Source organism: Python bivittatus, unplaced genomic scaffold, assembly GCF_059951505.1.
Source record: "Python bivittatus isolate LINGU-HERP-01145 unplaced genomic scaffold, Pbiv_v1 ctg000410_np1212, whole genome shotgun sequence".
Taxonomy (NCBI): Eukaryota; Metazoa; Chordata; class Lepidosauria; order Squamata; family Pythonidae; genus Python; species Python bivittatus.
This window is the reverse complement of record NW_028277067.1, coordinates 6,558,530-6,680,305: the sequence shown is the minus strand read 5'-3', so window position 1 is coordinate 6,680,305 and position 121,776 is coordinate 6,558,530. Positions and strand designations below refer to the sequence as shown.

The 121,776-nt window shown below is 37.7% G+C and overlaps 4 protein-coding genes and 1 long non-coding RNA gene across 7 annotated transcripts; 4 read left to right on the top strand and 1 right to left on the bottom strand.

Annotated features, from left to right (window-relative positions):
- The first annotated feature begins 7,037 nt into the window (after window positions 1–7,037).
- LOC103062735 (keratin, type I cytoskeletal 12) lies at window positions 7,038–15,415 on the top strand. Its single transcript, XM_007440240.2, has 8 exons — window positions 7,038–7,550; window positions 8,393–8,475; window positions 8,999–9,155; window positions 11,373–11,534; window positions 11,886–12,011; window positions 12,566–12,780; window positions 13,989–14,026; window positions 15,312–15,415. The coding sequence occupies exons 1-8, from the start codon at window positions 7,038–7,040 to the stop codon at window positions 15,413–15,415; spliced, it is 1,398 nt and encodes a 465-aa protein (XP_007440302.1).
- An 8,526-nt stretch (window positions 15,416–23,941) lies between these two features.
- KRT222 (keratin 222) lies at window positions 23,942–39,658 on the top strand. 2 transcript variants are annotated; one of them, XM_025169387.2, is made up of 6 exons: window positions 23,942–24,105; window positions 31,871–31,999; window positions 33,721–33,941; window positions 35,873–35,952; window positions 37,397–37,505; window positions 38,562–39,658. In XM_025169387.2, the coding sequence occupies exons 1-6, from the start codon at window positions 24,010–24,012 to the stop codon at window positions 38,773–38,775; spliced, it is 849 nt and encodes a 282-aa protein (XP_025025155.1). In that variant the 5' UTR covers window positions 23,942–24,009; the 3' UTR covers window positions 38,776–39,658. The 2 variants fall into 2 exon arrangements, with proteins under 2 accessions (XP_025025155.1, XP_087999381.1); XM_088143255.1 differs by having other exon boundaries at window positions 24,057–24,188.
- A 6,678-nt stretch (window positions 39,659–46,336) lies between these two features.
- On the top strand, window positions 46,337–83,414 carry SMARCE1 (SWI/SNF related BAF chromatin remodeling complex subunit E1). Of its 2 annotated transcripts, none has more exons than XM_007432536.3 (11): window positions 46,337–46,487; window positions 52,214–52,257; window positions 53,585–53,628; window positions 62,516–62,683; window positions 67,962–68,042; window positions 69,066–69,197; window positions 69,843–70,014; window positions 76,080–76,252; window positions 78,485–78,586; window positions 81,967–82,177; window positions 83,093–83,414. In XM_007432536.3, the coding sequence occupies exons 2-11, from the start codon at window positions 52,251–52,253 to the stop codon at window positions 83,302–83,304; spliced, it is 1,302 nt and encodes a 433-aa protein (XP_007432598.1). In that variant the 5' UTR covers window positions 46,337–46,487; window positions 52,214–52,250; the 3' UTR covers window positions 83,305–83,414. The 2 variants fall into 2 exon arrangements, with proteins under 2 accessions (XP_007432598.1, XP_007432600.1); XM_007432538.3 differs by having other exon boundaries at window positions 46,338–46,487; window positions 62,516–62,620.
- A 4,205-nt stretch (window positions 83,415–87,619) lies between these two features.
- LOC112541155 (uncharacterized) lies at window positions 87,620–96,188 on the bottom strand. Its single transcript, XR_003085190.2, has 3 exons — window positions 95,889–96,188; window positions 88,631–88,758; window positions 87,620–87,741 (listed from the first exon to the last, which is right to left on the bottom strand). It is a non-coding gene; the product is annotated as an uncharacterized LOC112541155 (long non-coding RNA).
- Window positions 96,189–108,855: 12,667 nt separating this feature from the next.
- CCR7 (C-C motif chemokine receptor 7) lies at window positions 108,856–121,559 on the top strand. Its single transcript, XM_025169385.2, has 3 exons — window positions 108,856–108,975; window positions 110,684–110,733; window positions 119,213–121,559. The coding sequence occupies exons 1-3, from the start codon at window positions 108,966–108,968 to the stop codon at window positions 120,332–120,334; spliced, it is 1,182 nt and encodes a 393-aa protein (XP_025025153.1). The 5' UTR covers window positions 108,856–108,965; the 3' UTR covers window positions 120,335–121,559.
- Window positions 121,560–121,776: the final 217 nt, after the last annotated feature.

The window sequence follows — 121,776 nt, the reverse complement described above, 5'->3', positions numbered from 1 at the left end:
GCTTTGTTTTTACCTTACAACAGAGATGCATATTTTTTTCAGGACAATAATTTGAGCAGTAAATTAGGAGCCATCTCTTCCCCCCACACAAAGTAGGACTAGCTGGACAAAAAGTGGGCAGAGTCAGGAAACAAACTTTATTTGACTTAATGTATATTAATTGAGCATTAATTAAATTGAGTTGACATTATTACTCCCCACGTATCACCTTCTATCACAGAAAAGAAATACAACTTGGTGGCAACTTTTAGATGCGCTTCTATCCTATGAAGTGACATGCCCTAACTTTTGCTTGTGTAATCAAGTATGTGTTTAGTAATACTGCCATGTGATGTGTAATCTCAAGCTCAATTCACCTGTCTCTTTGCAGAAGAGAGAAGCAACTAGAGACTCTGCAACAAGATCAAACAATGCCATTTACGCCACTCTTGTATATCTTCCCATGCAACATCTTTCTTAAATGCCATTTAAGTTACCGTTGCATATCTTGCCATGCAACATCTTAATCTGGTATCTTCCATATGTGGTGAGAATCCTCAGAATTTGTATCTGCAGGGAACCTAGTTCGAAAAGTTGCCATACATTTTTTTCCACATGAGGTTAAGATCCAAGTTATTGCAATTGCTAGCATGAAACATTTATTAGAGTAGGACCTTACCTACTCTATTTGTGTAAATAAGGCAAAAAAGTACAAAGTCTAAAACACTAATTAAAATTTAACAGAAGGGCAGCACCACAATGAAATAAAACCCTACATTCATTAATCTCCAGATTACAGGAGGGAGTAGCTCATTGGAAGGATCGATAATGAAACTCAAGCTCAGATACTTTGGTCACCTAATGCGAAGAGAGGACTCTTTGGAGAAGACCCTGATGCTGGGAAAGACTGAAGGCAAAAGGAGAAGGGGACGGCAGAGGATGAGATGGTTAGATAGCATCACTGAAGCAATGACCATGAAACTGAGCAAACTCAGGGAGGCAGTGAAGGACCGGAAGGCCTGGCGCAATATGGTTCATGGGGTCACGAAGAGTCGGACACGACTTAACGACTAAACAACAACAACAACAAGCTCATAACATTCCCATCTCCAAGGCCTGTTGAAAAAGCCAGCTTTTGATGACCTTTCTGAAACCCAGAAGGTCCAGATCTCAGGGGAATATTATTCAAAGAAGGAGGGTAGCAATTGGGAAAAAAAACTTGCCTCTGAAGCCCCTGAAGTTAACAGTGTCTAAGTGAAGGGTCATGAAATGAACCTACAGAATCTTATTGGAAGGGCAGAACTAATTAGGAGAAGACAGTCCCAAATAAATCCAGATCCTCTGGAAGGAACAACTTCAAAAGGGACAACCAGCACCTTGAATTCTAGTCAGTGGGGCTCTCAAAGCAGTGCCACATGGGCAGACCGTGAAATGAGCATCACTATATGAGCTGCCACTTGCTAGACCAGCTGCGGCTTCAGGATAGTTTTAAATGGCAGCTCCACATGAAGCACGTTGCAATAGTCCAGAAGCAAGGTGACTAAGCCATGTGAAACTAAGAGAAGGGCATCTCCATTCCAAGAAGGGTTGTAACTGTTGCACCAGATTGACAGGCATCTCTGAAACCACATGCAAATATGCAACAGAGTCATGTTAGAGACCTCTAAATGATGTTTCTCACTGCTGTGCTAAATGCCAGTAAGCCCATGCTAATTGCTACCACATCATCTACAAATTACCCCTAATGTGCAATATTATGCATATAATGAGTAACAGTTTAACAAAGCCTTGTAGCTTTTTACAATATATGGCATTCATGTAATTGCTTAGCTCAATAATAGACATGGAACACAAATATTTCGGCTGCAAACCTACACATTCTTAACATAGAGCACCACAGAATTTAGTTTTGAATAGACACAAAATTGCATTGTCAAAGCTTAGTAATCAATAAAAATTCTGGCCTTCCAATAGTAATCTTTACAGCACAAGTCACACAACTATAGCACAGAAAGAAGAAATGACAACTGTTCCAAAGTTATCTTCACTTCAAACAGCCATGAAAACACTCTTGAAACATGGTTTGGTGGCACTGGGAACACATTTATAGAGCAAGATTACTATATTCTGAAGAAATATCTCATTGTCTGTTCAAGGAGGTAGGGTTACTAAGAATGATTTGCTCTCTGGGAGAAAGAAAGTCTGAAATAAGTATTCATATTTTGAGTATCATACTTTAAACAAGTGTAGTTAGCAAATTTGAAGTAATGATTAAAGAACCAGTTATCCTGCAATATGCTTAATTTGTTTTTGCCTGTCAAAACAAAAATGTATCTTGGAAACAAAATTCAGCATGCAGCTTAAAAATCAGAAGACTGGAAAAAAATTAAGACAAGTGTCTTTCTTGCTTCCTAGTTTCATCTATTTTTGTTTCTCTATATTTAAGCTTCTTTCAACGTCTATTGCAGCTAGCATTTGTCGGGACACTCACAGAGAAAGAAAAATAGATTTATGTAATTAATTAACTATGAACATGCTGCCTACTCACCAGACTCTAGATATTTCTCAGTGTTCCTAAAATGTGGGTGAACAGTACAAAAATGAGTTTGACATCCATATATGAATCTGTAACCTGTTTAATAATTACTATGTAAAGCATAGAATTCCTGGCAAGACTAGATCCCGTGGCATCAAATGATGAGCAGCTAAGATTATGAGACCTGGAAATGTATCCGGCCATGCTACTGGAGTGGATGAAAAGAACTCAGTACTGTACCAGGAGGAACAGAGTCTCCACTCATGGTATAGGATAGTGTTTCTCAATCTCAACAACTTTAAGATAAGTGGACTGGCTGGGGGGATTCTGGGAGTTGAAGTCCACACATCTTAAAGTCGCTGAGATTGAGAAACATTGGTATAAGGTGACCAGTTTCTAGTTTTGTATAGACTGAAAGCTAGCTGAATTTACACAGCACTGCTGAATTTCTGCAGCACTTATTAGTTAGCCATCAGATTTTTGTGGCAGCCACATTGTCTTCTACAGAGCAAAGTGGGTGCATGGGGATAGGGAATTGAATCTTCTCTTCCCAACAGTATCTTCCAATTTCTATTGTTAGAATCCTAATGAGAGAAAGTGACATTGTGAGAGAGACGGGGGGATATTGTACACACATGCCACACTCCTAAAAATGCCCTCCCCTCTTTCATATACTGTGAAACACAGGCAGTTTTAAATAAACAGATCTCTTATTGCTGTCACATGGAATTTAAACTCCTGAACTCATGCCATGCATGGAAACAAAAAAGATCTGCAAAACTTCATATAAAAGATGCAAAAATAAAGACAAATTCTGGAAAAACTCACATCTGACTTCAGGAAACTTGGATTTGGCTTTTATGTAAGGCACAGTGAAATGCTAGAGAGCAGTAGTAAGATCTTAGAAGGCAGAGCTGTGGGTAACCCTGCATTCAGTAACTTGTTGCTTTCAAATGCACAAGAAGATCCTGTCCCACAATGAAACTTGAAAAGATACAATGGCCCAGCCAGCCAGCATCTATTTGGGATGAAGCTGGGAGCAACTAGTATCTTAATTGCTTGAAGCAGCAAAACCTGTGGCAACTGAACATGTTTCTGGAGAAACAAGCAAATGTTGGCTTTGTATAAATTATTTTGCTCACCTAATTAAAAATACTTTGGTGCCAAATTGTTCAGTTAACTTTGTCATATTACAAGTTCTAAGGAAAGATTTGCAATTTCAGTAGCATGTATGTTTTAATGTGCCAATACCGCTCCCTAGTGAACCTACAGAAATGCAATAGCTAAAATTCTCTTCCCTCCCTTGCTCTAGGCTTTTTCCCACAGTACAGCCATCCACTTTAAAGAATTACGCTCTGGCTAGATGCCAAGCATTCAGCTTAATCTATAATGATTAAAGTATTATACTATCAACACTTGAGTCAGAACATGGCTTAGCTGCTCTTATCAAACAACCTTGCAAATAAAGTTACCAGGTATCTTTGATTACTGTTAATCTCTCTCTGTGAGTACACACGCACACACACAAACATATGTAAACACTGAATTCAGCAAAAGAGAACAATCTTAAAAAGAGATGGAATCCAACTATAGATCTATTCAATATATATTTAATAATGTGAGCTTACAACTGTCCAGTTTTTTGTTGTTGTTTTTTTGCCCAAAAAGCAGCCCCATCACTATGGATCCAACTGATTCAAGATGTGATCCAGATTTTCTGTCCAAAAATCACTCTTGACTAAAACAATTGTGAAGTGGCTATATACTGTAGTGATGGCGCTCAAAAACTGTTGGGTTTGAACATAATACAGGCATGCTTAATTTCTGGTGTGAATAAACATATATCCTGGATATTTTATACTGTCCTCCTCTGTCTATGATAACAAATTATTTAATTAAAAAAAAACAATGAACAGATATACTTGTACAGTATACAGTAGGTAGATCCCAGGTTAAGAACACCCAGTTTAAGGATGACACATTTACAAATGGAGCCTACTATAGCAAAATTTTAGTTACACACACAATGGTTCATGTTCATTACCCAATACTACTTATACAATATTATACAATAATACTGTTCTGGCTTACATACAAATTCGACTTAAGGACAGACCTTGGGAATGGAACTCATTCTCAAACTGGGGACTACCTGTATTCTATACTGGATAGTTTAATCATACTTCTCATTTGAAGAATTTTCTTTTCACAGCTGTGGTTGAGTATATAGAAAAGGGTGCGGATTGACATACTTAAAATTGAGAGATTTTTTCTGGAAATGGATACAACAAACAGGAAAAAGATTTCTATTACAGAATTCATTTTAAAGCTAGAAATAATTTTTGGATTCAGTTATCTGGTAAAGTAAAGCCAGGCAATTCCAAAGTCACACTTATACATATACATTAAGCAAACTTATTAAGGAAATACATTACCCTAATTAAAGTTTCCAGATGTGCTATGTTTTAACAAATATTCCTTACTTCACAGAATACTCCCATATGAAATGTGATACCCTATATGAAATAAAGACAAAGCAGATTTAACTCAAAAGTGCTATATGAAAATCTGTAAAGAAAATGGTGAATGTGCAGTATTATTTCATTGCACAGAAACATACTGATTTTGGAAAGTAGGTTTTGTCTACAGAATTCCTCCAAATAACATAAAATAATGATGTTTTGGGATTCCCAACTGTGGTTCCTCTGTTTCTGGAATTCTGACCTGGCACTTCTGAACTCAAGATACTAACTTGTGAGCTACTCAGGTTTCCACACCTGTTTATGGTGCCACAATGAACACATATGACTTCAGCAGCTTGAGACACAAGAAAAAATATATAGCCTATATTGCTTTTACAGATCCCAGTCAGCTATGTAGTTTGGGTAGAAAACTACTACAGCTGTCATGCCACCTCAGAGCAAGATCTAGAACTGCTTGAGAAAGAAGACTGTGAACACCCAGCTACTGAAGCAAACAGGATTTCTATTCTCTTGAGGAAAGTTCTTTCAGACTGATTTCATCAGGCTGCAAAGATTTTTCTTCTGATTCAGTTGATCCACCACCCAGCCTTAAGAAATAATTGGTTAACAGAAAGTGCAAACTCAGGTGACAGCCAGGTAAAGGACAGACTCTCAGAGAAACAGAACTTCATGTTCATGAGTAAGTCATTTAAATGAGCAGAAAAACTTGGCTACCTGATAATTGAGCCTTGAGTGGGGCTCTGGGAATTCAAGCTTTAAACAGCCTTCAATTACTGTCTCCTGGAGCAACATCTGCGTACTAGGTCTACTTGTTGCTCATACTTCACTCTCCACCTGTTACTCTGATGAATTCACTGTTTCATCTGTGACTTCACTTGGAGTCTGTTTCTAACTGCTTGTTACTTAATTCAGCATGACTGCTATTTTAGGCTTGGTTTCTGCTAAACCAGTCAACCTTCATCCTAAGCAGAATGTGGTATATTCTGGATATTTGAAGTGCAATCTTCAACTTCAACCTTTTATCCTACTTAACAAGCAATCTCAGGAAAAGTTTAGAGGCTCTTTTTGTCTCAGAGTGACAAAACCTTTCAATGCCAAACTTAAAAGGACCTCCATTGTGCAAAGCTTTCCAATTTCCCCCCAAAATGGAAGCAGAAACCTTCATTTTTAAAGGTTTATGCTTCCTGTTTAAAATTCCAAGATAGTGGAGCATATTACCTCAAGAACAACAAGAGAATGAAAATGCTGTAACATTTCATGTCTTTCCAAAATATTTTTCCAGCAGCAGGGAGAGTAAATGGCCAACTGACACAATGTCTTAAGCAAAAGAGAGTACAATCCTCTCCTGTGGTCCCATGAGGGCATGACTTTGGGGAAGTTCCCAAAACCCCACTCAACAGAATGAGTGGGAGGAAATGTGCCAACCAAGAAAGTTGATTACTACATTTTAAAATGAAGCAGCGCATAGCACCTATTGTACCACCTGTCAGGCCTTTACCCTACTGACCTCAGAAAAACAAATCCTCATATAAGAAAATGTGACTGTGAGGCAAACGCTGCAGTCCTCCACAATTCTACTATGTGAATGAGCAAAGGAAGCTCAGAAGGTAATATAACAAATTAATGTCACTTGAAGATTTGCTCTGGGAATAGGAAGAGTTATGCCTGGGGTCTGGTAGAAGATGAGGGAAAGAATTACTCACCTACAACTGCAATATCATAATTAATTTTTGACTTTGTTCCTCCCTACTCCACCCTCAGCATAACAAACACCCTCGGGGCACCAAACTGCAAATGGACACAGGTTGAATTAAATGCTAATGGGGAGGGGGGAGGAGGAGAAAACCAGTCGTAGTTTACATCTGCTGAGCAGACAAAAAAAAAAAAAATTTCACCAGAGGTAGGAGGAATTACAGAAGCAACACCCTAATGATGCTATACAGTATAAAAGACAGAGGAAACTGCCCCGTTAGCATACTCTCTGCCTGCCCTTTGACTCTGCCTGTTATATTTCAGCAATTTCACATCACTGAGCTGCAATGTCTCTTCGAATTTCTACTGCGTCTAGGAAAATTTCTTCCTATGACGGAGGTGCTAAGATGGCAGGCATTGGTGGAGGCAGTCTGTATGGCTTTGGTGGGGGCTCTATGACAGGGCTAGGCAGTGGCTATGGAGGGGGTATATGCAGTGGCTTCGGTGGATCTGGATTTGGTGGCGGCGGCGGCACCGGCTACTGCGGTGCTGGCTTTGGCAGTGCCTCTGCGGCAGGTGGTGCTTACGGAGCAAACTATCGCTCCAGCTCATCTGCTGCCATGAGTGGGGGCTACGGAGCTGGTGACAGTGTCTTTTTGGCTGGTGCTGAGAAGGAAACCATGCAGAACTTAAATAGCCGCCTGGCAAACTACCTGGAAAAGGTGCGCTCCCTGGAGGAGGCCAATACTGAGCTTGAGCGTAAAATTCGCCACTGGTATGAGAAAAACGGACCTGGGGCACCTGGAGTGTCCCGTGATTACAGCAAGTATTTTCATATAATTGACGATCTCCGCAACCAGGTAAGAAAGCAAACATTCTCTAAGATTCGGTCTATTCCCTGAATAGAAACATCTCTTAGAAAACCTCACTGAAATTATTGGAACCCACACAAGTTCCAATACTCCATAAAGTATGAGTTCTTGTATGTAGCTTCTTATTCTTGTGCAACTAACATTTTCTCTCATTTCTATAAGAATACAAAATAAATTAAGGATTCTACCTTTGCCAATACTGCAATGGGCGGCTCCCATGACAGCTAATATCTCTATCAATGTCTACTAAATATGTCTACTAAAGATATCCAGAAATATCTAACATAAATGGGAGTGGGGGAAGAATTCCAGTTCAACCGAAAAAAATTCTTATCTCAATGGAACCATTTAATTAATAGAATCCCATGTGAAATTGTTGATGCTTAATACACATGAAGGGAAGCACTTGAATTCAAACAGAATTGATAACATTATCATAAATATACAGATCATATGACAAAAATAATTTAAAATGCAATTATTTATGTAAAAATTGGTTTAAAAACAAACTTTGCCTATCTACACTTCGTATTTGAAGTAGGAAAAGGTTTTAAACAATGTATGGAATACAGTAATTTTGGAAAAAATAAGATACAATTCCATACTCACTTAGCTGTGGGTAAGCCTGTTGAAGGAATTGTTTCTATTCTGAGCAAATAAATAAAACTGCATTTCAAGGTATCATTTTTCTCCAGCACATTCTCTATTAGCAATCCCTCATTATATAAAATATCTTAGTAAAATAATAACTAGACAGTATTTTCTACTAGCACGTGCATTTACTATTGGTTTGTAAGTGGAAATGTATCAATAAATGATGTTCTTTTCAGATTATGAACATGACCACTGAGAATGCCAATATAGTCTTACAGATTGACAATGCCAGGCTTGCTGCTGATGATTTCCGACTGAAGTAAGTTGAATACATTTTTCAGTTTTGAAATTCCTGAGATGAGCTGGTTTACAAGTCTTACTTCTCAGACCCATTATCAACACCTTTACTGACTCCATCTATCTGCTCTAATAACTTGAACAACAACAAATCCCACCAAGCCAACCTCTTGAAAACCATGCTGTCCTTTCCTGAAGATCATTCAACCTTTATTTGGAAAGGACTTTTTTTCAAGATTGTAAGCAGCTTGTTCTGTTTCTAAACCACTAAGTATTGGGACAGAATTAGTGGAGGTGAAATGAAAAAAAATGAAGATGCAGAATAGGATGCAGTATATTAGTGACTTTTCAGGGGCACCAGAAGCTGTATTAGGAAGCAGCAAGAAGGAAATTTTCCTTCTTTGAACTTCCTTAAATTAGCTTAAATTAAGTTCCAAGTCAATACTTTGAATTTGCAAAGTGCTTTCCAGTTCTAATTTTGACTTTTAATTGGTAAATTGAGCTGTTTGCTTATATTTTTTGATAACTTAATGTGTTTCCCCCAGATTTGAAAATGAGCTCTTCCTTCGCCAGAGTGTTGAAAGCGACATCAATGGTCTGCGCAGAGTACTTGATGATCTCACCATGAATCGCTCTGACCTAGAAGCACAGCTTGAAAGTCTCACAGAGGAACTGGCATATCTTAAGAAGAATCATGATGAGGTAAAGGACTTCTTTGGTTTCCATCCTAATATACAGAACTGACTGCATGGATATCAAATGCAGCAAAAAGAGAACCTGAATTTTGTTGAGTCTTAACCTACTAAACCAACCCTTTTCAACTCATAGTTGTAACCTTCCAAATATGAGACTACAATTCTCAAACTCTTTGCCAGAGCTGGTTGGGAATTCTAGGAGTTGTAGTCTAAGACATCTCAAGAACCCCAAATTAGAGACAATGCAGGTAACTTACAATTTAGCATGATATCTGAATTAGGACACTGGGAGCCTGCAGAATGCAAGACAGGTGTCTAGTGCTATCCATAGAATGTTCAGTTGGGACATGGGAAGACTCCAGTTTGAATATCTTATCCATGACATTTACTTGGTAACCATAGCAGGTAATTTTCACTCAATCATCCTCAAACTTATCTCTCTGACTATTCAGCTTGAATGGTTCACCTAAACCCTCAACAACGTAATAATATTTAAACAGAATACTAGTGCTAACATAATTTGTTATCATCATTTATCAATTAGACTGGTTTATTTTAACAATCAGAGATTGTACCATTACATTTAGTAGCATCAATGAAAAGAGAGTAGTTCTATCATTTTCCTTCAGTCTTTAATCACATTTGTTATAACATTATGAAAAGCCCACCTGAGCAGGAAAAAAAAATCCATATTAAGGAATCCAGCTGAACTGTCAGCAGATAATACTCTTATCAAAATTACGGAGTTTAGTTGTGTCATCATTTAATTAGTAGTGTACTACCATCTTCTGCCTGTGTGATACAAAATTATTACGCAAGACAGATTGGGGCTGGGCTTTGTAGCTTGGATTGTAAATTCCTCCAAGTATCAATTAGCAAATCATTATCTAACACTTCCAGATAAAGCTGGAATATTTAGGCCATTCCCAGAGGACAAGCTCAGCCCTCATCAAAATCTGGCAAACACTGGGTTAAAGGCACTGAGATGAGTCTCCATATGTCTAACTTCAACAATTCATAGCAATTTTTGATTGGAGGGATAAGGCTGGGGTGTGTTGCTAAACAAACTAATGATTTAACACCTTTCCTCAATGTGCTCAAAGACAATTCTTTCTACCTTTTCACTGGTTTCTCTTCCCTGTACATTTGAGTATACATGGATCTGGAATTAATAAAAATCTTTCACATGCACCCCACCCAGAAAACAAATCTAAAAACTTCTCTCTCACTGTCCCTGATCCAGCTATTTGTTACTGTGAATAAAATACAGTAATACCCTTTTCAGCCTAGGCAGCCAGTTACTTGAAAGGTAAGTTAGGTGGTTTACTTCATACAAAGCAGCTTTGGCATGTAGAAACCCAAAGGAGCAGAAACTGGCGTGAATTCCCGTCACAAGCATTGCATGAGAAGCGTATGAAATGTCCCAAGGCTGAAATGATTATGAGCTGAGACAAGTTACTAAGGAAAAAACCAAACTGTCTTCAGTTCAAAAAAGCAACATTGATACTGAAAAAATTAGAATGATTCTCTTCTGATTACACTGAAGTATAACTGAGGTTGGGGAGTACCCCATGCCACTGCTAGAACAAAAAACAGGAAAAATTCCTAGTCTAGAACAAATATAAGTAACACTGGGTGTACACTCCACTTTTGGAACCCCCTACGTTAACTTAGTACCCCAATGCTTGATAGATGCTCCAAAGCCAGGCAAGAAGAATGGATCCATTCCAAAGCCCCAAGGCAAGACTCAAAGAGATACACATCATTTTCCATGTTGTTGTCCCGGGGATCCTTCCAACAAATATATTAAGAATAATTTATCAACATCTAGAAATGCCAAACCTTCACTTAGAGAGACGTGAAAAGATGCACCTTAAAATTATCTACATAATTGCAAACTCAAACTTGAGTTTGCAATTAAAATTGCACCTTAAAATTATCTACATAATTGCAAACCACTTGAGTTGATTTAGTCTGGTAGTGCTTGCACCGAAAGAGCTACATTTGTCTGCTTTTGCTCTCCACCTAATAAGACCTACAGTAGATACAAATCAACAGAGGGATGAACAGGGGTTCTGTGGCTCTTCCTATTCTTCATCTCTCAGCAAGAGGCACTGCTTTACAATGGCTTCATTCCTGTTTCTCAGGTAGATTTCAGAAAGCACCACAACATTTCACTGGTTCTGAAATGTACAAGTAATGTGCTTCCAATTTTCATATTCAGGAAATGACTTTACTGAGGAGCAGTTCTACAGGGGACGTCACAGTGGAAATGAATGCTGCTCCAGGAATAGACTTGACTAAGCTACTAAATGACATGAGAGCACAATATGAAGACCTTGCAGAACAAAACCGTAGAGAAGCGGAAGAACAATTCATCAAAATGGTAAGATGTCCTGCACCCCAACTAATTTTTTCAAACTCAAGTCTCTTCCAACTGCACCAAAAATGTCAGTTTGGTAATTCACAAAAACTATTGTATATGTTGAAATAGTTTAAAACTCAGCTCTTTAAAAGAATAAAATACCCTACTCCCAAGAAAGTCCCCTTAAACCCCAGAAAATTCTGATCCCACTCATGTATGTTATAGTCCACCTATATTACATTAATGCTGCAGGCACTATGGCTGTTGTGCACCCAAATTAAAAGCAGCCTCCCCCCTCCCCCCAGTATTGCCCACTCTCACTCTATATGCTGTTTCCAAGTTATATTTTATTGAACTTTTCCCTCCTTCCAGAGCCAACCGCTGCAGCAACAGATCCATGATGATGCCGGCGCTGCAAACACAGCCAGAAATGAATTAATAGAACTGAAACGAAGTCTTCAGTCCCTGGAAATTGAATTACAATCCCTTTTGGCAAAGGTTTGTTTTTGCTTCCTTTCCCTCCAAACAGCATGAAATCAAAAGAAATTTCTGCTTCTCTTGTCTGAAAAAGACTTACCTTTTGTTTTCAGAAAACTTGGTTTACAAATTCAAAGTGAAGGAGGAGTTACAGGCCTCTATCTGAAAGTACATTCCCAAGGCTGCACTGATCCAAATTCAGAATTCAGGCCTCAAATCACAATTTAGGATGCCCATAAATTATAGCAGCCTACATTTCCTTGCTGGCTTAAAAGGGGATGACTTTCACTGACCTGAGACTAGCATGGAAACAATGACAATTAGCTTCTAGCCAGGCTACCACAATTTTTTTTAATGGCTAGTAACTTCTGCGGGGTTGTTTATAAGGCTGAAAAAAGTTATAGGCACAATATAGATTGTATTTATGTTTGTTGTGCCAAAAACGAAACAAAAATCTGTACGTGGTTAGCAATCCCAGTCACAAAATGCAGAGAGATTTGGGGTGGAAGGTGGAGAAATAATGCTGAGAGATCATAATCATTTCGCCTCCATGTGTGTATGTCTCCAACTAACAGAAAGCCTCCCTGGAAGGAACCTTGGCAGAAACTGAAGGGAACTACAGCACTCAGCTTTCCCAGTTACAACTTCAAGTCAGTAGCCTAGAGGAACAGCTACAGCAGATCAGGTCTGAAACAGAGTGCCAAAATTCAGAGTATCAGCAATTGCTGGGCATCAAGATCAGACTGGAAATGGAAATTGAAACATATAGACGTCTGCTAGATGGGGAAAGGTAAGTAAATATCTCTTAAAACTGGATGAGGCAATGATTATACAATGAAACTGAATGGTGGTAGATTCAGGTTGAAGGTATTTATTAACACATATCTGCTACTGCATTCACCTTCTGTTGTGGATTTTTCACAATCATGTTCTTTGTCACTGCAAGAAGGAAAACACTGTACTAGATAGGTACCATATTGGATCAGACCAAAAGCCTATGTTTTTAGAAAGCAAGCTAGAAATAGGAGCTAAATATTCCCATCAGAGGAAAGGAATCTGTGTGTTCAACCATAAAGTCTCTTACTATACATTTGTTGATGTGTTGATAAGAAATGCAGGACAGAAGTTTGGTCTTCCTGATACGCAGATCAATCCTAGTGTATAAGAAAGAGCTTTATTTTAAAATAGAATGAAGGTATTTTCACACACCTACACTGACAGTGAATATGCAGACAGATAGTATGTTGCAAACTGAAGACACATTCTAGGAAATCTGCCCTCACTGGAATTTACTTCTGAATAAATGAACACTGGATTATGTTTTAAACCGTTTTCTACTTTCTTTTTCTGTTTGAATTTGATTATGCTTGCAAACCATTCCAATTTCATTTTCCCTCTAAGTTCTTCTTCTTATTTTTAGACAACAGAATCATGGAATATATTTATCATGTATCAGAAACACATGTAAAGCAAAATAAAATAATGCTTTCATTTAAAAAATATTAAAGCAAACTATTAAGCATCTCTTGGAGTTATTTTTATTTCCTTATTTATTGATTGCTCCTGCTATTTATTCTCTAATTTTACCAAATAACAAGTGACATTCACATTAGTGGTCTCTGGGGAACCAAGCAAGACTAATTTCAAAATCTCCACATTAAAAAAGTAAAATAGGAATCTAATTTGCATGTACAACATTCTCTTGCACTGTCTAGAAACTCATAGAGCATCCATAAATGATTAATTTACCGCATTTCCTTTTGAAAAAAAACCCCACATCTCAAAGGCTCTGATCTGCTGAACATCATTACCTAACTGATTTAGTTGACTTCAAATATTTTATACATAGGAATAACACACAATTAGAATTATAAGATGCATGACACAGAATATGGGTCTCTCTCTCTCTTTACTCAGATCTTTATTGCTCTCAATCTTTTTTTAAAAAAATTCAGATAAGCATTGCAATATTATTAATACTATGTTCTTTGTTAACAGTCTCCGTACCGCATACGAGACAAAAGTTCATATCAGAGGTAATTATAATCCTATTCTTTTAGAAATATACTGTTTTGTATTTGTATTTACACTTGGTATATTTAAAAATGTATCACACAAAATTGAATATAATTCTTTATGAACAATTTCAATTCATAAAATGAAATACATGGGTTTAATTATCTTTAACTCCTCCAGTGACCTAAATTCCACCTGATAGCTCAGACGCAGATCTGATGACCTCCAGATGTACTGGATTACATTTCTCAGAATATCCAGCTAGGATAATCAAAAGCTAGACTAGCCAGGAATTCTGAAAGTTGAATGTTAACATGTCTGAAGGACAGTAGACTAAGAAAAGTCATTTTAAATCCTTGGCTGTTCCATTCATATCCAAATTGTATGTTTGCCTGCTACTTTTAAAATCTGCTGGACCAGTATCACAGTCTAAGCTGCCATCAGGACTTTGAACTATGAAGCATCGACCAAAAGTAGCAGGTGCATAAGGCAGAGATTGATGATACCAATTTAAGGGGTGAGATGGCCCATTTCACAGCTGACTTGAGTAACATTGGTTTAGTCTCCAAACTCCCACCATTCCCAGCCAGCATGATTAAAATCCATGCTGAATGGAAAGTATGAGTTGAAAAGCAAAGTTGGACATTCTGTAGGGGAATGGTTTATTAGGCTTTTTTGGGGGGAGAAGGGGGATTTGCATTCATTCATGCAGGGCTGCTGAAGATATAGAAAGTGTTAATAGCCAGGAGAAAGAAAAATGTGCAGAATAAATTGGGACATTAAGAGGAAAGTATAAGGGACATTTGTTTTAATAATTTCCAATTATCAGCAGTTAGAAAGCTTGTCACCAAACATAAGTTCAAAAAAAGAGTATTAACCTGATCCATTTGATAGTTTGTATCTTGGAGTCAGTATGGCTATAAATATATTGCCAGTTCTATAAGGCCCATTGACTTACATAATACTGTAACTGGAAAGCAATAGCATATGTGTGTGTTTCGTCCCTAGAAGCTGTCTTTTGCCACTTCATATTGTATTACATTTAAGATCTAGGTGGCTGTTGGAATGATACCTAAAACCTTTGCTCATGTAACTAAAACAGAGTTTTGCAACATATAGCTTTTCAGATTTTCCATATTTGTGTTAATGTGTAATCCCCATGCATATATGGCTCTTCGTCAACTCATTTCAAGCAATTTTCCTCATATAATTATCATTTTATGGTTAAAAGTTTTACTGATTAAGGTGCTGCTTTTAAAAGTTATATTATTAATCAATAACGCTATCATAATTTTCTTTTGTCAGAACCCACCAAAACCAGGGTGGTTAAAACCATTGTGGAAGAATTGGTGGATGGCAAAGTCATCTCTTCCCAAGTGAAATCGGTTGAAGAAAAGACAGCTAAATAAACTGCAAGGAGGAAATCCTTCAAAGCTTGCTTTTAAGCGAAAGCACAGGCAGAAGAAAGCCATTGGAATCAGTTATCAATTTGCAGCTTAGCAGCTTCTTGCTAATAAGGGACAGGGGTTCAAATTTAGTCATACTTACTTAGAGAAGACTCACTGAAATCAAAGAATGATTAAGTATGGAACCAACCCAAGGAATCCGGAAAAATAAATCCTACACAATATGCTTTCTTCTAACTTCAAAATACTGTAGTGAAAACTACATTCTCTTTTCTGCTGCAATACAATAAATCTTCTGTTTGCAAGTTATACCTGCCTTAGATTCTTATGTACATACATTCTGGTTTTCATATTGAATGGATGATTTAAAACGTACTGAAGTTGTACAGTTCTGTAATTATATCAGCATCCCTATAGCTAGTGAATATAAATCACAAGTTTGATAGGGTTCACATTAACAATTTAGCTATCTGCCTGGAGATTTAGTTCAGCTTATTCCTGAAAAAATAAGTAAAGGTTGTGAATGTCATAGAAGAAAGCACTGTGAATATCAATCCAGATTACGCATACAAGAAGAATTGAATACAGTTATCAACAGGAGATTTACAGGCAGAGATGACATGGAACAAAACAGTATTTGAAAATGTGGGTTAATATCTTTGACAATCAGGAGCAAATCAGGGCACAGAAACAACAAAAGATGCAGGAAGTGGAGAATTCTGAAGAATGCGCACTGAGAAAGATGCATTTAAAATTGCTATAGGCTAAATTCCTTACCTATTATTTCCTCAGATGTTAATAACTTTAAGAAATAACAACCATTGTGATTGCTTCATTGCGGGGAACACAGATTTTTTTTTTCCTAAACCCTACCATGATCTGTTGGAACTTGATAGTCTATAGTTCTTTGATGTTCCACTGAACGTGCTTTCCTCTTTCAACTAGCTCTCTCATTCAATTATCAAAAGAACCAGTTGCCCAATGCTTGGGACACAAGGAAGACAGTTCTATCACCATATCAGCATAATTCAGTTTTTGAAAAGTTTTTTTTTTAAAAAAAAAATCCATACAAATTATATGGCCCAAAAGGTAAACATGAAAGATTACTGTATTGTATTTCAGCTCCTATGTTTTCATCAGTACAGTTCTTCCACTTGACCACCTTGATTACTGCATTAATTTTCTCTATGTGAGATTCAGTACCTGCTATGTGCATATCACACTTCTATGCTCTTAAATTCGTGAGAGCATATGTACATATGTGAATATACGTATGAAGGAGTTAGAGTGTAAATATCCTTTTCCTGATATTGAAGACTAAAATTTTTACACACCAGAGCACTTATTCATTAGTTATTAAAAACTGCTATATTTGTTGGTATATGTCAGTGTTGTCCAAACTTGGCCACTTTAAGATGAGTGGACTTCAATTCCCAGAATTCCCCAGCCAGCCATGCTGGCTGGGGAATTCTGGGAGTTGAAGTCCACTCATCTTAAAGTGGCCAAGTTTGGACAACACTGTTATATGTCCATTTCAGACTAACAGACTGAAAGGAGGAGTGTGGTTATGCCCATTGGCTGACTTGTACTTCTCTCACGCACCTCAAAGTAAAGGTGATTATTTTTTTTTTCTTTCCTTTTTTTCTTTTTGTTTGTTGCCTACTAATTTGGGAACTGAGGATAGGGAAATGATTGTCATGATTCACAGATATTATTCATACTTTTTTAAAAAACCACAGAATACTTAACATTTAGCAAAAAATTTAGATGGATTTTAAAGACAAGCACACACCAACACCATACCATAAGCAAAAAAAAAAAGGAAAAAGAAAATAGATGCCTTTGAATTATGGATTTGATCATTAAGAATACCAAAGGCTGCAAGGAGAAATAACAATTTAATCCTTGGCAAAATAAGATTGATTATTCCATTATGTCTCTGATCAGCAAGAAAAACTTAGTTGCTTTGGTTATGTGATATGAGCAAACTAGAAAATGATTATGTTCATGGAGCAACAAATTATTATGTTATAATGCTGGCAGATGGGATTAAGTGATTACTGTAATTTTCTTGAACAAGATCCAAGTTATTACTAAAAACAGGTCATGATAGGAGAGCATTTCTCCATACAATTACATTGAATCAGTGGTACCTAATTAGCTAATTATTAAATATGATGCATAGTTGTAAACCAGAAATAACCATGTAATAAACACAGTTGCCTCCACATCGGTAGCTTTTGAGCTCACATCCAGAAGGCTATGGTATCTCAATTTTATTTGATAACATCTAGTTTGAACAAGCAGTTCAATACCAAATACCATTTTAGCAACATTTACTCAAGAGAAGTTCTGATGAATCTGCATAAACTACGTCATTTTCCAACTTTATAACTTAGAAGTGTCAAATGGACTGATTTAATCTGGGACAATGGAGTTCACATAACAGATTCCCATTTTGGGCCTGAAGTGGCACAAACAGACTGGTCACAGCTTGAATGAATTGAGCACTGTGCTCCTTTTTCAATTTAAAGTGTACTACTACTAACACAGCGAATTTGCTAAGATGGTTTCAATAAAAATATTAAAGCCATCCAAACTAGAATTACATAATCAAAGAATTGGAGACCCATTTAGGCAATCAAATCCAGAAGGCTGTGCAGGACAGGAATCCAAATTAGACCAAGCAGATGACAGACTCGCCTCTGTTTGAACACACCCTAACTCTACCCTAATGATAGGAAGCCTGTCCCCTCTCTGGCTGATCAGTTGCACTATCAAACTGCACTTACTGCTAAAACGTTTCCTGTAAAACTCAGTCAAAAGCTGACTTTCAGTAGCTTAATCCATTATTCCATTCCATGCACTCTGGAACAAGAGAAAACAGGCCTTGGCAGTCTTGACATCCTTCTATGATAGCTACCATAACTCTTCCACCTATTTCTCTGGTTGTCTTTTTTCAAAGTTAAACACACCCAGCTCCTTGAATCTTTTTTTACAGGGCTTAATTTCTTTCCTTTCCTTTTCTTTTAATAAACCTTTTTAGTTAGTTAGTTAGTTATATTAACAAGTTTAAGGAATAAAATAAATGACTACAGAAAAAAGAAGATAGTGAGAAAGGACCTACTGGATGGAAAATAAAATAATAATATCAGTAATAATAATATTATTATGAATAATAATTAATAATAATAATAAGTAAATAATAATGTCAGTAAATAAACAGAGAATTTACAATTGTCATAAAACTTAAAATTCATTATTTCATTGATTTCTAATCCCTGGATCATCCTTGCTAGCCTTTTTTGAACCTGTTCCAATTTCTCTGAATTTTTCTTAAGTATGGTGCTTTGAGTTGGACACAGCTGTAGAAGCAGGATCTGACCAAAACAGAATAAAGGAGATAGAGTACTTGATTTGGAAATTATACTTCTGTTCACTCAGCCTAAAATTGCATTTGCTTTTTGTGTAACCACTCCACACTGCTGACTTATATTCTCACTGCAATCAACTACTATTTTGATCTCTCTTTCACAAGTGTCATTACCAAACCAGGTGTCCCCTACAGTATTTTACACCTGTGCATTTGACTTTTGCCTTCTAAGTGAAGAATTCTGCACTTGTCTGTTAAATTTCATTCTGTTACTTTCAGTCCATTTCTCTAACCTAGCCTATCTCAAATGGTGTTCTGCAGAACCCTAGAATTCTGCAAGAGGTCACTAGGAGTTCTGCAAGATATTGTGATTAAAAATAAATAAACTTTGTGCACCATGAAATTCTAACACTCACAGTGGTGGGAATTTTTAGAGGTCACAAGTCGGCTTACTGATCATGCTAATGTACTGTCAGCTATAGATATAATTATTTTTATGCAGGGGTTATCTGAGACCTGATAATTATTTCAAGAGGTCCTCCAGGATAAAAAGGTTGAGAAATGCTGCTCTAACCTATCAAGTTCATTTTGAATTGTATTTATCTTATAAGGTATCAGCTATCCCATCAAATTATGTGTCATCTACAAATTTTATATGCATTCCTTCCACCTCTTCATTCAAATCATTAATGAAAATATTGCAGTAGAAGACTCAGGACCAACCCTTGTAGCATCCTATACCTCTCCAGTTAGATTAAATTAGGTGAATACTCTTTGTATATGATTTTTGAGCCATCTTCATATCTACTTGTCACATCACAGAAGTACAGTTTACAAATAACAGAGTGCAAGAGATTCTACTGATAAAATTCTGAGTGATTGCATGGGATAAGCAAAGATGATCTGAATTATATTTTCAGAATGCAAACATACTATTTTGGAGGATTATTTGGGGGAACTCTCAGCCTAATGTTTCATTCAGAAAGCTCCAGTTGTTGATTATTGAAGGACATTTTAATTTTTCACATTAAATATGTCATAAGGCCTGTCTTTTGTCTCAGGTCATTTAATGGCAAGTTTTGCTGGAAACTTTCATTGGCTATATTGGAATTGGCATCTGACACCCCTTATAAATTGGAGGGACTTAGGGTCCAATTATTGTGGAAATATGATATACTTCCTCTCTTTATATTATCCACCAGAAAAATCTGGTGTTTACTAGCATGCCAGCTACAATTTGAATATTTTGATTATGCTAATTAGCAATAAGGGAAATCCAAATTTGAAAACAGTGAGGTGATCTTTTTGTTGAAGAACATGTATGGAATGTGGAGTGTACACTTAAAATGAACTAGTAAGAACAGATGATAATGCTACTTAAACTGCAATATAAATACCACTTACCAAAAAGTACTGAACAGTAATCAAAACAGTTTTCGTCATCTAGATATGGACTGCCTTACATACTTCAGAACCTCCTTTATTTATTGAGAATTTACAACAAATAAGCCTTTCACAATTATTTATCAACAGGTCTTGGATTATGCTAAGTTAGTTATTCAAGAAGAGAGGAAGGCATGGAAAAGTGAATGGGCACATCCAATACATACACAGAATTTTGGGAGGCATCTACAGTATATCTTATTTCTATAGATCTAATGTAGTGGACTGGCACCAGGGAAACCCAGGTTGAATCCACCCTTATCAACAACACAGCACAGCAGAGTGACTTTGGGCCACTCACTCTTGCTCAGCCTAACTCAACCTACAGCATAGGGTTGTGGTAAAGAAGAATGGGAGGAGAGAGTGCTATGTATGCTACTGAGCCCATGAACAAAATAAGGGATATAAATGTCATCAATAAATCAAATCAATAAATAAAAATCATGTTTCATTCAGCACAATTATTTCATTTATGGAGTCCTTAGGGTTCTCTGAGCTTGATTCTTTTCTTGCCAACGTTTCATTACCCAGCTAGGTAACATCTTTGATGCTCTCAGAGCACTGAAGATGTTACCTAGCCGGGTAATGAAACGTTGGCAAGAAAAGAACCAAGCTCAGAGAACCCCAAGGACTCCACAGTTCAACCCTGAGCTACACATATTTGCCTCTATTGGTACCACATATTTCATTTATCTTGGATACCTATTCATCTTTTCAGGAAATACTAGAAGGAATTAGCTAATAGCAGGAAACACAGTGTTCTGAACCCAACATTGATTCATATGATGTGGTCTTATGCCACAGTGGCTCCCTTTTGGCTAGAAGATATATGACATATTAATTTTGTTTTAAAAGTCTCATTTTTGTTTTCATAGATGCTCATGTTCTTTTGAACTGCACATCAATAGCATGGTAACTATTGAATTTTATTCCTTTGAGATTCACCAGAGAGGAAGAATACAACAACACACTACCCTTCCTGGATATCCTCATCAGCAGAGGAAACAACAGCAAATTAGAAACCCAAGTCTATCAGAAGACAACCCACACTAATCAAGTGCTCCATTACCAAAGTATCAACCCAACCTCCCACAAGAGGAGCTGTGTAAGAACATTATTCAAATGAGCACAACGCATTGCATCAACCCAGAACAGCAGAAAAAGGAAACAGACCACCTATACAACATCTTCCAACAAAATGGACATCCACACTTTATCAAAAAGTGCCTGACCACTCAACCTATTGCAACACAACCAACACAAGCTATGAAAAGGATCACACTGCCATACATTAGAATCGTCTCAGAAACTACCAAGAGACTATTACAACCACATGGCATCTCCATAGCACACAAACCAGCTAAAGCCCTCCAAAACATCTTAAGCAAACCAAAAGACCCAGTAGCCCAAGAAGAAAAACCAGGAGTCATCTACAACATACAGTGTAAGGACTGTAACAACCACTATGTAGGACAGACAGGCAGAAGGCTTGCAGAGCACATCCATGAACACTAACTAGCAGTCAGAAGACATGATGAAAACTCCTTAATCTCACAACACATGGACAGACTTAACCATAGTTTCAACTGGGAAACTGTCAGCATCTTAGATCAAACTAAATCCAAAAATGCGAGGGAATTCTTGGAAGCTTGGTATTCAGACAAGGCAGCCATCAACAGGCACACAGAAATAAACAACATCTTCACATTATTCAGAAGAGACAATAGAAAGGAAAACAAAAGACCAGAACATCTCCTCACCAGCAATCATCACCCAGATAAGAAATTAACACCAAGATTACCACCAGACGTACAATCAAGCAGTAAACAATACCCTAATCAAGGAACTACCAGAGGGAAAAAATAAATAAATAAAACAAAACCCACACCCCCACCAACACTGGCAAGGCATGCCACAGTATATAAACAGAGAGCAAACCCCACTCCATTCTAGCGCTGAAGATGTTACCTAGCCGGATAACAAAACATTTGCAAGAAAACAACCAAGCTCAGAGAACCCCAAGGACTCCACAATTAAAAAACAAAGTACCAAAGTGCAAACCCAGAAGTACCATTTATTTAAAATCTCCTTATTAGCAAATTATTTTATGTCTTATGCTTAAAATAATTAAGTTTTGTAGAAAGGAATCAGGAAGTTAGGGAAGTTAAGTAGGGGAGGCTATTAGAATAATTTTGTTAGTTTTTAAGGTTGTCAGAATAACTTCGTTAGTTTTGGAAGTGTCATAAGACTGTTGTTTTTGCTGCAACAGACTAATACAGCTACTCTTTCAGAAACTGGAGAGCTATAATATTACATTTGGATGTTGGAAGTTTGTAGAATGTCTAAACTTGTATACATTATTCTTTAGTACCTTTTAAATCAAAGAAATGTTAATGCCATTTAGCTGTATGAAAGCCCAGATGATTATACAATGATTCACAAAATTGTAATCCCGTATAAACAAATATTATAATTTATATGATTCATATAACTTGCTTATCATTTCTTTTTATCTTGCACTTAAGCCAAAAGGTAGTTTATAGATTAATTTTCAAAAAGAAAAATGAAAAACAATCCCTGCCCTTAGGCTTACATGCTAAAATAATGGCACAAAAGAAATATGGAGGCATCACATTTAATGTTACTCAGTTCTTAGCAGGTGCTACTCAGTGTATTCCTAATGTATGGTACAAAATAATAAATAATGAAACAGCTGATAAAGGTTCTTACTTTTCTTCCTCCCTCTTTGAAACTATGTTTTAAAATATTGAAACAAAAGAAACTTCCTTTTGAGCCTACTGTTTACTTTAAAAATGCACTTAAAAGGGCATAAGTGTTCACATCTTATCCTCCTTTATTTTATCAAGTTTTCAATAATGCACCTTTCATGAACAGCCATTCTTTTGATTGATCAGCATGCTGCTGGACTCATATAGTTTGCTTTTTGATCCCTCCTTTGAACCTAAAAAATCTTTCTAGGCTCCTCCTATTTTTTTCTGAATGTGCTTAAAAAGACTCTTTACTAAACAAAGTTATTGGTGTTTTTTTTTTTTTCTTGAGGGAAGAACCAATACTATAAGCCAATTTCCCGCTATTATGCAAAGAGCCAAAAGCTGGGTTTATTTTCCATTTGAATTACATTATCTTCTTGGTGAGTGGATTAGATCATTTGCAACACAGACTGACTGAATAACCGGTGAAAAAGTTAAGAAGTACATCAAGAATATTTACCCTCATGTTAGAAAATAGCTTGCAGAGGGGGCCATGTATATGCCATGAATAAGCAACTCATGTTTTATTGGTATTCCCCCAACCCTTTGCAAATGGTACTTAGGACTGAAATCTATGATGTCCATCTCTGATATACCCAGTAAGATATAATAGCAAATATCTGTTCTGCCAAAAGAAACATATGAACATTGAAACCACGAAACAGGGCATGGTTTCAATGCAACAATTAAGTCCTACATTGAAAAAAAAATCACACTGAAATGTCTCTCACTTAATGTTCCTTAAAAAAATAGTAGGTATTTGTTCCAATCTTTAGCTTGTACACAAGTCAACTTCTTTAGCCAGCTGTAAGGCCAAGTTTGAAAAGAGCCATGATAAATAACTCTCAAAGAATGGGACGCTGCTGCTTTAAAAAATCTGAGTTTCCCTTTCTGCTCACCCTCCTCCGTCTCTCTCCCTCTCATTCCTATTGCAGGCTGGGAATGTGCTGCAGCAATCTTCTCACCCTATCAATAAGGTTCAGTTAGCCAAGGTGGAGGATGGGAGCAGCATGGAACTGTCCCAGCTCCTCAATGAGATCAGGGCAAACTATGAAACGCTCCTCAGCCGAAGTCAGATAGAGACCGTCCTCTCGGCAGGGACCCAGGTAATGACCATATACAGACAGGCACCTACTCGAATAAGGAGACAATCCAGTGTGCACTCAGTTCCTCTCGCAGCCTCTGTGAGGTACAGTATTTACATTTTCAATGCAGCATTTTCATGGGGAAGGCAATCAGGTCTTTCTCTCTCTCTCATAGTACAGCATGTCTAGACTGAGAGAGTAGGGGAAAATAGGTTGAGGTTTCTATAGAGAATGGCAAAGTAGAGTTGTGTCACCTTGCATGGAGATATTTGTTGAAATAGAATAACAAAAGTTATGCAGCTCCCCCACTCCATTCATCCTTTAGAGGTAATTTTCTCTAGGAAGAAAACCATTTAAGATCGGTAAAGAAATGATGTTAAAGATAGGTTTAGAGGCGCCTGTGTTTTATAGCATCCCCAAAAGACAAAAGTGAGGATCACAGCATTCTGCAATGCTTTGCTTGCCTGGTTTAAGTCTCAGGTTTCTTAAAGGTTATCCAATCACAAGGACAGCATTAAAAATTCACCCAGCAAAAAATGCCTCTGAATCACAGCCATAAAATGCACCAGACTGGTTGGTCTGACTGTCAGGAATAACATTAAGCAAGATGCAGGCTGAGCATCCTACTGTGCTTTTGAGTTTGCTGTTTCTGAACGAGTAATGCTTTTGTATCTTTTAATGGCTGGCTTGCTCTATAGTTTGTTTAGATATCTGGCAGATCCAATCCCAAAAGCTTCAGAAAAGGTGCAACTCATCTTAATCTCATGTCACAGATAGCTTGGCCTAGAATAATTTGCCACTTAGTAAGATTCTCAGCAGATTAGCAATTTGGATGTGGGTCTTCCATATACAGTAGCTCAGAAAATAAACAGTATCAGGCCTGGTTATTTGGATGGAAAATCTCCAGAGGATACAAGAAGGCGGCAATGGCAAACTCTTTCCAAACTGTTGCAAAGGAAATTCCATGGTTGTGTCCACGTAGTCGCCAAGAATCAAGTTTAACTTAACAGCATCTTTATATTTCATTCTTAAGCCTCAAGCCAGCATTATTAGGTTCGTAGCAGGACTGTTCAGCACTTTGGATTCAGATTCCAAAAAATGCTTTGGAGGACACGGAAGCACAAACATAGCACTGGCCTGAAATATCTCAAAGCAACTGCATTTTTCCTTGGGAATGTGGCCTGGAAATTTTTCCAGGATCAAAATTCTCCACTTCAGGCGAGTCCAGCAGTTCTAAAGTTGTATTATGTTTGCTTTTCAGGAGATTGTTCTAAACAATTGAAAAGCAGAGTTCTATGGGTCTCCCTCCCTCCTATTCGCTAATACTTGTAGACTATGGCAATTGAAATGAAGATGCTAACTGGAATTACATTCATTTCATCTTTTTTCTGGAAAACTACATCTCTGTGACACAGCTATCCTCTGCAGATGCCATGGTATCCTGGGAAAAAACAGCTTTATGCTGTTGCAGACAGGAGGTACCTGCATACTCCATAGCACCTTTTAGAGATCAAATCCAAAGCGCCTACTGGCTTCTTTAGGCAGCTTGTATGCAATCATTGAAAACATGCTTCCATATTTTAAAACTACTTTACATATTCTTGGGACCAAAGAAATACAAATGCACAAACATGCCAATGGCATCTTGTTCAATAAAGATGCTGGGGATAGGGGCACATGGAAGTTGTTTGGTCAGATTTTTCAACAAGTATTTTCAAATTTCCAGCATTATTTGTCAAGAGATATTCAATCAGTTATAATGTGACAGAACTCATCACTGGTTCACTTTCAAATCAAGATAGTGGTTTTAACCTTTAAAGTCTTCAGCAGCTTTGGTCTAACACAGTGTTCCTGTGTTCCATGGCTGGCTGGGGAATTCTGGGAGTTGAAGTCCACACATCTTCAAGTGGCCAAGGTTGAGGAACCCTAGTCTAACATACCTTAGAGAGAACCTTTCTCCATTAGGACCATATTCAATGCTCTCATATTATAATGTATGTAGCAAGGTTTACAATGGTAGTCCCAAAGTCATGCAACCAACCTATAGAAGACTTTTGCCTCTCTATATCCCTCAAAGCTTTTACAAACAGAAATGTAAAACCTTGCATTAGAAAATAAAACCTTGCATTAGAAAATAAAACCTTGCATTAGAAAATTAGAAAATGAAAAACCTTGCATTTACTTGCATTAGAGAGACTGATTGCTCTATTACTTTTGTTTTGGTTTTCTTTTATAAAGTTGCGAGTTTGACGGTGGCTGTCTTATGCTATGACTGTGCTGCTCCTGCTGCTTATTCCATAGTTGTATACCATTAATATTGTGAGAGGTTATTGTTAGTGAAATAGTTTCGTTATGGTTAGTGAAACGGGTCCTTAGTCCAGGGGAGCATGTTTTTTAACAATAATTTACTCAGTAGTTCCTGAATAAATTTTTTATTTAGCTCCCTGTGCACACACCATCCCTTTCTTGAACACTTTGTTTCAGACAACCTGATAAGTGTCTGAAACTTCTGGAAATGCACGTTTGGCCTTGTGGTAACGAATTCAGTAATTGAAACACACACACACACACACACACACACACACTGGTTTTGTGGGTCTTCTTATTCACTGGGTTCTCAGAATGTGTTCCATTTCGGTCCAGCTCTACCAAGAGATAGAATCCCTTCCGCACAGATGGAAATCTGGTACTGGTAGCTATGTTAGGTAGCAACTACTCAGAGGAGAGGAGTAGGCAAAACCTACCTACTCCCTAAGCTACCCTACTGCCCTCAGATGCACCAAAGGGCATTGCTCTGTCACCAGTGCTAAACCAAGATTTAATAACGAGTCTGGCTAGCTTCTGTATAAAAATATGGAGAAGCTCAATCTTAATGGCATCACAGACAGAAAATATAATGGGATAGCTCTGAAATGCATGAGCCTGATCTGCAGCTGCCAGTTATTCTTTCTGATCTGCTCCTTTTTAACGACTGATTCACTTCTTTGAGAAAATAGAAGGATCACCCATCCCCAGAAGGGACCTGTCAGTCACTACAGCCCCTATAGCCTTTGTGGATTATTTGGTATTCTTAATTTTCCCTCATAATAATCCTGTGCAGTATATCAAGCTAAGAAGTAGTGACTGGTTCAACTTACCCACTGAAATTCATGATTGATTTTAATCTCTCTATTTATTGTAGCCCAAGAAAAACTATGACAGAATACAACATTATTATAAAGACATATTATTAAATATTTCAACACTAGCACTTCCCCGAGTCTCAAATCTACCTTATAATAATTTAACTTTAAAAGTTTATTAATTAGTAATTAAGGTTGATTTAAAATGCACAGTGGAGTTTTAAAATCTAATAAACAGAAATTGTTTTCCAAATATCAAAACCCTCAAAATTTAGCTGCTAATAATTATGTTCTTTCCTGCCTTAGGCACAAAGTCAGCTGGGTGACTTTGGACCAGTCACTCTCTCTCAGCCCTTGGAAGGAGGCAAGGGCAAACCACTTCCAAAAATGTTACCAAGAAAATAGAGGGACTTGTCCATGCAGTCACCAGGAATCAAGACTGACTTGAAGGCACCAAAAACCAAAAAAAGTTATTTTTTTGATTGCAAGAGAGAGAGATTTGGCTTTTGCTCAATAATTTTTTGTTTTGGTTTGTTTGACCCTAAGGGCAATGCAAAACAGAATTGTGTAGTCATTCCTATAAGTGGAGTAAGAAAGGAGGCCAGAAAAAACAAATCTGATATCTCTATAATAATCACATTCAAACATGATGTGCTCCACTCTTTCAATCTATCCTGATTCACAAGGGCATACAGTAATCTCAGTGGTATTTTTTTCTGTATCAGCCTTCAGGGACCATTGAAAGAATGAAGTTAAAGAGGGGTGCTGTGAAAGCTTTTCTTTATCTAGCTATTGTGAGAATCTCAAAATACTGTGTTGCTCTAAAATCACCTCTTAACTCTCTTTAGCAGTGAAGAAGCTGCATTTGCTTCAGAAAATACTTCCTGTATATCAATAACCATCTTTAACTTGCCATTTTGCCTCTGTATAATCATACCTCTTCAATTGTTTTAAGGATAGTCCCATGGTATTTATGATTTAACTTTTAAGCCAAACATCTGTATAAGTATTTCCTAAAGTCAACATCAAATAACTTGTACATGAGGGGTGCAAATGTCAATGCATAAGTCTAAGGTAAAAAAGCTATGGAGGGGCTACCAACTTCCAATCTTATTTCAACACCCTTAACACACCAAAGTAGCCTTAGTACATCCCATTAAAATTTAGTCTGGACTTATTCCATGTCATTTCATTCCCCAAAATAAAATTGAATACCATATAATAATCCTGTTATTACCTTGACTTTATAAACCATAAATACTGAAGGTACATAACTTGCCCCTCTGTTAGAAAAGAACCAAGTGACAGCAGAAGATATAATCTTCACACCTTGTATAGCAAGAGTTCTCTGTACAACCTAACTAAGAGATGTTTGGAAAGTAATGTACCGATGTAATTAAATCTAACGACTTGTTCAATGGATTATACATCTATGAACCAATTTTAATTCTTATGTCCTTTAAAGCACACTAGAACCTTTGTTTTATTATAATGTATCACTACTGTAAACTCTCTTGAACAGAATAAATGGAAAACTGCTTCATCATTCTTAGCAAAACATTTTTAGTTTGCGACAGCAGTACAGCATCATCTATATATATAATATGGGAATTTCCTTCCCTGCCAGTTTCAGTGGTGATGTTCCAGGGAGAATAAATTAGAGGCTATGTCATTTACATATAGGTCGAACTGGGTGCCAACACACATCAATGATGTATACCTCTGATCACTTGGTCTGCTTTACATAAATCCCCTTTTGGGCTACAATGCACCTGAAAGAAGGTATTTTTATAGAGGTGCTTTATCAAGAAAAGCAATATTCTATCATGGATGTTGTAAGTTTGTCCCAGAATCACTGTTCTGGGATGGAACTGAAAGCAGATTTAAGTCTACAAACATGGCATATAGCTTCCCTTGCAAATATATGAAATACTTCTCTGTCAGAGGGCATGAAACTATTCTCTGCTTGAAAACTGAGTAACCTCCTTTAAATCCCACTTGCTCTGCCACTATATTGTAATACAGTATTCTCTTCCTCTATCCAATCCCTCAATTTGGCTTGATTTGAATCTGGATTAACCAAATCTTAGTTTCATACTTTAAATCCAATGTGGTGCTTGCCAGGATAATTGTGCCCACAGATAATTCCATCAATGCCCACCAGAGGTTAGGAACTGGTTCCCAGACTAATCAAGATTCAAGCAACTATTATATAGTTACTAGCTAGCTGCAAATTTCCCCACTTTAAGTGAAGGAGACCCACCTCATAACTAGTTTAGGAGAAACAGGATCAAAAAGTCTTTGCCATAATGCAAGAAGAGATACATTGATTTTAAACTGAAAATAGTTCACTTGCTGAAATTCTTGCAGCCTTACCCATTTCATCTCAATAAATCTTGCTAAAGAGAACTCTGTGAACATTGTGCTTGGGAAATAATCTCTTCCAGTTCAGACAGCTACCAAAGAGCCTGAAACCAGGCCATATTACCCATCCATTTACCAGGCCACATTACCCACTTTATTTTTTAAAGGGTTTTTTTATTTATTTTAAAAAAAAGAAAGCAGGAGCACTATGCTGTAAAACAAATATCAGCCTCGACAATAATCTTAATTGCCAAAAATGCTTCTGGGCCTCACATATAATCCCAGAGGCTTTCTTAGAAAATAAAAATGATAAGAAGCTGTAGCCCAGCACTCTGGGTTGAATCATACATGTCTGCCCAGCAGAAAAGACAAAGATAAATTGAGAAATAGAAAGCATCCAAAAGATTAGAGGGGATTATGGGGAACAATCTTATCCATTTACTTTCTGGTAAATGAATGTCTTCTACCAGGCCATGCCCACCAAGGTAGCCATTTTGAGAGTATCCATAATGTTCTTGAAATTCCAAATGTATCCACTGGCCTAAACATTTGGGGACCCCTGCCATAACACTATACCACACTTCATAAAAGTATCTATTTTTATATATCATAACATGTTTGGCAGTAATCTTCCCTAATGTGGTACCCTCCAGATGTTTTGGATACAAATGCTTACATATGATGGGAGCTTTAGACTGAAATGCTGCATATGCTAGGCCCTTTCTAGCCAATACATTAACTTCTTGGCATCCATTAATATTTTCTAAATGTCATAGAGGAACTATTCCAAACAGCTAAGCATTTCATTTCTTGCTTTGCCTCATTTTCAAGTAATCAATAATCTACTCTTTGACAAGAATACTGTCTCATCACCCAATGTGGCTGCATCTGGGAATTAAATTACTTTTATTTGGTTTCCTGCTTTTCTCACCAATCTTACTCAAAACCTGAATTTCAGAATCTAAATTCCTTCATCCAGCATTTAAATGCCTTCATCCAGCATTTTAAAAAAACCTCTTAATCAGTTTCTCTATCTTCATTCTATAGCAGTGTTTCTCAACCTCAGTAACTTGAAGTTGTATGGATTTCAACTCCCAGAAATCGCCAGCCAGCCATACTGGCTGGGGAATTCTGGGAGTTGAAGTCCACACATCTTCAATTTGCTGAGGTTGAGAAACACTGTCCTATAGCATGAAAATAGTGAGAAAAAGCCCACTGACACAGGCTCATGGTCTTGCACACATCCACATCTTAGAAGCCAACATTACTTATATAGATTCCTCAGAAAAGCAGGAACCTTAATCTTTCAAAGTTTTAAATCATACTATACAACTAGCACAGCCTTGTCCTTGTGGGCACAAAAGACCCATTTCCATTCTAATCCTTGGGGCAGGGAATGATTCAACAGGGCTCATGTTTCATATGGACTTACATTTGATATGGATTTTTATCTCTCCCCGCCCCCAAACTTAATTTCTAGAAATCTCCAGATGTGTCACTGGACCAGGGATTTACAACCTTTTCAGGTTATGGATGCTGTCAATCTACCACAATGGCACAAAATTTTAAAAAATCACCTTAAAACATCTATCTCTCAAGATTTCAATGATCTCAACTATGATTTTACAATATCTCTGAAAAGATGCTACCAAACGTCTTGGGCTATTATAAACTAATACACCTCTCTTCCTGTCCAAATTTGGGAGACCCTATATAAGGTTACTGAAATCTCAGATTTAGCAAGCTGGCAATACTTCTGCCATTTTATATTTTTAAAAATGATTGTAACTTTGGGGGATTTGTGAGTGCCACTTGGGAAGGAACTAATATTCCAGTACCCGCGATGCTAGATTTTAAACCTCCGGTCAACAGTCAGGCTGCTAGTATCAGAATAAGCTGAAGTTTTGGGATACATTTTAAGGCAGACACAGGGGAACCACAAGTAGTTCAACTATAACATTAGGATATCATGCCCAGTACCATATCCTGCAGAAATCCTCCCCACTTGGTGCCATCCACATGTGTTGAACTACAACTTTTAGAATACTCTGCCACATTTTAGAAATTATTTTACTAGAATCATTATTAGCATTTAGAAATAGTTTACATTACTGTTTTCATAACCACTGTACTGGGATTGAAATTCAAGATTTGCTTTGCTTCAGTTGCAAGGCCAGGCAACATTACAAGGGGAAGAACTGAATGATGTTTCAGAAACGTGGTGTTTCACTCACAGAAGTAAGTTTAAAGTGTCACTGTTCCTGGCAGTGGTGACCTAACATTATGAATGTTCCCTGCAGCTAGAAAAAGTCACAGGTGAAAGAATGAACAAAGATGAAGAAATCTTAAAAGCAGCCAGGGCAGAACTAAATGAAGCTAGACGTCAGTGGCATCATATGCAGACTGAAATAGACTCTCTTCATGCCACAGTAAGTATGAGTAAGCACCTACTCTAAAACTCTTTTCAAAAAGAAAACATTTCTTTTTTTGTTAGCTCACAGGTCTAAAACATCTTTATTATCACTTCTAACACAAGAACAATGCACTGACTATAGCTGCTTTGGGGCTTTAATAAGAGAGACAAAAATGTCCTTCCATATTAAAGTTGTTCTGGGGAAGTTTAAATTAATTCATGAATAGGTCTCAAGAGGGAAGAAATTATTAAAAATGTAGCTATTTCAGGAGAGTTCTTGAGAAAACAGATAGTAGCCTAACTAATACTGAGATGTAAATCTATGCTTAGGCTATTATTTTATATTGCAGGTGAGAGCTCACAAAATATATTTCTCCATAAAATATTTCTTCATTAAAAAAAATCTTATCAGTAGAAAAATAAACATGGCAGAAAAAGAGGCTAAAAAGTATCCCTTTATGCTGTTTTATAATGTAGAAAATTTATCTGAAGAGTTGACTATGTTTTGTTCTGTGGTTTATAATAGGGGGCAACCTGAAGTAATATACCCACTCTGCAAGAACTAAGCCATTTTATTTTAACAAAGTTAAGGAATTAATTAATGGTATATTTCAGAAGCTCTTCCTTACCATGAACAGCTGCTTTGGAAGGAGAATTTCAACACCCTGTACTACTCCTAAACTAAAGCCAAAGGCCCTGCCAGACCAGCACACCAATACAGCCTGACACCGAATAGACCAGATTTATGTTGGGGGTTCCCTGCTGCACCCTATGTCTAGACAACTGACCCCACTACTGCTCCTTTCCAAATTGTCCCGCTGATTTCACAGTGTCTAAAGACACAGAAAAGAGACCCCACAGTACACATCCATCTTGTTCACATAGCCCATATTTTCCAGCCAGGTCATCCTTTGTCAGCTTTCTATTTGCTACACACAATTACATATTTCTATATAGGCCTCCCTAATTCTGTATGATACCCAACTGCATTAAACTTCAGAATTGTTAATAGGGTTACTACTGTTTTCTTGCTAAAGACTGCAGGCTCATCTCTCATGTTTATTTATGAACATTCATAGCTGTGGGATACCCTCTCTTCAAAGTTCTGATTTATTGCACCTGTTAATTTACTGGGCTTTTTTTGTAAAAGCATTTTTAATAATATCTAAATCTGCTCACATTTTGAACCTTTTTAGGGACTTTATGCAAATGAAAACCACTCTGGGAACACTTGAGATCAAAATCATACAATAAAAATAATTTTAATAAATATAAAACATATATCTGTATCCTTTTTTAACCAGCATTTCGTAGGACTATCACAATCTAAAAAAACAACAATAATTGACTGACTTTTACCAGAACTACACTATTCAAGATGTAGTCAGGAAGTTGGAGAAAATAAATTTTAAAAAATTCTCCTCAGGTCACTTGTATAAGTCCCCTACCTTCCTTTTGCCTATCTGATCTCATGGGGGTCACATCCAGGAATTAAATGGTTAACTCTGATATAAGCCTATCCATAAACCCCGATCAACTGTAATTATGTTTTATATTGTTTATAAGAGAACAGACTGTTTAAACATAGATTTTATTATACTTAATAAAAACTTTATTTTTAAAATCAATTCAAGATTTGGATTTTTCTGAAAATAAGCTATCACTGATTGTTTCAAAATGGTCTTGGTTTGTTTGGAAGTACACCTTGTCATTTTAATCAGTAACTTAATGTAATAGGAGAGGGGACTGGAAAGTTCCCTGCAGGCCACAGAACTGCGATACCAGACACAGCTCAAGCACTTGGAAACAGAGATTGAAGGCCTGGAGAAGGAACTCCAAGAAGTGCGGCAGGACATTGAAAAACAGCTCCAGCAACATGAAATATTATTGAATTCCAAGATGAGACTTGAGCAGGAAATAGCTACATACCGCAGTCTGCTGGAGAAGGAAGAGAAAAGGTACCTCTATGTAAATCAAAGTTCTGAAAGTGATTAGGATTGTTAAGCATGTGGCATTAATTGCAACATGACTGCAAGGATGTGTACTACACCAGGATTCTTTGGATTGGTTGTGTGTAGCACAGACTACTATGGTTTGGGTTCATACATAAGACTAAGCCAGAATGAGGAAGTTCACCTATCACACCAAGCCAAAACCAAGCCAACTGCATTGTGCTTCTCTGTTGTATGTGAATCAGATCAGTGAAACAAGCAGTACTCACTCATTGCTTGATAATGAATTGAGGAAAGTCTGGACTGGAACAGGAGAATTTCTGAGAACAGTGAATGCTGAGGTGGAAGAGATGACTTGAAATGTTTATTTATTAACATTTATTTATTAATCAAATTTATATAGCCGCCCAGAATCAGATACTGAGATAAGCAGCTATATAAATTTGATTAATAAAGAAATAAAATGTTGGACATCAGCATCTGGTATAAGCTGTAATGACATCAGATGTGTCGCAATATCATCATACATATCCTGTGAATTATTAATTTACATAATTTGCATGATGGCAACATCAGATGCCCCCCAACGATACCCATGGTTGGGGAGAAGGAGAACAGTTAGACAATTAGAAGACAGTTGATTGGGGACTGGGGAGGCTTGTGTTTAGATTTAGATTATATGCTATAATCAGTATATAAACGTGTTTTTGAGGTTAAAAAACAAAAGCAAATTGTTGTTTTCCCTCTTATTTTTGTTTTCTGTTACTTTATGAGACAATAAAGTAGAACCACATTTTAAAGATTGAAATACTTTACGCAAAACAACATACCATAACATGTTCTTTCAACATGGCATGGTTTCTCTTCCAGAGAAGTAATGAAAAAACATAATTGGTTGTTAAAAGAAAAAGTCTGCGTGAACTTCCAACTCATGCACTTCCTCCTCTTTTTCATTGTGTGCAAAAGGAAGAGTTCATAAAGTTATTGCTTTCATCTTTGTACTAACCATAACCATTGCTCATTACTTTGGAACTTAAGAAATTGTTCATAAAGCAAACCAAGAACAATCACTTTTAGAATCTATAGTACATTTCAGCCGAAATGGATAATCTTCTCTTATACATGGAAAAAAGTGGGTGCAAGAGATAGGTTCATGGAGGCTCAGTCTCATAACAAACCATAGTTTATTGAGACTATGAAATCAAGTTCAGATATAACATAGCTTAGCGTATTACACAATTACATTGAGTTTTGTGCCTACAAAATTTGTTCTTTCCTCCATGTGCCACAACAGAAGAACCAGAAAGCTATTATCAGGATTGGAACAAATCAGGTTCTGAAACTAGCTTCCCAGTTCAAACCTCAGGAAACTATGGCTAATTAAACTACTGTATATGTAAACTTCCACATAAATGGTTAAGTAAGAAAAATTATGTCTGAACTGGGCCTTTGCAGGGGTGAGGAACTGGTTTTCTGTAAAGGGCCATAGCCCCATAGGAAAAATCAACCGGAGAGCCTACTCAATGATGGGCAGATCTGAAGTCCGAGGTGTGTAATATCATATCATCCTTTCCTTTCTCTACCTTTCTGCCAGTCTCTTTTCTCTACCTGATTCCTTTCCACCTGGTAATAGTACTCAGTGTAATACATGTGAATAACCCTAACAACCTGTAGGCTTTGAGAGTGTCCCAGCAGCATCCCCAAACTTGCAGCATAACTAGAAAAGAAACTAATAAAATCCTGCACTGATGATGCTAGAATGCAGTCTACACAGTACAATGAAGGACAAAAAGTCATTGCACTGTAAAGCAACATGCTCAGCAAGAACATCAATGAGCAGTAATAGGCACTCTGGCACAACCCACAAAGTTCACCAAGATTGTACTCAGAAGATATAACACCCCTATTTCACCTTGTCACTTTTTCTTTCTTTCTAGGTTTCATTGTTCAAAACACCAAGAAAGAAAAGATGTTAGAAAACCTACCACCAGCCGAATAGCATTTATTTTACCTTCATGTGAGTTTACTTAACACTAGAAAATAAAAGAGTCCACTATTTTATCAAAAGTTGACTTAAAATGGGGCTCTCACACTTTTAAAATATTCATCATCCTTTTTAAAATATCAGGAAACCACCACCCAAGTTTTAAGTTTTTGCAAGAAGAAAATACAAAATGTTTTGGACAATGATGTTCAGACTTCCATATCCAAATTGAACTAATAATTTCCCATAGACCCATAGCTGGGGGAAAGGGCATTGCCCCTCCTTAAATTCCTCTCTCCACGCCTCTATATTTTTACAGACAAATATTTGTTATGTAACTGCACTGGCAAAGTGAGGTATTTCTACTTTCTGGAATTCTGAAAGCAACCTAAGAACAAATACAGATAATGGTGAATACTCTCTCTGTAAATGAATTTAAATCCAAAGGCCACACCCTCTTTCCCTCTCAAAAGCCGCTACAAGTCTTAGTTATCAGCTCTTTCACATAACGATGGGGTTGCTGGGTTGACCGCTTGGCTAATCAGATTTAGGTGCCAGACTTAGGGACAATGCAGTAAGCTGCTTGTGCAAAACCTATATACAGGTCAGGAAGCCACAGTACAGACAGATTGTGGTGAAACAGACTGTATTTTCTTGAGTAGTTAAATGCAACTGGAAATATTACCTCCTTTAGGACTTCTACATACAAAGGACACTCTGTATTGTCAGAGTGGGCTGAGCCACTTCAAGCTACGAGAGATTCTGGTTTTTTAACATGTATTTATTTTGTTTATTAAATCAATTTATATAGCCACCCATCTCACCACAGGCGACTCTGGGTGGTGTATAACAACACAACGCTATTCTCTAATGCTAGAAAAATCTTCCTGCCAGTAGAGAAATGAAACTAAAAAGAGAGCTAGTCTAGGTCCTTTCCCTCTCCGATGCTAAATTTCTTCATGGAGGCAATAATGACTTTTTTTTAGTGAAGAAAAAGTGAAAAATCTTTATTGTATTTAATAAATAAGTATACGTGCACTGCCATAAATGGGATTATCATATTAAGTCACTGTGCTATACCTCTTATATATATATTTCTTTAAAAAAAACCAGAAGAAGCTGGTGGGCCAAGAACTGGAGCAGAGGAATGTACCACTAGAAGTGGAGGTGAGAAGAAGAAGAGTGAGGTAGAGATAACTCAACATTAATAATACTTATAAAACACTACAGTATAATTGCACAATTCCACTCAGATCAAACAAGTCATATTAACATATTGGCTAAGTAACTGAATGGCATACATGGGTCCTTGTGGGACAGATACAGCCTTTATGTTCAAAAATGTGGTTTCCTGGGTAAATGAATTAAAAGGCACCGAAAATAAACATGATGCACATTTTGAAGTACAGAATATTGCTGCTGCATCTGATAATATTGAATATTTTAACATGTTTTGAATTTTTTTTCCTCCACATAGCAAGCAAGCTAAAAAAACACAAAATTGAAAAAGTAGAAATACTGACAAAGCAAGTGGTCTTAAATGGAGGTGTTGCCAAGGATAGCACAGAAGCTCATGGTACAATACAGTAAGTTAAATGGGTGTGTGTATGTGTGTGTATCATACATAATTCATATACATATGACCAAAATTAGGTGCAGCCTAGAATATTTTAATTCCCAATAACTTTATTATGTATTACTAATCAACAAGAAACAGAATCCATTTAATGCAATGAACAGAAAATGCACCAGAGTTATCCTTAATGATAATAGTAAGGCCACATCCCCTTGTGTCATAGTAGGGTTATTTAAAGTCAGCCTCTTATCTGACCAACCATATATTTCACCAAATAAAAAATATTGGCTGGCTGAGGAATTCTGGGAGTTGAAGTCCACACATCTTGAAGTTGATAAGGTTGAGAAATGCTGCTTTATATAATGTAAATTACCTTGCTCTGAGAGCTAAGAGAATATTATAAAGAAGTTAACCTTAATGGTAATCTCAATGGAATCTATTTATAACCTTTTAAAGTTATATAATAAGACATAATTTGATTCTTTGTTCAAATGTTAAAAAGAGAAGTAACTGTGTTTTTCTATACCATCCCCATGTGCTTAATAACCTCAAGGAAAGAAGAGGAAGAATGGAAGAAACAAAAGAATTTCCAGATCAGGAAAAGTTTAGAGTTGGTAGCAAATCCAACAGTTCCCTTAAAGAATTCCCTAGATTGCTTTCATTCTAAATAAAAAGAACACTCACAACTATGTCAAATTACTTGTCTCCTTAAGAAACATTTGATAAAAGTGTCTGTTTACTGGGAAAAAAATTCTCACAATGTATAGGCTATATATCTTACTAAGGAGAACAATGGAAAGATTATATTTTGTCAGTCTATTGCCTAGGAATACATGTCTTACTACAAGAAAATAAAGCGGAAAGCTTTCAAACATTTTCGCTAGAAATAACATATATATTGATGGGTGGACAGACAAATACAGAACAGATGTTCATACACAGTCTTTGTTTCACCAAAATAAACATCTCTGGGTATAAACATGTCTTTTATAATTTAATGAAATCCTAGCCTGAAGATATGTTTTGCATGAATACCTACACATAATAATCTAATTTATTGTTTCAGGACAGAAAAAGTAGATGAAGTGATTAAAGAATGGGAAGGTTCTTTCTTCAAGGATAACCCTCACTTAAGAAAAAAATCTGTTTCTCTGCGCTTTGATCTTCACCTGGCAGCCACAGATGAAGACTGTTTACATATTAAACAGAAAAGTCTGCCTGATATTGAAGTGAGATTGGTTATGAGACGGTCTTGCAGCATCCCATCGATCAAAACTTAAATCAGCATCGATTTACTCAAAGATTATTCATGGAATGGATATTTATTTCAAAAATAAATATTGGTATGAATCTAGAAAAAGTACATGATCACTTCTTAACTAGAAGTGCTGTATATTGTTTCAACTAATATAGCTTTCCCCAACTGACACCCTCTACATGTGTTGAACAACTTCCATGAATCAAAGATCATTGAGGGATTATGTGAATTAAGATACTATGGGAAAAGGTGAACAAATACGTATTTCTGTAACTCAGAAATTCTTCTAAAGATAACTAGAGAAGGTTAAGGGCCTTGCTTTGCAAACTCATATTAGGTTATTGATATATATATATCTGAGGAAATGCTTTGTGTTTTTGTTTTCCTCCAAATACTGTTTCTTTGCTTTTAGAACTTTTAACAAATATTTAAGCACTTAATGTGTTCAAAGATTTGTTTTTGTAGAACTAAGTACTAATAAATGTAAGATCTACAATTAAAAGGGCTTATCCCATGGAGAGTTAAGAATAATTTTACTGTATCTGGCCATTGATATAATTATCATAAGTAAATTATCAAATAGCTGTATTTCTCTCACACCAAATGATAAATCCATACAAAATCAAGGGATCAAGAAGGTCACTATACATCTAATCCTACATTAATCCAGTGAAGTCTGTATGTTACTTTATCCAAGGTGATTTATTAACATTATTCTTATAATGCAAATAGAATGACTAATAATTGGTACTTAATTCAAAAATCCATGTACCAAAACAATTGGACTTTTAATAAACAATGTAAAACAATGTTTTGAACACTACTTCTAAGGACCATATGAAAGCATATCATTTGTTGATATAGGTACTTCTATGAAATTGTGCTATAGCCCAGTCGAAGCTACAACCAAAGTAATAAATCTTTTTTTAAAATTTGTGATAACATTGCCTTCTAAAATAATGAGTTGTTATTCACTTGATTCTATTTTTATATTTTTTTCTGTTTCTTTTTTTCTTCTTTTTTAAATATTCAATTAAAAATGAAATTTGGCATCTAAAATAAAATAATGAGTTATTATCCCTAACCTTGAATAAAATTGTATAATTTCATTCGGATTAGAACTGGGCAAGAAATAAATACATCAGTGAATTTAATAATTACATTTTGTGTGTCCAAGCCTGGCTTACTCATGGACCAATATCAAACACAGTACATTAATATACTTTTGATTCAAAGATTGCACTGTGCAGAAATCAAGAGCAGCGAACAGTTAATTTGTAAAAGATTAAGGTGATTGACTGTAAATTCATGCACAAAAAAAAATCCAGACAACTATGAGATGGCAATAAAAATTAACATGCAGCTCTTTGCTGCCATCTAGTGTTCACCCTGACGTTTGCAACCCACATCTGATAGCCGTAGGCAAAGGTGAAGTCTAAATGGCTGGTGTGGGTCTTCCGGGCTGTGTGGCCATGTTCTGGAAGTTTTCATCTTCAGAGGGCAGGAGCCCAGACAGGAGAAGTTCTCTCTGTGCCCAGGATGATGTGACCCTTTTGTGGGTATTTACAGAGATCAGCGAGGGTGCCTGAAGGGTTGGGGGTTTTACTCTAAAAATCAACAAAACCTGGCTACCAATCCTGAAAAATACAGCCTGCAAAAGGTCAATGAACTCAGCTCAACCACCAGGACGCGTGAACAACTCACACAATGAACATGCTAATCACCCTCAGCAGCCACTCGTTAACAACTCAATAGAAGAAAAAACCCTGCCTAACTCCCAGGAAGATACACACATATTCTGACACCAAAACAAGCAGCCACTCCTCAACCCAAATCCCCCCCCCTCCACCACCCCACCACCCTTCAGGCACCCTCGCTGATCTCTATAAATAACCACAAGGGCACAGAGAGAACTGCTCCTGTCTGTGCTCCTGCCCTCTGAAGATGCCGGTCACAGATGCTGGCGAAACGTTAGGAAACAAAACTTCCAGAACACGGCCACACAGCCCGGAAGACCCACACCAGCCATCGTATTCCGGCCGTGAAAGCCTTCGACAACACAGTGAAGTCTAAATCATTCATACTTATAATTAAAGGCAGCAAACATTGATTTCATTTTTAAAAATTTGATTTGGCTTTACTAGGACCAACCTATTCATGCACCTAGTCCAACTAATAAGTATATAGACCAGAGCATGCTATTAGTGCACAAGTCTACTAATTATTTAAAAAATAAAAATCCAAACCCTTTAAGATTATACAAGCCTTTGCACAAATGCAACAAAGCAACACAATCTATCAAGTCATCATCAACTACCATTATTTTAATTTTATCTCAAAGAATAACAAAACTGTCCCTAAATTGAAACTAGCACAAATTATGATAAGAATGTGTTGTTCTTATACAAGAACAAGAACAACATCACAAATCACAAATTATAAGAGTAAGAACATTATACAAGAACAACATCACAAATTAAAGCAATTTCACTGCTGTTCACTAAAGTATGTACAATGGATTTGGCAAACCAAATAGCTTACATTCAAGAAAAATAAACCCCATAATAAAATATTTTATTTAGCTATATAAATCTTAAGTACGCATTTCAGATATTTCCCTTTCTTCTAGTCAAATATGCCCAAGAATGCCAACAGATTCATTTCATCTAAATAGATATAATACAAAGCACCCAGGAAAAGGAGAACCAAATTGGTGGTGTGGTTAAGGCATCAGGCTAGAAACCGGGAGACCCTGAGCTCTAGTCCCACCTTAGCTACAATGCCAGCTGCATGACCTTGGGCCAGTCACTCTCTCTCAGCCTTAGGAAGGAGGAAATGGCAAACCACTTCCAAAAAAACCTTGCCAAGAAAACTATGGGGACTAGTCCAGACAGTCGCAGGAATCAAAAACTGACTCAGAGGCATAAACACACACAGGGAAAAGTCACATTTTAATGAGCCTGATAGACTTAAACTCTCTTACTCTCTATTTAAAGTATTTTATGCTTCTTTTTAAAGATATGATACAGGTAGTCCTCACATGACAGTAATTGGGACCAGAATTTCCATCACTAAGCGATGCGGTCATAAAGCGCAATGTCACGTGATGCTTAGCAACGGCAATCCCAGAAGTCCCCATTGCCATCATTAAATGAGGATCATGGGTCATTAAGCAAGGACCTCACGGGAGCACAACTTGCGACTTCCTGCCAGCTTCCCACAAGCAAAGCAGTTAAAGTGACTACTACAGAGTGAGACAGGGCGGGAGGCTGCTGCAGCAAATACAGGAGGGCTGGAGAGGGGTTGCTACAGCACCACACAAGGACGTGCAGGCTGGGGAAGGGTTGCAGCAGTGCCATACAAGTGCATGGGGCTGGGGAGCCATTGCTGCTGCACCATGCAAATGTGTGAGGGCTAAGGAGGGGTTGGTGCTGTGCTGTGCAAATGCATGCTGGGAGTGGATGCTGCAATGCTGCGCGAGTGCAGCTTGGCAGGGAAGGGGTACTGTGGTGCCGTGCAAGTGCAGCTCGGCAGGGAGGGGGTGCTACAGCTCCTTGTGTGTAGTGGCAGGAGTGACTTGCAGCCTTCCCTGCCAGCTTCCCCATCAACTTTGCTTGTGGAAAGCCAGCAGGGAAGATTGCAAATGGTGATCCTGTGACAGTGGAATGCTGCAAACATCGTTTAAGTGTGAGCCAGCCCAGATTGCAATCACATGACTGCGGGGGTGCTGTGATGGGCGCAACTTCAAGGACCAGTCATATGTACCACTTGTTCAACACCATCTGTGATGGAATGTATCTACGAGGAAGAGAATGATGTGGGAGATCAAGGCTATCAGGAAGGAGGAGCTGCATTCCAGTAGGGGAAAGGAGACAAAAGACAACACAGTCCACAGGGGAAGCTTGAGAAGAGATTCAGGATAGCCATTCCCTAGAATCTCCCAGGATATATCCACCAGTTGCTGTAGTATAGATTTAGTTTGGCAAGATTCTGCCTATAAGGTGTAAGCAAATAAAGGAACTGGACTCAACTGGACTGTTTCATCATTGTTCTTGGGCTGGGCCTGACACCATCGGAACTTTGAACAGTCACTGAACAAGAGGTCGTTAACCGAGGACTACCTCTATATTATTACTATGACAGCAGCTGAGTTTGGACAACTTGGAGACTAGTCAATAATTCATAATCCCGTTATCTTCTCTGCATCCAATGCAATAATTATAGTAGGATGCAACTTTTGATTATGTGCCATCAAGTTGTTGTCAACACTAACTGACCACATAGTTTTTCTTCATGATCTGTCCCTAACTTGGTCCTTCAGCTCTTCCAACCGTGCACTCATTGCTCTGTACCTGAGTCTATCGACCTTGCTCCTGGTTGTCCTCTTCTTCTCTTTCCTTCCACCTTTCCCAGCATTATAGTTCTTTTCAGAAAGCTAGGCCTATGCCAAATAAACCCTGCATCAGGATTTATTAAAGATGCTTGTAAATTCTGGAGCTGGTTAGAATCCCAGATAATTTTAAAATCTACAGTTATTAGAGATAGCTACAATTAGTATGACATGTATGATTTTTCTCAGGTTTGGAATTGCAGTAATACAATGGAGTAAAAATCCTTCATTTTTATAGATTAGCAATATTAAAAAGCTATATCAGCAACAGATAATACAGAATACTGAACAAACTATCAAGAAAAATAGCCTCACACGCATCTACTTTTCTGTGCGCTAATTTATTTATTTGTATGAAGAATTAATCATATACTGTAAATCATAACTACAGTAAAATGAGTTTTAATGGGGGGGTATTATTTACAGCTGCACATAAGCATGTACCTACCTGTACTTTGTTAAATAGGTGGTATGGCTTAGCATTTTACAGGGGCTGAGCCAGTTATGTTTTTTTCTATAAACCATTGCTTAATAGGATAAATGAATCCATCGCATAGCACTAAGCCCAGTTTTAACCCTGATTCACTGAATATATCATACTTGGCTAAAATTGCATAACACATTAAACAATAGTTTACAAAAATTCATCCACAACATGCTAAACTAAAATCAAGCAAGCCACATTAGGTAAAATACGTGAGTGCAGTCTGTGCACCTTAAAAAAGACAACACCATCTTACACTTAAACATGGTGTTACTGTGTCCTGAAATTAGAACTTAATACCTTTCTCTAACTATATTTTAGGGTACATTTCCCTTCATTCCCCGCTCTCCCCCCACCAACATTTGGCTTCTGTTGGCTTTATAAAAAATGGTGCATATTGTTTTGTACTCTTAAATTGGCCTAAGAAGCCTAGTATAGACCTAACATGAAGTATGGATTCTTTCATAAATGGCTTACAGTATTTTGCTTCTTCTGTTAAAGAGTTTTCAGTAGTCAACTGCCTTCATTTAGGCAAAAATAACAAAATCAAGTAGGTAGCAATATTTTTTGTATATAATTTTTTATAATAAATCTTATGCAAAAATGTTTGTTGAATTAGACTTTGTAGAAGAGTTTTAGCAAATAAACAACTGGGTCATATATACATCAACGCTTATTTGACTCAGGACTCTTATCCGTAGAAGATTCAATGCCAAGATCTCAGCTTTAAATGTTTAAACAACAGTGAACTACAGAGTCTTTAGAACACATGCCTTTCCCCTTGGCACATTGCAATGACTACAAAAATGGGAAAAATTAAAGCAATGGTATTTCCAAGGATAATACATAGCTATGAAAAAGCAAGAGAAAGAAGATAGATGCCTTCAAATTATGTATTTGGATACAATTATTAAGAAAGTGGATTGTAAAAACCTTCAATCAGTCATGCAATAAAGGCTGACTACTCCTCTGAGGAGATGATTAGCAAGTAGAAACTTGCATACTTCAGTTATGTGATACGAGTGGAAAATAATTATTATACTTGGCAAGATTGGGGGAAGTAGAAGAAAGGTAGAAGGACAAGATCAAAATATTATTGGAATGTCCTTGGAAGAACTAGAAGCTTTTACAGGAGGCAAATCAAGATAGCAAACATTTATCCAGGCAATTACCAGGAGTCAAACCCAACTTGATAGAATTTAACTATAACTTCAAATTTGTGAAGATAGCTTAAAACAAATGAATGGATACATAAATAGAGGGAGGCGTTACTTCATAGTCACTCTGCAATGAAAACAAAATATGGGACACTTACACATAACTCTGCACCCATTCTGTCCCCATTTGATAAAACTAAAGTACACATATGACATATATTTTATACGCCAAAAGTAGTAATACAAAATTGAAAAGAGATATTCCAGTTCACACTGGAAACCATGATGTGATACCTTCTGCATAAGAAATGGAAACTATCCATAGGTATCAGTATAAAAACCTTATGCAACACAGAGTTGGGGTAGTAACATATTCAGGAAAACGGAACAGGTTTTTCTAACTCAGCCCTTGAGAAGAGATAATTCATTTCTAGACTTTTCAAAATTAGCCTCTCCAATATGTATATAATTTATGATTCCTGTATTTCTGAATTAGGGATGGTGAACAGAGAGAATGTCGCTTATTGTCAATACTGCAAATTAGAAACAGAATTAGGACTAGTTTGAGTTTGCAGCCAAAGCCATCCATATGCTTCTGTTAAGGTCAGTGTATTCATATTGGACAAATCCAGTGCTCAGCTGCTTTTTGTAGTCGTGGTGCAGAGAAGCTACTTCTGCTTCCATTCGTTTGCGTGTGTGTGTGTTTTACAGGTGCTCCTTTTCAGTGGATGCACCTACACTATGGAACAGTCCTCACTGCCCTCCACATGATTGACCTTCTGTAACTTCTATACTGTAAATTGAATGGTTTTGGAGAGCCAAGGGAGGATAAAAGTTCACCATTATTTATTATTGTTGCCTTACTTCATTTTATTTTATCATTTTTAAAATGTATGTGGCGGATGTTTTATTGTACCTTTGTTGTAATTTAGAGTTTTGTTGATTGCTCTATGTTGTTGACCACGGAGAATGTGGGTAGCAATAGGTACATTTCAAATAAACAGACTTGTGGAGGTTTAAAGTTTTCATAAACGTTTTAAAACAATTAGATATAAAGTAAGATCTAAGCCTGCCTAATAAACAGTGAAAACAGTGGAACTTCCTTCCCAATAAATACGCACAGGGAGGAGGTGTAAGATTCACCTTCGGTATAATCTTTTTTCTAGGGATTGTAGATAATCACAGAAAATTTAAAAGCCTGAATTTTAGAATGCTTAATGTATGTTTCTCACATTCCACAAAGAGAGAGAAAAAAAGGAAGGCGAAAAGAGCCAGACCTTTAGTCAATGAATTTACACTCTTGCCTCCAGGCAAACTTGAACGCGTCCCGCTCTTTAAGTTACGTCAACTCGCCTCCACGTGACCTAACGCGCAAACGCGTCCTCCGTTCCACCTTTTTCCTGCAAAGATGTGCCAGCGTGTAAATGTGTCTTTCATATGAATTTGCAGTTTCACAACAGTGCGAACCCAGCCCCTGTTTGGAAAAAGGGGAGAACATTACACGAAAAATCCAACTTTTTTTATTGAAACGGAAAGATAATAGATTTTTAAAAAATATTTTGTTGGGCTTGTTGCAACTTGCGAATACGAAGAAGAGTTCTGTGGAAAAGGCTGAAGCGGAAACGGAAGCTGTGATCGGTCTCCGCATCGTTCCTTTCGGGCCGGAGACAAAGAAGCGAGGCCTGAGGTCCGATGTGAAGCCGGTGAGTCTGCAGAGTCCGGCCTTGGCCTCGCTTAAAGAGGCGGTGTGAGAAAAAAACCTTCCTCCCACGTCCACCTTACGGCGCGTCCCACTGCAGTAATCGTTTGAAGACGTTTCTTCTTCCTCCTTTCTCTCTTCTATGAGCCGAAATGAAGAGCGAATGCAAGGCCGGCGTGGCGGGTCGGGGGATTGTGTTATTTTCTGTAAAAACGACAAGTATCCCTTTTAACTTCAGAGCATTTGGTTCTAGAGATTCAGATATTTGCTTAATATTTTTTGCCGTGTATTTTTGCTTCTTAAAGAAAATCCCAGTATGGGTTCAGGTCAGATGTCATAAGCTGGGTAGTGGACTGCAAACGATTATTTCGTTTCTCTTCCTTTTCTTGTTGACAGTATAATATTTTAGTTACAGGTATGATAAAGATTACTAGTAAAATGATATAAAGCATATTTTGAATAGTCTTAAGTCCTTTTGAAAAGCTGAGAATTACATGTTTTTCCTAGACCAGCAAGCCAAGGGACACTCGGAGGTTTCAACTGGTAGCAGCTGTGAAGAATAAAAATATTGAAAATGAAATGTAAACCAGTATTGAAGTCCATCAAATCCTATTTCTGCTACACACCTTTTATTGTTTATGGTATTTCAAATTATAAAGTTTGTAAAGTTATATGATTTAGATATGGTTCACACATCACCTAAGCCAAAATGTGATTGGTTGTGACAATGTATTCTGTGGACATAGATATTACAATTTGTAAACCTTACAGTGTTTTGTGAACCAAGCTAAGTGTGGTTTATTCAGTAGCACATGATCAAAAAATCTAGGTTTGGTGTATCACATTAATGAAGTTTTAGTGTCATCTAAATGCGTGATGACTTGTGAAATCTAAAAGGCCAGTTCCTTGCTATGAGTGGCATGTAAATGCCAAAAAAGGAGAGAAGAAAGTGAAAAAGAGGGATGAATAAGCAATTATTTTGTTCTTACATACTAAGCATGGAATTGGGGGGGGGGGGAATACTATATACACAAATCACACTGTTTCTTTCAGACTAAACAGCATTATGCATAGAGCAGAAAAAGTGTAAAAAATAGTAAACATTGCTAAAACTAGTTTATGTCAACCATTTCCTATACCTCTCTACTATCTTTGCTTCTGCCATGTCAGTATACAACTTCATATATGGTGTTTTGTTCTGTAAGGTTCTTACTTCCCTTGCTTTGAAAATCTTATCAACTCCAATCACAAGTTTCCTGGTCTTCCCCTTCCTCAAGATTCATTCATTTTTCCTCCATATGTTTGTGTTGTATGTGTTATTCATTTTCTTGTAGAGGACCAAACCACCTCAACATACTTTTTTCTGTCATTCACAGTCTTCTTTCATTCAGCACTCATGCATTCTTGACACTACGTCCTCTACTCTACCACACAGAATTCTTAAGAATCCCACATTCCCACTGCACTCAGTTTCTCCTTATATATCCAACTCTCACTTCTATATAACAAAGTGGGTAAAAGCACAGTTTTATACACGGCCAGAACACTATAATCCACTATCAGTATTTTGCACATCTTAAAATTTCTCGGTGCATTTTCCCATCGTTAGAAAACATTCTGTCAAGGTACACAAATGCATCTAGTTTTTTGCCATTTATGTATAACTTGCAGTTGTTCATTCCATTTTCCTGGTCAAACACAACATTGTTTTGCCTTTGATAGATTAATTTTCAGGTCCATGTTCCTTATAGATCATGCTTTTGCTGCAGTTTATTGAGTTTCTCAACAAATAATGTAGCATTATCTGTGTAGAAAAGTACATATACATTTGTGCTATACATATACAAATGTATATATAAAATACATATATATACATGTATTTTATATATACATGTATATATAAAAGTACATATACATTCAATAGAGTTGGTTGGAGTCAGGCGGCATCCAAATTAAATAAATAAAATCTCTAACAACACTACAAGCATTCCTTATATCCATAAATATGTTAAACAACCAAGAGGACATCATACATCCTTGCTTTACTCCCTGCTTAGTGTTGAACAATTTGCTAACTATTCCTATTGCATTCAGCAACCACCTTTCAATTCTATTCATGGAAAACTTCCCATAATTCAAATGTATTTCCTTTATCATACACTTTCTTTAAATTTGCAAGCATATACTACTTTCTTTATTACATTGACACTTGCTGAAGAGCCATCTTGCTGCTTGTTGTCCTCTTTTTCTCTTTCCTTCCACCTTTCCTAGTATTACAGACTTATCAAAAGAGCTAGATATAATGTGTCTAAAATATATTATGAGCCTGGTCATTTATGCCTCTGGATTGATTTGTTCTGTGATCCATTTGTTTGTTTTCTTGGCTATCCATGGTATCTCAAGAGTCTTCCCCAACACCAAAATTCAAAAGTGTCAATACTCTTTCTGTCCTGCTTCTTAAAGTGTAATTTTTGCTTCTGTAGAATATCACAGGGAAAACTGTGATTCTAATCTTTGGAAGAATAGACACATCACAGTATCTGAATGTCTTTTTCAAGCCTGTCATTGCTACTCTACCAAGTGCTAATCTATGGTGTATTTTTGGATTGCTGATTCCTTTTCTGTTGATAGTTGATCCTAAAAGGCAGAAGCTACCCATCACTTCAGTATCTTCATTGTCAGTTTTAAGGGTAGTTACTGTACCTATTATTAGTTTGGTCTTCTTTGTATTAATGTTAGTTCCATATTTTCACTCTATGATTTTCATTATTAGAGTTTATAGTTCATTTGTATTTCCGGATATCACAGTAGTGTTATCAGCGTAGCACAGGATATTGATGTTTGTTCCTCCAGTTTTAAAACCACACTCATCTTCTTCCAAATCCAGCTTCCCTCAACGTATATTCCTCATATTGGTTAAATAAATAAAAGGAGCCAAACTGGAGCCTGCCTGTTTCACCATGTTCCATTTGGACCTGGCTTCCTGACCAGTATATAGTTTTTGTATGAGGACAATGAGATGTTCTGGTATTCCCATTTACTTAAGGACATTCCACACCCTGACACAGTCAACACAATCAAAAACTTCTCTGTAATCAATGAAGCACATACTTTCTTTTGGTATTGTTTGGCTTTCTTAATTATCCAGCATGCATCAGTATAATGTCTCTTGTTCCTCAGCCTTTTCTAAAGCCAGCTTAGCATCTCCCTTTCCATGAAGGGTTCTAGTCTGCGGTGGATTATCTTAAGCATTATTTTGCTAGCATGTGAAACTAAGGATGCTATGTAATAATTTGCACAATCTGTTAAGGCTTCTTTCTTTGGTATTAGTAGGTAAATTAACCTCTTCCAATCGATTGGCTATTGTGTCATTCTCCAGATTTGCTGGCATTGTTTGGTTAGAACCTTTGCATATTCTTCTGTTGGTTGCCATATTTCTGTAGATACTCCTTCAATAGCATTCTGACTAGAGTACTGATCTGACTTCATCTTCTAGTACTGAAGGTTTTGTAAGTAGGGAATATCTTCTAAGATATCTTGGTTGCTAACATCTCTACTCTATAAAATTTCAGTATATTCTTTCTATCTTTGTTTGATCTTTGGTGAATCAGTTACTACCTGTCCATTGGCATCCTGAGTGTTCTATTCAAGGCTGGTTCTTCCTGAATTTGAAAATCTTTTGGGAGGTTGATTGTCCCTGTCCATTTCTATCTTCAGTGTCTTTACATTATATTTCTTGGCTTTGGCTTTGGCTTTGGCTTCTTGGCAATTTCACCATTTGCTCTGATAGTTTGCTTTCTTCTGTTTCTTGGTCTTCAGCAGTCTCTTTTTACATTCACTCTTAATAACTTATTTGATTTCATTTCACAGTTCCTCTGGTTCCCTATCAGAGAGGTTCAGGATTTTAAAGCTCCTGATGTTCTGCTTAAAAATGAAGTGTGCTGAAGGTCATATCATGGAAACTGGTTGACTTTCATTCACTTTAGCTTGACTTGAAACTTTCACATGAGCTGTTCATGATGTGTTCCATAGTTCCCCTGGCTACATCATTGCTGTTGTAATAGAGCTCTACAAACTCCTTGTATCAATAATATAATTAATTTGATTTCTCTGTGCTCCATCTGATGATTTCCATTTACATAGACATTGTTTTTGTCACTGGAAGACTGTGAGCAATGAAAATATCATTGGATTGGTAGAAATTGATAAGTTATTCTGCTTCATTTTGGTTTCGCAGTCCATACAGTCCGACTGCATTTTCCTCCTTATTATTTCCAACCTTAGCATTCTACTCTCCAGCCACAAGCAGCGTGTGTAGCTTGCATGTTTTGTCAATTTCAAATTGAATTTTACCCTAAAACTCATCAATCTTCTCTTCTTGTGCATGAGTGATTAGAGCATAATCTTGGATGATCATCATATTAAAGATTTGGCTGCGAAGTCTAATAATATTTGGTTATTGATTCCATTGTACTCAAGTACTGTTCTTGCTATATACTTCCTGATTACGAAAGTAATGCTGTATCTTCTTTGTTTTTCATGTCCTGAATAGTAAACAGTATGGCCTCTTTCCAGCATCCCCTCCTTTCAACCCAAATAATTCCATCATTTTTATTTTTAATTTCACTTTGCTGAAGTCTCCTTGTTTAGCCTTTTTCACTCACTTCCAAATGATTTTTTGTTTCCATTACAATCACTGTACATTTTACGTCTTTCTTTCCTTATCAGAAGTTATTCTCCTAAATACATTTTATTCTCATCTGCACGAACCATACTTTCTCATGCTTCCTATTAGCATAAATCCATGTTCTTACATGTAGGCAAGATTTAATTTGTTGTTTAAAAACTGAGCTGCTTTTATGTATCGACCATATTTTTTCCTTTGTTTTGTTCATGTTTAGAATTCATTCCCTTTTCATCATTTTTGTTTAGTATTTTATTGTAGTTTTTTGTTGTCTAGTATTTTTTAAGGACGAGAGTATATTGTGGTACAGTCCTGTGAACTCTACCACTTCAGAATGTTTTCAAGGAACTGAATTTTTAAAGTTCCATAGGCCAAGAGTTTCCTTTTCCATATTTGTAAATGAAAGAAAAAGGTGTTTGATTATAATAAGCTGTAAAACGTCCTTTCTGAAATTTTTACTTTTTTTTTTTTTGCTTGTTTCAAAAGTATTACAACTACTTAGTGTTTAAATATCAGGTATGACTTACAGATAATGATAGGTGTAAAAACCATCAATTGATTTTGCCCCTAGTTGTGCTATTTGTATGTTTCCATCTCTGCTGTCTCTTCATATATACAAAATGGCTGAAAAATACCTAATAGAACACTTTTGTGATCCAGGTTGATCATATGACACTAGTAATGAAAAATTTGAATTGCAGACTACAAACAGTACTTGAACATCAGTGATATTGTGTCACTGTGGATGTATTCATTTTTATCAAGTAAGATGCTACTCATTTTTCTGAGAAATAAGATTTTCGGTATATTTCCTTACTACTTATAGATCTTGATTGTAAATTATTCATACACTTCAGAACTCAGGAACTATAATAAGTTTGCCATTGTTTAAAATGATAACACAGTAAAGGAGTGAAGTGTTCGTGTGTTTATGTATACTCTTCAATGTTAACTGTAGGAGTTATTAATGAACTGCACTGGGCCAACGAGCATAATGTATCAAGATAGACTTTGTTTTACAGCATTTTATTATTGCTGTTTTTCAGATCTAATGTCATCTGGTTGAAACTTTTATCTACCAAAATGTCAAGTAAGTTAAGTTGTTGTTGTTTATTTTAGTTTAATCTACAGTATTCACATATAAAATGACATAGATGTTATTATTCTATAGCTCAGCACAGATTATGCCTGTGGACAAACCTGTATGAGAGTAAACTCCATTTAACACCCTGGCTAGATTCACCTTAATGTGTCTTCTTTTGTTTTGTCTTAGCATATTGTGTGACTTCAGGTATTATGTTTTGTGATTAGAATGTGAAATTAGTTTTTATGGGCTATTCAACAAGCCAAGTTTCAATAAGCCATGGTTTAATGCCATGTTTGAACCTACCCAATTATTTCTATATAAGATGAATCTATGTAGTTCAATCTAATATGTCAGATATACTGCTAGCTCTGTGATTCTCCACAACATCCATAGGGATCGTCTTAATGCTATGGTGGCACATTTAGTAGCTTTAAGTAAGTAGCAAAAATGAGCTAAAGTAATAACTAAGTAACTAAAGTAAGTAACTAAGTTCTAAAGTCAAATTTAAAGTCATTATTTCAGTCATTAATTTTCATTTGAACTACTATATGCATATTTAAGTCTAGATCCAATCCAGTGTAATCAAGAATAAATCTCAAACTCAATCATCTCTAAATACTGTTCCATCCATGCCATCCTTTCTCTGCAATCCCTGTATTGTGTAACAGTCCCTTTATGTTAGAACCTTGATGTTGATCACCACTGACTTAATCCTAGATTTAGCTACCCCATTTTCTTTGCAGTCTTCCTTGAGGTCTAACATTTGGTTTTGAAGATATTATGAGTGCTTTTGCATAATTTTGTTGCACACAATAAAAGTTTGTACATTAACTTTGTTGCTGGGGGTGGGTACTTGTGCAAAAATGTTTGCACATTAAATTTTTGCTGTCTGTTAAATGAAGCATAAAAAAAGTTTAGAATTATTCTGTCTCATATGCATAAAACATCCCTCACAGGGCAAAGGCAAATAAATCATACCCTGTGTAGAGACTAAACTTGTTCAGTTACATGAGAAAATTGTATCACTTTAACAAGCGGATCGGTCTTCATCTAGCCAGGAGGACAAAAGGACTTAGAGTAAGTGTCTTGTGTTGTTGAATGTTCCTGGATTTGTTTGTTTCAGTCACTTCTGTGAATTCTCAAGAGCTGCATACAAACTTGAAAGCCACAACTTGGGCATTCCTGTAATAATGTTTGAACTATTTTCATAAGTTGCATAGTTTTTTTTTTCATTCATTCATATTTTGATTTGCTATTCAAAACTTAATTTGGTGTCCCTGTGTTCCAATTCCTCTACATAGTCATTTTCCCCCTCTTCTTTTTAAAACAGAAAGGCCATCTTATGCCCCACCACCCACCCCAGCCCCCACAACCGTAAGTATGGAAGTATTTTTCTTATTTTACAAACTCTGATCCCTGATTTCATTTTAGCCCCATAGAGACAATGCAAGGGATGCCATAAAACAAGTTTTATGAATCATTTCACCCAGTAAAGTTAAACTTTGCCTGAAATCAATACCGAAATATTCTGGTCAGGTATACTTCAGGAATTCTGCCAACTGTTCGTTTTAAAGAATAAAGATTTGAGACTTCCGTCTGCATAAAATGCATATTCAGTCTTCAAATTATAACAACATCAATTTATTTGATGTGACATTTAATGTTTAATGTTTATTTTTACTGTTTACTGAGGTTACATCTTTAAAATGAATTCAGTGTTGATATATCTCCAAAAGATCTTAAAGCTAAATATATTGTAAAAACTATGACTACACATTGTTGAAAGCCAGAAGGAAAGCAAATACCATACTTTAAAATATGCTAAGATGAAAGCATGTGTATTGCTAATAACGGGGTATTTTTCTCTAATATGTTACTTTCATCTTGTATTTATTTCTAAAGGCTGAGAAGCAGAGGCCTTGTGAGGAAGAATTTATTGCTATAACGATTAGATAACAACAAAAACACTGTACAAAATAGTATTTAAGGTTTTCAATAAGGTTTTCAGAACTGAAACGTGACAGTTCTGTTTTAAAGAAATAATGTAAGATAAAATCCTTAAGTAAAAACGTTGAGATCTGTAATATGCACACTGAAGAAAAGATGCTAAACCAAAATACCCTGAAAAATAAAAGGTTACAATTAAATCCAGGCTTAAGAAATCCATTGTTTGTGGTTCTCTTTTGGAGGGTGAGATATATGTAAATGCTGTTTGCAGATTTGAATTTTACCTGTATTTCTAAAGCAGTTTTCTGGAGGAATGATTTATGCATTTGTCACATGATTTTCTTTTTATGCATCAGTATAGAATGGTTAAAAAACCTCAGTAGAAGTATATATGTGATACCAGATATTAAGACAAGTATCTTAAAATTGCCCATTTAAAAATCTCTCACTTTGCCTCTAGCCAAGGAACACAACACAGAAACTTAATTGCTTTTGAAATTAATGAAATTCAGGATAAATTGTGTCTACCATTACCCCATACTACAGATTATTTTTAAATTATAAGTAGCAACAGTGTCATATGCAGTGTATTCTACCTGCTGCTATATTAAAACAATTGCTCACCTAAGTCTATCATTTTACTAGTTCTGCAGCCACAGAAAATTTAGCACCTTGCTTGCTAATGGTTCATTATTCAAAATGCTCTATGGCTTGCATGATTTCCATTCTTTGGATCAAGAATAGACCCTCATTTTTCAATGTATTACTGAGCTGTCCAAGTATTCTTATGCCCAGGATTCTAGTCCTGTAACATTTACAGATTTTAAGAGACATCTCAGAAAAAGATCTCTGTGATTTTCCTCTTCTTCTTCAACCACTCTCTGTTTGGTTTCTTGGGAAACATCCAGACTGATCTCTGTGATGGACTTGAATTGTACAGGCAGGTTCATATGAAAGAGGGTGATTTTGATTTTGGTTTTACTTATTTTTAGTAAATTAATCAGCAGGTCCCAGACAATCTGTCTATAGTTTTAAGATTGTAAAAACACACACACACACACACACACAAACTAAAAAAAAAAACACAAACTAAACATGCCAGATATACATTTTATAAATAGAATAATCATCTTAGGTGTGTTACAGACAAAGAGAAGTTATCTAAGAACTATTAAAGTATATACAGTGGTACCTCGGGATACAAACTTAATCCGTTCCGTGACTCTGGGCGTATCCCGAGTTGGTCGTAACCCGACGCAAATTTCCCCATAGGGTTCAATGTAATTACCGTTAATCCGTTCTGGCATCCACGGACCACGCGTCAGGGGCAGGAAAACGGCCGGGCGCCGCGCAGCGGGGCGGGAAAATGGCCGCGGGCCACGTGTCAGGGGCAGAAAAATGGCCGCGGACCACGTGTCAGGGCGGAAAAATGACTCTACCCCGAGGCAGAGTTCACACATCGAGGTAAATTTTTGCGGCCGGAGCTGGTTGTAACCTGAAAAGTTCATTAGTAGAGGCATTCGTATCCCGAGGTACCACTGTATTGTATTGTATTGCTGGCCCTGATGAACAGTCTAACAAACTAATCACACGATATCCTTCTCTGGATTTAGATCCTATTGGTCTGCTGTCAGAGCTCCTAGCATACTACTGTTCTGAAAGTAATAAGTGACTAAAAGGAAGTGTTTCTTTTTTTACAGGGTCTTTCCCAGATATGCTTAACTAAAGATTTTTGAGATTTTTGCCAGCAAATAAAAACCTTTTAATTCTCCTTCGCCTTTTGGCTTATTTTGTTGCTCAGCTGAAATATTTTCTCTTTGCTATGGGGTTTTAATGTGTTACAGTTTTTTAAAAAGCTGTACTCTACATGTGCTGTATTCCGTGTTTTGAAAAATATAGTAGTTATATGTCCTGAGAAGTGTGTTTAAAAGCATAATATAGGTATCTTAAACATGAAAAGTTGAAGAAATAAACTGAATTCTATTAATATAAACAGCTTGAGAAAAGCTTTCTGTTTAACCACTTTATTTCCTATCACATCCATTTTCTGAATTTGAGAACATCCTGTGAGAGTTCTATCCCTTTGGGTATAGATATGTGAATGTGTGTTGCAGGAACACTTATGCAGGAGTTCCCAGATGCTATATTACAGATTTGAAACATATGGATCAAAGATTAAGTGTCATGATCTTCAAATGTACTGAGGGCATTGTCATTTGGTTTAGCTAAAGACCTCCTAAAAGGTTAACAAATATGGTTCTAAGATTATACTAATAATTTTTAATGTGTTATATACTAAGTGTACAATTTTCCACTCAGGCAGGGAGAAGAGCAGCTACCAGAGCAGCTGTTGATGAAACTTTGTGACTTGACATGTTGTTTGACATACAAAGTAGTCATGTATGTTTGCTCCTCTCTTGATATATTCCCTCCTATTCAATTGGGAGGCAAAACATTTTGTCCAAACCTGTCTGCTGCAAATAGGGCTGGTAGGAGGAAATTATAGACACAAGAGAAAGCATGTGATCCCAAGGTTGTTCATTCATATACCACAAAAACTGTTGCTTGGTGTTATTATCAAACCACCTCTAGCTAACCATGCATTCATCTTCCCTGTAGTGCTATGCTATGTATAGCTTGTAGAGAAAACACAGTATAGTGTTTTCTGAGCTGTACATGCAGAGTCTGTGCCTACTATCCTTTAACAGTTTAAAAGCACAATATAAAAATATTAAAAGCATATATAAATGGCAGCAAAATTCAGTGTTTTTACAGTATTGTATGTTTACTAACTACAAATTATTTTCAATTTTTAACAAGCATAAGTATGATACAGCAATTAATATTTTAATTATATTTTATAGAGGGATCCTTGGTTAGTCCTAACTCTGCTTATGGAAACAAATTAGCTTTAAGTTGTCATCTTTTTTTAAGCAAACGGTTTATTTAGGTTCAGATATAGCTATAAACCACAATTAATAAAAGCAGAAGTGAAGGAAGTTGAGAGGGGAGGGAATGCTCATTGCTGAGGCTCATTTACTGTATATAATCCCAAAACAGATTATTATTATATTGGAACTAAATCAGAATTTCCTCCTCTAGTTTCTCTGATTCAGTTCTATTTTATATAATTCCTGTTGCGCATGCTTTTTTATAGTAATTTTATTAAAAATTACAATTAAAAAGATAAAAATACAAACAAAAAGAAAAAGAAAAAATAGTGCAGAAAAGAAAAAAATAGAAAAATAGAAAAGAAAAAATAAGAATATAGTAAAGAAAAAGGAAAGATAATATAAAGAAATGACTTCCCCCGTCATCATAAGTAGTATAAGCAATTTTAGTAACTTATCACCTTTTCTTAAGATACAAGAAATGAACTCTTCTTCCCATAAATCTTATCTATAAAGAAATCCATAAAGCCTCATCATTTCAGTCCTGATGTCAGCAAAATCCATTAAGGGTTACCGGAGATAACTTATCTGTTTTAACCTTGAGCAAATAAACCAAATTTATATTCCTTCCTTTTACTTTTAACAATCTTGATCTTTAGTCCCTTCAAATAATGTCCTAGAACTTGATTCCTTTTCATTTTTTCTTTGTGCCTTCTCACAAAATTCTTCAAAGCTTTAACAAGACTGTTTTGTAAATCCAATACAGAATACAGAATACTTTAATGGCCAAGTATAAAATATATACAAGGAATTTGTCTTCGGTGATGAACGAATATAGGAAAGTTATTCAGGTCACTCCTTTGGTATGTTATTTGTATATCCCTTTTAATTATTAAGACATCAGCCAGTTTCATTTGTATGTCTAGTGTAGGATCCTTTTCCACATCATTCTTGCAGCCTGTCATTTTTAAATCCACTTTCAGACAGTAAAACTTGTTCCTCTTCCATAACATCTTTTAAACACAGTCTATCTATAGAGGCAGACACTCTTAAAATCAACTTCTGGGTCCATTGTTCAAAAATATCCTTCAATATGTCTAATGTTTTGCTCCATTCTGTATTAGTAAGTGTTGTTCTCCTTTAATTGTAATCTTTAGTTCCTTCTGGTTCCCTCTAGTGTCCAACCTTCAAAGTCTCATTTTTTAAAGAGAATTCAGAACTAAAGCATTTTCCCACAGGAAGGATTCTTATAATTAATTCCAAAATCTTATTTCAAATCCATCTGGACCCTTAGTCCATTTGTAACTTTCCAAAATCAAAGTTCTAATCACCCTTTTGCTGTTTATTCCAAGTCCTTAAACTTGTATTTAAAACTTCTTTTGCTAAGGATTGAAGGAAACTCACCCAGTGCTGTAAAACTTGTGGATCCAAAGGTTCCTAATAGCTGAAAAGCAGTTAACAAGCAATATCCAAAAGTGATTAGAAAAGGAAGTATGTGAACCCAGTATCATTTTTTAAGGCGCCAACCACAGTTAGAGCAAAAAGATGGCTATTCCCTTGTCTCCCAGAGCTCTAAACCTGCCAGAGACCACTGTCATATAGTCCTCTCACAAGGAGCAACTGTATTGAGCACTTGTGAGTGATCTCAAGTCCTCTCCTTGTCCAGAGATGAATTACGAAGAGCTGGTGTAGTGGCTGTCAGCGGAGCCATCTTTAGTTCGCCATTTCTTCCCCAGAAGTCCCCCATGCTTCTTTATTTGCAATGGATGTTGAGAAGTAATGAGGCTTCAAATAATGTTCAGCTCATTAATGTGTTAAACAACAAATTAGCTGGCCAAGAGAAAAAGCCCAGTGTCGACTATTTTTACAAATATATTCCTCCTTGATCCAGTGAATCTTCATTCCTTTCTTTGCTCCATGCCATCAGCACCCTATTTGTATCAACTGACTACTGTATTATTGGTGGCATGTCATTCACACAGCATGTTGGGCAATTTACCCTTATTTGCAAATGTATAGCTTATTTCAAAGTTTTTACATATCTGGATTACAAATCTAGGGCAAGCCAAAGTGGCATATATAAGGATAAAAAGCTGCAACAGGAAAGAAAGGGAGATAATAAGAGATGAAATTAGACATTTAGTTGTGGAAACAAGCCTTAACCATAGCTGCAGATTCTGGAAAATTATATTCAGTATTATGCTAACCACTGCAAATGTAAAAAGAACAGATAAAATACTCATGCCATAACTTGCAGCAAGTGCTTGTACTTTTTAATAAATTTTAAAAGGTGGTCTTTTTGACCTTGGAAATAACAGTGTTGTTCAGAATTGTAGAATATGATATGGATCCCACAGCCTGTACACAGATTTAAAAGACCTGGCTACATTTGAAACAACAAATGGATTCAGTGTAAATAAATGTAGATGCTAGGATGATGCAAAGCACTTGACAGAGGTGTTTGGCAACAGGTGTTACCAAAAAATTTTCATTTAATTGTTAAAGCAACTGTATCTTTTGCAAGGTTCACATAGCTGCTTTGAAAACTGACCCTGGTTTTCTGTGCATGCTGTACATACACAGACAACACATCCACTGGGATATCAACAGAGCAAAGTATCAGTCAACTGGAGTCAGAATGATAAGTTTGATTATTCCAGTCAGCGTATATTTAAGTGAAGCTGAGTTCAGGAGGAGCCAGCCTCACATTTGGGTGGTGCTTTCGGAGAATCCAAGAACAGAAATGATGCCCTTTTGCCCTGAAAGTGTTGATTCCTTGGACAATTATGGGCAAATGCTCTGGAAGTAAGCTACTAAATGGTATAGGCCTACAGATTCATAGTTTGCAGTAGTCAACACAGATGATTGCTCAGCACCCCTATCTGTAAGCCTAACATAAAGATTTGTGGAGCAGATGAAACTGTTTACTTACATGCCTATCTTATGTCCCTTTTGCTTTGGTCAAATATAAATTGGGCAGAGTTTTTCATTAAATATGTATTAAATATGCCAGTTCCTTACTGAAAGTAATTATATCTTTGGTACAACAGAAAGAGAGCCAGCATGGTGTAGTGGTTAAGGTGTTCAACTGGTACTGGGGAGACCTGGGTTCAAATCTCCTCTCAGCCATGGAAGCTTACTCAGTGACTTTGGACCAGTCTCTCTCTCTCAGCCCAACCTACCCCCTTGTTGTGGGGGGGAAATGGGAGGAGGAGAATGGAATGTAATCTATAAATGATGCATAATTCCTGTTATGTATATGCATTGTTGAAAAGAGCCAATGCACGTTTTGTCAGGGGGCATCTTTGAGAAGGGCGGCTCAACAGTGTCAAAGTGGAGTGCATGACTGGGCAATCAGTCCCATCTTAACATGGGTCACACATATGTAAAAACGAGTAGGACTCTGCTCATGCCAACCTTTTTGACACTGTTGACCCCTTTGCAGATGCTTCTGATTTTGTCCGTCTTCTATTCTTTTTTGCTGTCCATTAAAATAAATAGTTTTGTAATTTTTCTTGGCTTTCCAAACACTGGTATTAAGTTACCTGTTTGCATACAATATACTAATAGCTTTTAATCAGTATCTGCAACAACCAGTTTTTATGCAGTTTTTTCTTTTCTTTTAGGAATGTCCATAGAAAATTATACAAATAAGAAAAATCCATGTGTGAGCAGAACTGTTAGGAATCTAACATACACTCCGACAGGTCTAACCAAAGTCGAGCACCCTGTGTTCTAGATTGATTCTTTTAACTCAGCTTGGGTAATAACCATATTTTATTCAGTTTAAAATATCATAGGCATTACATTTTATATTAATGCTTAGTGTCCTGTTAAAAATCTTAATTTTACCCATCCATCACACTTCACAAGTCTAGGATTCCTTACTTAGGGGAGCTGCCCTGGCAGTTTAATGCAACATGACCATGATTTTAATATATATACCTGGTATTCATCTACTTATTCATTGTTTATTTAATTTATCTTTATCCCGCTTTAAGGCTACAGGTCAACTTACAAATTTTGCCAGCAATCATAAAGAAAATCATAATTAAAAAAACAACAACAACAACTGAAGTTCACTCTCCAGAGATGTCTTAAGAACAGATGGGCACAATGGTCCTGTGGGGTGGGTGGCAGGCTGGAACAGTACAGTAAGGCTTCCGAGTCATCTTTGCTTACCTCCCTCTCCTGTAATGGCAAAAAGGATTGCCATTTGAGCATCTTTCATTTCGTTTTCCAAAATAAATGTTCTTCCTTTTATATATACTGACAGAAAAGAAGAGATGGGGATGTTGTTATTACCGTAAGTGATAGGAAGTTTTTCTCATTTAAGTTCTGAGATTTTGGAGTACTAAGAGATACCGCAAAGCAGTCATGAATTTTCAAAACAGTAGAAACTATGTATAGATGTATATTTTAGTTGTTAGTAGTACTGGAACAATTTCTATTCTTTTGAGCCTGATACACACATAAATACCAGCTTGGGCACAGATTCTCTGTGGGGGACTCACAGGGCAGAAAACTTCAAATTGACATTGATTTTCCATTGACAAAATCAGAACTCTGGTTAATTAAATATTTTCTGGTATAATCATGACTTACAGGAAAGGGTTTCCTGCCCAAGCAAAAGGTTAGAAGGGGGGCAGGAAGGGATGCTATTTAATGATCAATATATTTTTTTCTGAACATACTCTTTGAAAATTCCTCACTGGGCAGTCTTCTAACCCTGAGGCCAGTATTAAACATTGTTCTGCATTGGCTCTCTGATGCAAGGGAAACTGAAATGTTTCCCAGCCTATGTACTGTGTGATAGTGTCACTTTTCTTGGGGCACAGTACAGTGCCTTAGAGATTGCATATACAAATTAGTGTGTCTGTTGAAGTCATTGTCTAACTGATCATTCTGTGTCAGATCTCTCCTTTTTTGAGGCTGTTTAAGATGAAAGCTGCTTCAATCAGACCCTTGCTCTTAAAGGTAGCAAAATATATTCATGGACAGAATTATGTCTAATTACTGTGGAACAGGACCTCCCTTGCTCCTCCCTGCATAGTAACTGTTAGATCATATTATTTGTAATTACATTCGCTTAACAAACTAGGTTCCTCTAAAATGGGTTATACATTGTTTAACATTTAATTGCCAGAGATAAAACAGCATGTTCATGTTGGAAGCTTTGAAGTTATGACTCTGTAGAATCTGCAGTGACAAGATTTTAAAGAGAAAAATTCGTATTTTCTTGGCAGGTTTCATGAAAGCTTACTGTCTCTGAAGAGGGATCTAGCTGCTGCAACACCTCATTTTGCTTGTTTAAATTTCTGGTTGCTTTTGCATGCTGTACTGCAAACCATTTTCATTTCTCTGTGTTCTCCTCGTTGGGACTCATTTCTCATTCGTGTTTTTGTCTCATTTGTTTCCATCAGCAAATGCCCAGCACACCGGGGTTTGTGGGATACAATCCATACAGCCATCTGGCCTACAACAACTACAGGCTGGGAGGGAACCCGGGCACCAACAGCCGGGCCACGGTAGGAGAATCAACTATTACGTCATCCGGCAAACAACAGGAAGTGACCAGAAATGGCTTTAGAGTTAGGTTCTTCTAAATCTTAGCTGCTAACACTTTTTATTTTAAAAACTATAAACTTGAAAAATTAACTTGTGATTTCTTTCCCTTTCTCCCCAATCTTTCTCTCTTCACTAACTTTTTGATAATAGCCTTTTTTATTAGTCAATTGGAATGGGGTTTCGGGTGAGTTCACTTGCCGACGGGAACACACAGTATTTTTGAAACTGTTTTCACTGACCAGGCATCACTGACAGAATTTTTCCCTCTGCTCATCCATGACAGTGGTTTTCTATGAAAGCAGCTTATGCACCAACTGGCAAGTAATTAAATGAAAAAATGTAACATGATGCACAGACTTGTGTGAATCTTTAGTCTGCCCCCCCCCCCAAAATCAGGTGTGGTATTGGCCCTTTGAGACATGAACTTTCTGAGGTAATAACCTATTTCATCATATGGATGAAGTAGAGTGAAAAGGAAATGGGTATATAAATACATGAGAAAAGCCACACACAAAGATGAACTAAAGAAACAAATTTAGAACTAAAGAGAAGAGTTTTCACCCAATATTTAGAGGAAAGATTTTTGAAGCTAGAAAACTGCAAAATCTTGTACGAGATTAAAGTTTGCTGAAGTTGGTGTCTTCCCTCCCAAATGGTTGACAGTGTTCTAGAATGGGCAGGGGGAGACCTTCCTCTCTTGGTATGGAAAATGAGTTGGATTTTCCTATTATTAGTTTAGTCTGATGGTGATATATTATGCTGCACTATGTCATACTGAAAGGTTGTTCTCATTTGAAAGTTTTCTCATAAGAAACCCCCTTCAGAAGACCACCTCAGTGTGCTCTACTCTGCCAGTTAGCCTTCCAACATTGCTGAAAGCACACTATTGCTTGCCCTTGGTTATTGCTTCAGTCTGAGAGCTGGTTTCCGAGGCTTTGCCTACGATGTTGTAATAAAATTCAACGTAGAATCAGTGACTGGGTTAATTACATCGTGCTTCCTCCCGTAATTAGTTTCCAAAGGGGTAGTTGGGTTAGTGTTTTGCAGAAAAAACAACAGTCTTGTAGCACTTCAGCAACTGACAAATTTATTACTGCATAAACCCGGTTTTTTCCCATTTTATTGCTTTTATAGCAAGATTGCAAAAATAAACAGAGTACAAAAATGCATATGAAAAACGAAGAAACAAAATACTAAAGACAATTAATAAATGACAGAAAAAAAATAACAGAACCAAGAAATAGAAGAGAGGAGAAGAAACAAACAAAATTAATCTGCATAAGCCTCTGTGGATCAAAGTCCACTACCAGATGCATATAGACAGCTAATAAAATGAACTGTGATTTATGGAAATGCATGTAATAACAAATGTGTTAATCTTTAAGATGGTTCAGAGTGCTTTATTGTACAGCCCATAGGCAGCAGATACAGAGGATAGAATCCTGCTAACAGCTACATTCATGCAGTTCCTATGTATCTCTTCGTAAGAGCTGTATGACTATGCATTTGGAATTAACTAAAAACTGGTAACTATATTTAGTGTGTCATTATGTTGGGCAGTTAGAGAAGAAAGTACATAGCTCTTGTATTGGTCTGTGCCAAGTTCTCTTACAATTTCAGAGCGCTTGCTTGATCATCTGATGATTGTAGGCAGTCCCCAGTTAGCTTAATAATCTGTGAGAAAGAACAATATATAATAAATTGTGAGGTTACCATTCCCCTGCTAGTATAGAACTTTATTCTTAATCCATGGTAGTGTAGATTATAACGAAGTTGTCACTTTTCTACCCCATTTATTAGTTTGAGTTCTTAGTAGGAGGGAAAAGCTATGTCTAAAGTTTTTGGGGTTTATCACTTTAGATTACTGGTTTGTGTTCATAAAATAGAATATTCTTCTGTATAATATAATTCTTAGCACATAAAATAAAAGCCTGCCAGTGGGAAGCATTCTAATTCAGTCTTCTCTACAAAAGGCTCCTTTTTCTACAAGGAGAATTATTTTTCCTTAAGAGAACAGCACAAAAGTTTTTACTATCATCTGCAGTGGTTCAGTTTGGCTGTGTCCTTAGGAAATAGTCTACAGTAAGTATAGGATCGGTATTGATGCCGTTATATATGTTATATTCATTATTTGAGCAGGCAACTTCAGCTCTGATTCATATTTTTTTCACCTGTAAAGAATAATACTTTCAGGCTATTCCTGTCCAAAAATAATGAATTGTGGTAGCCAGTTAACCATTTTTTCAAAGTAAACATTGATTCAGGCTCAAATCCTAATATTTCACTTTTAACAAATGAGTGACAGGAATGATTAATTGATCCAGTACAAGCCTGTGAATCAGAGCTTTTCTGGGAGATACCTTAGGTTCCTTTAAACACACTGATTTGCTAATATGGAAAAACCTTCTTTGTATTCTTCACGGCTAGCAAAAAGAAAACATTCATATTGCAAATAACAGAGTTTCAAAAGTTGTACATAATGATAATCATGGGTAATTACCCTTTGTGTGTTAACTTTAGCCCCATACATTCTTACCTGGTATACTACTTTAAATAAGACTGAATCTTGACTTGAAAAAAAAAAATCAGATCCCCAATGATTTTTATATCAGATTCATATTAAAAGAAGTTTTTGTTTGTTTCACAGATTTTCATTGTGTGTGTGTATATATATATGTGTGTATATGTATACGTATATAGTGAACATTCATAGCTTTCTCTACAATGTATATTTCAATTTGGGTTTATGCTTTAAAAATTCTTATTGGTGTTTTAAGCATTAAGTTGATTCACTGGAATGTTTTCAGGTCCATCTTTATATATGTGTGTGTAACAGTGTACATTTGCTAATGCATACATCTCATAAATATTTTTTATATTTCATTAGATGTGATGTATGCACCACTGTTTAGTTCATAGCATTTCATAAATATGGCATGGAGAAAAGCTTATCCTTTTATTTTAAAAAATGTGCTTCTAAAATGTTGTAGGCCTGTTCATACAAAACATTCTTTATATATGCATTATCTCAGTGGAGCCATAAAATGACTAGATTATTCAAAATCTGAGATCTATGCAGTGGTGTGTATCTGCGTGTTTAAACCTTGATCTTAACCACTGTGGTCTCATCCCAAAATAATTGTATGTACTTTGAAGTGCAGATAGAATTTTGTTCATACAGGCTGCCTCATTAATTTTTAGGTGGAAGGTCACATTGAGTCTAAAAATGCAGACATGTATCTGTTTCCTTTGTTAAAATGAATAAGAATCCCCTGACTGATTTCACTGCTACTAATAAGGACCTCATCCTATAGTGATTACATTCTCCAGAGTAGAGGTGTTCCACTATTACCAAAGAAGTTGGAAAAGTGATCCTTGTGCCCCTAGAAACCCATTTACCACTCCCACGAGTACCCAAACAATTGTATCTCAGCCAGTGCCTGGAAAGTGCACTAATTTGAGTATTAGGTATCTTGTGATTGTTAATAAGTTCCATGAGAATTGAATGTTGTTGGATCCTTCTCACAGTAAAGAGTTGGTTCAAATGAAGGGTGAGCACATCTTTGAAAAAGACGAATTATATATGTATAAAAGTGTAGAAAGTGTAAACCAAGAACATTTTTGTGGAAAGAAAGGGACTTCACTTGCTACCCAATAAGACGTATTTCTTTTAGTGTAATTTTTGTCTTTACTAAGTGGAGGGAAAATGATTGGTGTTTCTACAGACCTGTAAGGAAAACAAAGGTTTCTCCAGGAACTCACTATGTAATTTGCACTTGGATAATACAATTTGGACTGATAAGATGTTCAAGTTGAGGGAGCAAGCTTTGCGAAATAGCTTGTTTTGATAAATATTTCAAGGGTCTTTCCAGTCTGTCATAATGGAATAAGGATAATTTGAGATAGCGTTGGGTGAGACAGTATCCAGCAGTATCAAGAACCATTAGGCAAAGAAGGCTGAAACATTCTTTAAGTCCCAGGAAGCAAGATAATATTCAGAAAAGGTTCAGGCAAATGCCTCCCAGATCCACTGGGTTATAAAAGGAGGGGAAATAAAGTACAATCAGACTTGCAAGATTCTGTTGTTATAGCTTATCTCAATAAAGTATAGTTCTAGTTTTCCTGTGGGTTGATCTTCTGATAGAGTCTACCTAATGGGACTGACATCAGTCTTGCAAATCTGATTGCACTTTACTTCCCCCCACTTCTTATGCCCCACTAAATCAGAGAAGCATTTGACTGAGCCACTTCCAAATATTATCTTGCTTGTTTCAGCCCTCTTTGTCTAGGTAACAGTTCTTGCATATTTCTGTCAAGGTCATTCCCCTTACTCTTTACAATTTCACTTCAGTCCTTTTTTCCATCCTTAATCTATATCTTCTCTTTAGCCCTAAGGTTGCATTCACCCTTGACATTTTACTATTACAGTGCTACCTTACCTATTAGAAAAAGTACTTTTAATGTTCTAAAGAAAGAATGGGCAATCAGTGGCCTCTAGGTGTTGCTGGGCCACAGTGATATTGCCAGTATTGAAAGATGCTGGGAGTCGTAGTTTAGCAACATGTGGAGGGCCATAGATTTCCCACCTGCACTCAGAGTTTCTTCTTTTCCAGTATTTGCTGGAAAATCCATACCATATTATCCAGCAGCAATTCCAGATATTTTGAGAAGTCAGAATAGAAGGGGCAAAATTGGGCAAGTCAGAAATTCAAATCAATTGCATCCGTTCCTCTGAGACAGTAATGATTATCTGGAAAGCTCTTATCAGACATTGCATCCTTACATTTTCTAAAGGGTTGCGGGATAACCATATATTTCATATCAGGAGGCAAGGCCACACAAATTGAGCTTGGAATTTACTGGACATTAGAATTGGTTAAATCACATATTGCTGTGCATGTGGTCATGCAGAGACACTGAAATAATATAGGCTCAAGTAGCTGTTGGGTTTCAACCTGGAGTTAAAGATGCAGGTGTAAATGTAGCCTGAGGTAGTTAGTGCAGATAGAGTAACAGCTGCTCTCAGAACATGAGATTGGACATTTTGAGTTGTTTAAGGTATTGTACTGTTGAAAATTGCCCTTTTAGTACAAAATCTCTGTTGAAAGTACAAATCAGAGAAGTATTATGGCACTTTTGACTCTGGATGCATGAGAATATACTTGTTCTCATGAGAGCTAGTAAGTGTTACCTGGACCTGTGTCTCACTTACCTATATGTGTGTATTAGCAAATGTCTCTTTTGCAGTTCTTAAATGTTTGAGATAATATAACCAGTGCATTTTATTTGGTTGTTCTTTAGGCATCATCGGGTATCACAATCCCCAAACCCCCAAAGCCTCCAGATAAGCCACTCATGCCCTACATGAGGTACAGCAGGAAGGTGGGTACAAAACGCTTGGTCCTGGTTAAAAGTCTGCCTCATCTTAACCTATTTCATGGTTGTTCTAAAGCGTGTTTGAATTCAAAAAGCAAACCTGAGTGCTTTGCTTATTTTTTTTTCCTTAAGGGAAAACTTAAGAAGGCAGTGGTCTCCTCCTTTCACAGTGAAGGCAATAGTGAACTACCCAAAATGGAGGGGAAAAAAATAAGGTTCACCACAGAATGAAACATGGCCACCATACTGTCTGGGAGAAATGAAGACCCTTTTTTATTGACTATTTAGAAAATGCTTAAAATGTACTACCGCTTCCTCTGCTAACAAGGATGCTTCGGGTGCCTTATTGACAGAATTTTCTGTATTAAAAGTATCCGCTTTCTGTGGCAAAGCAGGATTGGTGCAACTCCATAACTGGACTTTGCAATAGTGACAGTAGGATCTACTTTTCTCTTTAAAATATATTTTTGTTTTGAAGTTCTCTTCTCCTTTTACTTTAGGGAGAGGGAATAAGGGTGTAGTGTCACGCCCCTTCTTTTTCTTCTTCTTGTTTTTAATTCAGTGACCTTTTTTCTGATAAAATGAGAGCCTAGGTCTTATGGACAGCGCCTGATCCAGTCCAGTGTCAAGGAGTGACTAAGTCAGAAGGAGGACTGTTGTGTTACCTGCTTTTCTATCTGGTTCTTTAAAAAAAAAAAGTTCCATCCATCGGCCTCTCTTAAGACAAAAGAGAAGAATCATGTGCAGGATTTAAGGGAGAGGATGCTGTGAAAAGGATGCTGTGAAAAGGATGCTGTGCAACTGACAATAAAACCAGGCAGTGGATAAACGTACCTCTGTCTTCCCACCCCAGAGAAATAATCAAGCAGTGGACATAGCATAGTCCAAAATAACTGTCTTAGCGTAGCCTTGCTTTGTGGTGATAGTTCTCTGAAAGGACCATAGTCATGGTGGTGATATTAACAAAAGATGTGTTTATTTTGTAAGTATTTAGTTAGCTGGAGTTTTACTACAGATGTTTTTATTAAGGTCTGGGACCAAGTGAAGGCGTCCAACCCTGACTTGAAGTTATGGGAAATTGGGAAGATCATTGGAGGGATGTGGCGTGACCTCACTGATGAAGAGAAGCAAGAATACTTAAATGAATATGAAGCAGAAAAGGTACACAGAAGAAATCTCCCTCTCACTCCCAAATGACGCTGGAAGTCTGTCTTTCTCTTACATACACATAAAGCTAAAGTAAAATAAAATAAAAAAGACTGGTTCTGGAGGAGGTCACTTACGGGCTCATATACAAGAGCATTATTGAGGAAAGAAAACCTGAATCAACTTTTGCTGTACAAGGCCAGATCCGCTAAGGAATTTTAAGGAGAGTATGATAGAATCACGATACCTTGGATGGCTTGAAAAGAGCCCAGCTTGAGTCAAGGTTGCCTACCCTCCCTCTCTGCCCCCAACTAAACATCTAAGCATAAAGGTACCTGGAAATAAAGCACAGTTAATGAGACTCCCCTCTTCCAATTCCTCCCAGCATCATACTCCCCAGTACTTCCCTTTGCTGTTCATTATATATGGACACATTCCGAAATGTTTAAATGCAACCCTACCCTGCTTCTGGCCGTGAGACCCTTGCAGAAGAGAGCAATTGAATCTCAGTAATCAGCCCTGAGATGTCTGTTCCTTGCTTCCTGTGAAATTGTCCTTGTGTATTGCGAGGATTTTTTAATTGGATGAAATTCCCAAGGGTATGGGAGATGGGATTTATTGTAATTTTTTGTTTAAAAAATTGTATCTGTCAACCTGTAGATAGAGTACAACGAATCAATGAAGGCCTATCATAATTCACCCGCTTACCTTGCCTACATCAATGCCAAAAGCCGTGCTGAAGCTGCACTGGAGGAGGAAAGCCGGCAAAGGCAATCCCGTATGGAGAAGGGTGAACCTTATATGAGCATCCAGCCTGCTGAGGATCCAGATGGTAAGCAAGAGCAGGAGAAACAGTGTCGCCTGCCAATAAATAATGGCAAAATACTTGAGTTGTAGCTGTTTATTTGGCAGTGGAATTTTTCAGAATTCAAGAAATCAGTCTCTTATTCTCCACTTAGAACAACTTGCTGGGAAACTGTCCAGAAAACACTATTTGCTGTTTGGGAACGTTTCTGTAATTGTTACAATTCTTAGTTTGGGATCTGCACACAAATAGGATAAAGCTGCATAAAACAAAAGTGACAGTATTAAACATCCTTCAAGTATTGTTTAGCAATCTATATTTTTCCACTAATTTGTGCATGAGAGAAAACAGTTCTCACGCCAACTAGCACAGTTCTGTCATCAAAGATAGAGAAATTCAAGATGTCCTGAATACAAGTATTGCACGCAGCTGGATTTGATTAATATACTGCTTTGAAAAGTGTGCATTCTAACATCTTGGTTTTTGCAGACTTCTGGGCTTAGCTATTCAACTGACAGTTTTGAAAAATAAACCTATTTTTTCACTGTGACAGTTACTTGGATTGATACAAAGGGAATTGCCTGTTGGCCAGAGACATGTAAAGTTGTCCCAAGGGGTTGAGTACAAGAGAATCAACTATGCTCTTCACTTGTTTAAAGGCTTTGAGTCTTTTCATAGGTACTTGACAACAGAATTGAAATGTACCATAGAAATTGCAAGATCAGGAAGTCAGTCTGGGGAGAAAAGAATTGAAAAGCCAGGAATTTTTTTACTAAATATTCCAGTCTTCTAGATTCCTTGCCCAAGCCTAGTAAGGTCAGATGAATTCTCTCATATATATAACTAGTTTGTGTCTTTTGAATGGCCCACAAAATGGGATGTTCATTTCCTGAACTGTTTTGAATCCATCAGTATTAATTAACTATATGTTCACCTTTGAAATTCTGATCAGTATATTTCTTTATCATAATGTTTCACTTCCTCTCAATCTAGGATCTCTATTTTATCTTATTTATTATTTATTTATTTATCAAACTTATCCCCGCCCATCTCCCCCCAATGGGGGACTCTGGGCGGCTTACAACAGATTAAAACAATAAATAAATACATCGTTAAAATTTATTTAAAAGAACACATTTACACAGAGTAGAAGGAAGAGGAAAAATCCAGGAGGCCGATGGAAGCAACACCAGGCCTCTAGGGGGCTAGCCAACCCCATATCTGATGACCTCCCTCCCCACCCCAGGCCAGATGGCAGAGCCAGGTCTTCAAGTCCCTCCGAAAGGCCGGGAGTGAGGGGGCCTGTTTCACCTCCGGGGGCAAGATGTTCCAAATCTTAACCTTGAACATCCTCAATGGGGAACTTTAAAAGTAGTTGCACATAGAGACACATCTGCCATGTGATCACTGTGGGGAAACATTCCATGTCAGCAATGAAAGACAGTTTTTGCCTCCCACTGCAACATTCCCTGTAAGTCCAGCAGTCATTCCCTTATGTAGAATCACTCAAAGCCAGCTCTCATTTTATCTGTACCACTGCATCTGGGATGGTATAACACTTTTGCTTATTGTAGAACAAGAATGGACAACCTGAGGCCCTGGAGCTGCATATGACCTTCAAGACCCTTTCTGTGGGCCCCAGGGCATCTCTGAACATAGTTGTAGAAAATCAGTGGCATAATAATCCTGCGGTTTGGAGGTGGTTCATGCCAAAATCTGTAGGGTAAGCCCTGAAATCAGTTTAGCATTTTAAAAACAGGGAAGAACCCGAAACTGCCTCCCCAAAGCAAAAGGAAAACGTTATGAGTTGCGTTTTTAATGCATATAGGCAGTGGTTATGTTTTCATTGGGAAAGGTTTGCGTAAGAGCTTGGGGCGCTTCTCTTTTATCTAAGCAGTCCTTACAGCAATACTTTACAATACTATACAATACTATACAATACAATACAATACAATACAATACAATACAATTCTTTATTTATTTATTTATTTATTTAATACAATGCTTTATTGTTTATCTCCTTGTTCCAGATTGGGGTGAAGGCTGAAGCAGGCACAGTTTAGCTTGCCTAAACCACCCACTGAGTTCTCACAGTTGACGGGCAGGCCTTCCAAATTATAGCTCTTACCCTAAATATCATGCTATGACAGTTTTTCACTTGCATTTTAAAACATGTTTGAAATAAGGCACTCAGCTTGCTCCTGGATCAATCATCCATGAATATCTGAATAGAATTGCTTTTTTTAAATTCCCTTTGAATAGATCCAGCAGCTTCTGCTTATAGCTGTCATTTTTGTAGCTTTTCTCTCATCTTGATGTCTCACAAAAGGAGGTTGAATTGTTTCTCTCAGCTTACTTTGCTTTAAAAAAATCCAATACCTGATTGAAAGGGGATCTGTTCAACTGAAAGGACATGACTCTGTTTTACCCCACCTTTCCTGTTCTATTAGTCAGACAATGATAGCATCATTTTCTTTTTTCTTCCTTTTTTTTTTTTTCTTCAGTGCAACCTTATTTTGGAATGGATTCAAACCTGAGGCTAAAAATCAAGGAAACAGATGTGCCTTTCTGCTGTGCCATGTAGCCAAGTTATATTCCTTTCTAGAGCAGCTGTTTTCATCATGGGAGGTTCAGTAAAATAAGCAATCATACATTGGTTATGAGAGGTATTATAAGCAGTCATTCAGTAGTACAATGACCATACATTGCCTTTCCTTGAGTCCATCTTATGCAGTAGATGTGAAAGTGCACTACCTGAGGTTCAAAGGCTGCACATCTTGTCCCAAGTATTTTTTGCATGGTCCCCAAAAGCTGCTGGTTTTCAATAAATTAAAATTAAGGAGTTGCAGACAAAGTTGAGAGAGAATAGATGAGGAGAGGGAGAAACAGTGTATGGACAGAAACAAAAACCAAACTCAACTATGTTTTAAAAACATTTATCATCATCATCCTGAATAGGTTTACCTGCTTTCAGCGTTGAAATAGTGGAGCTGCTTGTTGTCTTCTCGTAAAAGTTCTTCCCCACATATGGCACCCTGTATCTTTCATTAGGCTTTTACTATCAGCAGATAACAATTTTCTGTTTTCTGACTCACCAAGAGTTCATTATCCACTGTGTGAAAAATCCTTTTTTTTTTTTTAGGGTTTTTAAATCAGGCATTTAGTTGCACAGTTCCGTTCAAGTTACTGCATAGAATCCAAGTATCTTGTCTTAGAAATAAATTATTTAGAGAAAGAGGGCTCCCCCCCCCTTGATTTGTGTATGATACGCTTCGTGGCTGTCTTAAATTATAAAACCTGTGAACCTTGCTGCCAGGATTCAGCACTCCAGTACCTGGGAGAGAGAATCCCTGAAATGTATGCTCACTTGGAATTATTAGGATGGGCTATCAATATGATTTACATTTCCATCTATCATTTTAAAAATTAAACTCGGGAAATATAATATGGATGAACAAACCTGTTACCCCTTTATAAATGCTACTTCTAGCATAGTTAGCTGTTCAACATGTTTTTAAAACATGGGATTCATTGGCTGGAGGGGATAGACTAGAAATTCAAGGTTGCTGTTCTGAGGCACTTTTCCAAAAATAGCTTTATTGAGATATGAGACCAAGCCCATCTCTGCTATTCATCATCCCGTCTTTTGAAATGCACTTTTGGAAAGATTCTTTTGACCCTTGACTCTTTGATGTTCCTTCATCAGTTTGTAGGTGGTTCTGACAGGAGGAAAATGGGTGGCTATGAACTTGAAATCAAGTTCATTAAGTAGCTATTTTCATAGGGAATGATGACAGAGAAAAGGGTGAGAGCTTGCTATGCAGGATTCCTTTAACATGCTACATTCACCTGTAAAATGGTGGCTGACCTTTTTTCTGTATAAAATATCAAATCAGAATCTTAATTATATAAAGAGTTTGTGTATAAAGTAAAATATTTTACAAAATATGTTTTATTTTATATAAAATGTAGTTTCTTTCTGCCAGTGGTCATTTTTGTGAATTACTAATATGGGGGTGAACCATCTTTAATTTAAAATTAATTTTGTAGCTGAAAACAAGTTGTTGTAAGTAAGCACATGGGGCTGATGAAGAGGAAAAAAAACATGTTGGCTGTCACACAGAAATGACTTCTCCTTGTCAGGCTTCTGTGTGAATGTATATATATTTGCTGGATAGTATATTGTCTAAACTTATATACAAGGCCAGACTGCCTGCTAGCCTAGGAGTAAACTTCAGTGAGCACAGAACAATCTGCTTCTAAGTTAAACATAGATGGGGTGCAATTGAGTTCATCTAATTAAAAATCATTTAATTCCTGTATGAAAAAAACATGTGATATTTAGTATAAGAAACATTGGATTTGAAACTTAATATGACATAGTTGGGATTGTCTGTCCCTTTCAGATGCTGTATATTTTAGACTACCATTTTCACAGTTCTTCACTGTGGTTTATGCTGGTCAAGGCTAATAGGCATACAAATTCAAAACCTCTATGGCAGTGTTGTCCATACTTGGCCACTTTAAGATGAGTGGACTTCAACTCCCAGAATTCCCCAGCCAGCATGGGGAATGGCTGGCTGGGGAATTCTGGGAGTTGAAGTCCACTCATCTTAAAGTGGCCAAGTTTGGACAACACTGCTCTATGGGAATCTAATTGCCTATCCTTGGCACCTGAGAGATAAGTTGGATTGTCTGCCACCTTGTCCCAACTAAGATATCCCTGTTTGTATGTATTCTCTGGATAGACTAAAGCTGAGATTAGCAACGTGGAGGCTGCAAAGACCCTGAGTCCCTTTTTTGCAGCTCTGCTTCCCCCATCATGTGTTTGAATGGTGGTGATTATTTCCTGACCATTTTTTATTGGAAATAAGACTATTCCCTTTCAGAGAAAGCAGTCATGTGACTGAAATTTGGGTGTTTCACAACCAGCAGGCATATACAACCATCGTGGTGTCTCATGGTCACATGATCACCATTTGTGCACTTCACAGCCAGCTTCTGACAAGCAGAGTCAATGGAGAAGCTGGCAGTAAAATCACAAGTCGTGGTCACGTGATGTCTTATTTAATAACCTGCAGTGACTTGCTTAATGACCAAATGGGAAATGATGTCGTAAATGGTTCACAGTCACATGTTTCACTTACCGTCCATGTCATTTAGCGACAGTTGCCGGTCCCAAATGTGGTCACTAAGCAAGGACTACCTGTAATTAAATTTACACTTTCACTTCTCTGCATGTGTTCATCAATCCCACTGGATCAGATTATCTTTGTTCCTATCTATTATATATTTTCTCTTTCTTTTAGTTATACAGACAATTAACATGTTTTTCATTTATTTGCACATTTCATTTGTTAATTCATATTCTTTACCATTTACTTCTCTTACATACCAAGTTGCAATCTTCCATATGTTATGGTCATCATCAAATGGACCCAGATATTGACCACAGCTCACCACGGCTTTGGTTAATCAAGGCTTTCATATTGCTCTTTTTAATAAGATGGAGAAGGTCTAGACTAGGTTATCACCCTTGGACATTTCTGTGCTGTTTAAAGCATTCCTTGATAATAGCATGGACTATACCAGTCAGTCTTGGTACATTTTAGTCAGTATGCCACAAGTGCAACCAAATCCTAGTTTTACTCCAAGTGTACTCACGCTATTCTACACATGCTACGATCTCTAATTAGAGATTATTTTGCAAGCCAACATAATGTTGCCTGCAAGCCATCATTATTATATGCAATGTATTAATACACATTCAGGATGTATCCTTGCCGAGGGAAGCTATTATTCACTTAGCCTCCCTGTTTCGCAGAAACCAACTACTTTATTTTTGCAGGACTGAATCATATTCTTTGCTAAGGAAACTCAAATTTTATAATTGCAATTTAGTTGTTTATGTGCAGGTGTATTTTTTATGTGTATTTTTATTTTGCGTATGTCAGCTTTTGAGCCATCGGGTTCAGGAAAAAAAAGCTGAAACATTTTTATCAAGGAGTTTGAATTGGTAGAAAGGAATAGAGGAACAGAATGAAGTATAACCCAGGATTATATGGTCATCACTGTGTATGATTTTGTTTTAGATTACGATGATGGATTTTCTATGAAACATACTGCTACTGCCCGTTTCCAGAGAAACCATCGCTTAATTAGTGAGATCCTGAGTGAAAGTGTAGTCCCTGATGTTAGATCTGTGGTTACTACCGCAAGAATGCAAGTCCTCAAACGCCAAGTCCAATCATTGATGGTTCATCAGGTAAAGTATTAGCACCAAATGGGTGGGGTGGGGTTTGGGGAGAGAGTTTATTTAAGGCAGTGGATCCATAATCATAACAGCTTATGATGTAGTTCACCTATTGTGTGATAAGAGATGCAAGACCATTGGATATATCTCCATGACTTATTTTAACTAAGTTCAGATCTTTTTTAATTTCTTCTCCCAACCGCTGAGGCTTATAACTTTGTGAGTCTTTTACTTGAGAAATCTTACCACTTTGTTCTTCCCAGATCTCCTTTGCTGCAAATGTTGCAATAGCATAAACCTGATTTGAAACTGGTCTGTGGTGTTACACATATAAATAGATTTAGCAAGGACTGAAAGAATATTTAGTTTTAACCACCATTATGAGGCAGAATAATCTTTCCATCAGTATCTTCGCTGCTTGTCCTTAGTCAGATTGTACGACCTAAAGCACAATTTGCCTACAAGTTGAAAGCTGGTGAACCACAGAAAGATGCAGTATGAATTCAACAAAAGTAACTTTCCAGATGTAATTGATTATTTTCTCTGAGAAAGTGAGGCTCAAGCATATACATTTTCTGGAAGAAAAATGTTTTATTCCAACAGACTCTTAATGGCCAGAGATCTGTAGGAAGCAAGATTCTGGAGTACTGGGTTCTGCATAAGTTATCATGGGATAGACTAATTAGAACACAACTGGGCTGTAAATCAAATAAAATACCATGCTCACCTATACAGAACAAGGCCAGAAGCCAAAAAAATGGCAGAAACTTTGAAACAGTAAGTCTTGCTATATCTGATATATTAGGAGAAAAATCCCCACATTACAGCATAATATCTTTGTTAGAACTAAATAAATTATTATAAAATTGTGAACAAGGTTTCTTTTTCTCCAGACTGAATATTAAGGAAAAGTGGAGAATTACAAAGAGTAATAGTAAAGAGATAATGAGAGAGACCAACATTTAGAGATTGCAGGCAGTTTGAATGCAATGCAAAAAACCCTATATGTAAAATTCTGGATTCAAAGGTTCTTTAAACAAAACAGCAGTACTCTGTCTCCCATAATTTATAAATGTTAAATCTGTCAGTTTGTTGGTATAGGCTCTATCAGTGATCAGGATATGCAAGGTGGAGAAGCAACAGATCTTTTATCTTTCTTAGAAAAAAAGTGGGGAGTTCATTGGTTGAATTTTCTTTCTATTCCTCATGAAGGATTGTAACTCTTGTCCACTATTAAAACTTTCATATTGTTTCATTCTTTCAAATAGGCAAGAACATTTTCCTATGAGCATGAGTGCAGTTTCAATGAAGCAGATTTTGAGTTATTCCCCAAATTACTTCTTACATCTGAAAACACATGCTAAAACTATGAATAATTCTGTTCATAGAGCTCACCTCTCTCTGACTTGCCTTTAGGAGGAATAAGGGGTGAGGTTTAACCTAAGTACCTCAGATGATATCTTTTGGGAGATCAGGTATAACAAAAAGGTGTGGACTATTCAAATATTTCTGTACACTCTGTGCTCTGTCACAAAAATGCATCTACAGAATCAAATGAAACTAGAAGTTGCTGTTTCTAAAGATGTTGCTGCACTTTTTCATTAGCATGGAAATAGCAGAACCTAGTTTTCTACAGGTGTGTTAAAGTCCTGATATTGATAGATTTGTGGGTTTAATGTTCTTGCTGTTAATATTTAGAACAGAAAGCAAGTGGCTTATTCTGAATTATCTGGTCTTGAATGTCTTGTTCCACAGTGTTGAAAGCCATATCAGAAAGATCCTGATATACACTTGCATAGTTTTTATAAAACCCCATCTTGAGCACTTTTCTATAGACCTCAAGTAAATTCAGATTAGCCATACTACTACTGATCCATGTGAGCAGGATTTCTAAATGCAGGACAGGTTTTGGCATGATAGATATATCATTTGCCGTGCATTTTAGAAAGATCTGAAAAGCATGATTCAAGTGTTCAGATAATCATGCATGGATATTTGCCTTATTTTGAAGCACAAATAACATTTTTACAGTGTGTACAAAGCCTTAAAGGTGGTACATACAGCCTTTGAGTCAAGTTTCTGTTTTCCAATTTGCAAAGCATTAAAGATCTACTGTTGTGTTGCAAAAAATAAAGTCAATTTCCCTTGTTCGTGGCCTTTCCCAGCAGTCAACTATACCAGTATATTTCAACTAATGTGTATTTTGTTTGTTCACTGTATATTTTCATTTTTCCCTCCACACAGCGTAAACTAGAAGCTGAACTCCTTCAGATAGAAGAACGTCATCAAGAGAAGAAGAGGAAGTTTTTGGAAAGCACAGAATCCTTTAACAATGAGCTTAAAAGGGTAGGGTCCTCTAGAGCATCTCTGCTTACACTGAACATCTGTTGAAGTCACTGGTCTTTTGGAAAGAAGATGTGTATGTTGGATCTAATATTGTGGTGCCCCAGATCTGCAAGTAGCTGGGGGTGAAATCATAGTTGCATTTTTTTTATGCTTTTTGTGCTTGGATCCTTGTGCCTAATGAAATATTTTATTGGACATTAGCACAAATGGAGCCTGAGTTCAAAAAATCTATACATGATGATTTAGATCAATCTGAATCTAGGATTAGTTTTATTTGAAGGAAGATTCTTGATACTTTTTGTAAACTTTTTTTCTGTGTCCTGCTGAATAATTTGGAAAGGAATAATGGAGAAATACCATCCTTCTCCAGCAATGTTAATTCCAAAATAAAAGAAATACTGGCCAAAATGTTTACAGCTTTTCTAACCAAAGCATTAAGTTTAGGGTAGGAAATTTGATGGCTTTCCAGATTTTTGAACTAGAATTCCTTGTCTAGGGAGGAAGTCTAAAATATCCGAGAGATAGCCATACACTACATTTTCCCTGCATTGGTATACCTGGGTATAACTATATCATCTGCAGGCTGAAGAGCAAATTCAAACAATTGAATATACCATCAAATAGAAAATTATCAGGAAAACAGTTCAGTTTATCTTTCTAGTCTCATTTGATAATTTACTATGGATAGGAATATTTTCTTTTTATCTCTTCCCTTCAGTAGGGAAATACTGCACTCTGTGCATTCACATCTTTCATTTGAGACCTGGATACAGTTTGTGTGTTAAGTGCTACATGACCAATCACAGCTCATTTATTATACTTGTGAACTTCCTTATGGATACTATTATTGCCTTAGAAACTTATTACTTGCTCTGAATCTGTATCTTTAGCCTCCACATAACATTTGAGAACTGTCTTGCCAAATTTGGTGCTTTCCAAAAGGATTAGATCACAATTCCTAGTAGCTCTAGACATTAGTAGGAATTTTAGTTCGGCATAAATGGAGGGCTCCTGGACAATAATAAGCTCCATGTTGTTAGCTAAACTCCTTGCACAAGTGAAATAATTGCTCGGGTTATCCATGGGGGTGGATAAGGGGCGGTGCTTAGGCTCTAAAAGAAAAGTGGAGTTTCCAGCATTGTTGAGAGAATTTCCATCTGCCCTAGGAAACATCCTATGAAATTTTGAAGAGTAGGAAGAGATTCAGAATGGTTCAAATGTTGTAAAAGATGAGATTCTCATAAAAATATCATTTGTATATATTACATTTTTATAAGTGTAATACCTAAGGAAAGAAACCTTGTGTGTGTGGAAGGATAGGGGCATTTATGGTGAATAAAACTTGACATTTTTATAATAAATTGTTTAATAATATGTACAAGTCTAAGATGCATTCAGTAGGCCAAGGTGGGGTAATGTAAATCTTCATGGCATTGTTTTCACTATATACCCCAACAATATAGATAAAAGACAGTGAACATAACAAAGAAACAGCATAGCAATCCTATCTAAGTTATAAGTCAGAGTAGCCAGCTGGATGGGAAGCAGCCTGGAAAACATGGATATACTCTCTTATTTCTTGGGAGAAAGATAGGGTGTAAATGTAATACATCAATAAAATATTATCAATTTCAGTTAAGAAACTTAATCCTCTGATAACCATTAAAACAAATTATCTCTAAGGTTGTCAGAATTAGAGTTGTAGCACTTAGATAAAAATAAGCTCTACTGAACTCAGTGATACTTCCGACTAGACATGTCTGATATTACATTGTAAGCAAATTGTTGAATTCTCCTTAGTTTTCCTATTTCTAAAAGCGCTCTCTCTCTATCTCTCTCTCTCTCTCTCTTTTCCTTCACAGAAAGATCTTAGAAATGCAATGATAAATAGTTTACCTGTGGATATTACCACGTTACATAAACTGTCAAAGCCAGATCTGAATTGTCAACAAATTGCATATGTCAACTTATTGCACTCAGTAAAACCATATAAATGCAATACTAAAAAGTATTATAAAATGAATAGAGGTGACTAAGAATTATAAATCAAGAAAGCAATGATTATTTGCTTTCAGATTTATAATTGGATCAGTGAAGAATACTTCTGCAAGTTTAGACATGTCTGGTTAGAAATTTCACTACTGGCAAACAGATTTCTTCATTGTCTGGCATGTGGATTAGCTTCCTTTGCTCGTTTTCCAAGTTTTGTGTTCTTTTAGTACTTCGGTCTTCCTTTTTGCCATGATATATTTGGCATGATTGTATTGATGCATTTATTGACTGTTTGGAACTGCAGTATGTAGGACAGTAGGTATCACACACTGAGTCAAGCTAGAGATATATAGTTGTAGCAATGGAGGCGAATATGTGTAGCTCAGGGTTGAACTGTGGAGTCCTTGGGGTTCTCTGAGCTTGGTTCTTTTCTTGCAAACGTTTCATTACCTGGCTAGGTAACATCTGGGCAATAAAACGTTTGCAAGGAAAGAAGCTCAGAGAGCCCCAAGGACTCCACATATATAGTTGTGTTTTCATGTTGTACTGGGGATAGGTATTCTTTGAATTAAAAAAAAAATATTGAGTATGATTTTATTTTTCTTGGTATTGCCCAGACCAATTCCTTGGACTGTTTCTAGGAAAACAGTGTATTCAGTGCATCTTTTGAAGGTGGAAAATATACAAAATAATAACTAGTAGTAGTAGTAATAATTGATTAGATGTGTATCCTGCCTAACTCTCAGTGATTCTGTGGGACTTCTTAGTTACAGTATGAGATAATCTAGCATTGGCTAGACACAGGAGAACTAGAGCTGACAATTTCAAAAAGCAACATTTTAGTGTATATCATAGTACACTTTCAGAATTTCCTACAGCTCATAACTTTGATCATGTAGCTTTGGTATCTCTGTTCCAGTAAGTTTTTATGCATTATTTGATGTAATAAATACTATATGTGGGCAAGCCAAAAAGAAACAGAAAAAATGCTACACAATCCCCAATAGAAAGTGTGTTGCCCAGAGTACAAATTAGCTTCTCTGCATTTACCAGCTAGAATGAAAAAATCAAAATGGTCAGTTTGTGAGGACCCTCTTAACACCCCTGGGATTTTAGCATAGAATACTACATTATCACTTACTAATGAACGTGTTTTGCTTAAAAAGCTGAAATGAATAGGAGTTGAAATCCAGCATATCCAGGGAGCATTAGATTGGCAAAATTGCCATACTGCATATGGAGTGGATGGGTCAAAAAATAGGTTGTTATAAAGCCACTTTATGAGTTTGTGGTAAAATAAGATTTGAATTGTAGAGGTAGGGTAGGAAAACATTCTGATAGGAGCCCTGGATTCAGAAGTGACCTGTTCCTTTCTCTTTTCTGGTTAGCTGTGCAGCCTGAAGGTAGAAGTGGACATGGAGAAAATTGCAGCGGAAATTGCTCAGGCCGAGGAGCAAGCCCGCAAGCGGCAGGAAGAAAGGGAGAAAGAGGCTGCAGAGCAAGCAGAGCGCAGTCAGGCCAGCACGGGCCCCGAGGAGGAGCAAGTGGCCAGCAAGGCAGAGGAGAAAAAAGAAGAGGGAACTCCCCCCATGGAAACAGGTGATTGGGGGGGACCATCAGGCCCATATCAGAAAACAGAGATGAAGAGGAAATGTTTTCCGTTGTAAATGGTGCCTTTTAAAAGGATCTTTGGGGGAAATAAATTTAATAGAGGACAAGTGTATAAAATAGGCTGTTTTTCTCAGCCATCTGTACTGCCTCTGTGTGGATCTCTTTGTTTTGCAGAAATTGTTCTCATGCTTCTTTTCATCTCTGTCCATGTATACATGCATGGCATATGTACACACACGCACACAGACGTCAAATAATCACGCTTACCTCTTTCAGAAACAATAATTTCTAAAACCTTTCTACCTTTCTTGAAAAAATATTTATATAGTATTTATGTTCTTTCTATCTTGAAAATATAAATGTATTATAAATTAATTTGTGAAGAGTTCCATGACATCACGGCAGTCCCCCAATACCTAAGAAGCCAGAAGTTCATTTCAGAAAAATGAGTCAGAGGTTATGCATTTGGGAGAGGGGGGCTTGTATTTATTTCAAGTATTGCAGGTGGAATTTGCCTTAACTCAGGTGGGGAATTTGGGGCAAGAGAGAGAACCACTCTTGGTGAATGGGTGTATCTTATATCTGTCTCATTCATATCTCTGATCTCTCCAGTAAGCACTCTTTCCAGTTTACCAAATTATGAATTTGACTGTATTGTAGTATATACATTACTAAAGAATAGCACTTAAGGAACATAATGGTTTGCACAAAATATATCTGATCATTCAGCTAACCAACATGTTGACTAAGATGTACACAGTATGCCTGATAGCTTTTAAAACTCCCTTTTCTCTTCTCTGTATACTATTTGTTTTTTACTCTTGTTTGTTCTCTTGTACTTGAAAAACTCTCTAGTAATTCAAATGAAGAGTCTCACTGACAGCATTTTTTCTTCTTTGGTAGAAGAACCTCCTCCAGAAGAAGCCATTGAGAGTCAGCAGAATGGCGAAGGGACATCCACTCCTGAAGACAAGGAGAGTGGGCAAGAAGGTATCGAAAGCATGGCAGAGGAAGGAACAAGTGATAGCAATACTGGTTCAGAAAGCAATAGTGCCCTAGCTGAAGAACCCCCAGCTGATCCAGTAGCTCCAGAAGATGGTGAAAAGAAAGAATAAAAACAAAGCCACTTCTTTCTGTATAGGTCTTCATTTTTTAAAAGGATTCATGAGTTGTGGAAGAATGATCTGTAAACTGTCCTTGGTATTGTTAAGTTGTTTGTATGTTGTTTGTTGCAAAATAAATATCAGGCATTTTATTTTTTTAAATGTATATGATGCCATGACAAAAACACAACAGTTACACCACAATGTGATTTACAAGAACAGCATCACACCTCTTAAGGAAACGATTTAGCTTTATGATTGATTCTGAGTTATTTTCCTATGTCTAAGCCTTTGAAAAGTTATCTTGTTTTCAGTTAGAAGCTGACAGCTTAGTGTCTGATCCTTGTGCAAGTTTTAGTATTCCAAATTTCAGCTTCTTTCAGATCCGATCAGTATTATTATCTGTGAAAAACAGAGTTTAAATAACTTTTCAATTTTTTCACAAAAAAAGTGTCCGATTTCTACTAGGCCCAAAACTAGTGGTGTATGGAGCCACGCAGTTTATTCAAAAACAATTTTTCTTGCCTCTCCAGAATACTTTTTTAAAATACTCATTTTAAACTCTAATTTAAAAAAAATACTGTGTGCAACTTTACAAAAAAAGGCATTAAAAATAAATACATAAAAATCATAGAATGCCTTCTCATTCTGATAGTTCCCTGTTTTGGGATCTGTAAAAGAACAGCTGCACTGTTGCATATGCTAAAGACCTTCAACACTAAAAGCAAACATTGATAATATGACATTCCTGATCTCTATACTTTTGAACCCCAAAGGCTTTCAGCTGTCTCTTTCTTTCTTTCTTTCTTTCTTTCTTTCTTTCTTTCTTTCTCCCTTGCAGCAATTCAGTTTCTTGTGCAAGCATAGGAAACAGAACATAGATTCTCCCAAGGCACATGACTCTTCAGGCCATTCCTGTCAAAAATGTGACTGCGTTCACTTTCATTATGTTCAGAGTAATGTGGGATTCTTCTTGGAAGGCTCTCTTCTGCTCCCCCAACAATACGCTTTGATCCCTTTGTTGACAATGATTTGATGCAAGGGTGTGGTAGAACATAGTCCCTGGCTTGGCCTAAAGCTTACCAAGCCTTTCTCCTCCCACATCTGTACCATGCAGCAAAAGCCTAATGCAATTTGCATCAAATAGTTCTCTGACAGTGCAAGCCCTGCATAATTTTTGCACCTTCATGTAAGTTTCTTTTTAAGCATAAGACATCAATGTTTTGCTGTAGCATTGTGTTCCACAAACATCTCAAGAGGATTTTAAAAATTAAAAAATGGTAACTTTAACTGAAGAAGGCACTGGGTTTTGTAAATATTTCCTAATCCGTTGTTGGTTTATAGATCTGTGGTGGCTTTTGTTTTGTTTTTTTTTGTTTTCACTCTTATTCAAAATGTTTTTTGATATAATAAACCAGGACATGTTTTAAGACACTGAAATAACTGCAATAGTCTGTACTTGTCTTGGACACGTTGGTTGTAAAGTGCTGCTTTCCTACAAAGAGAGAAGCCAGACTAGAGGGATCCCAGTTTTTAAAAAACACAGAACTCCTTGCAATTAACCAACATTCATTGGTGCCAGTCCAGTCTTGGGAGATGATGGCAGGGGAGACTAGATTTAAAACACATCCACTCAGTTCAGTAAGAAACTGCTGAGCCTCATAGTTATGACTGAGCCAGAACTATTCACAATATTTGTGAAACATTTTTGACAATTTCAAACAAGTGCCTCCTTTTCTCCCTTTCTCTGTTTTGCACTTTTAAATTTGTACCTGTGGAAAAAATCTTGTGTACATTTCTATCATTTCCTCTCACTACTGTTCCCAACTTACCCTCTTTGCTCTTGATGATGCTGTCAGCCAAACTTGAGAGGCTCTGCAGAAACAACTTTTTTATCCCAGTCACTGAGTGGTGGTTAGTTGTCTAGTAAATAATTTCGCTATGTCCATAATATCTTTTTTTTTAAAAAAAAGCAAAGCCTTAAATATTCTCACAAAGGTATGTTGGGGACATATTTGTACCCCTGTTATACTCCTCAAATCAAAATATATTTTTGATGGCTGTGTCAAGACAACAGTTTAGATCTGCAAAAACCTGCATCAGTGTATAGGTTCAGTTTGTTGGATTGAAGTAATAAAATAAGCATCTTGGTTGCAAATACTTCCAAACTTTGGCACAGTGTCTTGGCGATGAGATAAATGGGTTGGAAGAAATATGGGCTGTATTTACGTAACACACTTCAAATGATTATTAATATACCAATGTTCTTGGTTTGCACAACATATTGAATCATAAATTAACCAAACAGACCAAGTTTGCATAACATGCCAAACCACAAAAGAACCTGACCACAATTAAGACTAAGAAAGCTTGTCATGTTGCTTGAATGTATTCACTAAAACTAAATAATCTGGTTAATCTGTGTGAAACCACCAATGTAATGTGCCCCATAGGAAAGTAGTCACTCTAAACCTGCAAATTCATGATGAGGTCTCTGATCTTATATGATCATGACTTCTGTATCATGCAGGCAGGATTTATCCACACTTCTAGAATTCTAGTTAAGGACCTGGTGTTTCTTTTCTCTTAAATTCTTCAAGGGGTGGGCAAGCATTTTCAGCACAGTAACCCTGGAAAGTTTGAGACTCTCCCCTACAAGATATATTTTTTTAATGATGACTTCAGTTTGTTTAGTAAAAGATGATGTCATGATGCTCAACCCAGATTACATTCCTTTTTGTCTTCTCAAAAACAAGTACCATTGTAATTTGTGTCCATCCACCTACGGTACCATTCTTTGCCTGTTTCTTGCTTCACTTCTCTTCCCAAGAACCTCAAGGCAATGTACATAGTTTCTCCACTCTCCATTTCTAAACAATTGTGTAAAGTAGGTTAGACTGTGAGAAAGAATGAATAAGTGGCCCAAGATCACTCAATAACTTTCATGGTGGATCAAGAATCTAAAATGTTATCACCTGCAGTCCTAGATTGACATGGTAACTCAGTCCCTAAATCAAATTCCTCCAAATGTTTTGATCTGATGGGGTACAGATTGGTGAAGGATGCTCTAATCATTGTATCATGCTGTTCCTCTACTGATGCAGATTTATTTTTGGAAATATTTCCAATATTTATAATAGCAACCTCTTTCTTCTGTAAGAGTCTGTGAACCAGTTGTACCATTTTGCACAATTGCTCCTTGAAAGTTGGGTGTGGAGTAAATGATTTTTTGTAAGCACCTGAGGCAACTTTCAGAGTGTGTGTGTTCTTACGTAAAACCCCAGGAGGACTTGGCTCCTGGAGACAGTTTAAATCCATGCTATCAAAATTTCATTAACATTCTCTCCACCCAAAGCACTGGTAGTCTTGTTCCAGCACATTCCTGTTTTATCTTGACTTCACCAATGCCAAGTACACTAAACGTAGGTTTCGGTTCTTGGTTCTCTCCCCCCTTCTCTCATACAGGAGCCAGATGAAGTTTTGTAGTAACACCAGACTAGTCTGGAGTATCAAGTTGGGTAGAAGGGAATTAAGAACAAATGATAACATTAACAGTAATTTAAGACATTTGTGGTTTTGCCACAAGGGCTGAAACTGGTTATGTTAAATATGTCCAAGATCAAAGTGGAGAATTACGTGGGAAACTCTACTGAGGCTTATATATCTAAATGTAAATTTGAGGAAGAAAATGACAACATGAAATAGTTGTATTGTCCACTGATTCTCTTCCTATGCTTAATGTTCAGAATTAGATATGCTTATCAATCATTGACTTTATGATGATCTAGAGTTCCCTTGGCATTACTCAGAAGATTTAGATGGTAAAAGAACAAGGTCAGGGGAATGGATAACTGGTGAGTATAAAGATTTGGATAATTTCAAAATGGGGGCTAATTTTTTAAAGTTTCCTTTACATGTATCAACGTACACATTTATGAAAGTGCATCCTCCACTGCATACAAAACAGGCAGCCATAATTCTTGTTTCTGCTTCCTCTGTGTGTCCCCAAATAATCCTGGAGTATCCACCTCTTCCCTTATTGCAAGAACAAATCTTGCTTATTTACAGCTTACTTTTTCCCCCTTCGTGCCAAAATAATTTGGCTGTTTTGGGGTATGATGCAATTTTTCATGCCTAGGTTGACTTAGCTCTTGGCTCCCTAGTTTGTGTCTTGGGCCAGCTTTATATTACAGAATCATTTGCCACCAGCTCCATGGTATGCAACCTATTGCACCCAAGAATTGTTGAGTTTCCCCTCAAAAGCTGATTATGATTCTCAATATTTAAGTTAAACTTTAAGTATTTTTTCACTTTATTTTGAGATCGGTTAAATTGAAAGAGGGAGAGAGAAATCAACATATGAGACTTAAGAAAAGAATCATTTGATCTACCCTCTTTTTTGCTTTGACTGCATGGAATCCTCAATGTTATTAGTCATCCGTGAGATACCTAGAAAACACAGAATCACAAGATACCACTAATACTTTTGGACAAAGACAGGAACTAGAAACAGTTGAAATATATCAAAGTTACCCCACTCACCCAAGCATACCTCCACCACCAGCAACAGCTTGAGTGCAAAAGAAAGCAGGTAGGGGGCCTAAGAGATCACAATTTCTTGAATTTACTCTGTTTTCAAGTTTAGAAAAATTTGTCTATAAGGAAATAAATGTTGAAGGTATGCAAATATCCAAATTTAAGTGCAAAAACTCCTAAAACCTAAGAGTATAGTTGGTTGTTACAAAAGAGCTCCATGCTTAATAAATCATTTAAAATCATATTTATGAGCATTTGTGAATTATATACAAGCGCTCACTATTTAGCCTATACATTCTAAATGAAACCAACATTTACTTTCAGATAATGGTTTGATTATAAAAGGCTAGCAAACGCTTGGGAAATAATTATTTTTGCCCACAGCATGTTGTCTGATAGCAGCAAAAAATAGAATGACTGAAGTCATTTCCAATTCAGTCATTCATTCTTAGGGATGACAGTTTAATGATTTTTAAGATGTGAAATGCTGGCTCCTAAACCAGCCTAAAAGTTGTATTTGAAAGATTTAGCCTTAACTTTAATACCATGTAATACAGATTGTGGTGAGTGTTTAGTAGTATGATCATGGTATCTCCCCTGCCAGGTAAGTATGTGTTTAGTAGTAAGGACAGGTATCTTGTAAAACAATTTATTTACTTTAAATATTCAACAGCTAAGCCCCTGGTTTTAAAACCAAGTTCTCCAGCTAAGCTCAAGTCTGCTTCTTAGAAACAAGCAAGAGGACTCACATTCTTCTTACATCCGATCGTAGAAGGAAAGGAATGGAAATGTTGAGGATTACCTTTCTTACACTGGAAATTAGATGAGTAGGTTTGTAGTGACACAACAGCAAAACTTTTGAGAACCTTCTTTGAGGTGTTCTTCCATAGATTGCAATGATCATCTGTGGTCCAAACTTGGGGAAATAATCTAGGGTTGAAACCCAGAGAAATTCCATTTGAAACAAAGGGGAATTTTCTTCTGTGAAGACAAGACCAGGCAAACATGTATATTCTTCTTCATCAACTTTTTACAGAATTGCTGGACAGGAACTACTCCTGCTGTCAAGGATACCACATGACTAACAGCAGCTCCCATCTACATGCAGCATATTCATCCCTGAGATTACTGTCCTGCATAATTTTTTTTTCACTTCTTTTTAATTTCCTCATAGTTATTTATCCAAACACCTTCCTGTCATACGAATACAGCCTTGAACAGCCTTAGAATCTCTTGATTCTTTTCCTAAAAGCCATATCCCAAATGTCTGAATCTGCCTTGCAGTATAATGTGTCATATATAGGGGAACCATTGCTGCTTAAATTTGGTTAAACTTCTGTTATGAATATATACAGTAGTTTAATCCCATACAATATCAGTTAATCATATTGTGGCAACATAGAAACCAGACTCTGCAACAAACCCAGACATTTGCTTTCCCCCCACATTTACACCAACAGCACCATCAAAGGCCCCAACAAGTGCACACAAGATTAGAGGGACCCGTTCATGTGCAGGTCCTTCAATGTGATATATGCCATCATCTGCCAGCAATGACCCTCTGGATTCTACATAGGACAAATAGAATAAACTCCGCAAAAAAATTAATGGACATAAGTTTGACTTTAGAACTCAAAGATGATATCAGAGCTTTTCAACATCCCCGGATACTCCATAGCAGATCCCCAAGTGTTGATTTTAGAAAAGTGAGATGTTAAAGCACCATCAAGCAAGAAATTGTTAAACTCACAGATATTAAAAGGTTTCAGACAATTTCAGAAGGTCTCAACAAACAAGTTTTTTTAACACAATTGTTCATTGCATGATACTTGGGATTTATCTCACATGTAACCTGCATCTGCATAACCAAACTGCCTTCCCCTCCCCTCCCCACCACCTCCCACCAATTTCAAACCTACATCAGTCTAGGTACTCTATACATCGGATGAAGGGAGCTGCAGCTCATGAAAGGTGATGCCTTTTAATAAAATTGGTTATTTGGAAAAGTGCTACCAGGTTCCTAAGTTTTTGCCATCATAGAGTAACAATGCTCTCCTCTTACAAGATCACATAGTGGTCTTTCTCTTGCATTTGAAACTGTGAGGCTGCTGAGATGGTAAAGCTGGCCTGCTTGGTCACAGAAAAAACAACAAAAACTTCTTTGAAAGACTGGAAGCCTTATATAGACTTTTTGCTGAAGGAAGAAAAAAATTATATGATGATTTATGGGTTTGATGATTTTAAGAAAATGTGGATTAGGGGCTGAAGGGATTCCTCCCAAGAGGGAGGGAGGATTGTAAGATTGTAATTATCTGTTGAAGAGAAGGTCAGAAGTCATTATATTCCATACCTTTAGTTTCTTTCTTTTCTTTTTTCTTTCCTTACACTTTCTTTTTATTTCTTAGATTTGTCTTTTACTGTTTGTAAAGTTCCCAATAAATATAATTTAAAAAAAAATAAATTGTAAGGCTTGGCTCAATCTTGCAGCCATTTCCTCCTTTTTTCCTTCATCAGATAGGAAAGGCTTCATCAGGTAGTTCTGTTTTTTGTTTTTCCCAACTTGCTAGTGAAAAGGCCTAGTAATCATGGAAAGCCTAGTAATCTCTCTCCTAGCATCCATTTTCCCTTATTCTATGTTCATGTCAAAAACTTTGAGCCCTGGTCCATCTTATCTCAGGGAAGGTGGCTTTTCTGGTGACCATGACATTAGTTTACTGAGATGGAGAAGGACGTGCCTAGCAAGGAGAGTCTCCCATATTTTTTCATAGAGACAAAATAGTTATTTACTCAGATATTTCCTTCCTTCCAAAGTCAACCCTGGCATTCCACTTGAATCAAGATTTCATATTGCCTACCTTTTTTCCCACCCCCTCAATGCCTTTGGAAACATTACTTCATTCTTTAGATGGTTATCAAGTTCTTGCTTTTTATCTGGACCATATGGCACTATTTCACGTAGACTAGCATTTATTTCTGGCTTTCCAAATTCCGTCTAAAGGGTGTGGCCTTCCCCTTTCCCCAGTGTTACTCCACATGGATACTGTCAATCTTTAAGCTTTGCTTCCAGAAGGCAAAACTGTCCCCTTCCAATGCAAGCCAACTCCACAAGAGTGGCAGAAACATCAGCAGCCTATCTCCTGGATATGCCACTACTGGAGTTGTGCCCATCAGCAACATTGCATCAGCCCTCCGTCTTCATCAAGCATTACAAATTGGACTTCTGCTCTCAGAGAGACCCAACCTTCAGAAGAGCCATCTCCTCTTTAATCGCCTTGTAACAATCAGACCCTCCTTCATATAAGCAGCTTTCTGCTCACCATGTGCATGAATCACATAGGCCGCAATGAAGAGTTACCTGTAATTGCAATGCTCCAAGTGGTCATCTATGAATTAACACAATCTATCCCCCCTACCCTGCTTGATTTCAAGTATCTTCATTGTTTGTTCCAATCTAATGTGTCAGAAACTGAAGGGGATCAGCAGCAGGTGCACTTAGTTTTATGATATACAGTACTGTGCAAAAGTTTTAGGCAGGTGTGAAAAAATGCTGTAAAATAAGAATGCTTTCAAAAATATATTTTGTAATTGTTTGTTTATCAATTTACAAAATGCAAAGTGAGCAAACAGAAGAAAAACCCAAATCAAATCAATATTTGGTGTGACCACCCTGTGCCTTCAAAACAGCATCAATTCTTCTAGGTACCTTTGCACACAGTTTTTGAAGGAACTCAGCAAGTAGGTTGTTCCAAACATCTTGAAGAACTAACCACAGATCTCCTGTGGATGTAGGCTGCCTCAAACCTTTCTGTCTCCTCATGTAATCCCAGGCAGACTCGATGATGTTGAGATCAGGGCTCTGTGGGGGCCAAACCATCACTTCCAGGACTCCTTGTTCTTCTATACACTGAAGATAGTTCTTAATGACCTTGGCTGTATGTTTGGGGTTGTTGTCCTGCTGCAGAATAAATTTGGGGCCAATCACACGTCTCCCTGATGGTATGGCATGATGGATAAGTATCTGCCTGTATTTCTCAGCATTGAGGACACCATTGATCCTGACCAAATCTCCAACTCCATTTGCAGAAATGCAGCCCCAAACTTGCAAGGAACCTCCACCATGCTTCACTATTGCCTGCAGACACTCATTATTGTACAGCTCTCCAGCCCTTTGGTGAACAAACTGCCTCCTGCTACAGCCAAATATTTCAGATTTTGACTCATCAGTCCAAAGCACGTGCTGCCATTTTTCTGCATCCCAGTTCCTATGTTTTTGTGCATAGTTGAGTCGCTTAGCCTTGTTTCCACATCGGAAGTATGGCTTTTTGGCCACAATTTTCCATGAAGACCACTTCTGGCCAGACTTCTCCAGACTGTGGATGGGTGTACCTGGGTCCCACTGGTTTCCACCACTTCTGTGCTGATGGCACTGCTGGACATCTTCCAATGTCAAAAGGAAGTAAGCATGATGTGTCTTTCATCTGCTGCATTAAGTTACCTTAGCCGACCACTGCGTCTACGATCCTCAGTGTTGCCTGTTTCTTTGTGCTGCTTCAAAAGAGCTTGAACAGCACATCTTGAAACCCCAGTCTACTTTGAAATTTTTGCCTGGGAGAGACCTTGCTGATGCAGTAAAACTACCTTGCGTCTTGTTGCTGTGCTCAGTCTTGCCATGGTGTATGAACTGTGACATGAAACTGTCTTCCACAACCTCACCTTAGTAATAGAATTTGGCTGTTCCTCACCCAGTTTTAAGCCTCCTACACAGCTGTTTCTGTTTCTGTTAATGACTGTGTTTCAACCTGCATATGAAATTGATGATCATTAGCACTTGCTTGGTATAATTGGTTAATCATACACCTGACTCTAATCCTACAAAATCCCTGACTTTGTACAAGTGTACAAGTGTAAGAATTGATGCTGGTTTGAAGCCAAAGGGTACCCACACCAAATATTGATTTGATTTAGATTTCTCTTCTGTTTGCTCACTTTGCATTTTATAAATTGATAAACATAAACAATTACAATATATATTTTTGAAAGCATTCTTACTTTACAGCATTTTTTCATACCTGCCTAAAACTTTTGCACAGTACTGTATATGTGGGACAGAATTTCCACAAACAATTCTTTAATCTGTAGAAGATTCTGAACGGGGCTGTGTTCATCTAACCCAACTATGTAAATTCACAGATGAACACTCAAAGAACCAGAGATAGAGATAAGTGTTAGTATTACTTATCCCTTATAAATGCTCTTGTTTGGCCTTTTTTTCTTATCCTGTATAGTCAGCCATATGCTAGAAGCTTTCCTTAAAACCTACTGATGTTCTCTATGAATCCCAAGACTTTGTGCATATCTGTAGTCCAGTTTTCTTGACTGTGAACTGCTGTCTTTCATTCAAAGCCAATTTGCGTTTCCAACCAATACCTTTCTTTACAACAAATGTTAATTAACTGCAATTAGTGGCAGAGATGGAATGTTTCACTGAAAAGGGTGTGTAGGCAAAGGAGAGAAAATAACACATTTGTTCATTTTCCCACAATAGAAGTGATGAAATAAAGTGTCTCAAACCTCCTAAAATCAGCTTGAATGAAATCAAGTGAGCGGTTAAGCTGTTAGTCGCCAAACTTCAGTAACACAAGATCAACCTGTCAAATGAGTCATAACAGTATTCATGTTGATAATGGGCTGATGTTATCATAGCTATGGTTGAGATTATCATACACACAGACAAACTCTGTAAGCCTGGCATACAACTTTGGTGCCTGTCCCACATAAAAAGTCTGGTATTTTGTAGGGCACACCTACAACCAGGTAGACTTAAAGGCATGCAGGAGATACAGCTCCAACCTCTGGTGCCCAAACAAGGAAATGTAAGGATTGAAACTTCAGGCTGGTTTAATTTAACGCTGCTTCCCCAGTAGCCAACCAGACCTTCTAGGAAATTAAAAAGCAGGATATGAAAATAATAGTCATGTTCTGGTCCCACAATAACTGGCATTGAGAAGAAAATGGCCTCTCAATATCAACCCCAAAGGTTAATTTAGTCCCCATGATGTATCCTTTACAAATTTGTCAAATGGCCTTTTAAGGGTACCTAACTTAGTTGCTAGCAGCACTTCCATACACCCTCACTTTAGATGTTTTCTCCATCTTGTGCAGCTGTACAGCATTCACAATATTTCAGATGCAGGCTCCATATAAATTCCAGTAAAAACCAATTTTCTTATTTTTAATTCTCTTCCTAGCCAGCACTGATTGATTTGATTTGAAGGATATCAGGTGGTGTCTTGGCTCCAGTCTGCTGTCCATCTCAATCCACCAGCTGGGCCAGTCCATTTTTAAGCATCATCACTAAAAGCAGCTGCAAAGCCTTACCCTTTCCCAAGGAGCCTGCTAGATGGCACTAGCACAACACTCTGGAGGATGCTTCATCTCACAATAACACTTCATCCCCATCTAGTGGCATAATGCTGGGAATTTATTACTGGGACATTTATTTTTGCAGACAAAAGATCGTCATTGCAATTCAGTACCAATAACTTTGTTCTTTTTCATTTTCTAAAATACCCCCCTCCTCACAATCCGTATGTTTAGAAATGTTTCCAGTATACTCGCTTTTTCATAGAGCTAATCTAGGAGAGCCAGTGCAGTCCAGGGGTTAAGGCATTGGATTAAGAGAGGGAGATCCAGGTTCCAGTCCAACCTACATCCCAGGATTGCTGTCATGGGAAAATGGGAGGGGGGCGTGTAGGTATGCCACTTTGAGCTCCTGAAGGAAAGGCAAGATAAGAAACAAATATCTTGAGTGGTTTGTATGTAGGAAAGGGTCATTAAAGTGAATTGGGAGATGGAGGCGGCTTAACAGGTGAATGGCTTAATGACTTTAGCCCTAAGCAGCACAATACCTTGGGCCAGTTCTCATATGCAGCTATGATCTGAAATCACATGTTCTGCTAAGCCATTGTCTCAGGCTTGATCAAGGAAGCAAGAGTCACACAGACTTCAGTAAAAAATCTTGGAAACTGGAGCAGAACCTTCAACCCTTTTTTATTACTGATTTTCTTAAGGCAGTGTCTCTTTGTCTGTTTTGTATTTTTTTCTTCCTGAACTGCCATTTATGAGATAAGCTAATTGCAAATTCATCTCCCCATCTATTTGTGGTTTCTATCTAGGATTCCTTCCATTTCTTTCTCACCCTTCTCACAATTTCTCACATGGTTTCCATAGCCATGATTTAATAAATAAGCCCAAATGGCTGGATTCACATTATAAGTTGAAACCAGACTACCCTGTTCTGGCTCACACCAACATAGTGAGTAGATTCTCACACCTTGCTAAGCTGTGGTTTGTTTCAACAACAATTTGTTGAATAAGCCACAGCAGCCTGTGGATACATACTGATATGCCATAAACCAGTATGCCTGGATTCACACACAGTGGCTAAAGCAAAAGCAATTACATTAAGTTTTAGCACATTGACATCTGCAGGGGACCGAGTAAGGGAGATCATTCTAAAATTTGTAACATGTGTTTGATGATGTCATAATGGCTTAATTATGTTTCAGTAATGATTCAAACCATACAGCTGCTGACCAAGCCTCATGCAAGTTTTACAAATCTACATATCTAACAGGTGGTAGTTTTAGTCCACAGAAGAGAAGGAACAGAAAAAGAACTCTCTGAGGATCTTCAGCTCATCACACTTGACTGAATGATTTGTACATATCACACAGTCACAGAAGACACCTTGTACTACTTGGTAACCACAAACCCTACCATGAAGGATCCTACCAAAATTGTTTCTGTTGACAGGGGTGATATAAGAAACTTCCCTTTGGGAGAAATAAGAGATTTAAAGCAGGAACAAACACAATGAAATGTTTTTTTAAAAGTTCAGTTGGGCTAAAAAAGGGATTGCTTTTTTAAATTTTTTCTCGTAGCCTCAGAACAGCCATTGCTTTACACAAAAGTATACGGTACAGATATATCTATGAGAGGCAAGGGAGAAAGTAACAAATGGTACATCATAATGTTATGATACAAAAACCATGACTTACATAGTTTTGTCAGATGTGAGTCCTTCAGGGTGGGATATGCATTATGATGTCACCACACACATGTAATCATTCTGATGTGACCTCAGCTTGCTGCAGACAGCTATTATAACTGTATCCCCCAAAAGCACAGAGTTTATTTGTAAAATATCATCTCCTAGTCCAGCTTTCTCCAACCTGCTCCTTCAGATAGAACAAGCTGGCAACTGCAATTCCCAGCCAGGGTGGCCGATGGAGTTGTAGCCCCAAGAAAGCAAGGCAGCGCTAAGTGAGAGAAGAAGTAAAGCTGGGGAGAAAATCTTTAACTGCTGCAATGACAGAAACCAGAGTCAAGAGGAAGTCAAGCAAAAACACACCTGGCAAAAATAAAGAAAATAGGGCAAGCCATCATCTATATACATGTTTGCTCTCTCCTCCCCTGTTCCCCTCTGCTTTCATTCTGACAACAGCTTCTTTCATCTCTCCCCACCACTTTTCAAGTGGCTTTACACACATTCTAAGGGGTCTTCTGTTCATGACTGAGACAAAAGTGGGTAAACTACGGGCTCCCCACCATCATCTGAATGAGATATTGGATTCCTCCTCATATTCAAGTTAAAGTACTATCTGGTGGTTCTTAAAATGGCAGAAAGCTATACCAACATAACATTTTCTGTCCCCCGCCCCCCAGCCTGGTGAACTCTACCACAGGCACAACACAAGCAAATTGTGCTGTCCTTATTTACAATGCAGAGGGCACATGAAGGACAAGGATTCATGGATTCCCTCAGCTTTGTTTCCCTGTCCCCCTGTCAGCCAGAAAATACCCACCAATCAATCTCCTTAACATGGGGTGGGGGGGAGGAGGTAGGTTTTGACAGATAGCTAGACTGGTGGGTTTAGCCATCAGTCAAAGCTCCCTTTGGTTTGGTGCAAATATTTTGCATGGGTAAGTTCAAATGATCAGCTGATGCCAATTGATAGTTGCACTCTTTTTGGATGGGGTTTAGCATTAAGCCCAAGTTCAAACAATAGCTGATAGGCATGGGGAGAATTACTATGAAACACTGGGGACAGAAAGCTGGCTCTTTCTTTCCCATTTCACTATTCAGCACCTAATCCACCAGTGTGTTCTTCAGTGGCTTTTAAGCCAGTCCAATTTTTCAAAACAGCTTGGAGACCTGGTGGACATGGAAAAAAGCTAGGCTTGAAAAGAACTGGACTCTCCTCCTGTGTAAAAGACAATGGCTGTGGAAGATAGTGCTCAGAGGGAGCAGCCATGCCTGTCCCGGACTAGACTGATCAATAGGGGCTAAGCTGATCCCACCCCCTGGGATCCCTTGACTACACCATGGACAGAACAGTCAGTAAAGCACATCAGACTGTAACCAGATTGTAAAACCTGGGTGGAGATAAGGGGAAAACACTATTTTAACACTGAAAACAGCAATGGATTACTTAAAGTTGTTTAAGATCGGGACCAGATGAAGGGAACATATTATGCAGATTTATCCGAAAAAAGAAGTTGCTGGAGAATATGCTGAAGTTAGATGGAAGTGAGGAAAGGCTCATAGAGAACTTTGGTTTGGGTTTTGGAATTGTCACACAGCATTAACATTCCCTAAATGCCCCAAAGTGTGTGTTGTTACTCAGTGAAGTGCTGAATTTTAAGTGTCATGCAAAAGGTAATGTACCATTTTATTTCTCTTGGGGCATTGTGCTGGCTCTGATCCCACAGTGATTAACAATATCATTCATAAAAACAATAATAATTTGTGCTGGCCACAAGATAAAAAAGCCCAAACCCAAAGACTGAAGTTTTTAGTCCAAGTGAGAGTTTACACCAGTGATTCTCAACCTTGGCACCTTGAAGATGTGTGGACTTCAACTCCCAGAATTCCCCAGCCAGCCATGCTGGCTGGGGGGTTCTGGGAGTTGAAGTCCACACATCTTCAAGCTGCCAAGGTTGAGAATCACTGGTTTACACCAAGAATGTGCACTTCCCTCTTTAAAGGGCCACACAGCTTTGTGCAGTGCTTCAAGAGCCAGACTGCAAAGTGAGTGGGGCCAGGATCTACTGGAGGTGTTCCAGGGCTGCTTAAAATCCACTGTCTGGTTTAAGGCACCCGTTTCACCCCTTAATTGGGTGTGCTTTGGAAAGTAGAAAATGAGTGCTGCTGAGCTGAATGTGGCCATTAGGATATGGTTTTTGCATCCCAGCATAATGAATTGGTGCAAGTTTTTGAGTGTCCAAGAACTTTTCATTGGGTGAGAAGTTTAGAAGTGAAATCAGAAAGGATGGGAAGAAAAAAACATGGTTCATATTTGTATCATGTCTCTCTACAAAGTCACATTCTCCGGTGGAGTCAGGGAGAGTCTCCAGACATGCAAATTTTGTTTTATCAGTTATGGAGATTGTGTTGAGTTGCAGCAGGGACTCCCCCACAGTTAGGTGGAAAGAAGAAACAAAGGTTTGTGTTGTGCAAGGTGATGGTGCATAGTGAATCTTGCTAGCTCCCAGGCAAAATGAGGGGCTGAAACTTTTCTGCAGGAAAGCTGAATGGACTTCATTACAGTCAGTGCCTGGCAACATTAAATGCAGGTAGTACTAACAGGTAACTATATCAGAATCACATGTAATCAGATTCATTAATTTTATAAGAATATTACAAAGTATTCACTGCTATTTCATGTATAAAAAGTTTACCCCTGTTCCCATGCAGTAAACTGAATAACTGATCACACACTTATTCACTAAGATACGTTTTTCTTGGGTATAGCTTCGGCAATAAACTTTATAACATGTAGTTATCATAACATGCTATGATAGCATGTTAAAATCCACTGACTGTGTTCCACAGCATATTAAGCAAAATCCAAACAACTGATATTTTCACCATCTCCCTGGTAATATCAGCATTCAGAGAATAGTTCTCTGGATTGGAAAGATTGGTCCACAGTAGTGGTGGGGTCTGTACACAGCTGTCTTACCTACAAACCCAGTGTTTTAGCCACTAGACCAGCCTTTTCTCCAATCTGTGAGCTTTATAACCCTAAGCCAACATGTCCTCTACCTGTACTAACTGAGAATGGAGTTGCCTTCCACCTGCTCTGGAAGACAGTAGGTTGGGGGAAGGCCAATCTGAACCATATTGATTCTTTCTCTATTGAAACCCACTTTATAGTTATTGAGCTTGGATTCAGACTAAGTTAATTAATAAAGTCTGACTGAAGTCAATGGGACTTACAGACAACTAATCTGAACCATTGATTTCCATTATACAAGTATTTAAATTCAATTAATGTAGATCTGACTATTGGGTGGATTATAAAGTTAATTGAACTTGCAGAAATGGCAAAGCTGACCAGTTTGGACAAAGAAAAAGCAACAAAGTTTTTGTTTGTTTGTTTTTTGGAAAGACTGAAAACCTTACATGGATTTTTTGCTGAAAGAAGAAAAGATTGAATTGATGATTTTGGGATTTGGGGGTTAAAAAGGGATGAAGAGGATGGGAAAAAGATTAAGATGATATAAAGAAAGTATAATTGTGTCTTTTCTTTTTTCTTTTTATTTCCTTCTTTTTTCTCTTTATCTTACTTTCTATCTCTTTTTTGTTTTGCATGTTTTTACTATATTGAAAAATTCTAATAAAAATATATTTTAAAAAATAGATCTGACCTACTGGGAATATATAGATAGAGTTATTTATTGCCTTCAAATCAGTCTTAACTCCTGGCAGTTGCCTGAACAAGCCCATGCAGTTTTCTTGGCAATGTTATTGGACGGGATTTGCCCTTGCCTTTTTCCTAAGGCTGAGAAAGAGGGACTGGCCTAAAGTCACTCAGTTGGCTTCCACGCCTACGGTGGGACTAGAACTCACAGTCTCCTGGTTTCTAGTCTTGTGCCTTTTAACCACTACACCAAACTGATTAGGCTGTCATAGATTAAGAATCATGAAACCTGGAGAGAAAAGTATGCTTGCAGATTAGATATTTTATAACTTCCTGATAAAACTTTTGGTGCATGTTGATAGATCCACTTCCTGCAAGTGGTTTTCTTTTTTCTTTTTATTTTTTTTCAGAAAAAAATCTAGAAGATAATAGAAAGGCATATTTTGCAAAAGCAGGTGTGTTGTGGTTAAAGGGAAACGCAAATAGCAGTAAACTGCTAAAAGCTCTGAGTGGTTTTTTTTTAACCCTGACAGATAAAGAAAAGGCAAACAAAGCCGCAGTGGTGCAAAGAGATTGCAGAATGCAGTATAAATCTTTCTGTGTCATTCCATGGCAAGATGATAAAATCACATATGCACATCTACACCATTACAGTTGTGCTTTTTATAGAAGCAGAGACGCAGTGCAAAAATACTGCCTCACACCTTGTGCAGCATTTTCCCCAAGTAATACCATATTTTCTGTGCACAGAATTCCTCGAAACAAATTCCTGCTTGTATTTGGGCACATTATCAAAGTTTAATTGTTTTAGTAGAATTTGCCACATGACCTATGCAAAGAATATTGTTTACTATGTTGCCTACATTTTTTATCTATCTATCTATCTATCTATCTATCTATCTATCTATCTATCTATCTATCTATCTATCTATCTATCTATCACCAGAAGAAAATTGTAGAAAGAACATTGCTCCAATTCTATCCACTTTGTAGCACCTTTAGGGTCTGGTTTTTAAAGGATCGGTTCAGTGATGAGTGGGAACCATAGACTGATGGTGCTTTTGGAACTTCTATTGCTAGAGGCATAATTTTGAACATAGGACAGCAGGAAGGTCTCCAGGCAGATGACAAGGGTTTGATTTTGTTTTGAAGTATCATCTCCCAAAGTAATAATATGCATCCATGCCCAAATGCCTAACTCCACTGATTCAAAACTCAACAATAATCCTTTGTGCAGCTATTTGGTCTTTCTCATCCTAACAAACTCAATCACTATCATCTCAAATGAAAGATAGAGAGGGAGGGAGTGTGTATGTGTTCCAAGTAGCTCTTTTCTCACTTGCAGTTTACACTGGCACCAGAATGCCCTGGCAAACCCCGTATTTCATTTTAATCACATGATACTGAACTTACCTTACCTCCCAACCTATATTTTAAATAGTCTTATGGCTTCAAGTTTCTGGAAAATAGCAAGTTTATCCTACTTAATCCGTCACAGAGTCTGTGTATATAAACTCTATACTGATCTCCCCCAACTTTGGGAGAACTGTATGTTCATGTGACCAACTCAGCTTTTGTCAGTCATAAGTAGATGTCTGTATTTTTGGAGGGGGCACCAAGCTATTTCATTTTATTTCTCTTATTTCATTTTATTCCATCCCTTTTTGCTAGAATTCATTTTTAGAACCTTGCTGCTAGGAAACTAATCTCTGAACAACCTTGATGGAGAAAAAGAGCTTGAACAAGCATGGCCACCCAAGTCCTAGGAAAGCCTCAGAACAACTGAAGTTAATATTAACCAAAGACCAAACCTCAGTAAACAGGGATGATTTATTCACTTTAAGTAACCGAATTGACCCCTAAATTTAATAGGAAATGAACTTGAAGATTTACAGAGCAGTAATAAAATGAATCCTCCCCTTTCTTGAAAACGGACTCACTGTCACATAACCTATTAAGCCACTCAGGCACGGAAGATCTGCACAAGAATTTAACAGCCACTCTCAACCTGAACTGCTGGCAAAACAGTTTTTTTTTTTTTTTTTTTTTTGAAGAGCTGACACTGTGTCTTTATCTATCTGAATCTTACAGCCATTAACAAAAAAGTTGACGTTCTGTACAACCTTTTAAATCTTCTGATTGCAGGACAGTTGAAAGCCTACCTCTATAGATGGGAGAGGGCCAATTTATTGCCCCAGATAGCAACCTGAACCCCCCATGACCCCTCACCTCTTTGATGCTCCACCTAATTATGTTCTACAACCAACTCAAATAATGCTTGTTATTAGGAACAGTGTTACCAATCAAGACAGATGGACTTCTTGCAATTCAGCTATCCTCATTTGTGCCAGTTGCTCCAATCTCCCACATGGACCCAGAAGACTGGCTCCCTAACTCCATCAGCTGCCGAATCTTAATTAAATTCAAAACTACAGCTGTCCCACTCCTGCTACTCCAAATGAGAAATATTTGGAATCCTTTCAAATCTATTCAAACTGGGTTTTTTGTTACAGTACTTGAACGTTAAGTCTTTGTCCCCTTATATAGGTAGTCCTTGTTTAGCAACCACAGTTGGGACCAGCAACTCGGTCGTTAAGCAAACTGGTTGCTAAGTGAAACTGCAACTGTGCTTCTGTTCTTACTTCAGCTTTCCTTTGCTTTACAGACCTGCAAAGGTTGTAAATGCAAGAATTGGTTGCAAAGTTACTTTTTTATCACTGTTGTAACTGCAAATGGTCACTGTACGAGGTAGCCACTAAACGAGGACTACCTGTATAAATTATAGGTGCTGTGCCAAGTCACTTCACTCCAAAAAGTTAAACTACCTCCAAATCAACTCAGCAGGTAAACTAAGCTTAAGCACAGCTAATGAAGACTTGCCCAAGGACCATTTAACTTTCTCAAATCAGATATCCTCCCTAAAGAACTTTGGTAAAGAACTCCTTTATGCAGCTACCAAAGATGGAATGAGCAATTATCCTTTACAGGTTGCAGGACCTAAAACAAGATTTATTAAAACTTCAATCTGATACTGCATTGCTTAAACAACCCTATTTGTCAACACCACTCTTGTGCCTGTTAGGAAGAGACTCAAGCTGGCTCCTTCCTGACTCAGTGGGGTATAAGAGAAAGGGAAGGTAAAACACAAGTAGACTTGCAAGTTTCTGTTACTATAGCCTATTTCAATAAAGTATAATTCCTGTATAAGGTCTTCCTGTGGAGACCTTTTCCTGATCTGATGTACCTCATAGGGCTGACATCACCTCTATGAAACAAGTCTTACAAATACATGTTCTCAGATTTTCTACTACCCCTTACCAAGTAAGAAGACCAACTTCATTGCATTCTTCTCCAACTTTGCTTCATCCTACATCCTGCCTCTCTCACTACACTGAACTACAGGAACCATCATCTCACAAACAGCCCATACAGAAGTGCCAAAGCATATCATCTGCTGACTTCCTTCCTACAATTGCTCCAGATTGGTGCTCAGCAGCAATTCAGAGAAGAGATAATTCCTTTATAACTCAAGTGCATCAGCATTAGAGATGAACTGAAAAATAATTTCCTCACACCTGAATGACCCACCTATTGCCAGTTCCAATCTTGAGCCCTATTTTGGACTACTTTAAGAGTCTCTCTCAATCTAATGATTTTTGGTTTCTGGTCACATTTTGCAGTTGATCTCCTGGAATATTGCTAGCTGGCACTCCAAAGAGAATGACTTCACTTTCACTACTCTACTACAGCTGCATGATATTGATGTTGTTCAAGAAACATGGGAGCAAGAGGCAATGACTTTGACTGGCTTTATCTCCTTTCCACTTTGGCAGCAACTAGTTTGGAGTAGGGGTGTCCACTAGGGTGTGCACAACTATTTTGATCCATCCAAACTTGAAGCAATTCCTTCCAAGCCAGTATGTACCTCCCCAGCCTTGGAGTTAAACATCAGGAGCATTAGTTGGCGATTTTAATGCCAGATGACAAAGCCCTAATCCTATATTTTATTGCATTAAATTTGACAAGCTTCTTCAACTTGGCCCCCAGCATTCCAAACATCAGGGCATTAAACAACAGGAAGTTGGAGATTGAATCTTTTTAGCCATCAGATATGATTTAAGGAGACAGCCAGTTTGGTGTAGTGGTTAAGGCATCAGGCTAGAAACCAAGAGACCATGAGTTCTAGTCCTGCTTAGGCACAAAGCCAGTGGGATGACTTGGGTCAGTCACTTTCTCTCAGCCCTAGGAAGGAGGCAATGGCAAACCACTTCTGAAAAACCTTGCCAAGAAAACTGCAGGGACTTGTCCAGGCAGTCTCCGAGAATCGGACATGATTGAATGGATTAAAAAAAAAAAAAAGATGAAACAGTTCTTGGGACCCAGAATGAGAATTCTGTTTCTGGGGCTCTAGGAGAGTCAATACTATTGACTATAATTTAATACACCATACACTACCCTCAGGCAGAATTGACTTTGAAGTAGTTCTCCACCCCAATGGTGACCACTTCCCATTACATGGTTACTTTTTCTTAAACCCCACCCATTAAACAGTCTCAGAATGATCTGATAGGGTATACACATGTCCACAACACCCATATTAGGTGGTCCAAAGTGAGTGCCATGGCAATTTCCCAGCTGCTAATCTCCCCTGAAGTGTCATTGCTTAAACAGTCCATTGTACTAGCAAAGGATGTTCATGAACCCCTATAAACCTGCTGTCAATGACTCAAGCTTTCACAAGATCAACTTAAATATAGTTCTATTCCTGTAAGAAGAAACTTCACAGATACCCTTGGAACTCCTGGTTCAAAAAAGAATGTGACCTAGCCAGAACCAACTTAGTGATTGTCTTTAGCACCAATGAACCACAAAATCACATCTGCTGTTAATGCCCTAACCCTAACCTCCTTTTAACACATGTTAATGGAATTGTTCAGACCCTTTCCAAATGTGAATTTTATATCCCACTCCCCCCTTCCAAATCAGAAACTAATTTCCATACTCCTCTGTGCTGATGACACAGGTCTTCTCTCCCTCACCCAAACTGAACTCCTCCTTAGCCTTTGGGCTTCATTTAAACACTACCAAGCTGAGGGACTGGAAATAAATGATTCAAAAATGAAGGTATTGCTTTTCATCCAGTGACACTATCAGCATACTGTTATCAGTAGCTACCCTATAGAGCAAGTAAAGTTGTTTAAATATCAAGGCATCTATTTCTAGCCATCCACTTCTTGGATTCTACAACCCAAGAGGTCACAGCTCAAGCTCACAAAAGCACCGGTACAGTCATTGAATTTGTAGTGGGAACATATAATTCTCTGCACCATAAAAGTTTTTATTACTAAGGTGCTGAGCCTACTGTTGCTCGGTGCCCTGCTTTGTGCCTACTCTGATGATTCACATTTCGAAACCATACAATTTAAATCCATTAGAACTTTATTAAGCATCTCCCACTCCAAATGTGCTTCTTCAGGGAGAACTTGGCTACCACTCTATCGCAGCTCAAATGAGGATTTCTTGCCTGAAATATTGGCTAAGACCTTTTTGGGTGCATCACTATCCCAGCTTGCCTTGGTAGGTTTACATGGATTTACATCCACATGGAAGAAGACCACTGCCAATGATTTGTCCTTTGTCCTCTTTTCTGCCCCATTTCCAATACAATTCAGAACAGACAAAGTCATGCAAGTAGTTAAACAGAGAATCCTTGATTTGGATAAAACAGAATGAGAGGTCTCAAATTTCATCCTACAGTCTCAAGGACCTCTTCCATAAGTATCTCACGTTCCTCAATTATCTCTATAAAATTACTGCTGGTACACCAAGACAAGCGTTCATATTTGCAAGGTTCAATGGTTCACCCTCAGTGCTGACAGAAGGGAGATATAATCTCGTCCCTTATGCAGAATGTTTCTGCAGCTGTTCCAACTCCACCATTGAATCAATAAGTTATTGTTTTCTTTATTGCCCTGTGCTTGGCATGTAGAGCTCATAAACTCACTCCTTACCCACCATGCATGCTGGTCTGAAATTAAAGTTCTACTTTTTTACTTGCTGGCTTCCCCACTGACTTTTCCAGGAATGCAGTGAATTTTTGATCAATTGCTATTAGAAGACTCTCGCTTTGACTATTACACTGGTTAAGGATGTAGATAGAGAGACAGATGATTTCTGTTCTGTTCTGTTCTGTTCTGAGAGCTGTTAGAGTATTATTGGTAAACTCCTTCTGTGATCTTCTTTTGGTGTATGTGTGTACAGGTAGTCCTTGATTAACAACTGCCCTGTTTAGCAACCGTTTAAAGTTATAGTGGTGCTGAAAAAGCAACTTTACCACCAGTCCTCAAATTTACAACTGTTGCAGTGTCCCACACTTACGTGATTGTCACCTGTGAGCTTCACAGCCAGCTTCCGACAAGCAAAGTCAATGGAGAAGCCAGCAGTAAAACCGCAAGTTGTGGTCATGTGATGTCTCGCTTAACAACCCATGGTGATTCGCTTAACAACCACAGTGGAACTTCTATTGTAAGTTCAGTGCAGTCATGTGATGTTTTATTTAATGACCATGTTGCTTAGCAACGGAGTTGCTGGTCCCAATTGTGATTGTTAAGTCAGGACTACCTTTACTGTATTTTTGGCTTCAGGCTATAAATGAATAAGCTAAGCAAGCTATTCACCAACTCCTCAAATCCTCCCATTCCCCTCCACCCCCAGTTTCGGTAAGCAAGCCACAACAGCAACCAGATTCAGGATCATAGCCCTTAGTATAAAACTTTCTGCATTTCTCTTTCTTTCATTACCTAAAAACCTCAAACGCTTTCTTCTTCCACCCCCTCTTCTCCCACACTGTGATTTTCAACCACACTTGGGGATAAGCAGCTCAGTTTCTTCTTTTTGTCAAAGGGTCTTTCCCAGCCACTGAGTTAAAGCACTGTCCTCACGTTCTTGTCTCAGCACAAAGCTACATCAGCCTGAACGTTGTTGACCTGTCGCTAATCTCTATTCCACCTCTCTGTGCTTCCATTCTGACTCACGGCTGAATCGTGTTGTTCTGATTTAGTGTGTCCAAAGCTCACAAGAGGCAAAGGAATGGATTGATGCCTCTGGCTTTGCTGTTCTCCATCTTTAGCAAAGCTAGTGGGAAAATCTTTTGCCCATCATTGGCACTGCAGGAGTGGGGCAGGTCTAACTGCAGGACCCCACATCCTATTTGGTCATAATTCAAAATGAGTAAAGTCAAAAACAAAAACAGATCTGCATCACAAAGGCATCTGAGTCATGAGCACTGTTTCTCCTTAGGCACTTTTCCCCTTTCAACTCTAATGTTACTTCAGGATTGTACTGGAACAGTAAGAGCCATCAAATTAAAGTCCTCTGAACAGCCTAATGCTGCTGTGCAAATATGATAGACCACAGTTTGAATTGTTTTGACTGCTGGTTGCTCCCACCAATTTGTGGGAAATGGCAACATCCAAGTATCATATAGTGCTATACACCTACTCTTCGTTTAATGACTGAGTTCTGTTACAACAACCAGGTTATTAAGTAACATGGTCACTAAGTGAATACATGACTGAGAAAAAGAGAGAGAGAGAGAGAGACTGATCACTGGTTGCTGCCATCTGATTCAGATCAAGTTCTCATACAGCTATGCCAGCATTAGTCTCACTCTGGTGTGCATTGTTGTCAGGTGTACAACATTTGGTCATAAATGCACACATTGATCAGAAAATGAATTTTTTATTACTGTTGTATTTGTGAATGGTCGCTACCCAAGGTAATTGCTAAACTAGGAGTGGGGGTACAAGCCAGCATGCGCTTGTGGCAGGGAACCATTTGTGTACAGTTTCCAAAGGAAGGCAAAGGGAAGTCCTGTGTGAAAATATACTACTGTATTGCTCTTCCACAAATCTGAAGGACCACTGGCACAGCACTGTTCTGTTTGACTTTTTCGGGAGACGATGGGAAAATAGCGGCAGAAGAGACTACCCAGGAAGCGAATGGGAGGGAAGGGTGTCCACATCAGCCTGAATTGACCAATAAATGCTTCCCTGATCCCTGAATTGACCAATAAATGCTTCCCTGCTGGCCACCTGACTTTGCCTCCAGCATAATGGCAAACAGATGGCATAGCATAATGACCCAACAGATTTTACACGCCTTGTGGCTGTTGTTGAATATTGTCATGGAAAATGGGGCTCAAGTCCATCCCCAGCCATGGAAGCTTGCAAGGTGACTTTAAGCCAGTCACTTCCCCTCAAAGCAACCTACCTCACAGAGTTGTTGTTGTGGAGGAAAATGGGTGGGATATCATTCCAGCAACTAAATAAATAACTGTTGGAGCTTCTTTAGGGAAGTGCTGCTGGCCAAAGTATCCCTTTTCTCATATTTATAATACAGAAATTAATCAGAGAGGCTGGGAAAGCACCACACACCCACCACACCCACACCCAAGATTAAGTCATCCAACCTTACCCACAGGGTAAGGCTTACCTCAGTCCAGTGAGCCAATACACCTTGAAAATGCTGTGCTGAGACCCACATTCCAGCAGGCGCTTCAGCTGGGACTGGCTATAGTTTAAGTCAGGGTTTCTCAACCTTGGCAACTTTAAGCTGGCTGGGGAATTCTGGGAGTTGAAGTCCACACATCTTAAAGTTGCCAAGGTTGAGAAACCCTGGTTTAGAGTCTTCAGAGATGTTAATTTTCAGATCTTGCTTGTTCTGAACTGCATCGTTTAGGGAGAGGAGGCTATGCCTTCTAAGAAATATGTCTGTCATTCTGCTTGAAATCACTTTGTGGCAAGAGCATCCAAAAGAGAAAAAATGTAGGGGCAGTGAAGGACTCAGAAGGGACAAAGTACATTCCAGGGTGGATCGGCTTTGTCCTGTGTGTTTTATTAAGGAAAAAAATTGGACTCATGGGGGGCATGCTCTACTTCCTCCTCTTGGTCCCTCTCCTTTCTATATATTTTCAGATTTTTTTCCAGATTAAAAAAAGCTCCCAAAGCACAAGGTGTGTATGAATTTAAAACTAAATACATCCTGTTGCCATACATCATGGAGGCTATTTCTCTAGTGCACATCACCACAAGAGTGTAACTTGCAATAATCTGTTCAGCATTCAAGGGGGTAAATTCTTCTTATCAGTTGCACCAGAGGACTTCTCTGGTAGAGCAGGAAACATCTGAGGGTATTCAAACCCTTCTTCCAAGTTCTGCTTCAGTGTTTACTTTACAGGTGGAAAAACCATGGTTAAATCTCTGGCACCAAGGGCAATATATCATATGGGCTTTACATGCTTGCATGTTGTCAGCCGAGAATAAAAAGGCGGTCCCTATATACAGCTTTTCATCTATGCTCGTTCAGAGCTTCTCTTCCCTGACAAACTGCCGCTCGCGCTTCCTCTCTGCGATCTGCCCGTGAAAGACCATGGACAGGGGTGAGTATGAAAGTTACCTTTTCTGAAAGTTCAGCTCCTGAATAAGTTCTTAAAGTCAAAGGGATAATTGCCACAAGTGTCTCTGGTCATGTGCAGAGTGAAACCACCACAGAATAACTGCTTAGTTCTGCTCACATAAATCAGAAGGACAGACAAGGTCCTGTACTGTGGCTTCTCTCAGCTTCTTTAAGGCTGTGAGATTTCAAATGATAAAATAGAGGAGCAGATCCCCATCTATGTAATGTGTACCTATTATAATCAAATGTTTTCCTTTAAAGAGTAGCTCTGTTCCACAAAAAGAGGAACACATGCTTAATTTTTAAAATAAGACATTCCTTTCTGTATCAGGATGACTGTTCACTAATGAGCGAGATATCCTCATTTATATGCACGCAACACATTTCACAAGTCTTAGGATTTCATTTTCAATTAGAAACAAAACATTGCAAACTGCAAAGCAATTTTTTAAAGAAACTACCAATCTACATTATGACTGCACTGCTGTCTATACATTAAGGTATTTAGTATTTTAACTTTTATTGTTCTATTTTGCTCTGTTTTCAGATCGCTTCACTTATTGCATTGTAATGCGCCTTGTATTTTATTACTTTTATTATACATATTATATGGTTGAGAGTTATTTAATGCTAATTAAATTTTAAATTTGATTATAGTCATATAGCTATTTGAAGATGTTTATAGTTCCCATGTTATTCATTTCTGATTTTATAATTCATTTGTATAGCTTTTGCGCATAGCTCGCTCCTTATATTTATTGTTTCTATATTTATTTATTTTAAAGATGTATATGACTGCCCATCTTATACAGCATAGCTCTGGGCAGCTCAAAACATACAAAAATAACAAAAACAGAGAAAAAAATAAAATCATTTCATACAACCAAGGTCCATAACATTTCTATCCCAAATACAAATGCACTGGGCTCAATTCCCATACTAGCCAAATGCTTGGGGGAAGAGCTAGTCAGAGATCAGAATAAAGATATTAAATTGAAAAATAAGGAATTCAGACAAGATGTTTTAGGAAAATAGCTCCAGAGCTGAAATATGCCCGAAAAGCCAATTTAGAGCTTTTGTATTTCAATTTACTTGTTTTCGGTTTTGAGCTCTCTTCAGTGGGGCTGCTTTGGACAGACAAAGCTGCTTTCGTGAACCTAAGTTAGATAATAGCCAGGTCTAGCCCCTGAACCAATTTTGGCTTTTCAGAAGCAAATCTGGAGTTAAGGGGTCATGCGGAGGGAGGGGGACAACTGTTCTTATGGGGTCTGCAAGTCAGCAGTACACTTGGTAGGGGTGGCAAGGCTCCTATCCACCACTTTTCAACCCCTAGTCAGTGAATCAGCTTGATGGCCAATGCATTAGAATCAATTATCTAAGAAAGTAGAAATCTCCAACCACACCCAAATGATTGCTATTACTTTGCACATGACCCATCATGGACTTAAGAAAAGGGAGTACAAAATAACCTAGGTCACTCTTCCCCTCCTGGTGCCCTCCAGCTGGGTTGGCCCAAGTTTCTGGGAATTGTAGCCCAGCCTATCTAGAAGACACCAGGCTGTGGAAATCTTGGTAATCCATTTTGCATTTGTTTTAGGCTTAGGTTGCCCAGTAAGTATGCAGCGATGCTTCTTTTTCTTTCTAACGAGAAGGCTTGTGATGCATCTGTTGTGTTTTCTCTCCTCCTCTAGATCAACAACTGAAAGCTGCCTTATTTTGGAAGCTCCCTCTCCTTTTCCAGGTACAAAGTTGATGAAAATACGGTGTATCTTCTGACTCCAGCCCTTCAGTTGCTCATTGCTGTTGCTGTTGCTGTTGGGAGGGAAGGAGGCTAAAAATCCCCCTTCAACTCTTTATGTTCCTTACCCATCCTTTTGTTTGTGTGCCGTGTATTATAAATCTGATGATGGGGAATAGATTGGGAGGTGGGGGTGAGGGGTATCCATAGTGCTAACTCATCATGGCTTAGTACAGGTAGTCCCTGGTTAAGAACGCCCAGTTTACAGATGACTCATAGTTAAGAATGGAGCCTACTGTAGCAAAATTCAAGTTAAATACACAATGCTTTGAGTTAAATACACAATGCTTCAAGTTAATTGCACAATGGCTGGTGTGGGTCTTCCGGGCTGTGTGGCCGTGTTCTGGAAGTTTTGTTTCCTAATGTTTCGCCAGCATCTGTGACCGGCATCTTCAGAGGGCAGGAGCCCAGACAGGAGCAGTTCTCTCTGTGCCTCTCTTGCTGGCCTTCGACAATACACTTAATTACACAATACTACTTATACAGTATTATACAATAATACTGTTCCAGCTTATATCCAAATTCAACTTAAGGACAGACCTTGGGAACAGAACTCGTTCTTAAACTGGGGACTACCTGCATGCCATATGAATGCAGCCACAATCTGTAAACCATGGCTTATGGCTTAACAAGAAAGTTGACCCCAGCCACTGAGATTTATTCTCTGAGCCATGGACAAATCAGATTATGGCCACTGGCTCCCTGCTGAATTTTACAAGTTGTTTGGAAGCCTTTTTGACTTGTTTATGCTTTTTGTACATAAATAAGTTAATGAAAAGGAGCTTTATACAGCTAAGGGGGTGTGCGGCTCCTCTTCTCTCAAGTCGAGCTTCTGCGCTTTCCAGAGGCGTCTTTTTTCATCATGTGGAAAACAAAAGTTGAGATTAGTAAGTTTTTGGCCTGGCAAAAGCATGGAAATTCTTATTTTGAAACCAGCCAACTCTAACCTGTTACTTCTCAAATAAGTTAGACTACAACCCCCCCCCCTTTGACCCCGCCTGCATGGCATAAACTAGGGATGGGGGGAGGGGGTTGCAGTTAAGTTCATGGGGTGAAGATTGCTAAGTACAAATGTAGTTGCTAAACAACAAACCACATCTCCTGACCTCACGGGCTAATCTTGATGAAAGCGATGCGGTTAGGTTGGTGGCAAAGTTTCACTTGAGTGCTGTGGATCAGCTCTTCTTCTTCCTCTTGGCTCACTCACTTTCACACAGGTAGAGACAGCCCAAGGGAGGTTGTCTTGTCCTCTTTCCTTTTTAGGCAATGCTGCTTCAAGTAAACCCACAGGATGTGGCTCTTTCACTGAATCCAGTATAGCAGGGTTCAGTAACTGCAAACCCAACATTTGATTTCCACCCGAAGCTAAAACTGAGACCCAAATTTTGGGGCACTTTTTTTCTATCAACTGTGGATTTTGTACCCCCATTGTTAAGGGAGTGCAAACTTTTCAATCTGGGGTTCAAGAGGAAATGCCTAAAAAGATGTTGCGATGAGCCCTGAAAACCTGTTCCAAAGTTTTGTACCAGTTTCATACCATTTCATTCTACCAAGCCTGGGATTTATGCTTCCTCTACAAAATGGGTAACTCACATGCCTCCTGTAAGGAGGTAGGAAGCACCCCAAAACCAACAATGACCCCAGCCAGCCCCAAAGGCTTGCACCAGTGTCATTCTGTTTTGTTCCACTAATCTGTGTCTTGTACCCACCACATGGTTTCAGCACAAAGCCTAGATGATGATGATGATGATGATGATGATTCAAAACCATAAGGCAGGTGCCTCCCAATGCATGGTTATTTTTTCACTCTCCTCCGCCCATCCCTGTGGTGTCCTCTTTCTCCTTCTTTCTGTTTGCCCTTTCCAAACCACCCCTCTTTTTTCCTCTGCCTCTCCCCAGTTTTTACTAACATTTTAACCACTGCTTTTGCATCCCATCTATTTCCAATTTTCAGATACTTTAACCTGTTCTGCTCCCGTTCTTTCTTCCCTTCACTGCTCCACCCTTCTTCCATCTTCAATCAAAATTTGGGTCAATGGAATTCTCATTTTCTTCACCATTTAATTAGGAATTGTCCATCATTCTGCTAACTCCTTCACAGAGCCAACCCTTCTGCCTGTCTTAAACTCCCAGTGAAACTGAATCTTAGATTACTTTCTGGAATTTTCCAGAATAAACTTCAGTTTTCCTTGCTTTGACCAACACAAATAAATTTGATTTTAATGTTTGTACCCCAAGCGTAACTCAGGGTTTCAAACTCATGCTCCTCTAACCACAACTCAAACATGTTCTGGTAACAATTTTTTAACGTTATGCCCTCATCATATTGTCTTAGTTTTATCTCCAGCTAACTTTAAAGGTTGTTTAAAGACATTTGTAGGTGTTCCACTTCTCAAACTTCCTTTATCTTCTTTCCATGACACATTTTTCTTCATGGGTATAATGTAATACACTATATCAATGATGTGGCTGATGGTGCAGTCAGGTATGAGTTTTGCCCAGCTCCTCTTGGCCACTTTAGGCTACTGTGAGAATGCTCCCTTCCCTCCAGGTCACTGAGAACAGCTTTCCATGATCATTTTGGCTAGGCTGTAGGATAAATCAGATACCTGGTTCTCACAGTGATATCTAGCTCCTGTATAACAGCTGACTGCACTTCACAGAACACTTGTCAGGTCTTATATGTATTCTTTACAAACACAGATTTAGCACTGTTTTGAAGGAGCATTGAACCTACTTTTTAGATACTGGTTTAGCACTCTTTTGAAAGACTGGTAGTCCTGTGCTGCTCAGAAGCTTGATTTAAGTTAGGAAAGAGAGCTGGGTTCTGCCAGTTATGTGTTGCTGGTTCTGTCACCATTGGGTGTATTGCAAGTTTTCACTGCTTCTGCCAAAAAAGGCTTTCACATGACCATGCTTTTTACTCTTTCTGTTATAGTACTGGGGTAGGAGCACTATTTTGCATACTTATTTTGGATCCATGGCCATCCACACAATATTTTGGGCCACTGCTGTCACAAGGACAGAATTGAATTAATTGCCAACACTGCTATTCTTTTGCAGCACGAGTCAGAGAATCCACCAATCATTTTCCTTAATTTGCCCTGCATTAAAACAAGGACAGTATTACTTGTTGGCCTCATTGCTGTGATAGAACAGGGCTCAGCGATGGGGAAAGCAAATTTGATGCTGGCATATTTTCTCCCATCTTAAAGACTGATGGATAGCACTTCAATGGAACCATCTGGCTTTGCCCTCATATGTATCGAAACCATTGGGAGGAATATTACACTTTTCTATAATGAAGTTGATATTATCTCAGAACAAAATCAAGAACACTCCCTACTGTGGTTTATATCTAATGCCATTTACAGCATCTGTAGGCTGTTTCTGGTACATTTGGGGGCATATTGTAGGTTTTACAACTCCCAAAACATTATTTACAATTCTTCCTTATCCTATTGGGTTCTTTTTTTCAAACTGTCTTCATGCTAAATAGAAAGATCTATAAGCTACCTTTCAGGAAACCATAAATAAGTCTTGTCTGTAATTTAGATATAAAATCTCCACTGATAAAAGGTAATCTCAGCTTTACACATTGGTCCTTTATGTGTTCTTGCTACATAAACAGCATTCGTCTATTTTAAGTATTCCAATTCCCACCCAAAAAGTAAAGTGTACTTTGAGCATTTATGTATTTATATATGTATGTATGTATGTATGTATGTATGTATGTATGTATGAATTTAAATTATTTATATGGCATCTCATCTCACAGCTCACAGTTTCCACCCCACTGCTGAGATGAAGTGCTATTCACTCATCCTTGATTCAGCAGAAAGCTGTATCAGCTGATATTAACTCTCTCCCTGGCTGATTCCAATCCTGCTTCTGTTCTAATCACAGCAGTCATCTGACTTCCTTTCAAAGTGACAAATCTAATAGATTTTACACCTTGAGGCTGTCCTTGGACAGTGTCTGATTAATGAGTGGAGGACTAGTTTAATACAGGCATAGCTAAAGATGACTTAAATCTTTCTCAGTCCTCAGTTATGGATGAGACATAGGCAATGTCATGGTGACACAGCAGAAAAAGAAAGTTACCAGAACTTGTTTGTACCGTGGTTAAGATTTCCCCAGCCACCCATGCTGGCTGGGGAAATCTGGGAGTTGAAGTCCATTCGTCTTCAAGTTGCCAAGGCTGAGAAACACTGGTCCATACACTACAATCCAGTGCCTATTTACCTTGGAGTAATAATACCATCTGAATTCAGTGGGACTTTACTTCTGAATATTGTTGTTGTTGTTGTTCAGTCGTTAAGTCGTGTCCAACTCTTCTGAATGTACATACTTCATATGGATACCTTCCTCCCACCTTGAATAAATCTTGTTCTGTGACATTCTTCCCCATCTTGAAGTGTTCTATATATATTGGAACAGCAACTCCAACCATTTCCAGCCAGAAGATTCTAAATTCTGGGAGTTGCAATTTCAACACACCAAAGTTGCAGCAATTTGAGAAAGTGTTTTATAAAAGCTTTCACTGAGAATGAAATCTAAGAGCTCAGATAGACAAAGTGTTATTTGCACATCTTTCCCCCCCCCCTTTGCACAACTTATTTTTAAAATAACCCGTGTTCATGTAAGGATAAATCAGGAGTCTGAGGGGAAACGTCTACTCAGCATCTCTCTTGCCCCCCAAATATAAGACTTACGTTGGAGTGAAAGCTTCCAAGCCACTCTGATAGGAATTTTGCATGTTTGACCCTTAGTAAGATCTGGGTTGAGCCAGGCTATAATTAGCATCTCTTCTATCACTTTACCAATACAAAATACCACACCCTTATTTACTTTTTGAAAGTATTTTTAAAGCCATTTCTGCACTTGTGCACTCAGAGCTGATTCTCATCATCCCCCTAAACAGAACAGATCATGTCTTGGTAACCATTTTTAAATTATATATCCTTAGAGTACTGTCTTTGTCTTACCTTTAGACCAGATCTGAGGCAGCTTAAAGTCATCTTTAGCTGTTCCAGTTTTAAAGCCACGTTTTCTCTCTTCTCCTGACACAATTCTTGCCAGTGATGCAATCCAGTACACTTCATCAAGGATATGATTGTCGACACAGTCAGGTATGGGAACTGCCCAGCTCCAGTTGGCCACTTTAGGCTGCTGCAACTATGCCCCTCTTCTCTCGTGATAATCAATGGTGATAACAACAGAAGCAGGCCTGAATTTGTGCAAAAGAATTGTTGAGCATTCTGAGTGCATGTGATCTGAGGAAAATGACACGAATGAGAACAAGACAGGAAAGTATGGAAAAAGTTATTGGGCCATTTAGAAACTCAACAATGAGTAAGTGAGTATCCGCTTAGAAGAAGGTCTGTTTTCTTCAGGTATTTGTTTTAAGCATAAGTCTGTTCGTGCATTCACATGGAAAAGGAATTAATATGAAATTGAGGCATTATTAATGTGATTGTTTCTGATGAAAGAATAATTATTGAAGGATACAAGGCCACTCAGAGATTCTGAATGTGGGATAGCCCATTTTTTGGTAATGTCAAGAGTAAATCCTAGGAATAAATGGACATAAAAGAAAAGGAAAACAGTGAAGGAAAGCAGAGTTAATGAAGGAACTTATATATGAAAAAGTTATTAGATGATAGATTAATCTTCCAACAGATTGATTGGAAATTGGATCAAGAGATGTGGAAGCTACTTAGAACAGAATAAAAAGTTATATTACAGAGTGCCACTGTGCAAAAAGATGCTTTTTAAAAAAAAAAATTATTCTTCCTTATTATTTTTAGAAATAACTCAAGGTGACAAACATACATAATACTCCTTCCTCCTCCTATTTTCCCCACAACAACCACCCTGTGATGTGAGTTAGGCTGAGAGAGCATGACTGGCCCAAAGTCACCCAGCCGGCTTTCATGCCAAAGGTGGGGCTAGAACTCCCAGTTTCCTGCTTTCCAGCCTGATGCCTGAACCACTAGACCAAACTGGAAGGATGAAATGAAAGAGGCTGTGAATGAGGAAAAAATGCATATAATAGAGTAAGAATGAGGGAAAGACATTGTATAATGCAAAAATGAGAAAAGAAAACTGTATAACCTGCATATACTGAGAAAGAACTGCAAAAGACTACAGTCAAAGAGCAAAGATTTAAGAATAAAAGAGGCAGAGAAAATACCAATAAATTTTTATGGAAATTTTTAAAAAAGTTTTGGAAGTAGGTGAGAAGAGCTGAAAAAGGAGCTTCCAGCAGAATTAATGGGATTAAGAATAACAGTGATGAAATAATTTGGAATGAAACTGAAGTGCAGCAAAGCAGGAAGGAGTATTTTAGAAATGTCTGCAGGGATGGTAATGATGTGACAAAGAGTGGAATTGAAATCAAGGTTATAACTGTTAATCTCCAGGAAAAAATAATGAAAAAGAAGTGAAAAGTGCTATGACAAAATTTAAAAGTATTATGGCAGCAGTTATAGAAGATGCAGCTGTAAAAATGTTAAAATATGGATATGATCTGATTATGGAGTACTTGTGCAATATTTTTAACATCAGTGTGAAAACTACTTCCATGCGTGACATTTGAAAGAATGCTATTATTGTTCTCTTTTATAGAGGGAAAAATAACCATGCAAAAATAAATGTTTGTTGATTTAGAGAAAGCATTTGAATTATGGAATGTTTAGCTTGAATTGATGTTGAAGATTGGTTGCTGAATGCAATGACCTGTATATGATGGAAGTAAAAGCATATGTGAAAATAAATAGAATGTTTAGCAAATGATTCAACACTGAACAGGAAATATAATAAGGATATGATCAAGGATAACCCCTGAATGTTTAGTGCTTGAGATGTGATGATGGCTTGTAATGTACATGTATGTGTACGTTGTATGCAGATAATGCAGCATTGCTGACTGCAACCTAAACAATTTGCAGCAAATTTTAAACTGTATGATGTATCACAGGATATGAATTTGAATATCAGTGTTTCAAAGACCCTGGTAGTTATGTTTGACAGGGAAAATGGAGTAAATGATTGCAAGCAATACATAAATGGTGACAAAATTATGAAAATAGTTACATTTGTGTACCATGGTAGAAAGTTTTACTAAAGGTCAGAAAATGGATGGAGATATTTTATCTTCTGCAAATAGTGGTAGAAAGATCATGAGCAATATGTGGTCTAGAAGATTTGTCAAAAGAAAATTAATTGCCTCTGTATAAAAGGGTGCTTTTGTCCTCTTCATTATAAGGAACTGAGAGTTGGGTAAGTACAGAAACATAAAGCTGAATGCAGTAAGAAAGGCATACTTATGTATGGTTAAACAAGAGATAGGATAAAAAAATGAGTGAGGAATGAATGAATGAATGAATGAATGAATGAATGAATGAATGAATGAATGAATGAATGGTGAGAACCAAAAAAGTACACTGAAATGAAGAAGGATTGAACACAAGTAAATATAGGAAGGAAGAGTGGATGGGTTGAGAAGAAGGGGAAGACCCAGAAAACCTTCACTGGACAGAGCTGATGAGGTCCTCAAAAAAAGAAAGGCAAGAAGCTTAAAGAACAATAGGCAATGTCTGTATGTGGTGAAGCAAGGATGATTTGCAAGAATAGAAGAGTGAGAAGTAATATAGTGAATAGTGTTGGGTTAAGCTAGATTTAGTTAGATTCTTTTATCTGCTGCCTCTAATTTCTTTTGCTCCTACTTCTCAATATTCTTCTGTGCCTTGCATAATGCTGCTTACTCCAAGAGAGAATAATATGATGGGTATGTATGTATGCATGCTAACTGCATAGATATTATTCCACATAGTTTCCCCCCCTCTACTTTATGGGTTTGCATAAGTCCTTTTTGTTTTTTCTCAGCATGTGGCAATTCCTGCCTAATCTTGTATGGGCTCAGAAGCTAAGCAGGGTCAGTCTTGATTAGCACTTGGATTGGGGAACACCAGGAAACACAGAGCTTTTGGGTGGACCAAAGTCTAAAACACCTGCAGAGTCCATGACAAAGCATTTCTGTATTGTTGATAAGAATACTACATGTCCTTGTCCATGGTCACCAGGAATGAAACTCCACTCAAGGAGACTTTACTTACTTTACTAAGCTCTTCCCCAAGTATAGGATGAAACATTATTCCTTCATCCCAGGAAGTTCTGGAAACTATAAACTAAAGTCTTCTAACAGTAGCCTCATTAAACTATTGTTTTCTAGGATTAGAAAGGAAAGGAAGGAAACCACCATAATTCAACTGAAATAAAACAAATATTAGTCTGTTATGCAGATGTTCTCTAAAGAATGACACTCAGAACAGGCCATTCTTATCTGAAGACTGTTTCCTTTATTAAAAGAAGAGAATGTGGGAAGATAGAAATAACCCATGTTTTATCTCCCTTCTAGTTCTGCAAAGGTGACTTTGTGTTAAATAACAACTCCAGTCTTGTTGAAAATGCTACTAAAGAGAGCCAGGTAACAATGGATTACAACCCTGAAGATTATTCCCATCTTGACTACAGTCTATTTGAAGAGATCTGCAAGAAAGATGAGATCCGGAAGTTCCGTAATATTTTTCTTCCTGTTGCATATTCCTTGATATGCCTTGTGGGACTGGCAGGCAATGGTCTGGTCATGGCAACCTACATCTATTTTAAGAGGCTTAAGACAATGACTGATGTCTACCTATTCAACCTGGCCTTATCAGACATTTTCTTTCTTTTGACTCTCCCATTTTGGGCTGTCAGTGCAGCCAAGCACTGGGTTTTCGGGGATTTTGCATGCAAAGCCATCTACCACATCTGCCAGATGAGTTTCTTCAGTGGCATGCTGCTACTTCTCTCCATCAGCATTGACAGGTATTTTGCCATTGTCCAGGCAACTTCAGCCCACCGCCTTCGGTCTCAGAGAATGTTTGCCAGCAAGGTCACCTGTTTCTTGATTTGGACATTGGCTTTCATATTTTCTGTCCCGGAAGTGGTCCATACTGGTGTTTATGAATCTGCTTTACAACCACCACAATGTTCCATTGCCACAGGTGATCGTATATCCTTAAGTATCAAAGTATCTCAGATGGTATTTGGGTTTTGCCTACCTCTGTTTGTAATGACTTTCTGCTATAGTGTCATCATCAGAAACTTGCTGCAACCCCACAGCTTTGAAAAAAAACATGTAATCAAAATCCTTGTTATAGTCATGATAGCTTTTATCCTCCTTCAGCTCCCCTACAATTGCGTCATCGTCCTCCAGACCATTTCAAAGTACAACCGAACCACTGGCCAGTGCAATGCTGTCAAAAGCCTAGATGTGGCTAATGATGTGACTTACAGCTTGGCTTGCTTCCGCTGCTGTCTCAACCCCTTCCTGTATGCTTTCATAGGGGTTAAGTTCCGCAATGATGTCCTCCGGTTTCTTAAAGACATGGGCTGCATCAATCAAGAGCAGCTCTGGCGATGGTCAACATACCAGAAGAACAGTAGAAGTTCTGTTCCTACAGAAACTGATACCACAACTTCTTTCTCCCCATGAGATGCTTGGACTCTGCACAACCAATATCATAGGTGCTTGGCAACAGCTTTCATTGTCCAACATCAGAGATTGAACCAGGAGATCCTTAAGGTCTCACTTATTGGTGGGAGTATTTTCACAGTACTCGAAGAGACCCAACCCATCCTTCTACTCCTCCACTGGTCAACTCAATTTATCTAGACACAACTTGCTACAAATCAAAGAGCAGTAAAATTGCAGAAAGCTGTTTGCAGATCTTAACCAAGAGAACCATGCCACAGCTACAGGAAAGGCAAGGTATCTTCTTCTGAAGTTGAAGAGTGAATTGAAGATGTTGACAGAATCCAGTACTTCCTATGGGGCTCTTTAACCTGTCAGGAAGCCTGATTAAAGAATCTTGCAGACATAAAATGGTGACAATTATTTTGCTTCTTCCACAAATCTCAGAAACAAGCAAATAAATGCCCTCCCTCCCTTCCCCTCCACATTTCCGGCATCCATATGTTATTGTTGTCCCAACAGGAAAAAGAAAGCCCAAATGACCACCGGGTTCAACCCACTTCCCCACAAGCAGAGTCACTTATGTCCCCCCATCCTTGTTCATTACAAAGGTGTAAGGAAGAAAGTAACATGCCACTAAAATTATCTTGGTCACCAGTTATTTTTCTGATAACTAGTACAAAAGATTATATTCGTTGAACTGGCTTTACATATAGTAACTGGCATCAGGATACTTTGTGCTTTTTATTGGATATTACCTTTAATCCCTATATTAGAGGAATGGCAACTTAAACTATGGGAATTTATATCAAGCTGTCTAAAATAGCTTCACACATGAAAAACAGGTCTGATGTTTGTTTCAATTTAATCTGGAAACTGTTTATGGAGTACAAGTTTGCTGCCATATCTAAAGTTTGAATTTTCTTCAAATAAGGGTTCTAAACTCCTAAGCTATGTTTATTTTTATCAGATAGATTTCTTAGCTAATCTAATTTCATTTTAATACTAGGTTAATACAGCAGTTTTGAAAGTGCTAAAATGTAAAACTCTCGTGAAACTATCTTTGTATTTGTTCCATGCAAGTTGATATATAAGGACAAAAGTGAGGTGTTTCCTCCAATGGAATGGTTTGCACTTTCTTTTAATTTTACCTTACGTTATTCCACAAACTTTTCCATGTAATGTTTGTATTTTGTAATTTTTATGTATTTTCTTTTTTTTTTCACTTTTTCCTTTCAAAATAAATACCAAATAAAGAAAGAAATAAAATTGTCTTGCTTAAGCTTGGGCTCCTATGCTGAATGGTCCATTTGACTACGAATGCTGTAGAATATGCTTTCTTTGTGTTGAGAGAAAGAAAGGAGAAGGATGCACCATTTTAATACCATATACAAGGATTGTTACTAGCAGTTATCCCAGTTGCTTCTAATAGCAGGAAAATCACATTCTTGCACTCTCTGTGC

Bases quoted from the DNA above. Each gene is read 5' to 3' on its own strand.
- CCR7 (XM_025169385.2), top strand. The intron at 110,734-119,212 runs GTACAAAGTTGA...TCTCCCTTCTAG, and splicing joins AGCTCCCTCTCCTTTTCCAG to TTCTGCAAAGGTGACTTTGT.
- SMARCE1 (XM_007432536.3), top strand. The intron at 69,198-69,842 runs GTACACAGAAGA...GTCAACCTGTAG, and splicing joins ATGAATATGAAGCAGAAAAG to ATAGAGTACAACGAATCAAT. The intron at 78,587-81,966 runs GTAGGGTCCTCT...TTTTCTGGTTAG, and splicing joins TTAACAATGAGCTTAAAAGG to CTGTGCAGCCTGAAGGTAGA.
- LOC103062735 (XM_007440240.2), top strand. From the start codon at position 7,038: ATGTCTCTTCGAATTTCTACTGCGTCTAGGAAAATTTCTTCCTATGAC. The intron at 11,535-11,885 runs GTAAGATGTCCT...CCCTCCTTCCAG, and splicing joins AAGAACAATTCATCAAAATG to AGCCAACCGCTGCAGCAACA. The intron at 12,012-12,565 runs GTTTGTTTTTGC...TCCAACTAACAG, and splicing joins TACAATCCCTTTTGGCAAAG to AAAGCCTCCCTGGAAGGAAC.
- KRT222 (XM_025169387.2), top strand. From the start codon at position 24,010: ATGGAACTGTCCCAGCTCCTCAATGAGATCAGGGCAAACTATGAAACG. The intron at 24,106-31,870 runs GTAATGACCATA...TGTTCCCTGCAG, and splicing joins TCCTCTCGGCAGGGACCCAG to CTAGAAAAAGTCACAGGTGA. The intron at 37,506-38,561 runs GTAAGTTAAATG...TTATTGTTTCAG, and splicing joins GAAGCTCATGGTACAATACA to GACAGAAAAAGTAGATGAAG.